This window comes from Elgaria multicarinata, chromosome 9, assembly GCF_023053635.1.
Source record: "Elgaria multicarinata webbii isolate HBS135686 ecotype San Diego chromosome 9, rElgMul1.1.pri, whole genome shotgun sequence".
NCBI lineage: Eukaryota > Metazoa > Chordata > Lepidosauria > Squamata > Anguidae > Elgaria > Elgaria multicarinata.
Window position 1 is genome coordinate 19,249,014 of NC_086179.1, and position 144,179 is coordinate 19,393,192.

The 144,179-nt window shown below is 41.3% G+C and overlaps 1 protein-coding gene across 1 annotated transcript; it reads right to left on the reverse strand.

Moving 5' to 3' along the window:
* Positions 1-7,872: 7,872 nt before the first annotated feature.
* On the reverse strand, positions 7,873-109,625 carry LOC134403979 (chromatin remodeling regulator CECR2). The gene is made up of 20 exons (XM_063134525.1): positions 108,533-109,625; positions 105,903-105,994; positions 62,723-62,817; positions 51,198-51,381; positions 47,648-47,781; positions 46,869-46,973; positions 36,265-36,314; positions 32,106-32,275; positions 30,767-30,844; positions 21,759-21,915; positions 19,843-19,972; positions 18,585-18,622; positions 18,389-18,480; positions 18,082-18,208; positions 17,056-17,474; positions 14,968-15,096; positions 13,616-14,438; positions 10,391-11,801; positions 9,700-9,809; positions 7,873-8,755 (listed from the first exon to the last, which is right to left on the reverse strand). The coding sequence occupies exons 1-20, from the start codon at positions 109,623-109,625 to the stop codon at positions 8,751-8,753; spliced, it is 5,442 nt and encodes a 1,813-aa protein (XP_062990595.1). The 3' UTR covers positions 7,873-8,750.
* Between the last annotated feature and the right edge of the window lie 34,554 nt (positions 109,626-144,179).

Here is a 144,179-nt window from a genome sequence, read left to right on the forward strand (position 1 = left end):
TTTTATGGTCCCTAGGCAGTGAGTTTGTTATCCCCCCCCCCAAAAAAAAGTAGACAGATCAGATGGTTTGTTAGCGGGGCTGCTGAAGGGAGAGTGGAGGCTGCTCTACCCAACAGGTGACTAAGTGTAAAAGCAGCTTAAAAAGTACACTACAAATTTCTTTGGCTACCTTCTACAGTGGTTACTAGAAGCCAACATGGATTTGTCAGCAACAAATCCTGTCAGACTAATTTGATCTCATTTTTTGTTAGGATAACCTCCCTTGTGGATTGTGGGAATGCTGTGGACGTCATACATCTTGACTTCAGCAAAGCTTTTGACAAAGTGCCCCATGATATTCTGATTAACAAAGTAGCTAAAAGAGGGCTAGATGGAACAACTATTAGGTGGATTCACAGTTGGCTACAGAATCGGACTCAAAGAGAACTTATCAATGGAACCTTCTCAAACTAGGGAGAGGCAACGAGTGGGGTGCCGCAGGGCTCAGTCCTGGGCCCAGTGCTCTTCAACATTTTTATTAATGATTTGGACAAGGAGGTGCAGGGAACGCTGATCAAATTTGCAGATGACACAAAATTAGGTGGGATAGCTAATACCCTGGAAGACAGAAACAAACTTCAAAGTGATCTTGATAGGCTGGAGTGCTGGGCTGAAAACAACAGAATGAAATTTAATAGGGATAAATGCCAAGTTCTACATTTAGGGAATAGAAACCAAATGCACAGTTACAAGATGGGGGACACTTGGCTCAGCAACACTACAAACGAGAAAGATCTTGGAATTGTTGTAGATCGCAAGCTGAATATGAGCCAACAGTGTGATATGACTGCAAGAAAGGCAAATGCTATTTTAGGCTGCATTAATAGAAGTATAGCTTCCAAATCACGTGAGGTACTGGTTCCTCTCTATTCGGCCCTGGTTAGGCCTCATCTAGAGTATTGTGTCCAGTTCTGGGCTCCACAATTCAAGAAGGATGCAGACAAGCTAGAGCGTGTTCAGAAGAGGGCAACCAGGATGATCAGGGGTCTAGAAACAAAGCCCTATGAAGAGAGACTGAAAGAACTGGGCATGTTTAGCCTAGAGAAGAGAAGCTTGAGGGGAGACATGATAGCACTCTTCAAATACTTAAAAGGTTGTCACACAGAGGAGGGCCAGGATCTCTTCTCGATCCTCCCAGAGTGCAGGACACGGAATAACGGGCTCAAGTTAAAGGAAGCCAGAGTCCGGCTGGACATCAGGAAAAACTTCCTGACTGTTAGAGCAGTGCGACGGTGGAATCAGTTACCTAGGGAGGTTGTGGGCTCTCCCACACTCGAGGCATTCAAGAGGCAGCTGGACAACCATCTGTCAGGGATGCTTTAGGGTGGATTCCTGCATTGAGCAGGGGGTTGGACTCGATGGCCTTGTAGGCCCCTTCCAACTCTGCTATTCTATGATTCTATGGTTAATGTATTCTTAAGATGCTGGGGCTCCAGCTCATTTAAAATCCACTCCCCTACACCTTGATCTGCAAGTCTTTCCTATAATTTAAATGCATGTGTGTTGGTTGCAGGTTTTCCAGTAGAGAAAAACCCCATGTTCAGAGGCACTTTCCTTTTATATTCCTTGGTCCTGTTGACTCTTACTTCAGATGAAGTTCTGAGCTCCTGCCATGCCAGCTCCCCCCACCCTTTTTGCTCCCACGTACCCTCTAAGGAGCAGCTAACTCAGGTAAAGTCATCATACTGGCGTTATAGATGAGGAGCTGAGACTGCATGTCTATATTGTAACTAGACTGGCTAAATGAGAGATTCCAAAGTGCTGTAGCACTATATATCCCCCCCAACAATAGGTTTATAATGAATTCCCAATCACAACTGCATAGATTTTAAAACAGAAGCTGTTTGAAGGGGACCACATACATTGCAGTTTTTTTCTCTGATTGTTGCACACTATGGTATGGAGTATTTGGATTCCTCTCCAGCAGGACTGATTTATGCCACTTCCTGGAAATGGCATTCAAGTCTTTTCTTGCCTGATAATTTTTCTCCCTAATTCAAAAGCACTTGTAAAGGAAAGCTACTTCCGGTGACAATAAAACAATGGTTTTTTGAACCAATGCAGAAAATGACTGTAGTTGCTGTCCCATAGTCCCTTGCACTGAATAAAAGATTAAGGATCTTATGCAGAAGGCTAGAAATAATTCCACTTTACTGCAGAAGTATTAGCACTATATCTTCCAAATATTGTAAGGCAGAGAGCAATGGGAGTAGCCATAGCTGAGTGGTAGAGAACATCCTTCACATGCAGAAAATTCCAGATTCAATCGCTGGCTTCTCCATCTAGGGCTATGAAAGAATCTGGCTTGAAACCTTGGAGAGCCATTGACAGACAGTGACTGGAGTCACACAGCACGATAACCCACTCAAGGGTTGAGTGTGAGTTGTCAATGAACTGTGTGTTGTTGAAACATGGGTTATTGTGTTGTCTGAACCCAGCCGCAATAACAAACCTTGGTTGTCTGAACCCAGCCAGTGTCAACAATACTAGGCTAGATGGCACATAAGGCAGCTTCGTATGTTCCCAATTCATTTCTGAATCTTCCAGCAGGACTTTCTCGCTGAATTGGTCAAATATGAATTTTCCAGGTAATGGAGGGCCAGTAGCTCAGTGGTAGATCTTTGTCCAAGGATCAATTCTCAGCATCTCCAATTTAAAAGGTTTCAGGTAGCAGGAGATGTGAAAGACCCCTGCCTCAGACATTGGAAAGCCACTGCCAGTCACAGTAGACATCACTAGGCTAGATAAACCAGTGGTTTGATTTAGTATAAGACAGCTCTGTTCATTTCACACAGGAGATGAAAGACACACAGACCAGGAACAGCTGCTATTTTAAGAACATACTTTATACAAAATAACAAATTCTTATGGAAATAAAATCTACAAATCTCCAAGGATCAAACTTTTTTTTTAAAAAAAGGATCCTTAAAAAATTACCCAAACACACAATATTAAACTAACTATTGAGGTAACTGTCGCTCTCAGGGAATCAAGGGAATCAGTAGACCAAGACAAAATATACACAATATAAAAATAAATAGCATTCCCCTTTCCAGTATTGACCAGGAGAGTTCAACCCCAGCTCTTCGCAGCAGCAAAGGAGTAGAAGAAAGGATCCCTGCTGCTGTGCTCCATGGGCAGAGAAAATGACCAGGGCTTTTCAGGAGCAGCGGAAAAGGCAGCCAAGTGAGATACCTGAGCCCCAGCTGGGGAAAATAGAGGAGCACATGGGGAAGAATTTGATCAGTTACTCTTATATCAGATGTTAACTCTCCAAACGATGGGCTCTCTTGACAGTAGCTTCCAGAATACAAAAAGTTCATTCTGTTGTGGCATGGAAGATTCACGCCGGCTCCCTTTCAAAACCTAGTTGAGGAGTTCATTTATCGAACCAAACACCACCATGCACAGCCCAGAACATGTCAGATTCCTCCCAGAGTTTATCAGTAATATATTTTCACAGCTTGATGTTGAAAGGCCTCTTACAGCAGTGGCTCACATTCCTGTTGATCAGAAGATGTTCCAGCTGTTTGACAGAGACCAGGATCCAACTTGCAAGGCCTCCAGACAGACAAACATTAATCCCAAATCAGCCTTCACCCAGAGGAATGTTTTCTCTTCTTATGCCCCCCAAATAGGCAAATTACATTCTTTACAATCTTAATTACAATAATACAGTCCCACCCAACCCACACCCCAGATGACCAAGATCACAATGTTTCAGAAATGATTGAGATTGGCAAATAATTGTCAAAGCTCAACCACTTGAATTTAAAAATCAGAGGATTCTCAGAAATTCTTAGCAACAGGTCGGCTTGTTTTGCACTCCACTCAGTGGTGCAAAAAAAAAAATGCTGGGCAGTAGAAAAACCACGGAGGAAGAATGCTTTAAAGAAAAAAATTAGGATCTAGACAGGAGAAACCTATTTCCTGACTTCTACTGCAGTTCAAGCGTCAGTTGCCAGACCCAATTTTTAGGGACCAGTAACTCCTGGATTCTTTGCAACCCTGCCATGCAGTCCTATGATATACTTCATACTTAAACTTCCCATGTAATTAAAGAACTGGGGAAAAGCAGAGTCACTGTCACGGTTTTACTGCGAATAATTCTGTTATGCCAGCGTAAGCAGGTCCATAGAGCACATGGATTGTTATTAAATCTAACTTGCATTTACATCTGTTGGAGGGAGAAGTCAGCACCATAACATTTGGAAGCCCATGTTTAGTTTCTGTGAAGTTGATTGCTGAGAAGAGATTCTATGCGTAGCAGTGACATCTGGTGGTCTGTTAAAAGCATGGCTAAATCTAGAGGACTGCTCTGATTTATGGTAGCACTGGTCATCTAGTGCTGAGAGGAATTTCTTGAGGTTCTCCATAACTAGGACTCAATAGATCCTGCATATCTCTGGGCACAGAACACATGCAGCAATTTGGCAGCCTTTGCTAATTCTCTAATAAGCACCTGGTATGCTGCCAATGCTAAACAAGAACTTAATAGTGATAGTTACACAGTTTGACAAAACAAAGAATTCCTGCAAAATCTTGCCAGAAGACACAGGATACCAAAACACTAGGACCTGCCAAGTGCATCTAGCTTCCCATTCATGACAGCCAACATTCCCACTGTGCTCTTGCACATCAGCATCTGAATCCTTGTCAAGAAACATTCATGTTACAGTAAAGCACATTTTTGATACACGATTTATCAGTAGGAACTTCTGCTGCCAGTTCGTGTTTTTCTTTCTCTGTCCCAAACATTCATCACCAGGATCCAAAATTGTGTCTGGCCATGGTAGTCAGCCAAGGTTTGTGGCTGCTTGCCTGCCAATGACCCTGACTCTCCCTCAACTTGGGGAGGGGCACAATCTTATCTCTGACATGCTAGGCTTGAGAAAGACCCTAAAGCAGCAGAAAGTCTTTGTTATTCAACAGGGCTGCAAAGGTAAGCCCCTTGCTTTTCTTCCAGACTCTAGAGCAAGAGGGGCAACTTATGGCCATCAAGGTATTTTGGCCTACAACTTCCAGCAACCTTAGCAAGCATAGCCAAGGGTGAGGGATAATGGGAGTTGGAGGCCAAAAGATTTGGAGGACACAAGTTGCCTACTCCTGCTCTAGAGAAAGGTGCTTGCAGTCCTGCTGGACTTCAGTAGAGCTGGCTGTTGATGCTTCTCAGAGCCTCTGAAGTCTAGTGAGAATGCAGGGACAAGCCTCCCACTCACCAATTAAAAAGTATGTTCGCCACTGGTGAGTGCAGCTGTGGAGACCTGTTCACCGCCAGTCCCCAAAACCAACTTTTGGGTTTTGATTTGAAATTTCATCTCTTCCATTTCCATGTTACTAACAGGATTAATTTGGGTATTCCATTTTGTTATTTGCTTCTACGTATCTATCCCTACTTGTTCTTCAGAGCACTGACTATTTTGATACTATAACGTCTCCTCTTCATCTGCTGCTCCCTCATTTCACCACTGTAAACTTAAGCATGAGTATAGGAAAAGTTATTCCAGAACCAGTGAGCATCAAATAGTAGTGATGAAACATATTTTCATTAGAAAATACTGAATAGCATAGTAAATGTGTAGACTAAAAGCAGATGCTCCACCCAAATACAGGGGTGGGTGGGGGTGGGGGCTCCTTACCTTTTGTGTCGGGCCTCTTACCTAAAGCTTTTAGAAGGCTACAAGAGAACATGATTTAGCTAGATCTGGGAGGTGGAAAGGGCTGTGGGCTTGTGGATTTCATTAAAGGGTTCTCTACCTTTTCTCCTGTAATTTGAGCACTGGCGCCAAACCTCTGGGGAATAATATCCTATAGCAACATGTTATTATCCAGAGGTGAATCTGACCCACCAATGATTTGCTACATATCTATCCTCTCACCAGTTCCTTTTAGATTAGTATTATTGGGGAATATTGCTTCAGGATACATATGTCTGGCTGTTGGGAGGGGATGGAAAAATAGGTCTCTCTCACATGAATGTAAAATGATTGAACCTATTATCATGGAGAAAAGTCTTTAATTAATCAGAGGCATATTAGCTTTTCTGTCAACATGTGTGGTATACTGAAATATATGAGAAATAAACATTTCTTTTCACTGATAAAAATCCAGTGTTGCTAGAAGAAAACTTTAGTTCCCTCACACAAAGATACTAACTACTTTTCCTTCGAAGGACAAGGTCCCATACCCTATTTCTGCTTCAAGAAAGAGGAGAATTTCACTAGGTAGGATGTATGGTGACATGGAAGAAAAACCAGAACACTCTGTAGTAAACCAGTGCTAACTCATACATAAAGGCAATATTGGAATGCTACTAAAGGAAGAAAACACTGCATATCTCCACAGAACTTACTAAACTGTCAGTCTTTGAAAGCAGGCAAATCCTGTTTTTACCAATTATCCCTATTTTCCAGTCAAAGGAAACTGCCTTACCCGTGTTCTATTTCAACAACCCATCTTCACACCTAAAATTTAGAGGCTCATTAAATAGACAACCACTTTTTGACACTAGTCAAGCTATTAATGTACCACTTATATTTTCTGTATCCTTCTCATTAGGAGAATTACCATTATTGAGAAGGACTTACTACGAGGAGTAAAACAAGTTATTCAACTAAGAGTACTTAATTATTATTAATTAATGCCAGCCAATTATGGGTGGTAATTAATACCTGCCAATGGTGTTTTTTAAGCTCCTAAGTAGTTGTTGGATTTCTATGAGGGAAAACAAACAAAACACACAATACTCAAATAGTGTTTACATGATTAATATATACCACCTCACCCCAACCCACCGCCAACTTCCCAATGGTCGGGAGAGAAGTATATAAGTTGCTATGTGCCAGCAATTTTTATTTTTGTTTTCAAAAAGTTCCTTCTGCATGGAAGGCAGGAGTCCTGCAGTGTTGGAATGTGCTATACCCCATCTGTATGTTAAGCAGATACAGATGGGTAGGAGTGAGAAGGTTATTGCTAGAGATGATCCCTTCATTACAATAAGCACAAGCTTTGAAGCCCATTATCAGACAATCTGCAGCTGTGCCACTCATCTATCGTAGCCATACAAAAGACACACATACTTACTATTCAACCACTAATGTCAAACGCATAACAGCAGAAACTGGAAAATAGCAAAAGCTTTCCATCAAGTTTTAAAAGAAATAAAACCAAGACCCTATTGCAGTGCCCAAAGCAACCACATGTTTACAGAGACTACTCCAATATGCCATGCCCATGTAGGTGATTTTAAGTCCATCCTAACAAACACATTGTGGCATGAGCTTTCACAGGCAAAAATGGCTTCATGGTTCTGATGAAGTTAGCTTGTTGCTTTCAAGATTCTTCCCATCACAACCAGTTAGCCTGTAAAGTGCCACAACATTAGTTGTATTTTTCTTTCAAAGACTAAAATGGCTATGCACCTGTACAAAGAATGGCAATTTCTCTTGCATGGTTTGTAAAGTCATTAGGCAATGGATTGGAAGAGATGAAGGAGAAATAGAAACAAATAAAAATTAATGCTGGGGGAGGCAGAGGTTTGAGCTTGTTACAAGTCCCATGACATTACCGGTCGTAAAATGGGCTATTCTAATACAAGGTGATTTCTTTTTCATCTCTCTTAGCTTATATGCTTAAATGCTTGCATGTAGGATTAAAGTTTATCCTTTCCCTAGAAAGAATTTCTGCATTTTACTATACCAGATGGCTAAAATTTAAGGGGAGAAGCTCTTTTTTTGCATTGTTCTCATGGGAGCATAAGCCAAATTATACTGAGACCAAATAGTTCAATATTCATATCCTCTTTGTCTTATCCTAATGTTATATCAGTACCTCTGTAAGAATCTTTTCTATCCCAGCTTATTAGGGACTAAGCTTTTGATGCTTACTGACATACTAGTGATTCCCTGTCAGGAAATGGTTAAGAAAAGGCTGCTACAATCCCACACAAAATTTTGAATTTCCTGGAAGTTTCAGTTTCTGTTTTCCTTGTTCCTTGTTAGAGGCAGGAACTGGCAGTGCATGCAATCCATGGTTAGGAGAGGGGAACACTGTGATTTCTGCAAAAAAAATCCCTGTGACTCAGTTCCAGACCACTTACAGTTGATGTTGATTCAAAAAGAAATCTCAAAAAGTTTCACTATTCCCCGCATCCACTCTCCCTTGAAGGATTTCAGCGTGACATGATTGTAAACAGTTTATGATCATCCCAGTGCTGTGCCCACAACATTTTGGGCCTACCATTCCCAGCCTAATAATGTACAATACATTCAGCAACAGAAATATTTTTTTTTAAAAAAAGGCAACAGGTTAAAAAAAATGTAAACTGGATTCCGTTCCAAACACACATATTAATACAAGTATTTCCCATAGTCTCCTATCTTTCACCCTGAAAAATATACCTGAGTTTTAGCAGTTCATGAAACTTTCAAGTCCCTCAAACAGAGCCCCTTTAAACCCTGAATGAAACCAAAGTCTCTGGTCAGAAACAAGTCACAAGTTTGAGACACTCCTTCTGTGTCATTGTGACAGCCCTAGGGTTGGCTCAGATTCAGGACAATTCCTTGTTAACAGAAAGCCACCAAGGCACTGTAATCCACCAGACCTTGGAAGCCAAATGCAGCTGGGAAAGAAGATGAGGATAGACAGCATGTTTCCCTTTGTCCTTATCCAGTCACATGTGGCTCTCATCTTCTTCGAATCCTTCTATAATCTTAGACTAGCTCTAGAAAAGAATTAACAAAAAGGTGATCATTACCTGTTTCAATACAACTTTTTTTTTTAATTGAAAGCCAACGATCAATTTTGGTTAAATGTTTTTAATTTTTGTGAACCGTCCAGAGAGCTTCAACTATTGGGCAGTATAGAAATGTAACAAATAAATAAATCTAATGCTATATTGTCCAATGCAATAAATGACTGAATGCATTCAAGATGTCTGTGTTTTGTTTTTTAAATAGCAATGCAGGGGCATGTAATAGCAACAGCAGCTTGTTTTTTGGATTACTGAGAAGAGTTTTGAACAATCTAAAATGCTATATCAATGCTATGAATTTTTAAAAAATATTATTTTGTCTCTTTTCTCGCTCATGGTAGTTTTTCTAGATGGACATGATGGGCTTTGCCAGGTCATGCTGTCTTTTACTGATTCAGGAATTTCCTGACAAATGGGCATGTTTTAAGTATGATTGCTTTCTGGATGTTGATGTGGATGTATTTTGGTAGGTCCAGTTTCTGAAGGTTTTCTGTATAGCTTTTTGATGTGATGCTGCTGACTGATGTGACTAATGGAATAATTGTGACCTTTTCCTGTTGCCATAGTTCTTTAAATTCCATGGCCAATGGTGTATATTTTTCTTTCTTCTCCTCTTCCTTTTCTACAACATTTTTGTCATTAGGTATTGCTATGTCAATGAGATGATGATGATGATGATGACATGAAATTAGCCTAGCATATTGTCTTGTTTCCCAGCCAAAAATCTCAGGCTAAGCAAAAATGCATGGAATCTGAAAGTGTCCCCAGGCACAAACAATGATGAGCAAAAGAGTGGTTTGCCATTGGCTCTATTCCCTCTCTCCCTGCATCAACTACTAAATCTCTTACACCTTTGATACCTGTTGATAAGCAAACACTGTCTCCTAAATTCTGTTCTTTATTGGCACTTACTTGATCCAGAGGCAATGCTGGTGGTTTCTGTGGTGGCAGCTCTTCCCGGGCTGGTGTTGCTGTAGGCACCTTTGGGAATGGGGCCTGTGGCTGGTGCATGTGCATTCTGGAATCACACACAATGGAGGAGGAAACTTTAGCAACCACATGCACTTTCATTTGCACACTTTACCTAAAGACATATGTTTCTGAACTGAGAAAATCATTTGGTGAAGAGGCCCAATTTTCATGTTTGGTCATTGTTTATTTTCTGTATTGTTCATATCCATGTTGTGTTGTGTTATTTCTTTTGGACTGAATACAGATGGAGGATAGGAAAGAGAAGCCTAACTCTGATAAGAAACAGAGTTAGCATTGTAAGCAAACATCAACCTTAATTCCTGAACTATTTCTCCAATCAGTATGGAACAGCTGAATAATTTCCCATCTAAAAAAATCTTGGAAAACTCTATTGATGAATTCACCAAATGAAGAGATCATGATTATACAATATAGCACATAAATGATCAGAACTGTCACCTCTGTCCTTGAAAAGTCACATGTGAAGCTCTCTCACAAATGATAATAGGCTGTGCTGTTTATCATTGCTTGCAGCTCTTTGGACTCTTAACTTTAGGAAAGCAACCACCATTCACCACTTTCCCCCTTCTTTCCCCAACCTCCCCGACCCATGGAGAACAGTCTTACCCTGCTGTTCTATACATATCCGGGGATATTCCCCCCATTCCACCTCCACGTCCTGTCTGTTCCATCATTAAGGCCTGAAAGTGTCCCACATTCTCTTCTTGGCAGCGGTAGAGAGGTCCCTCATGAGCAAGCCCGTTGGCTTGATTACTGGCTGGATGATGCGACAAGTGAGCATTCACTGGTGACCCATAAGCCCTGGGCTGGAAGTGACTGGCTGGATGTCGTGATGCATAAGGTGACCCTGCCTGCAGCATGACACCATGTGGAGGGAAAGCAGATGGGCTAAATCCAAGCCCAGAAGAACTCATGGGTGGTGGGGGAGAGCCATACAGATACTCTCCTGCTGCAACTGATCTCTGCCTCTTGGTGGCTGCATTATGGTTGTCCAAATCAAGAAACTCTTTGGGACTCTCAGGTCTTTCTTGGGACTCATCTGGTTTCTCAGCCTCCGGTGGTAGGTCTTGCCCACTGCTTGGAACCTCTTTGGTGCTTGCCATGTCCATTCGGTTTGGAGAAGCCAGAGCAGCGCTAAGCACCTCACAGCCCTGTATGCCACTGCCCATGGTCCCTCTGTCTGAGAAAGGAGGCCTGGTCAGAGGTGACTGGGCAGGTGGATGCCCGGTGGGACTGGACTGGGGAGGGAAAGGCCTCTGCCAGTCTGAATAACCCTGTGGACAAGTATAGTAAGGAGGCTGCTGGTAGTGGTGATAAGAAGGGGCAGGCTGAGGCTGGTAAGGATATGGCACTCCCTGGTGGGGACGGTAGCGAGGGAAAACACCATGGGGGTTATTGGGCTGAAAGCCCCGAGCAGAAAAATGCTGAGAGTGGGACACTGGAGGGGGCTTCCCACCCATCATAGGACTGAATCCCTGTAATCCTGGATTAATGTGGTATCGTGTGGCTGAATTTGGATATTCCAAGTTGGTCATGTAGAGAGGGGCAAACTGGCCAGAGGTGCCTCCCACTGGACTGCCATCCACACCAGCAGAAGAACTGGTGCTCTGTCCCATGCAAGGCACAGTTGTTTCCAATAGATTTTTCCCCCCAGTACAGCGGGGCTTCTCCATTATATTAGCAGCCACTGCTTTTCCTTCTGTTCCACTGGATGGCCCTTCACCTACAGCACCATTTTCAGCCACAGATCTTCTCTCTGCTGCTGTTACAATGTCCCTCACACACCCCTGGGCCACTGGACTTCTATAGTTACTCTCCACTGGCCATGTGCTCTTGCTCTGTGTTGCTTTTGGATCATTTTTATTTCCAGGATCATCTTCCTCTCCTTCTTGTGTCAAGTTCTGCCTTGAGCAATCCATTTGCAGGGGGGGCTTGGAATGAGGTAGCAGCTTGGGGTATGTCCCTTCTGGGAGGCCAATGCACTGGGTTTTTTGTTCCATTCCTGATGGAGGCTCTGCTGCACAAAGGGAAACAAGGACAAATCAGAGGGCTTTTCCTTAGTACATAGTAAATCAGATCTCTTTGGCAACAAAAAGTGATAGCATCCCAAGCAGTTAACAGAGCAACTCTAAAGCTTAATATGGAAATAATATTACCCAGGTTTTCTGAGATGGTAGTGTGGGAACATGTTCATTTCAACTAGGGTTAGCTATGCTCATATGCAATGCTGAAGTGGAGTTGGAGCAATTTAATTGGCATGTGCATGTGTGTGAGAGCCTGCAAGTGTTACAAAATATGAATGCAACATAAAATACAATAAATTGTTGACAATAATTTATTGTATTTTATGTGAGTGCTATACATTATAATCTGTGTGCTAATTGTAAATACAGAAAGATTAGTTCTATGTATGCTATGAGCTAGCTTTAAGTGCAAAAATATGTTCATGGAACTGGGGTGAGGGAGCTTGCTACAGGTGGGTTATTAGCTCTTGGAAGGGGAAAGCTGCTAAACTCATAAGGGGACCTTCTTGAGGGCGTTTCTGAAGTTAGCTGTAAGCCTGGCTGCGTTAGGGAGAAGCTCACTTAAGATAAGGTGCAGGAGTTATGACTGGAAGCTCCTGTTTAAGTCCAGTTGCACAGATGTTTCTTTAAGATGAAGAACTAGAGGTAATGTTAGGGAGAAAGTTATAAATAATGAGATCTTAACAAGGTTGAGCAGAGAGATCCTTAAAAACAAGATTACCATACATGCCTGCCGGATAGGTAACAATAAGAACTCAGTGATTCCTGCTTTGTTGGTTGAGAGAAGTAAGAAATTAAATTTTATTTAAAATATGCTAGCCATCATTTCTGTTGTGCTATTCACTATATTGTATGTAGTAATGTGACTTATTTGTTTTATCCCTGCAAAGTTTTGCTATTCTCTAATACAGCTTGAGCAATAAATATGTATTTTATGGTACCACTTTGTATTGTCTAGCTTGAGTGATGTTCAGGGATCATAATACATAAAATTGTAATAATTCTTGAAGCCCAAAACACTCAGCTGTGATTTATAAATCTGTTACAGAGTGCTATCTATCTGCATGGCTGCAGTTTTCTCTCTCGGTCAAGTGAGCCACAGATACACCTGTTCAGGTAGGAGAAACAATCTAATCTGATGGAATGGAATGGATCACCTATCTCATGAGTATTAGGAGGGAGTGTGGAATCTCACAGCCTGCTCCCACCCTCTGGATCCCAGTTAATGTTATGTTTGCATGAAGTCGAAGTGAAACTCCATCACCACTTATTCTCACAGATGTTATAAATAGAACAGAAATATAACAGGAACAGACTGAAGAAAATTTGCCAGATTTACTTCAAAATGAAAATGGAGCTAGAAAATGTGTACATCTCTGTACACATACTCCATACATCCGAACTCCACACATCAAAATGCTCTTGTGCACTACCATTAATTTGAATGGGAGAATTTTCTTGTATATTTGTGTCGTATAAGCCTGCCCCTTATTCTGCTGCTCTTAATAATACTCTATAAAATCTGCAACTTGCTACTTGATATAGTCACTTCACCTTGCCTCATGCCTTAGGAAGGATGAGTATGACATTTATATTAAATATTAAATTAAGATTTATGCATGGCAAAGCATCAAAACAGACAAGCCCCAAAGAAACCCCGTTCAGCAGTGAGCATAGCCGTCTCTAACTTGGTGTTATTTATTGTAAGAGCGAGCAAAGTACCACACAAAATAAATGGACCTAAATTACTTGCTCAACTGATTCAGTAGCCAGGTTTTGCCTTAGCAAAGCAGTGATATGCAATTACCTCGGTTGTTCTCCAGCTCAATTGTCTGACTGGTGTCCTGAGAGTTCCCATTCCCTAAAACTGGTTTTGGAGGCTGAATGTTCGTAGATGCCACGTGGGCCAGTTGTGGGAATGGTCCAGGTAAGTGTGGGGGAGGAGGCTGTCGTGGGTGATAAGGCACACCAGGTGGGCATACCCGGGAGGACAGCTGCTGCATGGCAATCATCTCTGGACTGTCCATCATGGAATCCCCACCCTGGGCTACTCTCTGCATTTGAGGAGGAGGCCCAAATAATGAGGCTGGTAGCTGCTGCTGCATTCTCTGACCAGGGCCTTTGCCTGGTTGTCGAATATATCCTGAGGGTGGAGCTCCATGAGGTAGGAAATTGGATTGCTCAGTCCACTGACTGGGTGGCAAAGGTGGTCTCAGCACCCGAGGTTCCATCATGTGGCTCAAAGCATGCGGTGGCATAGGGGGGCATGGGCCCATTGGAGGTTTCTTGTCTACTCCCAGGGCAATCTGATTCGCAGCATCATGGCTTCCATTCCACACAGCAGGATGTGCACGGTTTAGGTACTTATAGGGTCTGTACATGTGGCCGAGGGGAAGCTCTGAGGTCTCTGGTTGTCTCATAGGGGGTCCATTGTGTCTTGGAGAAAGGAATCCTTGCTGGAATTGTGCAGGGGAATACATACTGGCATCTGAGGGAGGGCCACTCATCCGACCAAGCTGCAGGGACCCAGGCTGAGGTCCTATTGTGGAGACATGCATTGGTCCTGCACACACCTGCTTCTCTGGAGCAGGAAGGCGATGTCCTCTGGGATCATTTAATCCAACTGAAGGCTGAGGAAGGAAACCAAACGAAATGAGCTGGATTCAATTTTTAAAAATTAGAGCAAAGCACAAGGGGCAAATTGTGTGTTGGGGGCAGTTGTAGCAGAGGAAGGAAGGGTTAACCCTCCCATACCCATGTGGTGTGTGTGTGTCCCCCAAATATTTCCTGCGCTGCAATTAAGCTTGGAAAAAGCCTTCCATCGAAGCCCATACAGCTCCTAAATGGTTCCCTAGAAAGGACTACAGCCCCCAGGCCAAGAAATGTTTGACTTCCCTGCTCTATGCACTGCAAATCTTCCTGACCCTTAGACTTTGTTATGTGTGTTACTTAACTGTATGACTATCCCCCACCTGCCACAAAACCATTTATTGTCTTATTCCTTGTCCAAATTCACAAAACTCTGATGAAACAGCAACTGTAATAAAACCATAGGTAATTATTCATTTGCAAGCACAGGATTTAGGTGTCCTTATCACAGACTTAAATGTAATTCATTACACATGCAGATGGAAGCTCATTTTCTACTATGTGTTTTACCTGCATGGCAAAGTGCTGTTGCTGCTGACCTGGCTCACCAGGGTGTGGTTCTGGTACCCGTGGTGATCCATATGGTTTTGCTGGATCGGCCCCATGTAGAGAGCTAAAAGTTCCTGGCATTTCTGGCCTCTGAAAAGGGAAACAAAAGTCACCTATGAGGTTTGGTCAGAGGTGGAGCTTCTTCAGTCACAGTCTTCAGTCATTTCAGATAAGGGAACTACCTTTAACTTCAAACTGAAACATGAAACCTATTCATTGAACCTATCGGCCGCTCTGTTCATCCCTTCTTCATTCTCTTAAACTGTTGTCCCATACCACTGCACTAGTCAGGGGTGAATCTAGGAGCATAGCAAAAGTTCTCCCATTTCTGGAGGCATCTCCAAAGAGAAACACATGCAATCATCAGTGGCAAAGGCAGTTAAGTAATGGATGGAGTGTCAGAATAGGACCAGGGAGACACAGGTTCAAGTCCTCACTCAGCCAGGAACCCCATTAAGTGACACTAAGCCAGGCACACATTCAGTGTAACTTATCTGACAGAGCTGTTGTGAGGAGAAAATTGTGGAATGGGGGACTATTAAGAGTGGGATAAAAGTGTAATAAATTAAACATTTTTAAAAAGTTAGTCATTGTTTCACAACAGTTTTTTTGTTATAATTAGTATAACTAATAACTGGTTGATGATTATCTTCTTTCTTATTCTCATAAAATTAATGCATTATAAATACTTGGCCATTATTTGACCACTTGGTTAAACAAAACTTTTTTTTTTACCACTCCAATGCTTATCCCTAGTCAAGGGTGCTAAGGATCAATCCACAAGAGAACTGATGAACTGCCCATCAGCAGAACCAAATATGCCTGTGCCTGGCAAAGCATCAGTTTCCACTTCCTGCCTATCCTCGTTTGTTCTCCTGGAAGTTAAATCTGATCGATAAATCATTTTACTAGCTCTGATTCTCAATAGATGCATCACTTCATACACAAAAAGTTAGCACACAGAATTCTAATCACCATATACACAAATGTAGACAATTCTATTAAGAGTTATATTTTGTCTGCTTCTTTCCCTCTTTTCTTCCAGGATTTTAAATCCAATTTCTCCCTGCTACTGTGCTGAACAGTAGATGTGGTCTGGGGCAGCTTTGCTACAAGACTGGGAAATCAAACTCATGTGTAAAATGGAATTATGAAGGCTGTGAAGTTCAGAGATTGTCTCTCTAGAACAGTTATTCAAAATTAGAATCCTACTATGGTTGCTATAGAGGTTTGTAATTGTATGAATCCTATTTTAAGATTATTCTTTCTTGTACCTCAGATGATGCCCAGTGGAGTTTGAAAGGGTTCCCCCTTCCCTATGATCTTCAGTTTTCCTTCCCTTTTTCTTAATGTTATCAAGGATGATCACAACTATAGCAGAGTTTTGGGTGGTGTGGACTTGAGCCAAATCAACTTTTCCTTCGGAAGACTGAGTTATGTTGCTCATGCTAAGGGAGTGTGACTGATCACCACATTTGAAGGTATGACTGATCACCACAATTGAGACTGGGTAAGAATTTTCTCCCCAAATCATACTGGCCAGTGACCGAGGCAGTTATTGGGGATGAGTGAGGGAGTATGCAGTTCCCTTATTCATTGAACCATTTGGAGCAAAATGTTTTGTTGCCAAACTTTTGTAATACACCAACTCTCTGACAAGGAGTATAATGTAGCTTGTGACCAGAGGCTAGATAAGTCATCTTCAAACCCTAATTCTATCAGTTTGTATTCAGAAGGTATTTTTGTAGCTTTAAAAGTTAAAATGGGTTTACATTGAAAACAATTCTTTCAGTTCTTATACTTTCCTGACAACGTCTGCCACCCACTAAAAAAAATGGGTTCTTTCAAGTCCAGTGTAGACTGCCCCAAGGAGAAAGGAATGGGTAAAGGAAGTGAAGAAGACTGCATTACAGAAAAAAAAACCATTAATAAGGAAGGAGTGAATGAACTTGAATGCCTAACATTACTTTCTCCTATCTGTTGGCAATTCTCCTACAATCTCTACCAAAGGATGTTTTTTTTCTGTTGGTTCACTGGATTGCGACTTACCATCTGCCCAGGATGAGATACACGGTTGGGCACTCCACTGTAGTGGTGTGAGTGCAGAAAGCCTCGCCCATTGGAAGAGGCCACCTCTCCAGGGGGCTGAATTGAGCTGCTACTTGGATCCTCTACAGAGAAGGAGAAAGAAGATGAGGAAGAAGTGGGAACTCGATGTTTTGCCTTGTGAGGTGGAAGTTTTCCTCCATTTTGCACATGTGGTTGCTTTCTGCCAGGTCCTTCAGAGTCTTTGGATCGGGTCCAAACATTTCCTGCATTAGAACGTATAGTCCGCCGATTTCTTTTTTCCCGCTTCCCATCCTCTCTGATCCAGAACTCATCATCTGTGTCTCCATCTTCTCCAGGGAAGTGCTTCATCATTGCCCGGTGGAAACATCTCTCTAAGTTATAAGCCATTTTAGTGTATTCTGTGTTAAACAAATAAGAGAAACTGAGTTTCATAGGTAAAGGGCTTTTCTGAATAGTTACATTTCTGCTCTACCTTTATGATCTAGGCTTCTCTCTGTATGTGTTTTTCCAAGTTTGTTTTAAGCAAGAAGAAAAATACAAGTAAAAGAACTGGAAAACAAGCGGCTATAATTCCTATGGATTTTGGCACATCACTTCAGTTGCATTCCTTATTTTAAATTACCCATATGGGTTCAAACCCTAATACCACAGAAGCTTCTGTTGTGTGTAAATAACTGATGTACATTCAGTGAAGGAAGTACTATAACTCCAACTTACAATATTATCAATGTTGTTCATATGCTTTAAGCTCTGTCAATATATTGGCAGGGTTTGGAGCAAGCTAATAGAGCCAGAGTTGCCAAGAAGAGACCATGCTCAGTCTTTCAGCTTGCCCCTAAATAAACTGGCCTAGAGTACACCCAATCTAGGAAAGTGTTTGAATGAAGAGGTATTGGCTTCTACTCTCCTTTCATTTCAGGTCCAACCCAGCTGCAAGAGGCTGGAAAATATTTGAGTTTCCCCCACAACTATTTACAGATAGAACTCCTGTTCTCAAACTCTTACCACTATTTTCTCCATTGTATTTAAGGCAGTTCCTGAACATGGTCTTCATGTCACCCACAAATTCCTCCTTGGTATAGTATTGGCCTCCATTTAGCTTCTTCTCCATGCTGGAGATATCCATGGGAGCCTGAAAATTTACCATGGAAATTTGTTTCAAGCTATGTAACAGGCCTTGAAAGTTACATTAAATCCTTACACAGAAGCACTCTCATTCCCTCTGATCAGTGAGGTAGATTCCACATCACCATCTATAACCCAGTGAACTGAATGCAAAGCAAGACTACAGGCAATATATCATGTTGCTTACCTTAATAATCTGGTAGTAATTGGGGGCATAGGATTCATCAACTGGCTCCAGAAATGGCCAGGAATCCTTGTGAGCTTTCACCACATCTAGAACTGTCAGCAGTAAAAAGATAGTAAACTGTTACACATAACAATGGGATGCCAATATTTCAAAAACAAATGAACTTGCAAAGCTAAGACCTGGAGTGTGGACTGACCTTTGTACATGGCAGTGAATTCATCATCCAGTTCAAAGCTGTAAAGGGGAAATGCACAAATGAATACAAAGGCTGCGTTCAGAAGTCCTTAAGTTATGTAGTAGCTTATTTTGGAAATAGTCCACGGTGCCCCACCGCATGCCTGGACTAATAAACTACTATGCAGAGCTTATTAAACTACAGTGCCTAATGTGACCCTTCTACCCATCCTCTGTCCCCCTGCAGTCCTCCTGCTCGAGCAGCGGTTCTGTTTCACCAATTCATAACATCATAGCGGGAGCTGCGAGGAGCAAAATCATGGTGTGCACCACTCATAGGAGCAGAAAACCTGGGAGCACTAAAAAGGGGGTGGATTCTGTAATCCCTTGGCAGTCAGAAGGATTGGGACCGAACTTCATCTGCACCTCCCCTAATCAGGAGGCACCTGATCTACCTTCCAAACCCTACACACTTGCACCCAAAAGGAGGGAAAATCCAGGGTGCATCACTCTGAAGTGTCGCAGGATTGGGACCAAACTTTATGTGCAGCTTCCAGTAGTTGCCCATTTGTTCCTTCATGGTTGAGTACTGTGACAATGTAGGAACTTATTTTATTTCCTCTTTTATGGGGAGCCACTGTTTCCCCATTTGCTGCTTCACAGTTGCATACTTCAGCAATTGGGAAAGTGTCATTGAAGGAAGGTTTCCTTTTTTAAAAACACACACCCGTATATTGATGCAGCATATTAGCATTATGTCATGGAGCCTTTTTTTTCTGTATCCATTAGAAAGAGTTGTGCAGCAGCTATCTGAATCGCTCTTGCCATGCATCTCTCTAGGCCAGCGATTTAACCCACGGTGCCGAACAGACGACATGATAAGTCATGGTGGGTTAAATAACCCCTACTGCAGACTGTGGGTTATCATAGTGGGTTATTTTGGGCAAATATGCCACTGTGGGTTAAGAAGTTCAGTTAGACAACATGATAACCCACAATGGGTTAAATCATTCACGATGGGTTTATGTCGTTTGAACCCAGTCAGAGCCTCTTATGTTTCATCCTTCCTCCAACTCTGGCTCTTGTATAGAATTCTTAACACTGAATATTCAACTGCAGCAGGTGCAATCCTTTCCAAGTCATGACCCCCAGCCCACTCATTTTCCTGTCATATATCATTCCTCCAAAGCTTTCCTTCCTGCCCACAACATCAGGGACAACCAATTGTACATGGATGATTTTTTTCTGTATTTATAGGCAATTCAGTGCAGTGTACTTACAGATCCTTGGTCTTCCTTTCGTCCCTAGCAGGTGAGCTGGGATCCAAGTGAGAAAGCTCAGGGGGAAGCTCCTTCCCTTGGGCCAGCAGCCAGGCCCGCTCCTCTCGGAGCTTCCTTCTCTTGGCTCGTTCTACAAATGGGGAAGAAAGTAATCACATTTCTAAGAAGTTTTCCTGCCAAAATCCCAAGGGGCAACTCAATTGCAGGTTTCAGGAGGGCACATGCCCTCATGGGTGTCATAACTGGAATGCTGTCATATTTTCAAAAGAGGCAGAGTTCCTGGGGAACATGAGGATATAATTACATTCATGTCCTGCTTGTGGGTTTCCCATGAGCAGCTGGTTGGCCCCTTTGTGAACAGAATGCTGGACTAGAAAGACCCTTGGTTTGATCTTGCATAGTTTTTCTTACGTAAAGCAACTCAGGGGGAATCTTGTGCCTTTGTAGCAAAGCTTTTACTTGCCTCTGCCTACTTAATCTTGTTTAGCAGAGTATGTCAGAAGCATCCACTCAACATGCATGCATTGGTCAGCAATTTACTATGCCCACTACCCACTACTGACCAGGTAGTGGCAACAGGATATATGTTTCTCTTTTGTTGCAAGGTAGAGTTCTGGTTGGGTGGGAAAGACCCACGCCATCACCCTGCTCAGGTTGTTGCAACAATCACAACACAGCCATGTTGGATAGCATCTTGAGGAAATGGCCTCTATGCAGCTGGGTAAGCATGCAAATGGAAATCATGTTCTCTGTAAATGGGAAGGCTTGCTACTAGATGGCACCAACTGTATTGTGAATTCCAACCACTCAGTGGTGAAGGTGTCATTTTGTGTGGTGCTTTCTGGAGACTGCAGTGGTCACTAGGAGTACAAAAGCTACAGTGTACAGTGAGCTAGAGTATGAAAAACAAAAATAAAGCAAGGGGATTTTAAACACACATCCCTCACTATATCTTTATGATGGCCAGGTGGGATGTAGAGATTGTCCTGGCAAAGTGCCTGGAGTGATGACATCTGAGGTATCTTATGTAAGAATACGGTAGTGTAAGGCTTATTATGAGAGATCTACCAGACCAATTTTGCTTATTTTTGTTTTAAACTGAAGCTTAAGCAGTGTAGACATGCAGAAAATTGTAAAAATGTGAAAAAGCTCAAAGCTTGAACTTTAATAGCAATTCACTTCCTCTGTACCAAACAGGCAGAGCCACCCCTCTGCTAGAAGGATGATAGACAACCTTGCTTGGCCAATCACTTGATGGAATAGCAGGCCCTAACTGCAACCATGCAGTTATCACTGCCAGCGGGGAGGGAGAAGGGAACAGAAGCAGCCAACCAGGATGTGTGAGGGAGGGGAGATTCATTACGCATGAGCCATTATTCAAGACCCCTCTGTGGTGAGTGGACTGAGGGGGACAAAAAGTGGGAAAGTAGCAGGAATACTAGTGACCATGGTGACATGGACTTTACACTAGTTTTCCAAAGAGGAGCCTAATAACAATTATCTAAATGACAGAATCCATATACAACTATTATGTAGAGATGGGAGAAAGCAATTAAGCACCCAAACAGAATGACATAATGTATGTAAGAGACATTTGTAATTATTTCAATATGTATACAAATAAACTACAGACCAGGAGCAATTAGCTACTTTCTTTTCCCCATCTCCACATTTCAGAATGGATCACATGCAAGTTCCCCATCCAGAAGAAATCATAGGAGTTTAAAAAACACACAATTTTTAAAACTCTCCTCTCTACCCTCACTCAGTTTCAGTGATAGCAAGTCCCTCTCCCACGCCCAAGGCAAAGATTTTAAAACTGTTCAAACTTAAAACTGTTCAAACTTCCATATTAAAAAACAAAAACAAAAAGCACCACACATGGGCATCCCATTTCACAAAGGCAATCCACATGCCTTCCACTGCCTTGACTTTCTCCTCCATTTCTCGTTTCCTCTCTTCCTTTAGCATTTGTTCCTGCTCCTTCTTCTGAACTGCCAGAAGGATCTGACGCTCCTCCTCCTCTTCTCGTCGCCTCTGCTTCTCCATTCTGCTGAGCACCATTGGAGTCACCTGTAGAAAGAAACACATTTACTTATTTATTCCATTTATATCTGGACTTTCCTCCAAGGAGTTCATGGCTGTATATGCAACATCTCTGTGAGGTAGGTTATTCTGAGATAGTGACTTGTCCAAGGTCATCGAATGAGCTTCCTGGAAATTTGAACCCAGTCCTCCTCCGTCCTAATCTGTCACTTTAGTCACTACAGGATACTGTCTCTATACTTATGATTATATTCCTTGAAGTTATACTCTAACCAAAAAATATCATCATAGAATAGCATCTCCCTTTAATTCTTCTATTGGTTATTATCTATTATAAATATACCTCCATATGGTGAAATTAAAACATAACTAAAGGGAAAATATTGTTTTCACTAGCAGCATTTTCCATGTCTGTAGTTTTATTTCACTACAGGATGAAATTTAGGAAAATGAATAACCAGGGAAGAATTACACCAAGGTGTACAACCTTTTCAGCCCAAGGCCCACATCTGGTGTTATTATGATATTTATTTATATCCTGCTTTTTGTCCAATGCTGGGCGTCAATGCTGGTTGGTGTTGGCTGGGCACATGGGGTCAAACATGCTGCACATGCACACATACATGTGTGCACACACACACACAAGCTTATCAACCATGCTTTAAAATGCAGAATATTTTAAATGTATAACAATATCACATACAAATAATATTTCAAATATTTATGCAACTATCTATGCAAATATTACAAATGCAACAATCATCTAAAATTAAAAAAAGAGCAGCACCATTCAGCACAATTCATAAAATCCTGATTGGTGCCAGACCTGTGGAGCTCATGCTTAATCCTACATACTAATAGCAAAATCATTCTCTGAGTGGATCCTTATGCAGCCAACATGGCACCACCCATGGATAAGAGAGAGATATCAGCAGGCTTGGAGAAACTACAAAGTCTGTCTATATATATATACACACACACAAAGAAAGGGAGAGAAACCAGCCACCATGCAAAAAATCCCTGCCCAATGAGGACTGAGCATAGTCAGTGGGCACAGAATGCTGACTTGGCTCTTGAAGGGTGGGGGAATCACAGGGAATGGAATGAAGCACTCTGGAAGAGGGCACGGCTGACTGTAAACTTGAATAGGAGCATTTCACACTGCTACAATTTGTTGCAGGTCCCACTTATGTAATTACTTGTCTCCAAGCTTGAGTTACACTTCAATATTTGCAGCGTAATCCTATGTATGTCAGCACAGAAATATGTCCCATTAAATCCAATAGGACTTACTCCAAGGTAAATCAGTATAGGATTGCAACCTTAGCTGTTGATGTTTGAAAGACAGTCTATTTAACCAGTGTTGTTGTTGTTGTTGTTGTTATTATTATTATTATTATTATTATTATTTATTTATTTATATAGCACCATCAATGTACATGGTGCTGTACAGATAACACAGTAAATAGCAAGATTTTTATTGAGCCATTCGGTCTTTCTTGGTCTCTATGCGAACTTCAAATACCTGGCAAAAAACTGTTCTAGCAACTGCTGATAGACAAAAAGGATTTTTGTACAACTTAGACATGATTTAAAATAATTACAAAGACACATTAACATCTCACAAACAGTATCGATTACCATATTCCAAAACTTTAAACTTTTCCTACAATTCTACTACATGTGATAAAACATTTTTACTTGTTTCTCAGTGCCAACATTTGCAAACTCTTTTACATTTTTGTAGAGTTTTCATGATGTGAAATGCTGCTGGAAGATCATTTTAAAACATTTTTCTCTATAGCTTAAGGCAATGAAGAACTGGGATCCTTTATTGAATAAGGGAAGCTATTATAAGCTCTTCTTATAGACAAGGAGAGAAAACCGTCATTATCTATAATATTATAATATCAAATTCTGTGAACCAGAAGAACCATCTATTCAATGAAAAATAGAATAAATAATGAAAATTTTGCTAATTTGGATACAAGGTTTGTTCCTGTTGCAGACTGTTTAGTTTTCAAAAGAAGAGTATATGTATGTTCCGTGTGTGTGTGTGTGTCAAATTCATAGGAAATGGGAACGGAGTAGTGAAGGACTAGGGGGTAAAAGGAGGGACTAAAACCTATGTTGAAAACAAAAGCAATGTCAGCCAATAGAAAACTGCAGAGTTCCCTTAATTTGAGTTTTTTGTCATAACCTTAAAGGCTATAAATCTGCATTTCCCATTATTTATATTGTTATTCTGGTCAAATAATAGGACAGGCACCTTCAGTGTTCAATATACGAACTGCTCTATTTCTGTTAATAAAGTCAGTTATACTATTGGCCATCACTAGATAACTGATACTTGCATCTTCTATCAATAGTTCTATCTCACTTACAGAGCTGTATAGCACAGTTCCTTCCTTAATGCCAAGAGAAAAGAACGCTATTTATGATTCTAAAGCGGGGTGCACAACCTGCACACCCCAAGGCCTGTATTGCAAGACCCCATAGCTACCCTGACATCCCCACTGCCATTACAGTCCCCCCTGCTTCTACTCTCCACTCCTTTTTCCAGAGATCCTCATACAGATCACTTCTGCCACTGCTAGCAGCAAAGGAAGAGCAATCTATATCAGGATCACTGGTGTGTGTGTGTGTGTGTGTGTGTGTGTGTGTGTGCGTCCCCTGACCCCATATGACATGTGACCCTAAAGGCTGAAAAACTCATGCACCCCCTTGCTCTATAGCTTCCTTTGCTCTATGTTTAGGTTATAAATGGTTTCTCAGTCCTAATTTTTGCTAGGATGATACACCTGTGTCTAGGCTACAATTGGGGGAATCACATGATGGAATGCTTCTCCATAAAAAATAAATACAAAAACATCCCTGCCTGTAGGAAAATAGCATATCAGGTAAATGACTAGGGTAGAACCCTTATCTTATGTCACTTCTGGCTGCATGTGGAAGCTCCCCATGATTGAATGTTTTAACCATATAGAAAAATAGATATGTGGAAGGAGTATTCTCAATCATGGAAGCCTCCCTCTGTAGTCAGAGGTGGCATAGCCCGAACAGCTTTACCACCTCAGTGAAAACTTTTGCACCATTTCCTGAGAATTGAAGATAATCTGGAGCATCTGCATTACCCTTCAGGCCTTAGCCCATCATTAATCCAGAGAAAAAGCCTGTGTCTTAGTTATTATTGCTTCATTTTTTTTCACCTGCCTGCAAATGGGACCTAAGGGGGCACTGATAAATTGTTGGAAAGGCAGACTAGCTTCCACTGTAGATATCCTAAGTGCCTCCCTATTTGTGTTGTTGCAAAAATGCTATTTAGTCATTTCCTTCAGTAATGCTCCCATTGAGAATTGTCTGACATCATCTTCCACCCCTGCCACTGGCAACAGCCATGCATTAAGGAAGCTACCACAGGGCCATTTGGTTCTCCAATAGCAGAACAGTTCAACAAGAGTTAAAAAAATATTACAAGCTTTAGGCTGTTTTACAACATGCCAGATCCTGGGAGAAAAGTGCAAACAGAGTAGAGAACTGGATACAAACACCTGCTCCTCACATCAGAATGCAAGGTGTCCTTTGAGTGTAACCCTACCCACCAGAGTGATCTTGTGTATTTGAACTAGTGCTGCTTCAGTACCCAATTAATCCAAAATAGCACATCCCAGGAGAATAATTTAAAGAGAATCCGAGCAATTAGCTAGTGAAGAGACCTCTTAAGTTATTTAGGACCATTTCAACTGACCACTCCTAGATTGTCCCTCAAGAATGTATTCAAATACAGTAGTGTCTGAATAATAAGATATGGCTGCATAAAGATAAATATAATAAAAGAAAACTGCAAAAAATAATAATACACAGCCTATCTTAACTGGTCTTTCTAGGGAATTATTTCCCAGGACTTTTACATTTTTGTAAACAAGTTTTGTTTCAAACTTTTGACTACTATGGATCTAGTGTCAACAAATAAGAAAGAATTCAAAGGGCAGCTAGGATAGTAAAGGTGAGGCTGTCTCTATTCCAAATCAAAAGAGTCCAACACAGCAACCTGAATACATTCTTCTTTTGCTAACCTTGGGAGTGAGCTATGTAGAATACTGATGACACCACATGCCTGCCCCCAGCCTGCTAAAAACAGGTTGTTCAATAAACTTATCAGGCAATTGCTTAAGAATGCATAATGCTGCCTCTATGAGTCAGACCACTGGTCCATCTAACCCAGACTTGTCTAACCTGACTGGCTACAGCTGTCCCGCATCTCAGCAGAAGTCTTTCCCATTACCTGATCCTTTTATCAAGGAGATCCAGAGGATTGCTTAATTCCTCACCTTATCCATATAAAGTGTGTGCACAACTTGCTGTAGTCTGTTGCTTGGCTACATGGTGCATGCTACAACTGAGAAGATCTTTCTTCTGCACCATGGCCAAATGAGTTTCGGTAGGCTGGGGTATGGTAAACAAGGCCTCCCAAGAAGAACTTAGAGACCAGGGAGAAGGTGGTCTCTCAGATAACTTGGTCCTGAGCTGTTTAAGGACTTATAACCTATAGTAACACCTTGAACATGGCTTGGTAGCTAATTGGCATAGCTACCAAGCCATATTCAAGCTTTTAGCACAGGAGGGTTTTAAAGGTTAAAACCAGCACTTTGAATTGATCCCAGAAAGGCATTGGAGACTACTGCAGCTGGTACAGGATTGGTGTAATACAATCTGACAATCTAGTCGGATTCAAGTAGACGTGTTCTGTACCATCTGAAGTTTCCAAGTTGTCTTCAAAGGCAGACCTATATAGAGTGCACTATAGTAGTCCAGTCTGGATGGAACTAGGGCATGCATAACTGAGGCCAGATCCATTTTCCCTACATAGGGTCTCAACTCACATACCTACCAAAGCTGATAAAAGGCACTCTGGGCTATTGTCGCCAGCTATGCTTCCATAAATACTTTTTTTCTTATGCATGTTGGCAGGTTATGTACTTTGGCAGAAAGGCAGTTCAGAAGTACTATTAGTAATATTAAAAATAATCATAATGAATAAGTTCAATGTAAGCAAGTGTAAAGTGATTCACACAGAAGCAAAAAGTCCTAGCTTCACATATATCTCATTAACCTTTTTCCTCTGTTGTCTCCTCTCTGCTAAAAAATAAGTTTGTAAGCTCTTCAGAGAATGGACCTGTCTTTGCTTATATTACTCCACAAAGCACCGTAAAGACTGATGGTGTTGAAGAGGGGTAAAACAACCAACTTTTTGGGCTTGGTGTTAGCTTGGGTTCAGCTGTGACTTAAACTGTTCTGGTTTAAGCCAATGAAATTTCATGAACTGGTTCAGTTCATCATGAAATTTCCCCAAACGCAAAACACTACTCACCTGAATGGTGGCAAAATGCAACAGAAGTAGTTTGAGTGCAGAACGTCAACTGTGAGGTGATATATTGTGTGATGTGGGTGGAAATGCTGTTAAGCCTGAAGAATGTGGGTCTGCAGGTTTTCTGCAGTGCCACCCACATGCCTGCAGCTGAGGGCACTGTGGGCTATGCAGAACAATAGGCTCCAGGGACTTCTGAACTCTGCCTTCTGCTCTCTCTTCTAATATAGCCCCACAAAAGACATTCTCAGACTTCAAGAATACAAGATTTGCAGCCCCATCCACCTTGGTCTTGCTGTAGACATTGTACAGCCCCTGTCTCCCCTTTCTTTCCCCCTGTATGATCCCTACTAGGATTTCCGCAGTTTCTCCTTAATGAAGGTGCTGATCAAAAGGTTTTTAATGAGGAGCTAATCTGAACCACCTGTTTGAGAAATACTCTGAAGGATTAGAAGCCTACAGAGCAGTTGCATCAGAGATTTAAGTTGCATCTACATCTTGGAACTAGAAGGAAGGCACCATTCCACAGATAGGATACATATTCTGCTATTACAATCTTCCCAACTTCCCTGCATCATGTCTTGGCAATCCTTCCAATTTAAAGACAAGCAGAGACACAAAGCACTTGATATTTTGTTTACCTGGAAATGCTTTTCTTGATACTCTATTGATACCCTGCTCCCCTCTTAGGTAAAAAAAAAACTGCAAAGAGGGACTTGAGTGAACAGGAACCCAGACACACACAGTGGCCATTAAGTACCTACATTAAGTATCATGGGGGCGTTAGCAAGCCTGTTACTGATGAGCACCCATTTGTCTCTCTGTATCCAAATATGAGATTTTTGCTACTGCAAATAATATGCACCATATAATTTCATGGATGTTTTATTTTTCTTTTGCACCTCTAAAATCTCAAAATGGAAATAATGCAGCAGCACATACATCTCTCCTGGGGTTCCACTGTTAAAGAAGAGGAGTGGCTCTTAAGGTGAGGACATAAGGTCACACTTTTTACTTTGATTAATTAACCTAGAATTACCACCACTTCTTGGCTTTACAGTTTATAATCCTCTTCTTTCACAAAGTTATATTGAAAGAATTGACTATGGTTCTGAGAAAGCTGATCTACAAGCTGTATACATTATGCAAATTAGGCATTTCCCCATAATTTTTCTTATACAAAATGATTTTGTGATGTACAGCTTGGAGTGTGTCCAGTGTGTCATACTATTGTGTCCAGTTTCTCTATAAATCTCTTTAGAACTTCTTCCGTGAGAAGGTAGTTCTGCCTCTTCATCAGTTTGCCAAAACCATCTCTGAAAGTCAGTGTTAATTTCTCAACATAATATCACTCTATTTATCCAAAATCTAGGACAATGTGTTACATTAAAATAAATAAATAATAATCAATCCAGACCTCACCAGTTATGACATCTCAGACATTTGCAATTTCAGATTCTTTCTGTTGACAGCTTTTCATCAGTCTAGAAATTCTTAACAGCCTTTCCCAATCAAACTTGCCAGGCCCCAGGAACATACCTATTCCTCAGATTTCTACTTGTGTATAGCAAGAAATGCAATTGGCAACTTTTCATGTACAAGTTTAGTTTATCAAGTCAGAAACAACTTCAGAAGTAACTTTGCATGAAACTCAAATTTGGGAAGGCACTGATTTGTAATGATATAGTGCAGAATCTGCCACTGTGTACCATCTCACTTCCCAGATGTGGAAGAAATGGCTGAATCTCCTATTCAACGCTTTGAAGTGCTTCAACAGAGAGCTTTGTTTCTGGATTACACAGAAGTCTGGAAGTTCCCTGTGGTGATGACAACCAGATGGCTGTCTGGGAGGTAGGAATCCAGCCAAATGTTCTTTCCAACCTGCTTCTAGATAAATGAAAGCATTTCAAGAGCTCTATCTCACCCCTGCCAAATAAAGCTTCAGTGACATCAAGCATAACTTTGCAATGTTCTTTGTGACTGATAAAATAAAATTGGCTTGATTGTAATCATAAACTATACAACTCTATCTTTCCATCTGGGGTGAAATTACAGCAGGCAAGTTGTATGTCTTTTCAGGTAGAAAGTGTTTTATTAACCGTTATGGATAGCAATAAAGCCAAACGACATATTAAATATCCCCCCAAGATGCATGTGTCAGAGGAGGCAAGTATTGTAGAGGGGTCTACTATAATTACCTAGGTAACGTTCACCAAATAGTAAGCTAGGTGTAGAAATCTGGCAAATGAACCGTTTGCTTCCACTCATGTAAAAAATTAGGCTAGCAGATATACCAGAGGCAGAGAGCTGAAATTCATATTGAGTACCCAACAATGCCATAACTTGGATGAATTTCTCTTTGTTTATACTCTCCCCCTTTGTCCCAGGTTAACTGTGAGATCCCTTTTTCCATTTACACTTAAATCTAAAAAAATTACATTAAAAAGAAGCATAAATTAGATACAGTCATAAAATGCACAGCATCTCCAATCCATAGCAAGGTTTGTATCTCACAGTTACAACATCCTCTTGATGCAACAAGTCCAAATGTTAAGTCTGTAGGATGCTTTGAGATATTGCCTGATTCTTTGTTGTTCATTGTTCTTGCTCTTGTTAGACTGCCAATTTATTAATGCTAATTCTATTGGATACACTAAACTATTCTGCTATCTGTAACATTTCATACTTACGTTATCATTTCTAATGCTGTTATAGAAATTTACACTCAAAGGTGTCTTCTGCATCAGAATACACTAGGCACCCAGATGAGTGGGGTTGAGCTCATTCTGGAAGGGATTGCACTCAATACTACCTGGATAGATATAGCCTGGCTTCAGCAATCCATGCCCTGCTAAACTACTGTTTAAATTATTGCAATGGGGGCTGCCTTTGAAAATGGTCTGGAAATCAACTGGTGCAAAATATGGTTACGAATGTAACCATTATTAACTAGGGCTGGGGATTATGAACATATTATGCCAGTATATCATCTTCACTGGTTCCCATTCAAAGTGCTGGTTTTGACCTTTAAAGACCTTCACAGTTTGGGACCTTGGTATCTTAAGGATTGCCTCTTCCTGTATGTACCTATCTGACTCCTGAGATCATCAACTGAGGCCCTTCTTCAACGGCCTCTGCTAAGTGAGTTATGGCAGGCAGCTATGAGTGAAAAGGCATTTTCAGTAGTGGTTCCCCATTTGTGGAATGCTGCTCCAGAGAGACCTGCCTGATGCCTACTTTAATGTCTTTTGATGTTTTTATTTTCTGCATTTTTATACCTCTGCTCCCTGCTTTTAATTGTTCTGTGTTGATCTTAACTGGTGTGTTTTTATTTGTGGCATGTTATTGTATTTTACTATAATGTATCTTTAAACTTTTATTATTTGTTTATTTTGTGAGCCACCCAATACATTATACTTACTGTTATGAAGCTGCATAGAAATAGCATAAATAGCACAAACCTCAAATAAAACACATGCCTGGCACACCTATTCTTAAGAGGTCTCTTACCTCTTGATGGATTGGCTTGATGTCCTGACGATCTGACATCCACCTGGAAGAAAACTCCATCCGATGTAAACGTTTTTCCTAAAAAATGGGGAAAGAAGTTAGTATAGATCATCACAATTCCTGCTGTATCTATTATTTATGATTAATAATAATTTCTACAATATTTTCAATGTGCCAAGTGCTTTACAATGTATTTCTTATTAATGTTTTATAAAGTCTTGATGCCTTTATTAAGATAGAACCATATGAAGCTACCCAAAGAACCAGCCTGTGTATTCAGTTGCTAGGGGTGGTTTTTAAAACAACATCAAAAACATCATTAGTCCAGGCAGCAGCTTACCAAGAGCTTAGTCATGAGGTCTTTCTTAGCTCGGCTATTTCTATTAACGTATTTTTAAAACAATATCAAAACCAAGATATATTTTTTAAAAAAACAAGCCACCAAAATGCTGCTGCTGTGATTAAATGTCATCCAGATTCAAATCTCACAGAACCAGAGAGTTGAAAAGGGACTAGAAGACTGCCCAGTGCAACCTTCTGCCATAAGACAGGATCATCCACTCACCTATCCACCTGCCTCCCCTCTATCTACTACCCCCCATGACTCTTCTCAACCTAAAATATAATGTATCAAAAGGAGAGAGTAAGTATCCCCACTCATACCAGTCAAGCCCTTCTAATCTGAACTGGAGGACAAGGGAGAGAACACATATTCACTAAGACACTCTCAAGGAAAATATTATTAAGTTTATCTTCATTCTACTCAATATTCCATCTCTGAACATATCTGCAGCCACTATGCATGGAGGTTACCAATTCTTCCTAAACAAAACAAAATGGCCTTGTCTACAACATGTGAAAATTATATTCTTCAAAGTATCTCTTCAGCAGTTCCAGATAGCCAAGCCTCTAACTTTCCCCGTTGTTCACTGGCTATCTGAATTTAACCTTGTTAAACTAGAAAATCTTCTAATATTCTAAATCTTCAAGATTGTGAAGAAAACATTGAACATCTACTGGTCCTGCCTCTTACCCTAGCACCATGTCCTGTCACTTTTCTCCTCCACAACTACTGCCTCTCCAACATTATCTATGTGCACCCAACCCTTTCTCCTGCATGAATCTGTGCATGTCCCAAAAAAAGGGACAGATCAAGCAAATTTTCATATATTACCAAACTATGAAAATGTGTTTAAGAAAATTAATAGCATCTGGATAACTTATTCCAACAACACCATTTTGGTTAGCTGGCCACAGAATTTTACAACCAAGAAGCATACTTGTTCAGCTGCTCTCAACACTTGAGGCTGCCTCAAAGGATTCAAATATTCTGACTTACCTTTTGAGCAATCATGTTGCAAATCTCTGGGAGGAAGTCTTCACTCAGAAGCTTGTAGAGCTGTCTCTCCCTTAAAGATGTTCTTTCGCGGAAGCTCTCCGTGACCTGCCTCCACTCCTCTTCTGTCTGACACAGCAGCCACCATGCTCCATGACCCGGTCCTTGAGAACCTTCCATAAAACAAAGATGCAGTGTTGCTAAATCAAATAGAGCACTGACATTACCTCTAATAGGCCTTACATAACCTGACCATGTGATGGTACCAATAAGTCAAAATTCATAGTTCTGTAGGATGCATTTTGCAATTTCATCTTGTACATTTCATTACTGATCTGGACAACACCCACAAAAAATTCACTGGTGGCAAATCAAAGTAGATGCAATATTTAGATTTCAGCCACTTGATTTATCAATTTCAGCTAAAATTTGATGGATATGACTTTTACTACATATCCGTAATCAGTCTAATACCAGACTTAATGCCTTGAAACTGAAAATATGAACGAAACAAATAGTCAGCATGGCACCATGGTGACACAACTAATTGGCTTCTCTCAGACTTTCTTCTCTGGTCAGTTGCTGTGTGCTCTGCATTCCTTTTGGGCATTTTAAAGGCCTTAAAAATGTAAGCAGCATCTTTCAACAAATCTGTATAGTCATGCTTTTTATCTGTTGAAGGGCCAAAATAAATATGATGGTAAATGCATGACTGCATTTAATGTGTGTAGCCTTTTTCTAGTTATGTTAAATGTTGAGGGCAGGAATCAGGATTGGGATTATGACATGTAGGAAAGCTTTGTGTTTTTGTTTTGTTTTGTTACTCTTTCCCCCCCTTGATGAAAATCTGTCCTCCATCCAAAGTTGGTAATGGCCCTAGGAAGGAACTTGCATTGGTGCCAAGGGAAGCTTCTCTCACAGGGCTAATAGCAACTTTGGGTATGTATGTGCAATTTGCATTCATACTGTGGAAGGGGGACAGGGTTAACTTTAAGCTAAACCACAGTTAAGCTATAGAATTTGCTGTTGCAAAATGTGATGAAAGCTACTAACTTAGATGACTTAGATGACAGAGAGCCCTGGCTATGGGGGCGGTATATAAGTATAATAAATAAATAAAATAAATAAATGACTTTAAAAGGGAATTAGACAAATTATGGAGGATAAGGCTATCAATGGCTACATGCTACCATGTAGTACTGGTTCCTATCTATTCAGCCCTGGTAAGGCCTCATCTAGAGTATTGCATCCAGTTCTGGGCACCACACTTCAAGAAGGATGCAGACAAGCTGGAGCATGTTCAGAGGAGGGCAACCAGGATGATCAGGGGTCTGGAAACAAAGCCCTATGAGGAGAGGCTGAAAGAACTGGGCATGTTTAGCCTGGAGAAGAGAAGATTGAAGGGAGACATGATAGCACTCTTCAAATACTCTCATATGATATCACTCTTCTATGACCCCCCTGGAAAAAGTGAAGCAGAAGTTGAGGGGGCAGGATTACAGTTTGAGATTGATAAACAAATGATCAAAGAACACCTAATTTCCTTGAATGAGTTCAAATCTCCAGGGCCCGATGAACTGCATCCTAGAGTAATGAAGGAGCTAGTGGAAGAACTCTCAGAACCTTTGTCTATTATCTTTGCAAAATCATGGAAGACGGGTGAGGTGCCAGACGACTGGAGGAGGGCTAACTTTGTCCCTATCTTCAAAAAGGGCAAAAAGGAGGAACCTGGGAACTACAGACCAGTCAGTCTGACATCCATCCCTGGGAAAATTCTGGAGCAGATTATAAAGAAGTCAATCTGTAAACATCTTGAAATCAATGCGATGATCACTAGAAGCCAACATGGATTTGTCAAGAACAAGTCCTGTCAGACAAATTTGATCTCATTTTTTGATAAGGTAACCTCCCTTGTGGACCGTGGGAATGCTGTGGACGTCATATATCTTGACTTCAGCAGTTTTTGACAAAGTACCACATGACATTCTGATTAACAAACTAGCTAAAAGTGGGATAGATGGAACAACTATTAGGTGTTGGCTACAGAATCGGACTCAAAGAGTACTTATCAATGGAACCTTCTCAAACTGGGGAGAGGCAACGAGTGGGGTACCGCAGGGCTCAGTCCTGGGCCCAGTGCTCTTCAACATTTTTATTAATGATTTGGACAAGGAGGTGCAGGGAACTCTTATCAAATTTGCAGATGACACAAAATTGGGTGGGATAGCTAATACCCTGGAAGACAGAAACAAACTTCACAGTGATCTTGATAGGCTGGATTGCTGGGCTGAAAACAACAGGATGAAATTTAATAGGGATAAATGCCAAGTTCTACATTTAGGAAATAGAAACCAAATGCACAGTTACAAGATGGGGGATACTTGGCTCAGCAATACTACAAACGAGAAGCATCTTGGAATTGTTGTAGAATGCAAGCTGAATATGAGCCAACAGTGCGATAACCATCTCCTAGGCTCAATTTCCTCAGTTGTAAAAATAAAAATCATCTAAGCAAGCAAAAAACCATACAAGAATAATAGTGACCTTGTGCCACAGGTTTCTCATAGGGATAAATTTAATAAGTAATTATTAAATTACTATTGTAATTATTATTGTTGTAGACTGCAAGCTGAATATGAGCCAACAGTGTGATATGACTGCAAGAAAGGCAAATGCTATTTTGGGCTGCATTAATAGAAGTATAGCTTCCAAATCACATGAGGTACTGGTTCCTCTCTATTCAGCCCTGGTTAGGCCTCATCTAGATTATTGCGTCCAGTTCTGGGCTCCACAATTCAAGAAGGACGTAGACAAGCTGGAGCGTGTTCAGAGGAGGGCAACCAGGATGATCAGGGGTCTGGAAACAAAGCCCTATGAAGAGAGACTGAAAGAACTGGGCATGTTTAGCCTGGAGAAGAGGAGATTGAGGGGAGACATGATAGCACTCTTCAAATACTTAAAAGGTTGTCACACAGAGGAGGGCCAGGATCTCTTCTCGATCCTCCCAGAGTGCAGGACACGGAATAACGGGCTCAAGTTAAAGGAAGCCAGATTCCAGCTGGACATCAGGAAAAACTTCCTGACTGTTAGAGCAGTACGACAATGGAATCAGTTACCTAGGGAGGTTGTGGGCTCTCCCACACTAGAGGCATTCAAGAGGTAGCTGGACAAGCATCTGTCATGGATGCTTTAGGGTGGATTCCTGCATTGAGCAGGGGGTTGGACTCGATGGCCTTGTAGGCCCCTTCCAACTCTGCTATTCTATGATTCTACCTCCAGGATCAGAGGAAACATGCTTCTGGATACCAGTTTGCTGGGGATCTATTGCCTTCATAACCTCATGGGCTTCCCAGAGGCATCTTGCTGGCCACTGTGAAAACAGGATGCTGGATTAGATGGGCCTTTGGTCTGACCCAGCAGCTTTTCTTATGTTGTTATTTTATTTATTTATTTATTACATTTCTATACCGCCCAATAGCCGAAGCTATTAATCCTTTCTTGCCCCGCTTACACATCCTGATCCCTGTTTGTGAACTCAGAAGAAGAAAATAGACATGTAAAAAGCAAGCACACATGCCTAGTTTTGCTCTAGATATATACTGTAGCTGAACTCACCTATCCACACTGTGGGCAAGTTTAGATATACAATATATGTAAGTGTATTATTCTCATAAGGAAGATTAATCAGTGCTTGAGTGTGCACAGGTCTATAGCATGGCCATAATGAAAACTCTGCCATCAGTGACAATCTGGGGAAAAATCTGGGTCAGAGGCTCCACTGTCAAAGGGGATGGATTTAATCAGGGAGTATAAGGTTTCTCTTCCCTCCTTTTATGACATATTGAGGAAGAATACAGGTGCTCAAAAGAGGATTTGATATCATGTGCCTTGCATGCAAATTCTGCCCCATGACTGAAAGAAACCAATATCATATTAAGAAAGACAGTACCTCCAGTTGTAGAGGGGTCAAATAGCCTAAACACATTCACACTCAGCTGCCATTCATTTAAATACAGGAAGAACTATTCTACTGAAAATCCAAGAAATCTAACTTTTTGTTCCCCATCTGCTCAGAATGAAATGGGCAAAAGAGAGAAGAGAGTATCAGGAGGCCCTCCCTTCTGGAATATTTTAGATTAACTATGTTTAAACTTCCCCTTACCATTTCTCAACTGTGACTCATGCACAAGTGCATTTTCTTCTGCCTTCTCTCTATAAGCAAAAAGAAAAGATAATGTACTATTAGAAAATGATAAAAAGAAAATTAAACAAAGAAATACGCCTACTGATGGGATAAAACATACTACCACTGAAATGGTACAGAAGTTTGTAAATAGAAACATAACTTCATTTTAGTCTGAAAAGACAAACTGTGTGGTAGAATCTGGTCTCTTAGGACTCAACCCTCAGTAAAAAGAAAAGAAAATATTTCTAGGTTTCATGGTTCTAGAGAGAAGCCTGAGAGCATATGGACAGTATCTGAAAATCTGCCAGAAACCAGACTGGGGCTATATCTTCACCAAGCAGGATATAGCACTATGAAAGTGGTATGAAAGCAGTATATAAGAGGCAGGAACCACACTACTGCTTTATAGCGGTATTGAAGTGCACTGATAACTGTTGGGGCCCATGACACATACCATATACCACTTTCATAGTGCTATATCTTGCTTAGTGTAGATCTGGCCTGGGACTAAGTAGAGTCAATGGGCCAGTTCATCAAAATTAGCCACCATGACTTATTTAAATTGCAGTGTTCCCTAGGCATAGTTTCCATAATGTCTTGTCAACATAACCCAGGCAGCATGTCTTGTTGGAGGTGGAAACAACCCTCCAATAATCCTGCAACAGCCCATAAGTTATTGGAGAATTGTTTCCCCTCCCAACAGGCCATGCCACTTTGGGTTGAGACAACATGACAAGCTGACACTGGGCAATGATTATGGAAATTGCATCCAAGATGCACCACAATTTAAATAAACCACAGTGGCTAATTTAACCTGGTTGCATAACATGTCAGGCCACTGTGGCTTCATTTTCCCACAGGGGCTATTGCATCATGCTGTGGCTTGTCGTGTCATGCAAACTCAGGCAGCAGGGCTTGTTTGAGGGTTAGACGAACCTCAAATAATGTTAAAACAAGCCATATGTTATTTGAGGGTTGTCTAACCCTCAAATAACCCTTTCCGCCTTGATTCACACAATACAATAACCCATGGCAAGTTGGGCATCCATGCGTTCCATGCAAAAATTGTGTCCATGGGTGCCCAGCACAATGCAATAGCTTCCATGGGTAAATTAAGCCATGGTGGAGCATTGTGTCATGTGAACCAGGTCACTGTTGAAAAAAATGGTGTGGAAAGGTAGAAGGGCTCCTAATGAAATCCACATACCCCATCTTCTGACTATTCCCAATTTTAGCTAAATCATCCCCCTTATGCTCTAAAACAATAATTAGAGGATCAGCACAAAAGATAAGAGGTCTGTCCCCCTCTGCGACCCCCCAATATTCAAGTTTTCAGTGGGCAAAGCTTATACAGCTTCCCTCTCAACCTGCCCATGTGTGATCCTCTCAAATATATGCCTCATTTCCATTATACCAGCACTAATAAAAAGTGCCACATTCTTTAAAAGTGCAACCTTTACAAGAAAAATAAAGAACCCTAACAAAGTACACTTCTACAAATTTACATGTTTTTCAGTCTGAAATCAGTGTTTGTGCTTCCTTAGGCTCAGGTAAATCCATCCCTAAATCAATTCTAAAAGCAGCCATTTTAGGATTCAGCAGCATGAAAGTTTAAAACACAGTGATATCTTAAAGTGATATTTATTGTGATATAGATTTTGAAACAAAGACCTGCTTCATGAACTGCAAAGGTACAATGGACACACATATTCTCTCTCTCACACACACACCACTAAAGGTTAAACCAATGTCACAAAGGTATTCCATTTATTTAAAACTTTTTTTATATTGCCCTTTCAATTAAAAAAATCCAAGGCTATTTAGAACAGATCATAAAACAGTGAAACAACAATAATAAACAGAACGAGCAGCACTAAAAACTATCACAGACATAAAAATGTATGTACAATATTTGAAAACCTGGGGAAATTAAACAGGCTTAACCTAACACCTAAAAGACAATAACATAAGTGACAAGAAAGCCTCCTTGAGGTAGAGGGTCCACCTCAGATTGGAACGGCACTCGGTACAGAGAAGATCACATTTTACGGGTAGGTTGATATGGGAGAATATGTTCCCTCACATATCTGGATCCCAAGCTATGTAAGCACCGGCACATTGAACTGTGCTCAAAAACTGACAAGCCAGTGGAACTCTTTAGGCACTGGAGAGATGCAATCCTAATGCCCAGTCCCAGTTACAAGCCTAATGGATGTATTTTGATCTAACTGCAGTTTCCAGGCAGTCTTCAAAGGGAGCTCCACATAAATGCATTGTAGTACTCTAACCTGGAGGTTACCAGAGTATGAATAGTTAGACCTGTCTGCAGCTTCCCCGACTCACCTCAGAGGCCATTTCAGAGCCTACGAAATGGCCCTGATTCAACTCGGGGTACTTTGAGGGGTGCCTGCCATGTTGCCAAAGTGAAATTCTGTCCCTCCCCGCAACTCGGCCTTGCAGGTTCTTGAGTGTTGTCTGCATGGCTGGCACCTAGGAAAGCCAGGCACAAGGCCGATCAGGAGTCCATAGAACTCCTGACTCCCCATTCCCTGCTCAAACCCCCTTGCCCCCCTTTTGGAGCCCCCTGCCCCCACCTTTGCAGTCCCCTCACCCCCTTCCCCCCAAAGCCAGAGATGCCACTGCCAGGACTTTCCTATAAATTGCATTTTTAGCCGAACCATGATATATTTATTTATTTACAATATTTATATACCACTCCCCATTCAAAATTTTGGAGCAGTGAACAGATAAAATAGAATAAAACAGAATAAACATTAAAATAATTTTTAAAAGAAGAAAGTGCAAAATAAACTATGGTTGGTCATTAAGGGAAAGTATCCTGGAACAACAATGTTTTTAGGAGGGGCAAGACGATAGCTTTACGTGGAACCACCAGGAGGATGCCCTCAGATGCTGAGTGACCAGGTAGGTTGATATGGGGAGAAGGTGCTCGCTCGGGTATCCTGGTCCCAAGTTGTTTAGGGCTTTGTACACTAGTACAAGAACCTTAAATCTCGCCTGGTAGCGAATAGGCAGCCAGTGCAGTTCACTCAACAAAGGAGTTACATGCTGAAAGGGGCCGCTCCAGACAACAGCCAAGCTGCAGCTTTCTGCACTAGCTCCAGCTTCTGGAGCAGCTTTAAGGGCAGCGCCACATAGAGCGCACTGGAGTGATCCAATCTTGAGGTTACCAATGCCTCTACCACCGTGGCCAAGCTATCCCTGTTCAGGAATGGCCATAGCTAGTGAACCAGCCAAAGCTGGTAAAAGGCACTCCAAGCTGCTGTGGCCACTTGGGCCTCCAGCGACAGTGATGGATCTAGGAGTACCCCCAAACAACGAACCTGATCTTTCAGAGGGAGTGCAACCCCATCCAGAACAGGCAATGAGCCTATCTCCCAGACTTGGGAACCATTCACCCACAGGGCTTCTGTCTTGCCAGGATTCAGTTTCAGTTTATTTGCCCTCATCCAGCCCATTACTGAATCTAGGCACCAGTCCAGGGCCTGCACAGCCTCATCCGATTCAGTTGTCACAGGGAGATAGAGCTGCATGTCATCAGCATATTGATGAAATTTAGCTCCAAATCCCCTAATGACCACTCCCAGCGGATTCATATAGATGTTAAATAATATTGGAGACAAGCTGGTGACCTGTGGCACCCCATAGCTCAATTGCCAAGGGGCCGAGGAATGCTCACCCAATGTTACTCTCTGAAAATGATCCCGTAGGCAGGACCGGAACCACTGTAGCACAGTGCTTCTGATGCCCATCCCATGGAGTCAATCCAGGAGGATACCATCATCAATGGTATCAAAAACTGATGAGAAATTGAACAGAATTAACAGGGTTGCATGTCCCCTGTCTCCCTCTCGATAAAGATCATCCATCAGGGCAACCAAGGCTGATTCAGTCCGATAACCAGATTGAAACCCAGACTGGAATGGGTCTAGATAATCAGTATCCTTTTCAAGATTTAAAGTTAAGATCACGATGGCTCCCTGTTTTTATTACATCTATGGACACAAACTACAGCAGCCAAAAAGAGGAATGACCCTTTATGGCCACTGTAGTTGCATCCATAGATATAGTATAAACAGAGAGCCGGTGTGACCTTAACTTTAGATCATGGCTCAGCTCTCTGGGAGGAGGACACGCTTTACAGGTAAGTCTCGGCGGTGGGCAGTGGTGGTGGCGGGAAGGGAGGTGAGTCTGGTGTGGCAGCTAGCCTTATGCCGGCTTTCCTGGGCAGGCAGGGAGTGGCCCAGAGCCACTCTGAATTGGCCCCAGGTGCCCCAAGGCTTCGGTACCGATCTGCTTCGGCCTCAGAGTGCCTCGGGCTGACCCAAGACCAACTCAGATCTGGGTTGAGGTGGTGCACAGCACTATGAATAACCATGGTATGCTATCCTTATTCAGGAGGAGTTGCAGCTAGTGCATTGGCCTTAGCTAGAGAAAGGCACTCTAATGGCAGAACTGGATCAATGTGCACCCACCAGACTGTGAACCTGATCCTTTAGGCCGAGGGAGTGCAACCCCATCCAGAACAGGTTGCAATCTACCTCCCTGGACAGATGAACTACCCAATCAACAGTACCTTCAAGTTTCCAGGATTGAACATCAGTTTGTTGGCCCACACCCAGCCCATTACTGCTTCCAGGCAACAATTCAGCACTTCCACTGCTTCGCCTGAAGCTGATGTAAAGGAGAGATAGAGTTGAGTGTCATCTGCACATTAATGACACCCAACTTCAAAACTCCAGATAAATTCACTCAGCAGATTCATATTGATTTTAAAAAGCATAGAGGACAAGGTGGAAACTTGTGTGACCTCACTGCATAGATTCTACAGGGTTGAGCAGAAGTCCCCCAGCACCACTTTCTAGAATAGACTTTCTAGATAAGAGCAGAAACACTGAGCCTATCACTCCCAAAACAGACAGCTTGTCCAAAAAATATGATGGTTTGTGGTATCGAAAGCTGTTGAAAGATCCAGGAAAATTAGCAGAGTAGCAAATCCCCTGTCCTTCTCTGGGTGCAGGTCATTCATAAAAAGGCAGTTTCTGTGCCAACCCCAGGTCTGAAGCCAGACTGAAATGGATCCAGATAATCAGTTTCATCCAAGAGTTGTACAGCTATCACCTGCTCTTACCCAAGATGGGAATGTCTGAAAGAAGCTGATAGTTACTGCAACCCTCAGGGCTTCTTCAGAAATGGCCCCACAACATTACTTTTTTAATTAATTAAGATTTATACTCCAGCTTTCCAATTCAAATGAATTACTAAAGGCAGCTTAGAGTAATTAAAATTGCAATAGTAAAATACAGAAACAATTTAATATGACAGATAAAATACAATCTTCAATAAAATCACTTCAATAACAAATTAAAAGGCTACTATTTTTTTTTAAAAAAAATATTACTATCTGACATAAATCAATCAGAGATGAGGTCATCCGAACCTCATGTGGCAAGCTCAAACACAATACTGGTGTGACATTGAGAAAGTTCTATCTGTCATTACAACCAACTGTGCTTCCACCATGGATGGGACACAGAGAAGGAGTTTCCCCACTTGATCAATGGTTAGGCAGGCTAATATGGGAGGTATCCTGGGTAAAGGTAATCACCAACACTTTGAATTCCACCTGGAAACTCACTCTAACCAGTACAAAGCATTGCAGAACAGATGTAATATAATCCCACAGGTAAAACACCCATTCACATGCTTGCTGCTGCATTCTGGACCATCTGAACCTTCTGAAAACTCTTCAAAAGCAGTCCCATGTAGAATGCGCTGTAATAATACAATCTAGATGCAACTCAGGCATATGCTACAGGTCAGACCTGCTGAATAGGCAGAAGTGGTGCACCAAATTAAATTGGGCAAAGGCATCCCTGGCCACAGCTGAAGCCTCGGCATCCAGGTGTAAAGCTGAATCCATGAGTATCCTCACATTGCAAACCTGCTCCTTCAAGGGAAGTACTACTCCACTCAAAACAGATTGAATCCCTAACTGATCCCATCTCTGTCCTGACCAGAAGCACCTCTGTCTTGTCTGGATTATGCTTCAATTTATAAATGCTCATCCTTCCAGCCCATTGCGGTTTCCAGTCACCAATTCAAGAGATCAATAGCTTTCTTGGCATTCAATATAAAGAAGAAATAAAGCTAGGTCTCACCAGCATATTGATGTTAATGCACTCCAAATACACAGACAATTTTTCCTAGCATAGATGTTAAGCAACATAGGGGATGAAATGTTACCCTGGGGAACACCAACACATTGAATTGGATCCTCCAACATCACCTTCTCAAACTGATCCTCAAGGACAGACCAGGGCCAACACAAAGCAGTGCCTCCTAGGCCCATCCCAGAAAATCTGCCGCACTGGGACTGATGGTGACTGAACTTTTGCCATCTTGCTTGTTTACCTGTCTGTGGCACCTTCCTCACAAGTAGTCCTACTGCAGGAGAACATGTTGCCCAGAAAGTTCCTGCTTCCTAGGGATGCTGGGAAGTAACTCATTGCTGGACCCAGGGCTCTAAGAGAGACACTGCCCAACGGGGCGACACCAAAGGTGGGGTACCTCTTTGGAAGGCCTGGAGGCTGAGGCGGCCAGCTGTGATTCAGTTTTATGGGGGAGGGGGGACTTTCAGTTACACTGACTGGGCCTTTTAGATACTGCATTTTTAGGAGGTGGTTTTAATGCTTTTAAGTGGGCTCTTTGAGATGTGCTTTCAAGAATATGGATATAGGATGGAGTTGGGAGCAACTTCAATAAATTAATGGTAGAAGATATAGTGGGAGATTCCAACCTGGCCATTTCAGGGAAAGGAGGATGAGTTGCTGGCTATCCTTCCTTTCAGACTATCTACTGAAGAAAACCATAATGACAACAAAAGCAGTTCTTCCAGCCTAAAAGTCCTGCTTTTATTGCCAGGTCAGTCATTGGGAAAACAACACCCATGTAAGACTTAATTGTGTATGGAGACCTGGCACATATCGCAAAGACCTGCTGAAGAAAGAGGGGGAGGGATTGTGTCTCATCCCACGAAGTGTTAAAGCCCTAGCTGATCTGTGGAATAAAGAAATGGCTTGTGTGGCTGACGCTACTGCTCCCCCTGGTGGTGCCAGTTCAGCTCCCTGCTTTAACAGGGAGCTGACGGTAATAAAACAGGATGATTGATGTTGGACAAATCAGAGGCTGAGACCAATTCCAAGTCACTGAGGGCAGCAAACAGAGCTTACTTTTCTGCCACCATCATATCTGCAAAAAATTGGCCAGCAATGGTTTTCCATACTGCGCAGGGAGAAGGGGAGCCACAGCAGGTGAGGTGAGAATTTACTTAATGTTTTGCGGATCAAGTTGCTCAGATCCTCCCTCCTTGATTAGAATTTCAATACTGGAGAAGGCCAGGTTGGTATGACTTTGATAACTGCTTGTCCAGTCATGTTGGATTCCTTTCAGCTTGTAGATCACAAGGATGTGGACAGGGTGTCTGTAGTAATGAGGGCTACCACCTGTTTACTTGACCTTTGTCCCTCCTGGCTGATTAAATCAGCCAAGACAGGAATCTTGCTATGGTTAAGGAAGGTGATTAATGCTTCTTTGCAGGTGGGGATTGTTCCCTCTCACTTAAAGGAGCCAGTAGTAAGACTTTCATTAAAGAAACCTTCCCTTGGCCAAGGTGGTCATGAAACTGATGATCTGGATCCATTTCAAATTGGGCTTTTAGATGGGATGCTGGGAACTGGATAGGGAGAGTATGGCCCTATTAGTTTTCTTGGACCTCTCAGTGCCTTTCAGTACCATCAATTATGGTATCCAGACTCAATTCAAAGTATCAGTTTTAACCTTTAAAGCCTTTAAAGCCTTAAATGGCTTAGGGATCGACTATCTAAAGTACAGCCTGTCTCACTATGAACCTGTCTGGTTATGAAGATCTGCAGAAGGACACCATCAATTGCGGAGACCACCTGACAGGCACACATGAGATAGCTTTCTCCTGTGTTGTTTCCAAATTGTCAACAATCAGTCCCTACTCTCTTTGCTTTTTAAAAAAAGGTATCAAGACACAGGGTTTGTTCTTTTTTTTAAAAAAAAATATGTCCTTTTGTTTTAGCGCGTTCATGGTTGTTTTTAGTGCTTTAATTAGGATTTTATTGTTGTTTTAATTCTTGTGCTGTTGTTCTTATTGTTTTGATAATGTTGTACACAGGTTTGGTGGGTTTTAGAGAATGGCAGTATCAAAATACTTTTAAATAAAGCATATTATTGACCAGCAGAACCAATAGGGTTGCACTTCCCCTGTCTAGGTTGCAGCATAGATAGCCTTCCAAAGTGACCAAAGCTGTCTCAGTTCCAAAACTAGATCTAAAACCTGGCAGTGCACATCAGCTGGTAGTGCTCTCTCATAAACAGACAGTTTTTACCTCCTCCTAATAAGCCAAGAATGCCAAGGGTCAAAATAAGCATGCGGCAAGCCACACTCCTTCAAGCACCATGTCCACATCCTCAAGCTGCAATAATTGACATTCACCCCATAACCCAAGTCTAGATGCTGATCTAGACACACTAACTGCTGACTTAGTGGTATCCAAGTTGAAGCAGATATCCTCCAAGTGGTTAGCAAATACTTTACAGCTGGCCTCTGAGGGTTCCTATTACCATCCTGGGTGTCATGCTCCTGCTGCTGGATTCCTCTTCAGAGAATGACCAGGAGCCCCCTGGTCCCAGCCATCATAGAGGAGCTGCCTTTGACTGGGGACCTTGAGATAAATCAGGGGGATCCTGGGCCCTTCGAGGAGACATCAGTTGGTCCTAACCCTTACAACATAGCTAACCAAGTACCATCTAGCCCTAGGGAGCACAAACATCAAAAAGTCGAAGTTCAGTCAGCCGACAGAATAGGGATCCTCGTGAGTAAAGATATACTTTGAGTAAGGCTCTGCTCATGAGCAGACCTTTCTTCAGTGGGCACTAGTGGCCTGCAACTGTGCTCTGGACAGTATAAAACTGTGAAGTTTTAAAAGCCCTGAGTTTCAGGCACTAGGGACACGAATAATGTCTGAGTATAAGTTCCTAGCACTGTGCTTCCTTTTTTTGACTGGTCTTATACTACTGACTTCTGGTAAGAGTGTGCTGGTAAGAGTGTAGTAATGGCCACCAATTTGGACAGCTTTAAAAGGGGTTGGGTAAATTCCTAGAGGAGAAGGCTATCAATGGCTACTAGCCCCGATGGCTATGTGCTGCCTCCAGTATCCAAGGCAGTCAGCCTATATGCAACATTTGCTGGGGAACATGGGCAGGAGGGTGCTGTTGCACTGTGTCCTACTTTGTTAGTCCCTGGTCGACAGCTGGCTGGCCACTGTGTGAACAGAGTGCTGGACTAGATGGACCTTTGGTCTGATCCAGCTTGGCACTTCTTTTGTTCTCTTTGGATTGTGCTTGTATTGAACTATTTGCCTGTGCTTGACTTTGGCTCTGCCTCAGACCGTGCTTATAAACTGCTCTCTGCTTGACTGGTAACATTGTGCTTCTGAGTTCTGCCTGCCTTTTGACCTCTGAGAAGGACTTGCTCCATAGACAACCTCAGGACTATGCCTAAACTACCCACAGTGAACCCTGGGGAGTAAGTTGAAGTATGCCCTGAACTACCTAGAAAAGCTCAGTTGGACATCATCCTGATGATGCAATGGTGGGGAGAAGTATTGTTTCTTTGCCATCACTGCCACAGACTTGGTTCAATAATAAGTTTCTGTGTTTGGTTGGATTTCCTTTGAGATTTCTGCTGTTTGCATTTTTATAATCTTCATCCCTGCTTCATTGCCTCCAAAAACCAAGAAGATTGGGCTTTGCAGAGTGAAATTATGTGCTTGGGAGCAATTGGCCTACTGCTAGAGGGCACTCATGAATTCTTCAGTTTCAAATTATGAATTGAGGATAGAACAGCATGGATTGGATCCAGCCTGTTAGTTGCACTTAGGTCCCACTGAAATCAATGGGATTTAAGTGTAACTCACAACCTTGGTGAGAGTTCATGCTGCTAATATGGCCTCTGATTATAGAAGCATACCACTCACGGTAATGTTATGGAAGTATACCACTTATAAATATTTACTGCCATGGAAGCTTAGTAAAGAATAAAATACCTCTGGTGCTACTTGGAAATGTCTATAGGGTGCACTGAAAATTTAGTCATTACTAGTCTATGGCCTGTTTTATTTTAACAGATTCTTTTTATACAGGTATTATATAGAGTTGACCATGTTTTGCTTAGCAGCTCTGTAAAAGTCACAGTTCAAGTTACAACAGATGGAGGAGAATTACACTAGGTTCTAACTAAAAAGCTTCCATTAGGGTTCAGATGCCTTTCATAGACTGTACATGCTCATATCCATTCCTTGCCACTCACTTTTCATACGCACCTTCAATTTGCACCACTGTCAGCATTTAGATTGTAACCTCCTCTACTGTGTAAAGGATTATGTACATTGATAACACTAAACAAACACATATTTCATTTGCTTACTGGGGTGTATCAGGTTAATATTCCAAGGTTAGTATTTCTTTACCTCAAGAGAGTCTCCTCCAGCAATTTTTTCCGTTTTGGAGGTCGCCCTCGTCTTTTTACTATTTTCCCAGGAACATTTGGAGTGTTTGTCTGTGTCCCACATGCCCTGGAACACATTGAAAAGTTACAGAATAGCTACAGAACATGATAGCAGCACTTGGCAAAAGCAGGAGGGTAAGGGGAGAACAGTGACAGTAAGATATATTGGAACAGCTGCTGTCAGCCAAGTTAGGGGGGATTAGCTCCAAGGAGGATAATGGGAGGAGAAAGGGCACAGCCACTTGGTGAAAAATTAATTAACGAGCAGGTACAACTTCTTGTTATCTGAAAAGCTCTGTTTTCCTAATACAGGTGGGCTCTTCCACCTCAAGCAGCAGAAGTCCTACAAAAGGCCATGCTTGGCTTTAGCTGTACTATACAAGAACCAGTGTGGTCTAGTGATTAGAGATGAACTTGGGAGAAATGGGTCCAAGTTCCACCTCTGTCATTTATTCATTGTGTGGCCATGACGTAGTCATTCTATTAGCTTAAGTTCCCAACCTGTAACATGGGAATAAGGGTGCGCTAACTCACAAGATTGTTGAGGCAAGCAGAAAAAAACAGTAAATCACTCTGAGAATGGTACACTACATTTAGAAATGAAAAACAGCAGTAGTAGTGATCAGGAAATTAGTAAAATTGCTAATCTTGTAGTCCTCACAACAACTGTTTCTTTCCTAAATTTGCTCCTCTCTGATATTCTTATCCACTGTCTGCTTATCGAGAAAGAGAAATCTGTACCTGTCCAAAGACAACTCTCCATTTGGTTTCATGGGTTCCTCTTTGTACAGCCGAGTGCCATAGAAATACCAGTAGAGGGCACCACTGCTATCCTCACCCAATGGTTCCACCCGGAGGCTATCTGCATCCAAACCCTGTATTTGAAAGCACAAATACAAAAAGACAACAACTGAAAAGCAGCAATCAACACTTGCCTCCCCTAGTACCATGTAAAATAGAAGTATTTCTAAAGCCCTGGGCAGAAAATAATATGACTAAAAGAATAAGTTGTCCTTTATCTGCTGAATGCAAGTTTCTCATGGTCATGTTCTTTTAGCTTTAAAACGCTACTTTTAACACACACTGCTTCTGACAAAGATGGACAAATAGTTCCAAGTAGCTTTCTATGCAGCATGAGGTAATTGTATGTGGAAGCTTTGCAGCCAACATTCAACTAATATATTCCACTTCTGCTGGCCTAGCTCTCAGTATTGCTACCCCATTTCTTACACTTATTAAAAACCCTGCCTGTATCCTCTGGAGCCACTATAGATATTCAAACCCCTTGTCTGCCAAAAAGTGACCAACTGTGTCAATTTACACTGAGATTTATGTGCTGTAAATATATTCATGAGAAAGGCCAAGTAAAGCTTGCTAATGCTCGACCCAAAGTGGCCTCTTATACCTTTAATAGCAAAGCAGCAGGTGGGCTCTCCCTCCTCAAGTGGCAGAATTCTAAAGTTCCACAAAGGCCATGGTTGGCTTCAGCAGTAAGCAGGTGCATCTTCTCCTACCACAGTTCTGCATTAACAAGAGAAGCCACACCTGCTTAACTTTTCTCTCCAAGCAACTATGAAAGGGACTTTTCTGATATAATGATTGCCCGCACAGGACTGTTCAAGGGATTATTTCCATAGAGGCATTATGCATAGAAAACGGCCATGCAGAGCTGGTCATCCTTGTAATTTTGGGGGGCTAGGGGTGGGGGGCTGAAGGGAACAATCTGATCACAAAACTGGATTCCTGCTGATTCTTGGGCATAGATGCTTACTGAAAAATTGACTGAGACCAGTGTCATGTTTTTCAAATGGATTACTGCAGCAGGATTATTCTAAAAGTGTTTTCAGACTACCACCTGTGGTTGTGATGGCTGGCTGATGAACTCACCACTAATCTGTAGCATCTGGCCACATGGTGAGACAAGTATTACAGCTCCCTCACTTGCTATACTGGCTACATTCGGACAATTCTCTAAACCGTTATTTGGATGATAAACAAGTGCTGTGCTCTCACACTTGCTTGTGAACTTCATTCCCCACCACAAGGCATGAAAATTAATTCATTAGTTCCTGTTTTAATCAAACCATACTTTGTCATTACATCTGAACTGGCAAACAATAGCTTGAGTGCATTTCCCAAAACAGGATCAAGCAATGGTTTGTTAGTTCACACTTAATGGAAAACGTGGTTTGATTAAAACAGGAAGTAATTAAGCAAGCTCCATGAACATGGGAGCATACAAGCAGAGCCTCTGAACCATAGTCTGAATTAAGTGACTGGATTTATAAGCTGACACCTCACCATGTACAGCCATCTGGAACCAGACTCAATAATGCCAAGACAACATTAAAAAGGAACTGGCCAGAAGACAGAGAAGCACTCAGCAAAAAAGTACCTTAAAATGCTATGCTGCCTTTTAATCATCACTAGCACTTACATCTTGAGAGCTACAGAAGTTGTTACCCTCTGAGGTACATTAATGTTACAAACAGTAAAAAAAAGTTTAGTCTCTTTTAACCAGCCATATTTCAGAGCTGTTATTAGCAATAACAACAACCGTCATGGCACACAAAAAGTTTCATGGACATATGCATTTATCAAAGACAGTAAGGGAACAGCAGTTAGGGGTGCAATCCTATCCAGATAGCTGGCAGCCTCCGACTAACAGGAGTAGACTGGCAGCTCCATGCTTCAGCCTCCCTGCATTTCTGCTAGATGGCGATTTTACCCGTCTAATAGCAACGCCTCAGAGGGGAAGGGAAGGAGGCTGGGGCAGCCATAGAAAATGGAATAACACAGCCGCCCCAGTCTTTCTCCCCCTTCCTAGGAATGCCCCCCTTTCCCCATCTCTGGGCTTTGTTTTCCAAGTGCAGAGAGGTAGCTGGTGTGATTCTTGGCTACGCGAGGGATGGAGAGGGGGAGGGGAGCGTAGTTTCCTGGCTCAGAGCCAGGAAACTGAACTATTTTATGCCATGGGGGCATAGGACTGCTCTCAAAGGCTTCTAAAATCAAAGCAGATTATACCAACACCCATCACATTCATAATTAACAATTACCTTGTTAAGATACTGTGCAGATACCTTATTTCTTCGAGTCTAAGACACACTTTTTTCCCCATATAAACATCTCTAAAAATGGGGTGCATCTTAGAATCGCGGGTGTGTCTTAGGGATTTTTTTTTCTATTGGTGGTACTGAAATTAGTGTGCGTCTTACAATCGATGGCGTCTTACAATTGAAGAAATACGGTATGTGTGAAAATAACTATAACAAACAAAAAAATAAAAGAAATATAGCTAGAGACAGTAAGATTGGAGAGAAGTTGTTAAAAGGTGATATTTAGAATCAGGAGAGTGTAAGATGTCCTGGCCCGGATGATCTCACCTGACTAATTAAACTATTAAAACCTAGGTAAGTTCTTAATATCTCCACAATCCCCAAGGAGCCTTCTGTTAAAGAAAACTTCCAATCATAGTAACATGGGACCCATTTACAGTAGGGCTGATTCAGTGAAAAAAAAATCTGTGCAGGTGAGACAGCAATAAATCAAAGTAGCAAACATACAGAGAGCAAAATACAATTTCACACACCCAGTTTCTTTTGGTTCTCCAACCTGGAAGACTATAAAAGCCAAACATAATCCAGAAAATGATACTACCTTTTAAATCAGCTTAACAAAGGGACATGGAAGGGAACTGTGAATACAATGGCTCAGTTCAGACAACACATTAGTCAACACAGTGTGAAAACTCCACTCAGGGGTTGAGGTTTTAGGATGTACTCCCCATACAACATGTTCTAACTCCACCATGGTGTGACTGTGGGCTACTGTGGAGTTCAGTAAAATCCATCATGATGTTTGATTGACAGTTCCTCCACCCTCTCTCCTCTCCTGGTCTTCCTGATGGTATCCCATCAGCCACTGCGGCAAAATAACAATTCCAACAGCTCTCCTAAAGCAGCACTTGCTCCTTTTGCTGCTCTTCCCAGGGAACTCTGTAGCTAGTGGGAAAAGTCAACACAATGCAACACAATACACAACACAACAGTTGTGCAGAAACTCTCCTTTGCATGGAGTGTTTTCCCAAAAAAACCTCCACTGTTGCGTGGGGTTTTCCCGCCAGATGACACATTTCTTAACAGTGGTGTAAAACCTCCACCGTGGCGTTCTAAAACCACTGTTGAGAAATGTGTTGTCTGAACAGAGCCACTATGTTGTCCTCCTGGTGGAAAATATGACCCATTTCACTTTCTGTGTTCCCCCATCCAAGATCTGTCATCATTCAACACACCTTGAGCAGATCAAAGACATCATCAGCATCAAGTCGGTAATCACAAAGACGGTGCAGTATTTCCACACGGGTGCGCAGGGGCAGATCCTGGAAAGTAGATTCTCGTAAGGGATTGGGCTTCCCTTCCTCCAGTTCCCAGCGATAGTTGATGATATCTTCAAGATAGCCATGAAATGTCTGAGATCTTAAAAAGAGAATAAATGCCCACATAGATGCTGCCTTAAACTATTTGATACAAATGACATTCTATGCAACAAAAAGGAAAGCTCCATCTTTTCACAGTTGATAACAAATATACAAACTTTATTTAGGTAAGTAGGCATTTCAAGATTGGCCATGTTCCTTGCACAGGGCTAACTGGCATGCTCTGTTTTGATCATGGAAGAATTTATGTTAAACATGACAAAATTTAGTGCCTCTTCTTATATAATGTTTTTCTCTAACAAGATGTTTTTACAGGGATTCCAATGAAGGCATATACACAGAAAATATTGTCAGAAGTAGTCATCCAGATACATACATATTATCTATATTTCTTACTCCTATTTAAGAAAAGCGATTTCCAAGTGGAACAAGGGTAATGAACTAAAATTATCAAAGGACTACAGAACATAATAACATAATATGAGTCATGCTGGATCGGACCAAGGGTTTTGCCCCCTGGACACCCCCTCCTGCAGGTTGCACTCCATACAGCATGATAAAGCAGCCAGGGAAAAAAATGTGTATGTGGGTTTTTTAAAGGTCACATTCGTCCTAACGAGTGTGAACTGGATCAAATTTAGCTTCAAAACAAGCTAAATTTGACCCATTTAGCACTCTGCAGGGCTAATGAGGCCATTAAAAAAATATTTTTTGCTGCTGCCATTGAATTCAACAGTGTTGCATGGACTGTGGGGGCAGCATGGGGGAGGGAGGACATATGCAATCTATAGGCCACATATTGCCCACCCCTGGAGTAGAACTATAGGCTAAATGCAACATTATGTCTGCTTGGACAATAGGAATTTCTCTTTCCCTCTTCCCCTTGTAGCTCCCCACATGTCCCCCAATCTGCTCTGGGTAATCCTCCAAATCTCCGGAGAACGTTTGTGGGGAGGGGTGCAAGGGAAAGGAAAAAAATCGATCCACCAGCAGTGTCTATTCTGCTAACTGAAGTGCAACATTGGATACAACCCTAAGTTCAAAAACAAACAAACAAAACAGCTATGCTACCATCTCACCTAATTTGGTGGTTAGATCACAGATTCATCTCAGATTAGCCCAATTTTATGTGGTCTCAAACATCAATTTGCCCCATTTAGTTTTTATTGCAATATATGGCCTCCAACATGGGAAACCATATTCAGCACCAGGACTAACACATACATTATTCTATTCATACTGCAACAAGCTGTCAGTTAATAATCAGCCCACAGTTCACTCTGGTTATTGCATTATTTGTGCAACTGTCAAAGAACATATATGCTCAGCTGGATTGGATCAAAGAACCATCTAGTCCAGCAATCTTTTTTTAGCATTGGCCAGCCAGATGCTTTTGGAAAGTTTTTAAATTAAAGGCAAAATTGATGAAAATATTCACTTGCGTTCAGATCTTACACTAAACTATGGCATAGCAAAATGAGAACGTGCTACAGCAAGCCTCAGGCTCACAATTCTCAGCTTATCCCTTTGCATGTGAGAAGAGGAAATCTAAAGCTGTCCGTAGTCATTGATTGGAGCACACTGCAATTTCCCATTTCATCCAAATAAGAGAACCTGTGATTTGTACAAACCATGATTGACAAATCAAAATATTAAAACAAGAGCAGACCATGTTTTAGCATTACATCTGAAAACAGTTATAGAATTATTTCAAATCTGAAAACATAGCACATCGGGGTCAGAGGGAGTGGAATGTGATTTTGCAACATTCTTCTTGACTTTCTTGACTTTTGCATCAGGGCAAAATATTGAGTAGATGAGATAGGTAGGTGTTCTTTCTACCTCTAAACTCTTACAATTCTAACATCAGCGATGCACATTTAAAGTTCCAGTTTTGGACTCTCCGTTAGCAAATTTTTAATGTGGACAGCGAATATTGAATTAATTTAAACCTTAGTTCTAGGTACAATCATCTGCTTCTCTGTACCTGTTGGCAAGCAGCATCACATTCCCAGCCAATGAACAACACCTCACAAAAAATCAAACAGGCACGCTCATGCAGACGGACAATTACTTTTATGACTCTTTCACATCCAAACATACAATGATTTATCATCAAGTGAAACTGCTGACATCAACAATCCAATTAAGAAACTCCAGGTCCGGATTTCCTCAAATTTCCAATCAGTCAATGATTGATGAAACAGACCTCTCTCTGAAACCACTGACCAGCTAAGATTGTCATCAGTTAGCATGACATAATAAAAATCTAATTAAGAGACAATTCTTCAGCCTGGATTCTTGTCATAATTGAGAACTGGATTTTAAATGCATTACTGCAGGCAATATTTTGTTTCAGTCTTAAGACCATGTTTGGATCGATCCAAACTCCAAAAAACAAGTCTCTTTAGTTGTAAACTGTTAATATGTCTACCTGTTTACAACTAGATAGATATCTGGGCTATCAACTGATGAAAATATTTCTTTTTAATTAATTGTGTTTTGAAAGCAAGGCTCTTAATTAAATTTAAATCATGTAAAACAGTATATGTTGTAAAACTTCATAAAGTTTTCTTCTTCAGATCTTGACATTACAGTTTTATTAAAACAACACCATTCTTCATTATTTGAAGCAAAGGCTAATTACCTATCTTTCCCATCAGATTGTGGAATATGTTGCCAGAGTTTAAAAACAACCCAGAGTGAAAACCAACCCCAACCCCAAATAGTTATTAAGAAGGGAAAGCTGTAAGTAGTTTCATCTACAAAGGCACAAATATCTGCTAGGAGTTTTTTTATATATAAAAGTTGGAAGAAAAAACCACTGTTAAGATTCACCAATCAAATCTGGGACCAGGTGGAGGCAGCTAGTGTGTCTGTGCACATTTTTCACTGCAGGAAGGCTTTCAAGAGTCTTAAATCCCAGAATTTGCCATCAACATCAGTTGAGGAAGGATTTTCTGGTTAAAGCTTAAGTTTTAGAACTTAAACATGAAATGTGTTAAGTGCATTTATAAAATGTTAGTGATATATATCTAATTAACTTTACTGTGCATGCTAAACACATTTTCAATCAGTCATACAGAAACACATGGTAGGGATTCATAATTGTATTATAATTGATTCATAAGTGTATACTCTAACCTGTATACACACAGGGCAAAACTTCTTGCACCACGATATAATGTGTGTATCAACCTGCCCTTACATTACCAACTTTATCAATTAAATCTTTCAATCCTAGATAATGGCCTAGTTCACAAACAATAACCAAATCTTTTGGATAAACCAGGATCTTTTTAAAATTCTGGTTTACCAGGAATGAGTATATTGCCCGATTGCTCCCACTGCAACTGCAAGCAACAATACCTGGCCTTTCCATCCATGGTTTGGAATTATGGCTCCCCCTACCAGCAAAACAAGTCAGAAAAATAACCCATTGTTTGTTCTTGGGTTATTTCTCTGGCTAGTTGGGGGGTGGGACAGGACAAAGTAACACTAAGCAAACCATGGATGGAATTAAGGTTCTTTAGTTACTCTTGTTTACGGTGGGAATGACCAGTTATCAGCATAAGCATGCTGCCTCATTCCCAATAACCCAGATTTGGTTTATGTTTTTGTTGTTTTTAAATGGGTTATTATTGCATATAAACCACTCAAATATAACTAAAGGGAAATGACTTTAACTGGCAGTCCTCAGCAGACGACTAATTCTAGAGTACTGATGAATCAGAGCCTGTGAGACTGGTTAGCAGCAGCAACATTCATTTGTTGCTGCTGATTCTTGTATGTGCAGCAGCAAAAATCAGAAAAAGCATGTTGGTTGATGCAATTGAAAAATAAATCAGAAAAATCTCAATTGTTTTTCTTTCTTTTCTATATTTTTCTTGCTGCTCAAAACAAACACATTGAGCCATGAAATTTTCCATTTCTAGAAGATGGCAAGGATTTGAGTATTTAATTCCATTTCCTCTGGGGAAACAGGTCTGTTGATTCAACCCATCATCTTGGGTATTTGAGTTTGACTTTTACTTAAGTGGCTAAAACCAGAAGCTTCCGCCCTTCTGCCCCATGTAAGCTGCAATGAGCCTCTGTTCTTAGTAGAGCACTCCAGGTCCTCTTGTCAATTTGTGTAGACTACCACTGCATGGTTGTCGCTTTGATTCAGGCTATAATGAGAACCTGAAACGAGAACCAGATGTTTGACGGTATTTCCAGTTACCCTCAACTTCAGCTTTATCTTTCCTTCTGCAGAAAGCCAGTTTCCCAAACAAGCCAAAATCTGTCGTCTTTCCAAACAAATATTAATTTTTCGTTCTCACTGTTGAATATCATTATTAGAAAACTATTTTTAAAACCAAAACTACCTGTCTAGGCATTATTTTTGGAAAGAAAAACAGCATACAGAAAAGCAAGGGTATGATCTGGTTCACACATAATGACAACCCATGATGTCTGCCAGACCATTGCAAAAAGAACAGGTTGTTTTTATCAATTCCTGGGTTGTTTGGTTCCCTCCTCCTTCAACTGCTCTCTCCCTGTATCCGAAATGCCTTTGTGATGTGTAGTACTGGCATGTAGAATGACCAGGTTTTGTTTCGTTTGTTTGTTTACCATTCTTGCCCACTGCCTTTGTAGCCTGGTGAAAGAACTCATGGTTCTGGGTCAGCACATAATGACAACCCATACTTAAAAGAATCCAGAGTTCACAACCTAACAACAAAACATGGGTTCACTTCTTGGGTTGTTCATGGTTAACAACTCATAAACCGATCATTCCAAGTTCACATTTAATAACAACCCAGGATTGAACAACCCAGACTCTGGTTGTTGTTACATACGAATAAGTCTATAAGTCTAAGTGCCATGACTGGTAGACCCATAAAGTGAAAGGGGGATTATGTACATGGTAAAAAGATGGTTGGCACAAAATAGTACGATTGTTAGCAGCAGCTTTGGCTAGTTACCATTATAATCAGCTATGCTTGGTGGTATTTTAAAACTATTGTAAATAAAATGATGCTTTAAGCCATCTTAATCTATTATGGAATGAGTTCTGCCCATTTTTATTGGGATAAAATAAGAATTACCAAAAATGTATTTGGAAGAATCAGGATTTTCAAAACATCACTAGGATTTTGCTGATAATAATAAAATGAGAAACTGCTTCAGAAAAATGAAATTTCTAGATAGAAACTACTCTCTCTGGGCATGTCTATGCCATGCCTTATCCCGGGGATCATCCCGGAATCATCCCTGTCCATCCACATGATGCACAGGGGATCCTGGGAGCAGGGAGGGAAGATCTCTCCATTTCCATGGAATAACCAGGATGGCTTTTAGCTGGATTTTTCACGCCATCTTGGGATCGTCCCAAGACCGCAGGAGGTGTGGGCAGCCTGGCAGCCCGGTTTCGTCCTGGCTCTTCAGGTGCTCCGTGCCCATCAGGGGTTGGTAGGGGAGCAGGGTTGGGCCTTTTTTTATCTTTGATTTTTTTCTGGGGCGTGAGTGCGCTCCAGCTCTTCTTGTCTGTAAAAGAAAAAACTGCTGCTGCAAGATCTCAGCATATCACGAGATCCTCCCCCTGCCCTCCCCTGGTGTAGACATGCCCTCTCTGTTCCCTTCCAAACTTCCCAAATAGGAAACATTTCCTTCAAGGAATACATGCTTCTGTTTTTGTACTAGTTGGCATTTCCAAATCATTCTCAAAGGGGCCACATAGAACACATTGCAGTAGACTCTGGCACCATATTGTCAAATCTCTCTTTTCCAGGAAGAGATGTAGTTTATTAATTTGGGATGAATTTTTTCAATACTGATTCTGCATGATTATTCATGCAATGTCATAAAACTAGAAAACCTCAATTAAAAAAAACAATTCCATGGAAAACAACAGATACATTAATTCATTTAATTTTCAAACCACAACCCCCTTGATATTTCCCACATTTTGTCCAGCACAAGTGGAATGGTCTACTGGGGCAGGCAGCAGTTATTATAGGTGCAATCCAAATAAAGACAAAAGTTTTTGTCTTTATGGTGGTTAGACTACCAAAAAAGTGTTAGATTCATTGGTTCCATAAGGATGTTCTGTTCAAAGTTTCTGTTAGGCTGGAAGAGGGCAATCTTAGTTCAGGCAAGCATGTGCTTGCAGACAAAAGGGTAAGAATATAATGTTTCTCTGTCTGAAGCAAAAGGGACCATTTTTCTAATGACAGCCAAGTTCATGAATGCTTTATTTTGAATTACGTTGGCAATATTTTCTTCACAAATGCAACTTGTTTAGAAGGAAATTAAGATTATGGGGAGGAGTCTAATGTGTGTTTGAATGACCTCACTCAGACATCATTACTAGGGTCAGGAGAACCAAGGACTATATCAGGAGAAGGGGAAAACCTGAGGGATGGCTAATGTTCTCTCCCCTACAGCAATCTATCTATCATGAGTTGTCAAAAAGGGGGCTTGTTTCTGATTAAGGTCAACCTAATCTGAGTTACAGCTGCAGGCTTGACCCCAGACAGCCACAATGGAGTTCTTTGCTTATCTTTGGGGTGGGGGTGGGGAGTCCAAAGGGGAAGCCTTGTAGCATAGCTAATGGCTTTTGAAGCTATGAAGAGGCTAAGTCAAGCAAAGTATTGTCTCTGTAAAAGAAGAAAGAAAACAAATAATGTACGTGTGCCATACCTTTTCTAAAGACTTGCGCCTGTCTAGCTAGACTGCTAACAGATCCTTGTCTACTTTCTTTAGACAAATTAGTGGGGGTAGGTTTTTCAACTGCTGTTAGCCATGACAGCAAAGTAGAAACTTCCAGAAGTGGTATATTTCTGAATACCTACTTGTTCTGTTTTTTACATAATGCTAAGCACAAACAACCAGGAAGGGACTTGATCCACTTCTGGGCTTCTTAGGGGCATCTGTCTGGCCACAGGGAGAAACAGGGTGCTATTCAACACTGACCTTTGCTCCAAATCAGGATTCTTCTTGTGTGTGATTTTCAGGCCTGACTTAAATGGTGGGAAAGGACAGAAGACTTGTGGGTAAATTCCCAGACTGTCAACACTGGATGCAGTGCTGAAGACAGGAGTTTCTCATAAAATCAGGGTGAGATTTTTATTTTTATTTTTTAAAAAGCAAATTCCGGACTTCCTTCAGTTCATCTCCACAAAATACTTGAATTTTGTCCAGATAAGTAGCTGTAAAATTGAGATAGAAAGTCTGAGGTTAGGAAGAGGTTTTGGCCTCTGCCTAAGTCCCATCTGTTGGACTGCAACTCTTGACTTGGAAATAAATGTCCTGAACAATGCCAGTGCCAGCAATCCAATCTCATGGCTAATGAAAAATACTCTACTCTAAAATACTCCATAAAGAGGGCCATTTATCACAACCCACACAAGAGTCTTACATTCAAGTACAAAATATACACATTTCACGCTAGTTAAAAGTGTGCAAATGCATATAAACCACATTTTTTCTTCCATGCATATTCAAATAGGGCTCCTATATGTTCAGTCATAGCGCTCAAGTTTGACACACATGTGGCGTGCCCCTTTTGTAAATGACACAAGGAATGCATATTTTGCATGAGTACACAACTATTTTCTAAGAAGCAGTCATTAGAGAAGGAAAGGTGCTAGCTAGTTTGAGCCAAGAATTATTCAATTTTCAGTGCAACATGTATACTTAAAAACATCCCCACCCCTATCAAATAGACCTCTGTAACTAAAAGCTCACTGCCAAACAAGAAAGCCGTTGATGCGATGACTCCCACTGCACTCCTGCAGATAGAAATGGAACAGTGTTGGAGCGGAGCAAAATCTCTGGGGAGGCTAGGGGAATGGAGAGCCGATGGGGGCCGTCTAATCTAATAACAGATCACATCGCAGACACATGTACGAGCTTGACAGAAGCAAATGCAGCCACTTAACCTGGAGATGACAGCTGAAGCAGGCCAGTTTCACTGCTACTCAAAAGGAGGAGAGTGGCAAAGAAGGAAGAGTAGCAAGGTCATTGCTAAAGACACAGTCAGGAGAGGGCCTTTCTCACAGTACAAGTGTCTGACAATAGAGAACAGTTTTCCTTCTTAGCCACACTGATACTTTTGCACCACAGTTGACTTGAAGAAAACACTATTAGGAACTGATCACCTGAGTACCCTGTTAGAAATCTTGGATCATTCACCTATTCTATGTGATCTATGATAGTTCACCATGGGAAAAAAGATATATGCGACTAATTATATAAATTCCACAGATCCATAAAGAAAAGCATTATACACCATGCTAAATCCAAATACTGCAAGCAGAGCTACCTTATGGGGTTAGGAAACATTTTTGCTCCTGAGAGTTACACATGCCAATGGGCAGTGGATCAGGGGCCACATACCAGTGATCAGCATGGACAAAGATGGCGAAGGGCATGACCATGGCTGTCATCCCTCTCTCCTTCGCTTTCTCTTACACATGAACATCTCTCTCTCTCTCTCACACACACACACACACCCCTCAGTATGCATGCTGAGATCCCATTGTGCCTTCCCCCTCCACTGCCCAGATTATTGGTGCTAGGTACAGTCTTTCCAAGCACCAATCTGCTGTTTGATGGGCGGCCAGAGTGTGAGTAGGATGAGAAGGAAGATGCATGGTGAAAGTACTCCCCACACATCTTCCTCCCCAGCTAAAAGGCTGCTTCCCTCAGCCTGTCAAAAAGCTGAGCTGCAAGTTTATGGGGGGTGGGGAGGAGGAAATTCAGAGGCACTGGGCACTGACAGCAGGCCATGGGTTCAAAATCTGGGTTGTTTGTTCCCCAACAACTGAGAGTTCAGGGTTCAAACAACACAATAAACAACCTTGAGTTGTTTATTGCAATGGGAGCAGGCGGGCAGGCACATGGGAACCAGGATGCATGTTTGCTGCTGCTGTAATTTCAACAACCCAAAGTTTATTAACCATGGGTTGTAGGCGACATGAAAACTGGGTCATTATGTATAATCAATTCAGCTAGACCTATAAGCGTTTCCACTATCCCCTTTCGTTCCACAATGCTGTACATCTAAACTAATATTGCTTCACCATGAGATATCAATACTGGAATTTAGCTATGAGTAAGAAAAAAGAGAAATGAGGACATGGTATCATATTTTTATGTTAAAAGTTCAGCTAGAGGCATCAAGGAAAGCCAAATTGATGATATGACATATCCTACTTATTAAACACATATGGCAAAGATTTATCAGGAAATAAATACCGATAGTTGAGAACTATCTAGCTTTTCAGTTAATACAGGCATCCACTAAAGGGCAGGAACACATGGATCTCTTTACTGTTTTTTTCTCCTTCACTAACCTAAATTTTTCACAGCTTTGGTCACACAGAGAAGCCAGTCATTGCTCTCAGAAGTCTCTAATTAGCACTAGTACTAGGCAAGTGTAGCAACAGCAAGAGCAATCACATATACCTGTTACTTTGAACTATCTTAACAAGTTTCCTTTGAGTTCCTATCCCAAGAATGAGTATAAAGCTTTTTCGATTTTCATTAAATAAAAGAGAACAGCAGTCAAACAGGTTCCATCTACCTATCTGAGGACATATCAGAGAAGGGACAAGATAGGGTACTGAAGTAGACACTTAATGTTTTATCACTAATGTACACACTGTAGTAACTCTACTGGGGGGAAAACATTTGAAATTTTAAAATGTAGTTGCCTTGTTCATTTCCCCCACACAAATGCTAACAAAAAACTGGCAAAATTTTAAGCCAAAAACTGAAGGCTGGGTGGGTATGGTCTTGACACATGTTTTCACTCCAAGACAAATAGGCAAATTAACCCAAAGTACATTTAAATTGTGCAGCAGAATGGTTCTCAGCTAGGCTTCCATTTCCAAAATTACTTTAGAGTACATTATAATTAGCAGAAGTACTTTAATCATGCTGCACACAGAAAACAATAGCCAAGCAATTCCAGCCCAGTCAACAATTTTTACATGCTGTGCAAGAAAATATAAATAAATAATGAGACACATGTTGTAGATGTAAATCACTACATAAAAATTAAACCATCCTCAGGTGCGCAAGCAGTATTTATGGAAGGGAAAGCAGACAGAGTTAAGTATCTTCCTGAAACTGTCATGTTGATGAGAGTTCATACGTCCTTGGCTCAAAGTCTAAGGTGCAATCTTCTTGATTGAGCTTCTTTTATACTCCCCATTTCTGCAAGAAATTGCCATCCAAACTGGAATGTGTCTGGTTTCATACATATGAGAATTACTAGCAAATCCTTGAATGGAAATTGCTGAGAGAAGTCAAAAGCTCAGATGCTCTAAAGTAATAGGCTGCTCTTTCCAATTTCTAAGCCTATGACTAGGTAGAATGTCCATCATCAGTTTCCACTAATTCCATTTTGTGTGCAAATTCTGGACCATGTTGTATACTCCTGACATCAGAATGACACATACTGCCCTCTACCAGAAGCAGGTGGATTATCAGCAAATATACTGATGGTCTCGTGCAATTAATTTATTGAAGAGCCATCCACAAGAAGTATTTGCTGAGCCTACCTCTGTATAGATTAGAATATGCCATCTAGCATTCTAGAACATTAGCAAGTGTTTTAAGGTTTTTCCCTTTAAATATCGTTTACACTGATGGTTTCTGCATAAATGATAACGTATTATCATTGTAAGTGTTGTATTATAGAATACTTTATGCAGAAACCATCAGAGTAAACGATATATTAAAAGGGGAAAATCTTAGCGTGAAAGTTTTATTTTATTTTACTCTATCCCTCTTCCTCCACAAAGAGGCTAACAAGGGAAGTGAAAGTAAGAAACAAATTGGGACACATGATGGCTGAGAGTGTATGTGGTTTCAGATCACAAGAATTGCCAAAGTTGTACAACTGCTATTTGTTTTAATGAACCTCACATGGAGCTCCTGTGCCAGCTCTCTGACATGCCCATGCAAAACCTTGTGCTGGATCAGATGGGGGGGAGGCACATTTAGCCAACTAGAGCATTAGGAGCCACTGATTTTTTTATTATTATTATTATTATTATTATTATTATTATTATTATTATTATTATTATTATTTGTATCCTGCTTTTTGCCCAGTACTGGGCCTCAAAATTTAAAACATATACATTTTAAACCTAGGAAAATAAACGTACAAAAATAATAATAAAAATAAAAATATTCAATACATATAAATATTCCAGGCATGAATTAGGAATCAGAATACAATAGATGGGGAATGAGTAAAATAATAATCCCAGAGGCAATCAGAAAACTGTTAGAATTACACTTATTTAGCACTTGGGTCTGACATGTACATTTTCAGTAGTCCACCAAGTTGTGAAAATATGTAAACAATAAATGAGACTACTCACGTTATGTCACTGCGCTGGTAACAACCCTGAAGAAGACAGGCAATCAGATCACTGATGAACTCCACATCATCACTGTAAAGAGCTGCTTCAAGTTCCTAATGAGAGGAAAAAAATGATTAAATAAATTTATCCAAATTTCCTTTCTTCTTGACTGGAGGAAGGGGGGAGACTTCAGGAACAGGGAGCTCTAGCAGAATATAATTTTCATTGTCATTATCATTTCTATAACATTTTCAGCATGCAATTGCTTTACAGTGGCTATACAATTTGTTTATCTCTAACAAATGGTGTGAAGTTATTATTGTAAACTTATAGATAGGAACTTATACTGTGCTTTGTTCAAAGCCACCCAGTAAGAGGATGGTTGACTAAGGATTCAAATATGCCTTCAGACTCATCTTGCAAGTTGTTCTGCGCTCTCCAAACTGATTATTAAACATCAACATTGTTTATGGACTGGGGACTAGGGCAACTGCTGTTGGAAAGTGTGATATTTCCCCCTAGGTTTCTTTTTAAATTGCTCTTACAACAAATCTCCAGAACACATTTTTAAATAGAGCTGTGCACCCCCTACCCGAACCGCTATGGAACCCGATCCAGACCTTCCAGATCGGGCCCAAACTGGTTCGGGTCAATCTGAACCTCCCCTGATCTGCTCCGGAACTGGATCCAGAGCGAGATCCGGAAGTTCAGATCGATATTCGGTCCCCATTTTGCCCCCCTTACCTGCAGAGGCAGGTAAGTGGGGAAGGGGGGACAAAATGGGTGACGAATAACCCCCCCTCCCCCTTACCTGGCTCTGCTGTCCGCTGCTACACGATGGCGGAGCAAGGTAAACCCCCCTCCCCCCACTTACCTGCTTCCGTCATGGTGTGGGTGGCGGCTTCAACTGTGGCCCAGGCTTTAGGCGGAAACAGGCCTGTTTCCACCTGAAGCCTGGGCCGCAGTTGAAGCCGCCACCCAGACCACAATGGACCCAGGTAAGCACCCCTCCCTGTTACTTGGCTCTGCCTCTGTCGCCGCACGGACCATGGTGGTGGCGGACGGGGGAGCCAGGTAAGCTCCCCTCCCCACTTACCTTGTTCCGAAGGTTCAGACCATTCTGAACCACTTCGAGCCAATCCAGACCTCCCCCGATCCACTCCAGAACCAGGCTTCGGAGGGCTGGATCAGCCCACTCTGCTTCAGATCCGGGGATCCGTAACAGAGCGGAGCACACCCCTGTTTTTAAACTCACAGTGCCAGTTCAGATATTACACTAAACCATGTATTATCTTAACAGGAATGAAATGCAGTGAGACCTGGGCTTGCACCCTGTCCCCCCACCTTCAATACATCTCCTTCTCTGGTGTAGCTGTGGAGAGATCACAAATGTTCACTTTTGTTTCTGATTTACCAAACCCCAAACTGTGGTTAATCTTAACTATAGTTTGTTGAAATACTATAAACCAGCTTCATAGCCCAAGATTTGAATTTAGCTTGTTTTAAACAAACCACAGTTAAGATTAACTATAGTTTGTCTGGTTAAAATAAAACAACAAACTGTGATTAATAAAAAATGGAAGTGAAAGCTTCTAATCTCCTGCTCATGACCATGCCAGAAAGAGAGGAGGCAGTGGGAGTATGCAAGCTTGAAGTTCGCTATGACTCATTCTCATCACAATAAACCATGGTTTACTGTGACATCCAAATCAGTTCAGGGTCTTTTCTAGAACAGTTTGTTGGCTCTGAGGAGCACAGCTTCTGAGAGGAAGATTTTCAGAAAAATTCAGATACACACTCAGAACATACACACATACCTGTCAGGATCTCTGCCAATATTAGTATGCTATCTTTAACTAATAGTGATCAGAAAAAAGGGGGCTTCACCAAAAACCAGCCAAGTTGGAGACACAGCTCTTTTACCCCTGTCTTATTAGACAGATATGCAATATGCACCTAACTATTGAACAAATTCCTCTGATGAAGATCAGTAAAATATATCAGGAATTATTAAGTAGCTACTGCAATTTATTGGCTTTGCCTGCTGCATTCTGTTAAACTAAAAGCAGACACGTACAGGGCTCGTTTGTATGACACGGCTGGGTCATCAGAGGTTGAGCTGTGTTATGTGAATCTCACCATCATAGATTATTCACAGGATAAACAACCCTCACATAACCCTACTAGTAGTTTTATAATACCCTGTTTCCCCGAAAGTAAGACATCCTCCGAAAATAAGACCTACTTCCCGTTTTGCCTCTCGCTGTAATATAAGGCATCCCCCCGAAAATAAGACCTTTTTTTTTGTTCAACAATAAATGTGTACCGTATTCTTCTTCATGGAAAAATAAGACATCCCCTGAAAATAAGACCTAGCGCATCTTTAGGAGCAAAAATTAATATAAGACACTGTCTTATTTTCGGGGAAACAGGGTATTTACAGTTTTGCCATAGAAAATTAATGTTGATGTTAGAGTACTTAAAAAGCTACTTCTAGTCTTGTGTATCTATGCAACAATCCCAGGTCTTCTTTGGGGCAAAAGTCACCCCAAAATGATTAATCCACCTCTGCATGTACAAAAGGTAAATTAACACATCTCAGAGAATTGTTAACATTCACAATGTGATCTTAAGCAAGCACATTAAAAATGGCACAGGGCTCAGTCTGGTCCATTTTCTTATCATCCAATTTCCTAGTGAGTGTTGGGCAGCCACAATGTATTATGACAATTATGGGTCTGTTGGTAGATCTATCCAGACTCAATTATATCAGTTAGGATACACAATAGACAAATAACAAAAACTATTTATAGGTTTCATTAATATTCTTACTATTTGCTTCTATATATTATTTATACTTATGTTTTGCTTTCCCTCCAAGAAGCATAAGACGGTGTACTATTTTTTAAATAAATGGGCTTTTGTTATTTGGATATTGTGCATCCTAACTCTTTGAACAGGGTGTTGAATTTTTGTTCTTAGGTAGGATTATCATTAAAAGACTTTGGCTCTTTGAAGAGCCAACATGTGACAAACATAAGCATAGAGTGCAGAAGCCAGTGCCCCCTCCACATCGGTGTATCATAGTATCTAGGGAAAACAGTATACCTGCACAAACGTCAATGGCATTTTCCCTTTAAGTTTCACTTCTACCAAATTACTAAGCTGTTTTTGAGCCTGGGAAACAGGATATATATGTTAAAAGAGCAGTTTGGGGAAGTTTGAACAGGTTTGAAACTTTTCTATTACATAGCCAAAGACCCAAACCTAGAGACCACGAAGGACCATGAAGAAAAACTTCCACTTATGAAGATGGGGAATGAGAGAATATCTTTGTTGCATTAATTTCTGTTAACAAAAGTATATGTAGGCAGAACATATTTTATGGAAATAAAGGTAACATTTACAAGATGGGTCAGTATTTAGTATGAGTGTTTAAACAGATGATAAAAACACAAACAGCAACACTTTTAAAAGAAAGGAGGAAAAAGCAGGATTCTCACTAGCTCTACTGCATAGAGCCACATCCCCTAAATCCTTTGTTTTTCCCTTTTCTCCTTGAGCATTCAGCTGTGAGCATAGAAATCTAAACCTTGCCAAAATGCTTTGGGGACAGAACAGAAAAGAAACAAGAGGAGGCAGCAAATCAGCACAGTATGTGTACTGGACTGGCGGGAGGAGGTACAAAATGGAGACACACAGTTCCTTTTCCACCCCTCTATACGTTCCCAGAGCACTGGACAGGAGAGAAAAGCCATATTCTCCCCCCCTCCAGCTGGCGTCACAGCTCATTAGAGAAAGCCTGTTTAACGTCTCTCCCTCCACCCCCCATGACTAAATCCCTTGGAGTCTTGCAATGGCTGTTGGGGAAACACACACTGCATACAGCAAGGGTTGCCACCTCACCAAGGAGAAGCAATGGGTAGCAGCAGGGTTAGGACAGAGATAGCAAGGAGATACAGATCCTTAGACATTAGGCTGGAAAATAATGTACAATTCTTCTTTAGAAAACCCATATTTGTCTATCCAGCTAAGTTTTTTCATTGTTTAGTGTTCACATTCATTCGCCAACTCTAGACCAGGAACAATCCCTGCCTGATATATTAAACTATTAGACATTTGCTGAAAACACTTAGGTTCATCTACCAAGTGATCAACAATATCTAAAAGAAAATCAAATCGGATTAATTATGCATGTTTAATCTAGAAAAAAAGATTAAAGAGGCTTATTATTGACAGCTTTCAAATACTTAAGGATGTCAGAAGGAAGAGGAGAAACAGTTGTCCAAACTATAATTCAATGGTAAAAAATTTACAATGGTAAAAATTATTTTAATGACAGGAGTTGTTTTCTTTGTGTGTGTGTGTGTGAGAGAGAGAGAGAGAGAAGATAAAAAATAGTTCAAAACAAAATTACAATTCAAATCAAATTTAAATATTAAACAGTCTTAGAATTTAAATGCTTATTAAAGTCATGAAAATAATTATTAAATTGTTATATCTTATTTAAATTATTATTTAAATAAGATATAACAATTCATCCAATACACAAATACATCTAGAAATACACTTAAATCAAAATATTATGAAGTCCTAAATTTAACTAAAATCTAACATTTAAAAAAATATCCTCAATCTTCAGCATCAAAACTCAATATTTTCAAATTCCACATAGAAAAATAAAATTTAAAAATCATTTGCTTGCTTAAATTACATTTAATCTCTCTCTCTCTTGACATTTTCATAATTAGTTCTCCTATTCCAGTACTGTCAGAACTATGTTAACATTCAAAGAATCCTTTTTTGTTATGTATCTTAAAATTATTATCTCATATATTAGAATCCTTTGCCATGTAACCTGTTTCCACTCCTCATTGCATTTTCTTCTAATATTGGGTCACTAACAAATGGGCTGCAATCAAGAGATTTCCCTTTTTCTTAAAATAACAGAGCAGTTCTATACAACGGTTACACCCTCCGTATCCTATACATGTTTAGCCCGGGAGGTGAAAGGGAAAGTACACAACCAGAAAATAAAACAACAACAACAAAGAGGTGCCCCCTGTGTCCCTGGAAACGTTGCCAAAGCCTACCAATGGGAGACTGGGCAATACTCTACACATATCCTGCCCACACATTTATTTATTTATTTCATTTTTTATACCACCCAATAGCCGAAGCTCTCTGGGCGGTTCACACATGGAGGAAACCAATTAACTCATGACCGCCCAGAGAGCTTCGGCTGTTGGGCGGTATAAAAATGTACTAAATAAATAAATAAATAAATAAAATAAATGACAGGGAAATGCCCCAAGCACACACCTCTGCATCACCTCATTGAGCTAAAGGCCATAGCTCAGTGATACGCATGCAGGAGGTCCTAGGTTCAATCCCCAGCATCTCCTGCTTGAAATCCTAGAGAGCTAGTGCTAGTCAATGTCAACGATACTGGGCTATGTGGCCCAAGGGTCTGACTCAGTATAAGGGATTTTCCTGTGTTCCTACCATATACACAACACACAATACACAAAGTGACACCAGAATGCCTCCACTGCATTAGACACAATGACCCAGTTTGCATGATCATGGCTGCGGAAATAAGCCCTCATGGCTTATTTAGCCTGCCATGTGTGTCAGTCACATCCTGGGGTGATTAGCATAATTACCCTCAGCAGTGCAATTTGTCATGTCATGCAAACCTGGTCAGGGTACCTTTTTGCCATGGTTGACAAGAAGACAAAGGCAAAGGTAGAACCAGGCAATCTTCAAAACGGAATATTTACAAAAGTTTATTTACAGTGCCAAGGTGCCGCCTACGCGTTTCGAACGCAAACTACGCTCTTCCTCAGGGGTGTTATCTAAAATATAAATAAAAAAGTCCTTTGAATCATAATATTTACAAATATAGGCATTTTACAAGTTTATGTACCTAAAAATACTTTAAAAAACTTATGTATAACCAGACATACAAATTGTAATCAAAAGGTGTAATACATTATCATTCAGTTAATTAAAGTATATATACAAAAATATACCAACCAGGAGTAAATATCTGGCGCCTACACCGTGCTCTTTTCTTCGCTAGCTAAAGACCTTTTTATTCTCTCAGTATTTTAACACTTAATTTTAACTTAAATTTAAATTTTACTGTTATAATTCTGTATTTTAATCTTGTATTAATTTTGCTGCGTGGTTTTATCCTGGTTGTGCTTTTTATATTGTATTTTGTATTTGTGCTTTTAACCTGTTGGTTGTTTTATTATGGTTTTAATTTTTGTGAACCGCCCAGAGAGCTTCGGCTATTGGGCGGTATAAAAATGTAATAAATAAATAAATAATGGGTTCTGGGTGGCTTATTAAGCACCACAACTAGCCAACTTGGCCAGGTTCACATGACACAACAAGCTGCGCTTCCGAGGATAATTATGTGAATCCATCCATCACACACAGGGTGGTTAACAAGCCACTGACTTGTTAATCACCCTGTGATCATGTGAACCAGGTAAAATGTTCTGTCAGCAATAACCCTACTCCTACTAGTGCCCTGTCTAGGCATTTCTGCAGGCAGAGACTCAAATCCCCTCACAACCATTGTTTTGTAGCACAACACACAAAGGGAAGGAAGAAGAGCACACACAACAACAGCATCATCATAGCTTGTTGGGTAAGATGCCTGAAAACAGGAGGAACAGCCCTCCTAGGGGCAAGGGTTCAAAATCCACCTAGGGCACAAAATTCTTTTAGCAATTAGCCAAAGGAACGGGCCAGGACACACACCGACAGCAACAGCCTGCAGTGCTTTGTTCCACAGGGCATGTGGTTCGGAAGCAGGTGATGGGAGTTTGAGCCCCACCAAGAGGGAAAGGGGAGATGTCTCCATTTACCTTTTACATGACTGGCAAAACACAGTTTTGTCAGAGGCAAATTGAGGGAGTTCTGAGGACTTGAAACTACACTTCAGTCTCTGAAGAGCAGCTCCTGAATCACTTAACTACAGCAGCAGATATGAAACAGGCACAAGTGGGGTGTTTTTTTTCACCCAGCCCAGGACCGAGTCATAGATTCCAGGAGTTACCAAAGGACCCCTAGCCACATGGAACAGCTCATGTTTTACATGGGGGTATTTTAGGTTCAAATCCAGAGTACAACCCCATACAAGGAAAGATGGGAAAGGGATCCTTCACCAGGCACAGCTGAGCCAATCAGAAGGTACTGCATGGGCCAACAGCTTGACCCCAACCAGTCCTTTTAGCTCACACCCTCTGTCTGGCAAGCAAATCATTTGACTAAACTTGCTACTCCATGTTGCCTAATAGGCCAGTCCTATCAGATAGCATCCTGGTAGGACTTATTGCCTCGTCATCATTCCCCATCTTCTCCACCCTGTCCGCCCCCAACTCCCTATCTCATACACCTAGCAGCAGCACCCATCCCACTTGTGTCTCTAAGAGGTCTGCTCCCTCACAGTCCAGAGAATCCAAGTAAGCTGAAGAGAGGGAGAATCCAAGCTCCTCAAACTCTCTGCTTGCCTGATTCTGAGATCTAGGGTGGGTCAAAAGGATCCCTATCCACCACTCTCTACCAACAAAGGCACAACATATGCGGAAAAGTTAAAACATCTGGGATGGAGCAGATCCTACGAAGACACAAGTATGGAGCTACCAACAAGTCACATCAGCAGTGCTCCCACAATTCAACAAACAACAGGATAGCAAATGTAGTGTTCCTTGTGCCAACCAGCTTCATGATAGGAGCACCCTTACCTCTTATATGTGACTGGCCTTGAGCCAGCAGGTTGTCAATCCTACAGATGAACAGCCAAGAGGATCTTGGTCACTATTGATGGTCATGGGGTAGGCCTTCCTTGGGTCTGCACAGAATGGTGTGTGGGATGAATCTTGTGCCTCTGGGAAAGCAACATGGGGAGCCACAGGCAGAAGTGCTCTTGAGCATTTGCCCAGAAGTTGCAATAGTTGAAATCGAGTGCCTAGCCTTTGCCAACAGGGAACTTATCTGAACAGGGGGTGAGTGCCTCCCCTGTGTAGGACATACTGTTCCCTACTGCTGGAGAGGAGGAAGAGTGTTACAGCAATACAATTCACAGTATTCACATATGCACATACAGCAAAGGAGGTGTGGGGAGATCCTTGCAGAAGTTAATACATTTTAGCATGTATTCCCTCTTCTTTTCCTTACCTGTGTGGGTTGTTGTGCCCTGACACCCCCAGTTGTTGGAAAGGAGTGGAATTCAGTATTTGTGTCTGAAGGGATACCTGTTATTTTCTAGGAAGAAATGTGTAAGAATTGTGCTTATGTTGCTAGGAATGTCCTAGAGATAGGCTATTTGTTCAGTGCTCCCTTTATGTGCAAAGTGCCCTTTCTCCATGTTTCATAGCAAAGTTCCCCTTTGTGAACACTAAGTGAACTCTTGAGAGCCATTGTGGTGTAGTAGTTTCAGGAGATTCAGGTTCTAGTCTCTACTTGGCCATAAAGCTCACTGGGTGACTTTTGACTGTCAGCCTAACCTACCTCACATGATTTTTGTGAGGATAAAATGGAGAGGAGGATGTTCATGTAAGCCACCTTGGATTCCTTGCAAGAGGAAAAAATGTGGGATAGAAATGTAATAAATAAGTGTGCACAGCTCGGAACAAGAGAGAAATAGACTTATGTTGACCCACTTTACCATCTCAGTCATCTTCCTGTGTGGGGTTTATATACTGGAATGATGTAATTGGGTGTTTGTTTATTTATTTATTTCATTTCTATACCGCCCAATAGCCGAAGCTCTCTGGGCGGTTCAGATATACTCAGGTGTTGAGATATACCATGTCAAGGTGATATTGGTGGGATGGACATTGATATGGGGGCAGCTACTTTAGATTTAAAAATTCTTTTCCATTGAAGCCATCAGGAGGAAAATGCCTTGCACCAATGCAGGGGCTGGTGTAAAGCTGTGCTATCAATAGGGTCATGGTCATGGTCTGGGGAAGTACAAGACATGGTGTAATTGTGCTCCTCCCCTGTGCCACCCATATACCACCACATCCACACAATTTCAGCAATAAATAGTACTTATCAGTTATGCTCTGTTGCTGTTAAATTTTGATACTCAATCATTTGTATTTATGTATATAAATAAGTATATGCCACCTGGAAATATGATAAAACAGTAGTGGTAAAATCAGTTTCAAAGAAGCAACTTATTAGAAATAGAAGCATCAAAGATAAACTCATAATCTTTAATATATATAGTGTACCCTCTGCATGAGAGGGCAGGTTCCATAAGGAAGTCACAAGTACAAATTCAAATACTAGCTGCTTCTGGAAGCATTAAAATTGCAGCTTTCAGCATCATCTAGCAAAAGGACAATGCTAATCAGCAGTGGTTTTTTTAAGAGTTGTTTCTTAGTAGTATATAAATGAATCCTTCATAATGTTGTTTGCACTTAAGTCTACCTGCCCTGAGGACTAGAATGAGAGTAAGTACAGCCTACCAGGCTATAAGTTTTGCTTTGTCTACATAAACATTGGGGAGGTCTAAAAAATTTATCCCCAGGATCTCAGAGAGTTTACTCTGACTAAATTTGAAACGCTGTGCTTTAGTGTGATTAAATATAAAAAACTTTACATTTAGAGCAAGCAAACCCAGGACTATCGGTAGCCATAAGGACCAATCCTGTACTGGGTATACATTCTATCCCTTCTGTGACTGCTGGGATTAAGTTCATATCCCTTATACAAACCAACTCGGAAACATATAGTCCGCTCTCTGACTCCATCTGCCTTAATTTCTCTTGCAAGCAACTTTGAAAAATCACTTGTATTTGTGCATCATTCCTCTGTCACAGCTGCAGTTAAAGAACCCCTTCCCCAATTTCCCAGCATCTTCACTTCCCTGCAGCCCTCTAGGCAATTGGACTGTATATTACCCTCTTTCAAAAAGATACTCAAGTGCTTTATGGCTTCCTGAATTGAAAGCCCCTCCACTGCTCCCCCACCCCATTTCTGTATTTGAACTGCCACTACAGGAAAGACAAAAGACAATACCAGAGTTAGGAGTCAACACACACACACACACACACACCTCCCAGCCACAGAAACAGCTTCTTGGCACTTCATCTGCCAGGGACGATTAACTTTGAAGGAGTCAGGCATTGTCCAGAATGCTGCCACTTTCTCATAGGAAAGGGAAAGAGCATTGTTAACACTAAACATTGTTCACCAGCATCAAAAGATGATATCCTGGGCTTGCTCTTTCCACTTTCCTATACCCCTCATCTCATCAACCAAGAACCAAATATGAGGAAGAAAGAAGTCTGCTTCTCTTTGGGTTTGCTCTTAATGATACTGCTATTTGCAGACTTCACAGCTCTGGTCCCTCCCCCAACCTTTTTATAACTACACATAGGAGGCTGTTTGGAAAGCATTAGAACAAGGGGATAATGTTACAATAGGGGCTTAGCAGAGGTGCTGAGGTGATAGCTTTGTTACAAAGAGAGGGTTATAAACTGAAAGCCACAAAGTAATTGTGGTATTTCTTTCACATTGTCTAGGCAAATCCAATAGCCACAGCAAGCAATCCTCAATGGGAAATAGCGGTGGGGATGGGGATGGGCGGGGGACAGACGGACAACCATGACTTTTTTTAAAAAAAGTGAATCTCTTCTGCTGTCATTAGGGAAAATCAGAATGAAATGGTTTGGCTTGTCTCTTTCTCCCAGTGGCATGGTTGGCTTAATTTAGCTGGGTGCAACTTTAAAAACAATAACCTCAGTACATCAACATGAAATAGGGCCTTGCCTATGAAAGCTAATGCCATATTACATATACTGATTTTTAATGTCCCACAAGAAACTTTATTGTTTTAACCTCAACACTACAGGCAAGGTATGATGGGATACACTATAGGCAAGGTATGATGGGATTTTTAAACCCAGAGGCCATATTCTGGGGACCAGTTCATAGAGGTTAGAGTGTCAGACCAGGACCAGGGAGACTATTTTATTTATTTAATTTGTATTCTGCCTTTCCAACAAAAATGCCATTCAAAGTAGCTTACCATATGATACAGATTAAAACCAAAATCATATCTACAACGTATAAAAACAAATAACTTAAAAAAAGAATTAAAAACAATAATAAAAGAAATACTCAACCAGTTGTTGTTTTAAAAAAACACTCTTCAGCAGCAGACCAGCATATGTACATGCCAAAGGCCTGCCTGAATAAAAACAAATCCCCCTGCCCACAGAAGGACAACACAAAGGGAGCCAGTCTAGCCTCCTTGGTTGGGAGTTCTAGACCCTGGGAGTAGCCACTGAGAAGGCACTAAACTATACTGAAATCCCCACTGAGCTATGAAGCTCACTGGATGACCTTGGTTCAGTTAGTATCTTTCAGACTGCCCCATCTTACAGGGTTATTATGAAAATAAAGGGAAAGCAGAGGTTGAAGGAAAGGCAGGATATAAATGTAATCAAACCAGAAATCATTGTTTCAACTGGGTTTCTCATTCTAGTTTGGAAGCAAATTATTGTTGTTTGCAATAACCATAGCCAGCATGATTTGCATGGAACAAAAAATTATTGTTATTGTGAACCAGGAAGTGTGAGAAGAGGAAGAGCACAAGCTCTGAGACATTTGAAGTGGTTGGGACATCTGAAGTGGACCAGAGCGTGTTCCACTTCCCTCATTAAATTGTTGAATGTTCTTCTCCAAAGCATGAGGTTCAAGAAACTCCTTTTTTGGCAAAAGAGTGTATCAGTGTACAGATTCCAATTGACATTCTAATCCTAGAGACAAAAGGAAGCTAACTTCTTTTCAAAAGTAAGAGTACTCTAATACTCTGGTTTCCCAAGAACTGTAGATGAATTTATGATGGAGACACAAAATTATCTTGCGGGCTCCTAGTGCCCAGAAACCACCAGTCAGTCATCCCTTCTTTAGATCAAAAATATCAGGTAAATAATTTTCCATGTCTTGTTTAGATATGCAATTGAGCCTAACCATTCTGTATTTATGGTGAGTACTGAACTTTAAAAAAGGAACTCCTCGATTTAGATAACTCAAATCCAGGAATAATAATAATGATAATAATAATAATTTTTATTACATTTGTATTCCGCCTTTTTTCCTCTTGCAAGGAACCCAAGGCAACTTAGATGGTCCTCCTTCTTTCTATTTTATCCTCACAATAACGCTGTGAAGTAGATTAGGCTGAGAGTCAGTGGCTAGGTTCACACAACATGACAAAACCCCATCGGTTGAGTAGGAGTTATTTTTGAATCATAGGTCGTTGTGTGAACCATTTCGTAATCATGATCAATCCACAAAGATAACCCATGTTTTATTATTGGTTTGCTAGCACAGCTAGATTCACACAACGCAGCAACCCACATTTCAATGTCAACCCATACTCAGCTGTTGTGTTGTGTGAACTAGCCCAAAGATACCCAGTGAGCTTCATGGCCAAGTAAGGACTAGAATCCAGATCTCCTGAGTCTCAGTCTAATACTCTAACTGCTACACCACACTAGCTCTTATTAAATTTGTAATTCCTCTTTCCACCCAAAAGCAAATTTTAAAAAGCAAATTAAGCAAATTCTCACAGTTTATTTTACTTCAGTTATGTGGCAGAGAAAGGTAAAAAGCTATGCAGGCTATTTTTGCACCATGTGATGGCTAGTCAGTCTGTTGCAACAGGACAGAAATTGGGCTGGCTGCTCCTCAGATGGCTGTCATTCCAGGGTAGGCTGGTGGAACCTACCATGGAGACCTATAGAGCTAGCCAGTACAGCTTGGGGGTCACCACTCCCATGCTGCTGATGCCACAAACCTGGGATCTCAGGCTGGGCTATAGTGGGGAGCCAAGCAGCAGCGGGAATCAGTGCTTGGTCAATTTGAGCAGGCTGCTGAAGAGCTGGGTTACTAACCTCTGGTCCCCGCTTCTCTCCTCTAGGAGCACCATTGTGCTCCTAGAGAAGAAAGCAGCAAAGAGGTTTCATGACTTGCCACCATTGCACCATGCACCTACTGCTTTATACCAGCTTCCCTTGTAGTCACTGGGACAACTCTCTTGCTAGCTTGCAGTCACTTGTTGCAACATAGTCTGTGGACATCTTGGTGGAAAATTCTCAAGCTTCCACAATGGAGCTGTTTGCACATCAGAACACCCCAACATGGGTAAAACTAGCCATAGGGGCTTTAGCATTGTTCCAGCATCCATGGGCACCATTTTTGTATTATGTCCAGAGATGCTCAGCTTGCCATGGCTTGTGTCATGCAAACCCAGGTGGCAGGGGTTGTCTAACCCTCAAACAACCCCTACCACATGGGTTCGCATGATACAACAAGCCATGACAAGCTGGGTGCCCAAGGGCACCAAGCAAAAATGGTACTCAGTGCTATGTGGCACAGCATGGGACCACAATACCTGACAGAATGCCTTTCCCGACATGAACCTACCCGAACACTACGTTCAACATCTAAGGTCCTCCTCTGGGTGCCTACTCCGAGGGAAGCTCGGAGGGTGGCGACAAGAGAGAGGACCTTCTCTGTGGTGGCCCCCAACTGTGGAACAATCTGTCTGGCGCCGACATTGTCATCTTTTCAGCGCCAGGTCAAGACTTTTCTCTTCTCCAATATGTAATGACCCTGGGTCTGTTTTTTGGCACATCGTTTTTAAAGTTGTTATAGTGGTTTTAAATGTATATGTATTTTGCTTATTTTTGTAGTTTTTTTATCTTTGTATATTGTTTTAAGTTTTATCTTATGTGAACCACCCAGAGAGCTTTGGCTATAGGGTGGTATACAAATGCAATAAATAATAATAATAATAATAATAATAATAATAATAATAACAACAACAACAACAATAACAACCCCTGCAAGTAAATTAAGCTACAGTGGTCTGTTACGCTGATCAAATCAGGTTAGTGACACACAAAGATATATATATATATTCACGAGTTCTCTAACTATGACAAATGATTCAGTTGTCAGGAGAACAAGAAGATCTATAGAAAAATGAGGAAGTGTACCACAAAGACATATGGCTTTGAAGGAGGAACCTCAGGGAATTCTTTTACTTGCACCTTGTACCATAAATTAATGCAACACATGTGCTACAGCTTTCAATTGTACTCTAAGTGCCTATGCACATATTCAACAAAGAATCCTGAACACATGACAGATGCAGGATCATCCACGCAGCCTGCCTCACAGTCCTATATAACATTCAACATAACAACGGTATGCAAAATGTTATTTATTTATTTATTGCATTTCTGTATCGCCCAATAGCTGAAGCTCTCTGGGAGGTTCACACACAGAGAGAAGACTTTAAGGGGCAAGGATAACAGGGCTATCAGTTGTATGTATGTAGAAACCTAAGTACATGCACCCCATTCAGACATTTTGTTGGCTGTGTGAAGGCAGGTAGTTTTGCATCTACAGCACCCTCACAGGATCTGATTAGCCTACTAATGCCCACACAAAACTTGCCTGCAAGGAGATATAGTACCTGATCATACAATCCAGTACCCAGTTCAAATACCTGAAACGTATTCCACTGAGCTTTCTAGCATCTCTTCTTGATCACTAAGTGGCGTTGGAAATAATATGTTTGCTTTGAACTGTGATAGTATTTAACGAGATTTAGGAAGGGGGTCACAAAATCTAGTAACTACTTTATTTTCTGTACAAAAACCATTTGCAAAAAAAAATGAATGCACTTATGGCCTCTCTTGCCACTCTCAGAGCATTTCCAAGCATTTAAATATGCTTTGAACACAAATCTTCCATTTGTTCCAGGCCTTAGAAAATAGGCATTATTAATAAGAGAATCCATGACCTCAGAATCTCGATATTCTAGTCAGTTTTGTGGCAATGTTGTCAGCAGACAAAGCATCTGAAGACCATGCTGTTTTCTCCCAACACAGCTAATAGTCCTGTCCGCCGCTTCAAATAATCCCTTTTCCCTCAGAGCAGAGCATCTATCCCGCTTATCCATATGTCTCCTTTGCTGGATGAAAGGGGTACCAGGCCATGATGTAAATGGAAGAGGATAAGACTGGTATAGGCTTCCCACTGTGCACATTATTTATTTAATGTGTTTAAAGCATTTTTACCCTACTCTTCAGCTGAAAAAGGAAGCTGTGGCATTCCAATAGGAGACCGGATGAAGGCCACCAATACTTTTGCTTTTTACCCACAGACAAAATGGATTACCCAGAAAAGAACAAATTAGACAATGTAAGGGCATAAATAAACAGCTGATGCATTTACAATAAATATGGACTTTGGGGATCCCCTAAACATAAGGGGAATGCACTCACTGAGTTGTATTCATGCAGAGTGAATTACCTGTTCAGGTAATTAAGAACAGGCAATCAAGAATACAAAGAACAGACATTCAACTTATCACCTGCTAAAAGCAATGCTGAAAACACAGATAACTAGTTTGCACAGACTGTCTTTTTCCCCCTGAAAAGAAGGCCATAACACATGCGCACACAGTGAGAATGTGTGTCCCGTGCCAATGGGAACAAATGTTCAGCATTCTCGGCCACTCTGCTTTGCATAGCGCGAAGTAACTGCAATCACAGACTTACAAATAGCGTCAGCATGACTATCTGCTAACAAACCAGTTAATTCTTGATGCTATTCCCAGAAGCATCACCGCTTTAGAAGCTCCAGTGCTCACTCAGGCTGCACTGCAGAGGGATAAATACAGAACAGCTGATCCCACAATGTTGCCAACTTCTATACTAAGAGGCTTCCTGGGTACCTAGTGGGAGTTCTTTTAAGCTTTTAAGCCCATTGGCAATGTAGTGAACAGGCTGTAGCTCCAAAGCCACGGGCTCAAAACTATAATCCCATTTCAAAACACCACCTCCCTGGCCAACAAGCAAGGAAACAGGATGAGGATGCTCTCCATTTTAGGTCTGGACTGGCTGTGGCTTCCATCTTATAAGCATGAGGCTGAAAGAACAGATATTAAAATGCAACTTCCTTGAATCAAAATGCCATGCTAAACTTCCAGCAATTTACTCTCCAGCAGGCCTAATTTCACAAACTACACTCATCCCTCAGTCAATACTCAACAATCACCCAATTCTGCAGGTCTTATTTGAAACTAGTGGTGCAATAAATATTGACCCTGCTTGGATGTAACAATGGCGTTCAGCAGTAATTTGTGGGTAAATTGTCTTGGGTTAATTTCAAGATGTTTAACCCACAAACAACCACAAGTACTTGGATTCGGAAGTCATGGAAACAAAATGCAGCCTCATTTATAGGTTGTTCCTAGAAATTGAAAGTGGTTTGTGCACAGTACATATTCCTGCATTTGGGGGTTAATTAACTGATGATTCATCCCTGGGAGCCAGAAGAACATCTGAACAGGGCCATTAACTGCTAATTTTAGAGACAAAATGGTTCTGGGGGTGGGGAGTGAAGAAATATTTCACACACACCCTTTCATTGCGCAAATATTAACCTTTCTTCAATCCCGTTTATTGCCATTATTCCTATCTGCTGCTTTTGTGCTATTTTTCTTCCTAGAAACTATGAACTTAGTTGAGGATGATGCAGTCAATGTACTAAGTCACAATGCTATTTAGCCAATCAGATGTGATATGTGATGACATCACTAAGAGTAAACAAAGCTAATCAATAACAAGGGTAATTGTGAGAGGGCTTTTTGGGTAAATCACCTATGTGATCTCAGCCGAGTGGGGATCATGCAGGAAATGGGGTATCTTGATACTATGTAGCCACTGACATGGGGCTATCAACTGAGAAAGAACTCAAGAGAGTACAATATAAATGAACAGGTATTGGGGTGGGGGTTGTAAATCATGAACTATTGTTTCAGCCTCATCTATTTCCGTTAACCATAGATTACCACAATTTGGCTGCATTTGGACAACACAAAAGTCAATGGTGGATTAATAGTCAACTCCACAGTTGATTATCAAAGGGGTACTCCCCACACAACATGATTATGATCACGCGTGATGTGGTTTAAGGACAGCGTCAAGTGAATGGTGTGTTTGATTGACACATCCCCTCCCCTCTCTCCTCCCTCAGTCCTCCCACTGGTGTCCCATCAGCCACTGCAAGTTCTGCTGGCTCGACTAGAGCAGCACTCTTGCCAGGGGATTCTGCAGTCTCCGAAAATAACCAACTGTGTTCAACAAAATAGTCAACAGTGCCTGACACATGACACGATAACCAACGGTTGTTCAAATAATCAACTTCGCATAGTGTTGGTTATTTGCATTGGCTATTTCAGCCAAATAACCAACCTTGATGTGAAAAAATCCCAACAGATGACACAATACCCAACCTTTGACTATTTAACCCACCGTTGGTTATCTTATCGTCCAAACCCAGTCTTTATCGAAGTTCAGATGACATAGCATGGATAGCTTGCAGTAAATGTGGTTCTTCAAGTAGTTGTCTATGGATTCACACATATGGGCTTTGCATCAATGTGCAGTCCCATTCAGGAACCTTCTATAGCTGAGGAATGACACCATTTCAATCCCAGAGAACTGCAGAGCACCAAAGAGGGGATGGAGGGTGGGTTACATGAATGCACAATGACAATTCGAAGAACCATAGTTACAGGCAAACGACCTGCCCTTCTTTGTGGTCTCTGTGCATCACACATATGGGCAACTAGCAAACTAACTTACCAGTAGAGGGCAGGTTCCATATGGAATACTGATGAGAGCACTGCTTGAAAGACCGATGAGTTGGTTCTCACTCTAATTTCTAATCTATAGTATCTTAAAAAAATAATAGGCTGCAACCAGTTTTTGCCACATGGCAGAAGTACCAGAATTGGCATGCTCTGAGTGAAACAATGGAAGTCCTGTGAATTCATACATTACACATATCATATCACTCACACCACTAAAGCAGAGAGGCACTACAAAAACACTGGCAGTCCTTTGTGGTAACCTTCATAGCACGAGAGGAGTCTAGGAGGTTTGAAGAAAGGTTTTAAGTGGGACTTGTAGAAAGCCAGTGCTTGCTGCATAGCCAGAGCATATAGTATCGATTCCACCTGAATGATCAGAGAAGGGAAGAATATAGGTAGGACAATGTCCTAGTTAAGGTGAAAGTCAGGTATGATCTTAGGCATAAATGCTTTATCCAGATAGATAACCACCTTATCCTGATGGAATGATTAGTTAAGAGCAGTTCACCCACAGTGCACACTGTTCACTGGTCCCTCGAGCAGATGTGATTGAAAGCAAGCAGGGCATCTTCCACATTATGAAGCAAAGTTCAATGGTCGCTAAAGGCTCAAATGGTTCAAGAGGCAGCTGGACAACCATCTGTCAGGGATGCTTTAGGGTGGATTCCTGCATTGAGCAGGGGGTTGGACTCGATAGCCTTGTAGGCCCCTTCCAACTCTACTATTCTATGATTCTATGATTCTATGGTTTAAATATCAAAGCCTTCAAAACTACAGGGACATTTACGCTGGCTCTCAGATCAGGAGAGCCAAGTTCCTAAGACCCTTAGCAAATGCTTGATGAGCAGAGCCTAGAAGATCTGAACACCCTGGACTGGGACATGGCTTGCTGAAATTGCAGCCAAATAGACCATGATAGAAGATAATACCAACTCCTTCACATGGAGAGAAAAAGTAGAAATGCAGTTGGTACTAAATGCAATTGGAACTAAAAAGGATCAAAATCATAAAAATTGGTGAAGGCATCAAACCTCTAGCATTTCCTTGCATATGACTTACATGTGGACAGCTTCTGTGCTGTCTCCAGCACCAGCTGTATGCCTGATGGCAATTCATCCACGAGAGCACTAGTCAGATGTGCCACACTGTCATGTGGAGAGTATTAAAGTCCGGATCATGAATCCGTTTCATGGTGAGCAGATTCGGCATCACCAGGAGACAGAGGTACAGTCCTGATGACAGATCATGAGTGCAAACCACAATGAATGTGGCCACCATGGTGTGAAAAGGATGCAGTCTGTCCTGTCCACCCTGATCTTGGCTAGAACACACATGATAAGAAGAAAACGAAGGAACTCCTCCAAAAGTAAAGGAATAACTTCCCTCACAATTCCTTATCAAGTCTTGCTCTGCTGCCAAAGTGGTGACACTGGCTGTTCATCACCCTGGTGAAAAGGTGCACTTAGGGGTTCTCCACTATCAAAAGAGGAGGGGGATTACCGATGCAGCCACCATCCATTCATGCAAAAACAACAGAGTGCAACTAAGCCCATCTGCCACCAATTGTCCTTACCCACCACCTGAATTGCAGTTAGGCCAACACCATGGGAAAGGCACCATTAGTAATTTCTCCTTTGCTTGTTGAGATAAAATACTGATGAGGTGATATTGTTTGATGCAATTTGAACCACATAGCCTTGAAACTAGATATTGAATGCCCTCACTGCCGTTAACACTGAACGAAGTTTGAGCAGGATGATATGCAGAAGACATTCCTCCTCAAACCAGAGACCCCATATCTGGAGAGCACTGTTGGAGGCATTTGTCATCGTTATTCAGAATGTTGTGGGTAGGCAGTAAGGAATACCTTTGAGAGTTTGCCCAACTGCAGCCTCTATTTGAAAGAAGAAATGACCTATCATGCCAGATAGAGATGGGTACGCTTGGGATCGCACTCCAGCTTGAAAACCCTGATAAACTAATTTTGAAGGATTCTCACCTAAATGTGGGTGAAGCGCATGACTGTGGTGGTAGCCACCATCAAACCAAATAATCACTGGATCATGGTAGTGGTAGGGTTCTTTGCTTAGAAAAGGTGAGCTTCCAGGATTGTCTATGTCACCACCCAGTCGTCTAGTAAGCACACTCAGCTAGTGGTGTACAAGACAACTCTATTGAACTAGATATGCTGACTTGTTGAAGTTGACACAAAGGCTGAAGTCATGGAGGAGGAACCATATGCAGGTGATGTGGCAGGAAAGACTTGTAGAAGTAGGCACATGAAACCACTGGTCTATGTATGGGCAGATAGATATCCCTATGAAGCTGGGTGGTGACAGTTACCATGCACTTGATCAACACTCTGAGTGCCATTGTCAGGCAGAAGGGCATTATATGGAATTGAAAAATATCCGGAGCATGAGTAATCAAAATTGCTTGGGAGAGATGAAAATTTTTACATACTTGAGTCTAGGATAGGTCAGACACCTTAGTCTTTCTTTGGCATGGTAAAGTAGTGAGAATAAAACTTGCATCTGATGTCTTGCTAAGAGATTGGTTTCAAATCCACAACAAATGATGATGACGAATTAATTTATTAGACACATTTCTCTAAAAAAGACCCATGGCATCTAACAGCAAGGTTTAGAACATGCAAAAATTAAAACAATTTTAAATAGCTAAAAACAATTTAAAATGCCAAGACCTATAAGAACATAAGAAGAGTCATGCTGGTTCATACCAAAGGTCCATCTAGTCCAGCATTCTATTCACACAGTGGCGAAGCAGCTGATGACCAGGAACCCATAAGCAGGACACAAATGCTACAGAACCCCCACCCCCCAGCAACTGGTGTGCATAGGCTTTCTGCTTCTCTGCTCCTGAGGTAGCATATAGCTATCAGCACTGATAGCCATTGATAGCCTTCTCCAGGAATTTATCTAACCCTCTTTTAAAGCAATCCAAATTGGTGGCCATTACTAAGTCTTGTGGTAGCAAGTTCCATAGTTGAACTATGCATTATGTGAAAAAGTACTTCCTTTTATCTGTCCTGAATCTCCCACCAATCAGCTTCATGGGATGACCCCGGATTATAGTATTTCATAATTTTGTACATCTCTATCATGTCTCCCCTTAGCCTCCTATTTTCCGAGCTAAACGATCCCAGCTGTTGTAACCTTCCCTGATAGGGGAGATGCTTCACTCCATTGATCATTTTAGTTGTCCTTTTCTGCACTTTTTTCATAGAATAGCAGAGTTGGAAGGGGCCTACAAGGCCATTGAGTCCAACCCCCTGCTCAATCTCTACAATCTCCTTTTTAAAAAAAGTATGGTGGCCACAACTGCACACAGTATTCCAAGTGTGGTCACACCATACATTTGTATAAAAGTAGTATGATATTCATAGTTTTATTCTCAATTCCTTTTCTAATTATCGCCTAACATGGAGTTTGACTTTCATTGAGCTGCCCACCAAAACCCCAAAGTTTCTTTCTTGGTTGATCATCCCTAGCTCAGATCCCATCAGGTTATACTAGAAGTTGGGGTTGTTGTTTTTTGCACCAACATGCATCACTTTACACTTGCACCAACATGTATCACTTTACACTTGCTTACATTGAACTGCATTTGTCATTTAGATGCCCATTCTCCCAGTTTGGAGATATCCTTTTGGAGCTCCTCACAATCCCTTTTTGTTTTAACCACCCTAAATAATTTGGTGTCATTGGCAAACTTAGCCACTTCACTTCTCACTCCTGATTCCAGATCATTTATGAACAAGTTGAAAAGCACAGGTCCTAATACAGATCCTTGTGGGATCCCACTGTTTACTTCTCTCCACTGGGAGAATTTACCAGTTATTCCTACTCTCTGCTTCCTGCTCTTTAACCAGTTACTGATAAAAGGACCTCTCCTCTTAATTAATTAATTAATTAATTACATTTATATACCGCCCCATAGCCGAAGCTCTCTGGGCGGTATTCCATGACTGCTAAGTTTGTTCAGGAGTCTTTGGTGAGGTTCTTTGTCAAAAAACCTTTTGGAAGTCCAAGTAAACAATGTCTACCAGATCACACCTGTCTACATGTTTATTGGCCCTGTCAAAGAACTCTAAAACATTAGTGAGACAGGAAATGCCTTTGCAGAAGCACTGTTGATTTTTTTCCAGCAGGAATTGTCTTTCAATATGCTTAATTTTATCTTTAATAATGCTTTCAACCAATTTACCTTGGACAATTAATGTTAACCAGCTTGTAATTTCCTGGATCCTCCCTGGACCCCGTATTATTAATTGGTGTTACATTGGCCATCTTCCAGTCTTCTGGTATAGAGGCTGATCTTAGGGACATGTTTGCATATTTTGGTTAGAAGATTAGTAATTCCATTATTATTATTATTATTATTTATTTATTTATATAGCACCATCAATGTACATGGTGCTGTACAGAGTAAAACAGTAAATAGCAAGACCCTGCCGCATAGGCTTACAATCTAATAAAATCATAGTAAAACAATAAGGAGGGGAAGAGAATGCAAACAGGTACAGGGAAGGGTAAGCAGGCACAGGGTAGGGAAAAACTAACAGTAGAAAGTAACAGTAGAAGTCTGCACAACATCAAGTTTTAAAAGCTTTAGGAAAAAGAAAAGTTTTTAGTTGAGCTTTAAAAGCTGTGGTTGAACTTGTAGTTCTCAAATGTTCTGGAAGAGCGTTCCAGGCGTAAGGGGCAGCAGACGAAAATGGACGAAGCCGAGCAAGGGAAGTAGAGGCCCTTGGGCAGGCGAGAAACATGGCATCAGAGGAGCGAAGAGCACGAGCGGGGCAATAGTGTGAGATGAGAGAGGAGAGATAGGAAGGAGCTAGACCGTGAAAAGCTTTGAAGGTTAACAGGAGAAGTTTATATTGGATTCTGAAGTGAATTGGAAGCCAATGAAGAGATTTCAGAAGCGGAGTAACATGGTCGGAGCGGCGAGCTAAGAAGATGATCTTTGCGGCAGAGTGGTGAACAGAAACCAACGGACTGATGTGAGAAGAAGGAAGGCCAGAGAGAAGAAGGTTGCAGTAGTCCAACCGTGAAATAACCAGTGCATGAACAAGCGTCTTGGCAGAAGAGACAGACAAAAATGATCGAATCCTGGCAATATTATACAGGAAAAATCGACAAGATTTAGCTACTGCCTCAATATGAGGAATAAAGGAGAGCGAGGAGTCGAAGATAAAGCCAAGGCTACGAGCTTCCTTGACTGGAGTAAGCGTAACATCATTGACAGTAAGAGAGAATGAGAGATGAGGAGAAGGTTTAGGAGGAAAAACAAGCAATTCAGTCTTTGCCATGTTAAGCTTCAAGCGACGATGAAGCAGCCAAGCTGAGATATCTGAAAGACATGCCGAGATACGATCGTGAACATCAGGAGAAAGTTCCGGAGATGACAGATATCCATATTTGAGTTCTTTAAGAACTCTAGGATGGATATCATCTAGCCCCAGTGATTTATGTGCTTTCAATTTATTAATGAGGTTGAGAACACCTTTTGTCATCACTATTTGCCTCAGTTCCTCAGACTCCCTTCCTTCCTGAAAATATCAGTTCAGGCACAGGTATCTATCCTATAACTTTCTCCGTGAAGACCGATAAGAAGAATTAATTCAGATTCTCTGCTATCTCCTTGTCCTCCTTTAGTACTCCTTTAACTCCATTGTCATCTAGTGGTTCAACTGCCTTCCCAGCTGTTTTCTGCTTCTGATAGATTTAAAGAATTCTTCTTGTTGGCCTTGATATTGTTAACGATATGCTCGTCAGAATGCTTTTTTGCTTCTCTTATTGTCTGCTTGCATTGCTTTTGTGAAGGTTGTACTCCCTTTTGTTTCCCTCACTTGGGCAAGACTTCCATTTTCTGAAGAAAGTCCTCTTTTCTCTAATAACTCCCTTAATACTGCTAAACAATTAAATTAAGAAGCCCCACCATTCAGTAGTATGGAATTTACATTCAAATGATATACAAACACCATGTCTGTGAAGTTCGTACAATGGGTGGTATCTGATCATTATTATTGCAGCCCAGGTATAAGGCACAACAAACAAATCTTCCTCTGTGCAGTTCCACAGACTGCACTCATCTCCCCATCTGTACTCAACAATCATCCAATTTCCTTTTGATTTGGAATAAGCAAGTCTACCCAGCAAGTCTAAGCTGGCAGGCAAAAGTAACTATCACAAATAATTCAAAATCTATGATTTAACTGTTTAGTCTTTGTATAGAAATATCATTAAAATCAATTTTCCTCACTTGATAAAATCATGAGAGGACCAAGGCTTTCTAACTAAGTGATAGGGTTCATTTTCTGCATCTAAGAAGCCCTCAGTTGGAACCCTAACAGTTGTGGAACCACAAATAGCTGGGCAAAGGAAAACCCTTCTGCCTGAAGAGTTTGATGCAAGACCCACTGCTACTGAGGACTGACAGTATGAGGTTTATGTGGCCCACTTGTGGTTCCTCATATCCTTATCCAACTAATGATTTTGAAATGCGTCAAATGAAGTTGCACTTCTGTGCAATATAGCCACAACATTCTGCAGCTGTTTTCATTGTAAATTTAGCTGTTTTTTAGAGAAAACCTTCAAAACACAAATGTACTGAAGATCTATAGCATATTTTCATTTCAAGATTCAGTTGTCAAGAATAAAACCTACAACTTGGGAGTGAACTGCCTTTTCCTTCTGAACAAAATGCTTAGGCCTTATACACACTGTGCTACATGGGTGGCAATTTGTCATGAAGCCTTGTGCAAGGTGCTCTTGCATAACTACTGTGCATGGTGCACCAAGCTGTTCCAGCTTCTAATAGAGCAATTATGTACTATTCATGTAGTAGATTGTATGCAGACACACTGGACTATGGAGAGAACTGTTTTGAAGACAAAGCATTAGAACCTTAAAGATAACAATTAAAATGTCACTATTATTCACTATTTAACAACTACTACTTGTACATATAAGCAAACCTAAATTGACAAATAAAGGTGTAAAAAGATATGATCAAATAACTTCTTAACTAAAAGAATCTGTTAAAAAAGCAAGAGCTTTTATTCAAGCAATTAGAATGAATTTAAAAGCAACATGCTACAGAACTCACAAGAAATGCACAGTAATAAAAAGAACTATACAAAAAATGTCCAAGATGCCCCAACAGAATATATCTAATTTATGTTACCTATTAGGGTACACAGCAGAACTTGAGCAATAAAATACAAAATTAAAATTAACTTTTTATACATGCAAAGCATAACTTTGCAGTTCTATTCAATATCTAAATTATATCAGGAAGATGAACAGCTAAGACTTTCAGACTTTGATAGAAACTATTCAAGCATCCTTTAGAGACTTGACTTAGCAGCTAACATTCCCAGGCTGGCCTCTTAATTCCAATTGGAATTCCACATTTCCTCAGCTCTCCCAATGGCCACACAGTACTGCTTTGCTCCACTGAGCCGTCATCCTGCACAGGATGCTAGTAAAATAAAACCAACCGGGGCCCAACACTGTTGCTTAGTGACCAAGACTGCTGCTTTCACAGCAGCTGAGAGAAGAACCAGGATCCTCACAGGAATTCACATTCTGCTAATCACAGCTGGGGGAAAAGATGCTGGGAAGAAACAAGATTACCGTTTAGAAACTGTGATGTAAAAGAAAATCCTGTTGTAGGCTTCAAAGCTAAAATTGTGTATGCAGTTTTCATTGTGAAAAGCTGGACACTTTCAAAACCAAAAATGTGAAAACAATTTTGGAGAAGCCTGAAAAAAGGAAAATGTGTTTTTAGCCACACTGAAAGAACAAGCTACTGGCTGTATTGGTTTTGCTTTATAGTTACCTAAAACTTAGGCTAGATTACAAAATATGTGAGAAAAGAGGGGAAAGGGACACACACACAGAGAGAGAGAGGTTTAAGTCTACAAAACAGTTAAGAGTTGCATAGTTTTGAAAGAATCATCTTTCAAAAGCTTCCCTGCTTAGTTTCCTGGAAGCAATGCCATGGGCAACCAGATGAGTAGCTATTCAGAAAACAGATATTGTAGGGATCAACTCATTTGGGGCTCTTTTTATAAGTCAAATAAATTCAACATATTCCTGAAGAGTAGTGGACATCCATGAAGGCCCTGCTACTGCACCATCATCTTTGATAAAGTGAGTTTCTGGAGACCAATCTTTTCTAGAGTTCTGAACCATTTTGCTTGTGGAGACCTGTAGCTGAACAGTATCTTGATTAAAGACCAAGTACCCCATTTTTAGCAACCCAAATCCCCACTCAGAAACCATCTTCCTGACAGCAGTACTCTGCTTTGTCCCAAAATCCCATGACCCGCCAACAAGACTACCATGGTTTTTGTGTGCATGTCCCTCTCCATCCATCTGAATCTATCATTTGCAATATTTTTCTTTAGATATTTTGTTCCTAGGATGGCCAACATCTTTTCTAGCAGAGTTCCCATGTCTTTAACTGTGTGTCATGCAGAATTCAACAGGTGTAGACTTCCTAAGCATGTATGTGAAAGAATGAAATCTGTTTGCCAAACGGCTAGAAAAAGATGACAACCCTAACGTAAACAGCTTTAAGTTAGAAAGGAGAGAATTGTGGTGAAAATTACCACTAAGAAGTGTGGTGAAAATTATCACTAAGAACTTAACACCTAGGATGTTAAATTACCTACAGTGTGGTTAATTAAGTCTTAGCTGGTATGGTGACTGTGTTATCTGAAACAGAATCAGAAAAGGGGGAGCATCTTGTTTAGATACCGGAGAAAAGAAAACTGTCACTGACCTGTTTTCTTCCATGAAATTGGGAAAGCACAAGTAATGAAATAGACTGATGAGCAATAACTGTCAAAGAGCTTCATTGTTTTGAGACAAAAACCCTGGCATTTTACCTATCCAGATTCAGAGCTCTGTTGTAAGTAAAGCATTCATTAACATTACTTTCGAACCAAGGCACTGATGGTTTTATTTAAATGCCAATACCTTCTTTCAAGCTGGCCTATAATGTTATTACAAGCATTACATCTTACATTTTCTGTTCCATATTTATCTGTTATGGATGCCACTAAATATGAACATAAGAAATGCCATGCTGGATCAGACCAAGGGTTCATCTAGTCCAGCACTCTGTTCACACAGCGGCCAACCAGCCATCGGCCAGGAATGAACAAGAAGGACATGGTGCAACAGAACCCTCCCATCCTATTATATGGATGGATAACAGTTTATGTTGCCTTCTACTTTTAGTCAAATGTTTAATATCCACAATAAGGTCAAGAACTGCCAACAACAAAAATTCAGAATCTTTACAAACGTTCCTGTTCTCAAGGAATGCAAGTAGACACTCTTCATTGTTCATGAGAGCAGACCTCAGTCTTCAAGTTATCCTTCTCACAGAGCTCAGTGGAAAGTGCCAGCTTACTGAATGGACCCATTCCTGGGAGGGTCTGACTCTCCCAGGTCAAACTGGAAAAGCATATAAACCCTTAAATCATATATAAAGAATAATCTAACACAAATAGTACTAGTGGTCAGTACAATCAACATATATATGCATTGACTGAGCAAGAAAACTACTATTTACAACAGAAGATAGTAGGGCAGCATCCCAAGAGGTCCAACATACCTCCTCCACATGTAGACTATAGTCCAGAAGGATGAACCAACTCCAACCCTGTATGGAGTGGGCAACTTTCCTCCTACATTTCTTGAGAAATTCCTGTTTTCTCTGAGAAATGCAGAAGACACTCCTCACTCTTCAGGATGTGACATAGTACGACAGTGGAATCAGCAGTACGACAATGGAATCAGTTACCTAGGGAGGTTGTGGGCTCTCCCACACTAGAGGCATTCAAGAGGCAGCTGGACAACCATCTGTCAGGGATGCTTTAGGGTGGATTCCTGCATTGAGCAGGGGGTTGGACTCGATGGCCTTGTAGGTCCCTTCCAACTCTGCTATTCTATTCTATGATAGTAATATTGAGAATGGATGAGGGTGGGCAGTCTTTACAAGTCTTTACTGAGTCACAACCCTCTGTAGAACCTGCCTCCCAAGGTGCTACCAAGACAGTGCCAATGTTTCCAGCTTGTAGTGATTAGTGAAGACCAAGTAGCTGCTTGACAAATCTCATCTAAAAGGGAACATCCCATGAAGACTGAGGAAGTTGCTTTCCCTCTTAGATTCTCTTAGTGGTACTACATTGAAAGGTTTACACACTACTGAAATGCATTCCCTAATCCACCCTGAAAGTGTGTTTTTAGATACCTTCAGTTCCAGCAACCTGTCTAGATAAGATACAAAGAATGCATCAGACTTACAAAGGCTCTCTGTCCTGGATAGGTAGAACAAAATATTTTCTCACATCTAACTCATTTTGAAGTTAGACTGGGGAGAAATGAAGGAAAATCACTTCATGTGTTCTATAAAACACTGAGTTGACCTTTGATAAAAGGTGGGGTCTGCCTGGAGCATCACCTCACTGCTGTAGAAAACACACAATTCAGAATTAGATGAGAATGTCCCCAGCTCCAAGACCCTCTGGGTAGAAGGGACTGCACCAAAAACACTAAATGAAGAGCGTTCTTATAAAGGAATTGTTGCCATTGGTTCAAAAGTAGGGGGGATGAATGTAGTAGTAGCAAGTAGAGATTCCATGCAGGGAACCAATGTACTGTGGGTGGGTTACTTAGAGCTACATTAGAACCATTCAATATGCGGTCTGGAAAATATTGAACACTTTGGCTTACAACCTAATATGCTGTTAGGGCTAAACAGAGAACACAGAGATTGTGCCCATCAAACAGTGGCAATTTACTACCACAGGCCATGCATTTCCTAAATGCGGCAAAGAGCCCCAAACGGGTGATCAAAAGATCGTGAAGTAATGAAAAACGAAAAAATGAAAGAATGAAAAAGACAAACAGAAAATTAGGAAAGTAAGAATAAAATGTAGAGAAAAAACAACTATATGAAGAAGAAAAAATTAGCAACTACCGAGAAGCTTCCCTCGTGATACTACAACTATGGCGGATGAAAAAAGACTGAGGTAAATGTGGGAATTGTTGGGACATGTGCAGTGAGTGGTGGGGGTGGGGTTTCTGCCCCAAATGCCTTTATCTAGCTGTAGAAGTTTCCCAAATGTGGTCTCCGCGCAGGCGCAGAGCCCATATGTGTGATGCACAGAGACCATGAAGAAGAATGTACATTTCCATCTTGATCCATAGGCTTTATTGATAGAATACTATATTGAAGCCAGCAAGGTCAGAGCTTATTCCCCTTTTGCTACAATGATACAGAGTGATGCTAACATGAAGTTCTGTTGCCTCCTGTGGCAACTTTCCAGGTACTGTGTGGAAAACAATACTAAAATGAATGAGGGACAACAAATTGTGCATTGTAGCATAGTGCTCTTTTGAAACCATGCTGGGATAAGTTACACCAGGGTGCTTTAAATTTTCTTGCCTCTTTGAGCAAATCCTTACATAGAGACAAAGGGAGAAGCTGCTCCATTATAGGACTTACAAGGAAAAAGGAGCAGATGTGAGTGAGGATGAGACTGAAGGGTCTAGCGAAGGGCATGGAAAGACATGGCAGAGCAGACACAGCATCAGCAGGAATGAGAAGGAAAAAGTAATTTGTTATGGAGACTGCATACACATAATTTTAAGAGACAGACTGAGCCACTGCAAAATGAAAACATTTCTGATGTTTTAATTCTGATGAAGTGAATATCTCATCCTCCACAAACATGAGCCACACAGGAAACAAACAGAAGATTATTTAGCACACTACACACTGAACACACAAATCACTGAGTTTTCCAAGGAGCAGTACAAAAATGTCATAAATAAATATGAAAATACCAGTAAATTGTTTTTCTTGCTCTTTTTCAAAGCATAACACAGAATCAATTAGTATAATTAAAAGATAATGAAGGGAAATATGTTACTCTTCTTTAGTTAATTAATGGCATGCAGAGACTAACAGATAAGATTTTTTTTTTTAAAAAAAAATGTATTAGTTCAATAATGGGTTCTCAGTGTCATTCCAGCCACAGTTACTAGAACAACATATGCTAGTATGATTAGAACAAGTAAAACATTTCCTTGCAGTGCATATGTTTTTAAAGTTTTTTTATTTCTGGATTATTCATTGAGAACTTCCTGTAAAGTTCAGCAATGTTTGCAACTTTGCATGAAGCACACACAAATGAACACATATCCACATGCAAAAGAAACAAAGGCTGATTAAGATGTAACACACCATGGTTTGTTTTATATGTGAACCCAATCTAAGTAAAAACATGTACTCAATAGACTCTGAGAACCAAAGCACATATTGTGTACAATTGACCAGGAACATCTTGTAGATCTAACAAGGTCTGAGCTATCTGGTGCTGCAATGAAAGGATTTTGTCTAGTCAGATTTCTGCAAAATCTGGTTTCACTTAAAATGGTGTTAATTTTCTAACCCTCATGGATCAAGAACTAAATCTTAATATGTAAAATCAAACATGTTTGATAGTTTTAAGGTGCAAACAGTCAACTTCATTTAATTTCTCACATACACACATATGTAATTACTTATTAACTGATTAAAAAAAACTTTCAGAGGATAAAGAAGCCCAAGGAACTAAATACAATAAAATAGCATCTATGTTAGACTATGATAATGTGCCCTACAAAGAAGTGTCTTTGAAGACTGCTTAGAAACTTCAATTGTATCAAAATGTGGCCGCCAGAAATATTAACTAGAGCTCACCAGATGGAGCTTATAATTTCAAAATTGTTACCATCTTATTTGGATGCCAATTTGTCTCCAGGCTCATTTCAAAATGCTCTTTTTCACTTTGAAAGTCCCAAACAACTTGCAACCAGATCATGGGCAGAGCTGTAGCGGAATATGCATTGTAAATGTGTAGAATTGATAAGAATTTATTATATCTTGCAGGTGTGACTAGCTCTGTATGTATGTGTTGTGAGATAACTATGAGGAATTGAATATATTCTTGAAAATGGAGGGAGGCTGCCACGAATGGGCTGGTCAAGTACTTTAAGCAGCATGTAGCTTTACTTAGCAGGGATACCTTCATCTGGGTGTTACTGGTATCAGTGGCAGACTTGGCTATATTGAAAAAAATAGGAATAGTGGCATGACCAGGTATGAAACTAAGGATGAGGTCATCGGCATTGTTGGGGTTATAAAAGGCCAGCATTTGATCTGTTTGAGAGAAAGATCCTAGAGTTCAAGAAACCCACCATACGTGGGTTTATGCTTATGCTGGCTTTGTCCACCATGCCTTCCATTTAGGTAAATATGAACCTTTGATATTGACTGTTAGATCAAGAGGAACCTAGGTTTTACTATGTTAACAATATGCTTGCTACTATTTTCACTATTCTTATGGTGATTTATAACTTGTGCATATTTAGGGATGTTTGTGATCTGCCTCATCTTAGCTTGCTATTCTCTTAGACTGTTTAAGAAATAAATATATCATCTTTAATATCATGTTTGTGTTGTTCAGCTCGCGAGAAATTTCTTGGACCACTACCATACATTAACTCTTGAAACCCAAAACACTTGGTAAAGATAATCTACCACTGAGTGGGGTATGTTCTTTAAAGCTTTTGCATTCTCTCTTGATTTGGTGAACCTCAGATACACCCATTCAAGTATAGGAAACAAGCTAGTCAGTTGGAGTGAGAAGCAGTTACTAGTCTCAGAAGTCTGAGGTCAGCCAGTATAAGGACTGAAGAGCATTTCAGGACCAAAGTTCAAACCAGGAGCAAGGAGCAAGCCAGAAATCAAGACAAAGGGATAACAAAAAGATACAGGAACAAGCCAAAGCTCAGAAGACCTTGTTGTTCATGCAGGCTTAACTGGAAACCCTCTTATATTCCTCCTGTCCATGTTGGACTGTACAGAGGCCATGAAAAAGAGAAGCTAACATTCTCTTTCACATAATTAAGCCACCAGTTACATTCAGGTCTCTGTGTGTTTCATTCATCCACACATAAATCAGAGAATATATATTCTAAGACTTGGTGTCTTATGTTGCATTTTGACTATTTTCATTAAAAATACAATTATAAGAAACTTGCGAGTGTGACTAGTGACCAGCAGGTAAAGCATGAATGCCCCTTCATTTTCTGCCCAAGTTTCTACTTCTTTCTTCACCCTCAAATCACAAGGCCTTCTCCCATAATTCAAATTTCTTCTATAGCAACTTGAAAAAGTGATATGCAAATGATAATTTTGCAGTATTCTACAAATTAATACGATTTCCATTTCAAAGTGGGAGACAAAGGGATGGGGTACCCAAAGCCACATAGGAGACAAAGGTTCGAGTTCAATTTCACTTCTACATAACTTTACTGATGTCTTTCTTGCCTACTGCCCTACAACTTAATTCCACATTTTATAAAACCTGGATTTTGCTAGAAGTACAGAGCAATCCTATGCATGTCTACTTGAAACTAAGTCACACTGTGTTCAAAGGGAATTACTTCCTAGTAAGTATGCCTTTGGCTAAAATCCTATGTATACTTGGTTCTGAGTAAGTCCAGTTGAACTCACTGGGATTTATTTCTAAGTAGACATGTATTGCAACAATATGCATATTTCCCCACCCCACCCCACCGCAAACATGACATTTGCTTTATTCTCTTTTCCTTTCTTTCCTGCCATGAAAAGTATACCAAGCCCTTTCTTCATTATGTGGATCCCAAAATAGTTTTATTTGGGCCATTTCATTATTTATTTTATTTGTACCCTCCCTTTCTATATTAAACAAATGGAATTCAAGGCAACTAGAAACACAAGTTCATAAATTTTGGCTGGCCTTGGCAGCCAAGCCAAAATTTGTGGTAACTAGGTCCCCACACATCCTCTTCAGAGCAATTGTTGTATATTTACTTCTCACTAATGTTACTGAGAAGCTCAGCCATGATGGCTTTTGTACATGTGCAGTTTGTTGTATTTTGCTGGCTTCACCCTAGCACCTTCTCGAATATTCTCTTTGTTCTAGAAAAGAACAAGGGCAGATATCTCATGGCAGCTAGGAGCAAAAGGATTCTGATGGTAGCCTGCTAGCTGCCTAACTTTTTTGTAATTTTATTTAACAATATTTGTGAAATGTTTACATTAAAAAAGCTTTCTATACAATGTACAAAACAATATAGTATAAGACTGTAATTACTGTATACAGAGGACATGGTTACTTTCCTAGGAATGTTTGGTGTAAGATATATGTTTTTAGTAGGCAGCGAAAACCTAGAAGGGTTGCAGTCTAATCTGAAGTAATAGGGAGTTCCAGAAAGTGGGTGCTTCAATACTAAAGGCCCTATTCCAAGCTATCATGGGCCAGACCACTGAAATCTTGGGCACCACTCACTTTATAGTTCGTTGACATGTGTTCTCTTAAAGGAGTTGCTTTGCTGTATTATGCAAACCTTGAGATCGCCTAATACATGCAACTACCTTCCTGTCTACAAAGTTGCCACCTCAGCAAGATAACCACAATGGCACCTTTAAATTGGTGCAAAAACAAAAGTGACACAAAATCACAAAGTGGACTCTGTCACACAACTCCAAGAATGCTCTGAACAACAAGTAGAACAATAGGGCCCTCGTAATATCTAGGGAATGTAGTTTGATCTCCAACAGGAAGGGATATTGAGGAAGGAAAATCAGTAATACAATATCCTGAACTAGATGAAACTGTGAAACAACTTTAGGGAAAAAAGAGCAGACCCTGTGCAAAACTAGGAATGGAGGTTATGTCTTAGAGCACACAGTTCATTTGCTCTCCATGCTGAAGTGATGGCATCCAGAAATGTCACTTTCATCGTGAGGAGCCTTAAGTTGGCTGTAGTTGCACCAGTACCACCAATAGGCTCCAGGCCAGAAAAAGGCAGGGAGGCTGGTAGATAAGAGGTTGGAAAGTCCTTAAGGGCATGTTTAACATGAAGATGCAAAAAAAGAAAGCAACGAACAATATTGCTGTGATTAGCTGGCATCGCTGCTGAGTAGACTTTGATGGATGAGAACGCTTCTACACTTCAAGAAAAGAAGGAAGTCCAATATATGCAGAAGATAACAGGTTTTTTGGTTCTGTCCCATTAAGGTGAGAAAAATCAGATATGCCTTCCACTTAGCAGCATATGAGGCCTGAGTGGGAGATCTGTGGGAGGCAGTCATCACCTCCTCCAAGACCTCTTTGGAGAGTTGGTTAGGTCACCCAACATCCATGCAGTGAGATGTAGGGTCTCCAGATCAGGGTGTATGATCTTCCCTTCACTCATCGTGAAGAGGTCTGAAATGTAAGGGAGGCGAAGAAAGGTGTGATTGGATAGAAGGAAAAGTGTCACAAATCATATTTGTCTTGGCCGCCATGGGATTATTAAAAGGTGAGGGGTGAGGGGGGGCATTGGCATTGCAAATATGGATGAGGTCAGTTGGTGGAGGCCGATGAGTATTGGGATCTCATTCCCATCTTCCAGGTGGATGTCTTTTTTCAGTAGAAACGGTCCAAGGAATCATCCATGGAAGCACTGAAGAGGCTTTCACCATCAAATGGTAGGTCTTCCAATCTTGATTAGGTCTCCTGATGAGCCCTGCAGTACAGAGCTAAGTGTGGTGCCTCAGAAAGGTAGCAGATTCCATGGCCTTGGAGCCACTGTCAGCCATACAGTGGGCTGTGTTGATTTCTTGGCCAGTGAGCCTATGAACAGATAGGAATCTTAACTGGAGGGGGGGGAGGCTAAGTCTGGCTGTAATCTTTTTAACATTGGATCTGTGACCAGAACTGGCAGACCCTTGATCTCTAGCCCCAGAAATTTTGGTATCCTGTGAATTTGTTCTGTATATGGTCTGATGTCATCCAATGGAGAGTGTTTTGATCTCCCAAAGTGACATCCAGAGAAGAGGTTGAGGTCACTACGGATGATAAGGAGAACAAGCCAGAGCAATAGACATCCTGTATCAAAGAAGAATTATTAGCCGGTGTTTCTATGTTCAGCGGCCAGAGATGTTTGGGTAAGCTGAACTGCTGGTGGTAACTGTGTGGTAGCTGGTGGCTCAGAAAGTTTTGTCAGATGTCAACTTATATCCCCATACCAAAAAAGGGAAACACTAAAGAATGTTCCAACTATCGGACAGTGGCACTTATTTCACATGCCAGCAAGGTAATGCTCAAGATCCTGCAAGGTAGACTCCAGCAATTCATGGAGCGAGAATTGCCAGATGTACATGCTGGGTTTAGAAAAGGCAGAGGAACTAGAGACCAAATTGCCAATATCCGCTGGATAATGGAGAAAGCCAGGGAGTTCCAGAAAAACATCTATTTCTGTTTTATTGACTATTCTAAGGCCTTTGACTGTGTGGATCATAACAAACTGTGGCAAGTTCTTGGTGGTATGGGGATACCAAGTCATCTTGTCTGCCTCCTGAGGAATCTGTATAACGAACCAGTAGCAACGGTAAGAACAGACTACGGAACAACGGACTGGTTTAAGATTGGGAAAGGAGTACGGCAGGGTTGTATACTCTCACCTTACCTATTCAACTTGTATGCAGAACACATCATGCGACGTGCTGGGCTTGCCGAATCCAAGGCTGGAGTTAAAATTGCAGGAAGAAACATTAACAATCTGAGATATGCAGATGACACCACTTTGATGGCTGAAAGCGAGGAGGAGCTGAGGAGCCTTATGACAAAGGTGAAAGAAGAAAGTGCAAAAGCTGGGTTGCAGTTAAACCTCAAAAAAACCAAGATTATGGCAACCAGCTTGATTGATAACTGGCAAATAGAGGGAGAAAACGTGGAGGCAGGGACAGACTTTGTATTTCTGGGCGCAAAGATTACTGCAGACGCTGACTGCAGCCAGGAAATCAGAAAACGTTTACTTCTTGGGAGGAGAGCAATGACAAATCTTGATAAAATAGTTAAGAGCAGAGACACCACACTGACAACAAAGGTCCGCATAGTTAAAGCAATGGTATTCCCCGTAGTAACCTATGGCTGCGAGAGCTGGACCATAAGGAAAGCTGAGCGAAGGAAGATAGATGCTTTTGAACTGTGGTGTTGGAGGAAAATTCTGAGAGTGCCTTGGACTGCAAGAAGATCAAACCAGTCCATACTCCAGGAAATAAAGCCAGACTGCTCACTTGAGGGAATGGTATTAAAGGCAAAACTGAAGTACTTTGGCCACATAATGAGAAGACAGGATACCCTGGAAAAGAGGCTGATGCTAGGGAAAGTGGAAGGCAAAAGGAAGAGGGGCCGACCAAGGGCAAGATGGATGGATGATATTCTGGAGGTGACAGACTTGACCTTGGGGGAGCGAAGGGTGGCGACAGCTGACAGAAAACTCTGGCGTGGGCTGGTCCATGAAGTCACGAAGAGTCGGAAACGACTGAACGAATAAACAACAAAAGTTGAAGGGGAGGGTGGAAGGAAAGTGGAAAGCTTAAAAAGATTGGTACCACAATGGTTGGCGAGAATTGAATGCCACATGTTCTAGATACCTTATGAGCTGTTTCATAGTTTGAGGTTTCTTTGGTCATTTTAGGCAATGAGGAAAATGAGAGCACTGGCAGTGGGAATGGTGATGGTGAGTGTTTCTATCCCTATACCCAGGGTAGTGCCAGGAGGGAGATTGGTGCCATTGTGGCAGAGAACAGTCTTCATAATGTTAGGGAGTCTATAGGTTTCCCAAAGCACATCATAGCAATGCTGAATAAAACTTTCAAAGAGGCTGGCAAAGTCTGTTGGTATCTACGGGATTTATACCTATGAGAGGAGTGGTCTTGAGAGATTTCATTGTACAGTTTTAGTGAGAAGTGTAACCTGGGTTTGCTGTTCGATACTGAACCCAGACACTAATGTCATTCGTGGAATTACAGACCCATGGGATGTCAGAGATCATAGAAGAGTTTAGGGGATCACTGGCAATGAAGGGTCATTGTTTTGTAACTAGCATAGCCGCAGGTTCATTGTCTGACTCTATCCTATGAACAGTCTTCTTGTTGATGTGCTTTGGTCCTGGTGCTCAGCAGTTAGCAAGGTGTTTATTTTGGGACTTTGGTTGGTTTGATCTGCTCAGTGTTGACTGTTGGTATTGGAGACTGTGGCCTTTGCTAGACCTACCTGGGAATCTGCACGGGAGGAGGGGTGAGCCCACGGTACAAGTAGTGTGGGCTGTCGCTCCAATCCAGATGTCAGACGCAACGGGCTGCAGGAAAGCCCCATCGCGTCCGCCATTTTTGTTTGTTTGTTCAAAGGGGCCACTGTGCAGGAATGCTTGAGCGGCAATGGTAAGTAATTTTTTTTTCAAAAAAAATTATGCCGCCACTCCCCCCTGCCCCTATGGGCACAGCACTCCTGAGGAGCACTGCGCCCCATCCGCAGGTTTTTCACAGCTACTTGCGAGTAATTACGTTAGCCAGGGAAAGCAGCAGAATGGTCTACACACTCGCGGTCTCGGGCTCAGCCCAAGGCTGCGGGAAATACCGGGCTACAACTGGCGCCCGTTACCCCGGGGCAAGGGAGGGTTGACCCCTGCCCAAGCCCGGGATCCCCTGTGCGTCATCTGGATACACAGGGGCAAGCCCGGGGTTCACCCTGGGCTAACCCATGGTCTAGCAAAGGCCTCAGTTTCAAGTTGTTGGTCTGAAGTAGTGGCCAAAGCTGCTGTTAAGACAAGGGCTAGTACTCTTGATACTGGGGACAGCTGCCCTGTAGTGGTTGGGGGATGCTTCAACAAGATGAAAGAGAGCCAGAACTGGCTTATTATGGTTTTATTAGAATGTAAGCCTATGCGGCAGGGTCTTGCTATTTTATTGTTTTACTCTGTACAGCACCATGTACATTGATGGCGCTATATAAATAAATAATAATAATAATAATAAATGGATGCCGAGGCAGTATACAAAGGTTGATTTGGTGTGACTGTAACTGCTGCTTTTAGGGCTCGTTCCCACAACAGCACACAAAGGTGCAACATTCTGTTCCTTCTGGCCTGCTTAGTAAATGCTTTGCAGTGAATACAGAAGTCCATCCTGCATGCCTCTCCAAGGCAAAGAAGACAGTTGGAGGGTGCGTCAGTCAGTGGTATCTTCCTGCCTGTGGGTGCACTTCTTGAAGAAGGCATTGGAGGCCATGTGCCCCTGAAGGCAAAGTGAAAGAGAAATAAGAGAAAATAGACAAGAGTGGGGGGAGAAAGGAAAGGGCAAACTCTGCTCTGCGTCCCAGGAGATTGCAAGACAATTTTTTTGGGTGGGGGGGAATTGCCACGGGGTGGAGAACATTCCAAATGCTGTTAATCGCTGCAGATGTTGAAACTTGTAGGGTAAAACTACATGTAACAACAGCAAGCTTCTATAGACCTGGCCAATGCCTATGTGAATTTAGTGTATATCCTAGAATACTTCCTAAACCTAAAATTTCTGTAACTGATGTCTATTTTCTTGAAAACATCCAACAAACAAGACTCTAAAACTCCAGGTTAATCTGGAATAACTATCTGGTCTCACCAATCATTAATGGGGAATAGAATACCCACAGTACTCAGGCACTGGGGCAAAGTCCAACTTTTTATCCTGTTTTTAAGCGTTTTAATGCTGAAAACCAAAGGGCTAATTCAAGTGTGGTAAAACAATCCAGTGTAAATATATGCCTTTAGTATACTCCATTTATTATACTGGTTCAAACGTTGGGAGTTGGTTTCAGTCCATCCTGCAAAATTGGCAGCCTATCAAAACAGATTCTTAAGATTGCATTTTGAGAGTGGGCACCAAAATTTAGTTTTTTTGGCATCATCCTATAAAACAAGCATTACAAATAGGAAGTCATCTAGGACTGGCTGGCTTATTAAAAAATACCAGAGGCTACCTTGCACAAACCCAAATGATGAAGCAAATTAAAGGAGGAATTGATTCCATCCTAATTGGTACTGTTCCCTGCAACTGTAAATCAAAGTAGTGGGATTTTGTTGTGGAAAACATCCTACCTTTGGAAGCCTTTTATGCCTTTTTTGAAATGCCTGAAATTTGGTTACAGTGAGCAACATAAAACCCAATGGAGGTGGGGGGAGATGGCCAAGTGTCCTGTGGGTCCAGTAGCAATTGCCAACAAGGAGAGATTGCATAAATTGCTGTGTTCACTCTAGAGGCATACTGGAAAAGAGAGAAAGGGGAATTTGCAGTGTTGGGCCTCAGCTGTGAACTCTTGTTTTTGTTTTAGGGTAATTAATGTTCCATTGAATAGAGCCTGGCTATGTACTCTGTAGCGTTTTTTATTCTGAATCAGAAGCCTTATTGGCTGGGCTGAAAGCTATAAGAGAAGGATGTATAACCCTCACTGTGGCAGGCAGTGCACAAGTCTGCTATCTCTCTCCAATATTCACACAGGAGGTGAGGAAGTAAACTGATGGACTGGAAATATTCCAGAGTCCCCTGTTGATACTGGCAAATGAAGTCCCAGATTCATTTGGAGTGGGGAAGAGAACTTACGAAGTACTGTACATCTTGCCATTTTGTTTTCAATTTACCAGGGTTCCCTGTACTCCGAGATGGCAGAGAAATGCTGATGAACTTGAACTCCTGTGCATGACCTTATGTTTTTTTTTTCAATGTGGCAGCACACAACCACCTTGCACTCCTGTCACTATCCTCTCTCAGCCCCTCAACTTGCCACAATCCCCAACTTAGACATCTTCCTTCTTATGCTTCCAGACATCTCCATCTCCACTATCCTTTGACAGAGCAATCATTTATCAAGTTGTTTCATGCATTGTTGGGGACGGGGACCTAGGAGGTGGGAGCTTGCTTCGTTCCTTTGTTTGTACTCCACAGGATCATCCCGAATAGTCTCCAGCCAACTGCTGAGAATTGCTGGACTTGGGGAACAAATGTTAAAGGGGTTGCCTTTCATCTATTTGCTGATCCTACTGCCTTTTTATTTGATCCTCCAGTGTGTAAAAAAAAAAAGTCCACACAAACCCCAGCAAAATTCTGCATGAATGGTTTTGAAGGCATGGAAGTTTAACTAAGGGATGTCGGAGAAATCTGCAACAGATTCAAATAAGTTCAGATTTCTATAAATCTAACCTGCAGATTCAGCAGTAAGCGGGTGTTTTCTGAGGCACGCAGACGCCATGGATTTCTAGTCCTTTTTTTTTTAACCTTGGGGGGGGGTATAGATTTGCGCAATAAGCACCTGCCCTAAAGCACATTTGCACAAATGCACATTAGCATTTACAGTACACACAACCCTTTCCTGACTGTTGCTGGTGGCCCACTTCAAAACCCACCGTGGATCCCAGCAGCCATTACAAGAGCTGTGTGCTCTGTCCCCACCTCACGATACATCCATTCTGGTGGCCCCAGTACAGGTGTGCCATGTGTGGTGATTTTGGGAGAACACGAAATGGCATCTGGCATGTTTGGAGCTGCTATGTAGATCTTGGCAGTGGCGATCCCAGCGGTTCTTGCTGCAGAGTTCTATGGTAGCATTGATTTAACCATGGGAGCCTTAAAGACAACATGCTAAGCCATGGTTAGGGCCGCTAACCCTGTTGCAGCATGGGGTTAGTGAAAGTGGATAAACCATGGTTATGTAGCAAACTTGGTTAGGGAAAATGCCCTACACAAGACATGCTAAGCCTTCATGGTTAGCTCAAAATGCTTAACCTCCATGGCTTAGAGTGTCATCTGAATAGGGTCAGTATTTCTACCAGTAGCTTCTCTCATTTTTCCCTTTCTCCTGCCAAGTTCCAATGTTGGCTTTAGAAACAGGCGTTTTCTGGGCCATGAGAGATCCTACTCCATTAGCTCACAGCTTGAGTACATACAAGTTTCAGCAATAAGGAGATTCAGAGGTCTTCATATATTATCTACATAAAACATCATAACATTTTACATTTTCAGATTAGCACATATAGAGGTAAATCTTATTTTCAGACCAACCACCTAAAAGTTCTGCAAAGTAAACTAAGCAACCATTACTGTACCACCATAGCCTTACTGGGTGACCTAAATATGTTTCTCAGCTGGTTTACCCAACAGCAACATGAATAATAATAATAATAATAATAATAATAATAATAATAATAATAAATTTATTTCTTACCCACCTCTCCCTCTGGATCGAGGCAGGGAACAACATCAAATATAAAAATACTATAAAATATATAAAACTGATTAAAAACATATAAAACAAATACATTATTTAAATAACAGCCAGACATTTTAAAATTCAGCTGGGTGGGCCTGCTGGAAGAGATCAGTCTTTATAGCTTTTTTAAATTCAGAAAGACTGTTAAGTTGGCGAATCTCTCCCAGCAGGCCATTCCACAGTGTGGGAGTGGCGGGAGTGGAAGAAGAAAAGGTCCTCTGGGTAATGGTTGTCAGCCTAGTTTTCACTGAATGAAGTAAATTCTTTCCAGAGGACCTGAGTGTGCGAGGCAGATTGTGCGGGAAAAGGCGATCCCGCAGGTAACCTGGACCCAAACCACATAGGGCTTAATTGGCAGCCAGTGAAGTGATTTTAAAATTGGTGTAATATGGTCACCCCTAGGTGTACTGGTGACCAACCTGGCTGCCATATTTTGAAGTAGTTGAAGTTTCCGGACTAGGCACAAAGGTAGCCCTATGTTGCAGAAGTTGAGCCTCAAAGTTACCAGCGCATGCACTACTGTCTTTACGTCTTGCGACTCTAGGAAGGGATGCAGCTGGCGTATCAGCTGAAGCTGATAGTAGGCACTCCTGGCCGTCGCATCTATCTGGGCTGTCATTTGAAGTGACAGATCCAGGAGCACCCCGAAGCTGCGAATGCAGTCTTTCAGGGGGAGTGTAACTAGGGTGACCATATGAAAAGGAGGACAGGGCTCCTGTATCTTTAACAGTTGCATAGCAAAGGGAATTTTAGTAGGTATCGTTTGTATATATGGAGAACCTGGTGAAATTTCCTCTTCATCACAACAGTTAAAGGTGCAGGTGCCCTGCCCTCTTTTAAATCTGGTCACTCTGGTATAGCTCCTGCACCTTTAACTGTTGTGATGAAGAGGAAATTTCACAAGGTTCTCCATATATACAAATAATACCTACTAAAATTCCTTTTGCTATGCAACTGTTTAAGATACAGGAGCCCTGTCCTCCTTTTCATATGGTCACCCTAGTGTAACCCAATCCATACTCAGGTTGGGGCCTTTGACAGTAAGCACCTCTGTCTTGCCTGGATTCAGCTTCAGTTTGTTTTTCCTCATCCAGCCCATTACCACCTCCGAGCATTCATTCAGAGGAAACACACTATCCTTAGCTGACACTGTTGTCGAAGGCATAAAGAAATATATTTGGGTGTCATTGGCATACTGACAGCACCCTGCCCCATGCCTCCAGATAATTTCTCCCAGTGATTTCATGTAGATGTTAAACATCATTGGGGATAGGATGGCGCTTGTGATATGCCACACAACAGCTCCTTCTTTGAGAAGCAGCTATCCCCAAGCATCACCATCTGGAACCTGCCTGAGAGATAGGACTGGAGCTCAAAAATGGAAGATTTGACACTGGTCTGTAGTTATTAAGGTCCAGGGAATGCTTTTTTTAGAAGTGGCCGTACCACCCCTTCCCTGAGAGATGCATTAATAATATGCTGTAGTTGTTGTTTAATTGCATCTCTTCCCTGGACAACCAGCCACAAAGGACAGGGATCGAGAGGGCAAGTCGTCCTCCTCACTCTTCCAAACAGTTTGTCCACATCCTGGGTACTCACCAACTGAAACTGATCCAGTGTAATCCTACTTGCGGAGTTGCTGGACACTCCATTGTTAACTTCTGCTATAATGATGGCGTCTTAAGTCGGCTCTTATCTGGGAGTTTTTATCTGTGAAATGATCATTAAAGGCATCACAGCAAACTACCAAAGGCTCTAAGATCGGATTCAGGGGGGAAGGTGTCTGAGTTAGACCCCTCACCACCCTGAACAGTTCTGCTGGATGCGAGTTCACAGACGCAATGCGTGCAGAGAAGAAAGCTTTCTTCGCTGCACGTATTGCCACCCCATAGGAAAAACAGGTTGCTTACCTGTAACCGTGGTTCTTCGAGTGGTCATCTGTGCAGTCACATTATGGGCTTTGCGCATGCGCCAAGCCTCTGCCTCGGAAAGGTTTGTAGCTGAGAAAACGTTATTTAGGCGGGAACCCCTCCCCCACCATCCACTGCGCATGTACCGCGCGTTCCCGCCTTCCCCTCAGTTCCTTTGCGACAAAATATGAACCGAGAGGAAAAACAGGACTCTTCCGTATCAGAGACACCGAAGAGGGGACGGTGGGGGGGTTGTGTGACTGCACAGATGACCACTCGAAGAACCACGGTTACAGATAAGCAACCTGTTCTTCTTCGTCGTGGTCTCTGTGCATCACACTATGGGAGAGTACCAAGCTAATGACTTACCGGTGGTGGGTCGGTGTCACTGCAAGTCTGCTGAAAGGACTGCTCTGCCGAAGGAGGAGTCACTGCAAGATCTGACATCAACGTCGTAGTGCCTGGCGAATGTCAGTGGTCGTGACCACATGGTCGCCTTGCAGATGTCGATGAGAGGGATTCCCTTGGCGAATGCTGTTAATGTGGCTAGACTTCTAGTTGAATGTGCCCTGACTCCCTGTGGGAGGTCAAGTTTGGAAAGTTGGTATGCAAGTTTGATGGTATGCGTTATCCATCCTGAAAAACGTTGTGAAGATACATTTTGTCCTTTTTGTTGTCCCCCATAGCAAATAAAGAGTCTTGGGGATTTCCTGAACTGTTTTGTCCTGTCTTTGTAGAACGCTAGAGAATGGCGTACATCTAGACAGTGAAGTCTTTTCTCCAAGTCTGAGGATGGAGATGGGAAGAAGGTAGGTAGGACAATAGGCTAGTTGATATGGAAGTCAGAAACAATTTTGGGTAGAAAGGCTAGGTCTGGTCGGAGGACTATCTTGTCTTTATGAAAGATAGTAAAGGGTGGGTCGATGCGTAAGGCACAAAGTTCGCTTGCTCGATGCCCCGATGCTATAGCTGTTAAGAAGGGCTGTTTTTCATGTTAACAGGTGGAGAGGAGCCGTGGCGAGAGGTTCAAAAGATTTTGTGGTAAGTATGTTGAGGACTACAGAGAGACTCCAGCTTGGGGTAATAGGTTTGATGGGTGGAATAAGGTTTTTTAAACCTTTCATAAACCTCTTGATAATAGGAGTAGAGAAAAGTGTTCTGTTATTAATTTCTCCTCTGAATGTGGAGAGGGCAGCGAGGTACACTCTGATAGAGGAATATTTGAGGCCCTTATCATAGAGATGATGTAGGAATCTCAAAATGTGTTCAATGGAGCAGGAGTCTGGTTGGAAGGCGTTGGTTCCTGCAAATTGGGAGAAATAGGCCCAATTTTTGTCATATGAGCGTCTAGTTGACGGCTTTATGGCTGCTGAGAGAACGGTTCTTATTTGTGATGAAAAGTGCGTTGAAGTCAATGGTCCCTACGTGGTTGGATTCTCCATGCTGTGAGGTGGAGGGTTTGGATGTCTGGGTGGTGAATTAGGCCGTGGTTTCATGAGAGTAGAGTTGGAATTTGTGGTAGGTTGTAAGATACCCCTAGCGATGCTGTGAGGAGGGGTGAAAACCAAGTTTGTCTGGGCCAACGAGGAGCAATTAAGATGCAGTCTGTGTTGTCTTGTATTATCTTCACCACTACTTTGTGAAGTAGTGGGAACGGTGGGAAGATGTAGAATAGTGTTCCCTGCCAATTGTGGAGGAACGTATCTCCCATAGAGTCGATGCCGACTCCTGCTCTTGAGCTGTAAGTGGGGCAGGCTTTGTTTTCTTCAGAGACGAAAAGGTCAATGGAGGGTTGTCCCCAAATGTGGAAAAGGCTGTTTAGTACAGAATCCGAAAGTTTCCATTCGTGGTGAAGGTGGAATTGACGGCTTAGAGTATCTGCTAGGCTGTTGTCCGTCCCCACAACATGGAGAGCGGTGAGACGAATGCCTCGAGGGATAGTCCATTGAAATAGTTGAAGAGTGAGATTGACAAGTTTGGGAGAGCAGGTGCCTCCCTGTTTGTTTATATACCAGAGTATATACTCACTGCACATGGTGGTGAGAGAGGTGATTTTCGAAGGCAAGTAGGGCTTTTCTTTTTTCTTAAAATATTTTTTATTAATAATTTCACATCTTAAAATACAACCACATAATACAATTAACACATTAAAAAAAACATAAATTGCTTATAATTCCAGATTATACTTATCTAATTTTACATAATCACATAACATATCATAAATGCACCCCACCACCCTTCGGGATCTATTCCTGCTTCCAAAATCTCATTGTTTCTTCTGGTGGTGGTTTTCCACCCCCCTTAGAGAATACCCTTAGAGAGTAGGGCTTTTCTGACAGCTTGAAGTTCGAGAAAGTTGATATGTTGCTTCAACTCTCGGGGAGACCAGCAGCCTTGGATTTGGAGTGTGTCGCAGTGGGCTCCCCAACCTTCCATAGAGGCGTCTGTGGTGAGGACTCTGGAAGGCGGTGTTTGATGGAATGGAATTCCTTGTAATAGATGTTTTAAGATGGTCCACCAATGGAGGGAAAGAACAACATTGGGGGGGGAGGGTCATAAAGTGTGTTTTGCGTTGTGGTTTCTGTCGAAATGTTGTATGAACCATAATTGGAGTGGTCTCATATGGAACCTGGCCCATTCGACAACGGCAACTGTGGACGCCAGGTGGCCTAATAGTTGCTGTATGGTATGTGCAGAGGAGCGACGGGTAGACATCAGGTGGTGCGCTTTGCGTGTGAGAAGGCGCGCTCGATCTCGTGGAAGGTATGCTCTCGCTGTCGGTGAGTGGAGGTAGGCTCCTATGAATTGTATGGCTTGGGTGGGTTGTAGGACAGACTTTTCTTGGTTGATACAAAGGCCCAGTGTATTGAGTAAGTGGAGAGTGCGTAGAATGTTGTTGTGGAGGACGGTATCGGAGTCTGCAACCAGCAACCAATCGTCGAGATAAGGGTATATCTCGACACCTTGTAGACGGAGGTGTGAGCATACAACTGCCATACATTTGGTAAAAACCCTTGGGGCTGTAGAGAGACCGAAGGGGAGAACTTGGAATTGGAAGACGTTGTCTCCTATGGCGAAGCGTAGGAAGCAGCGGTAAGATTTGTTGATGGCGATGTGAAAATACGCACCTTTGAGGTCGATTACCGCAAACCACGCGTGTCTTCTTAGTAGTTGGAGGATTGACTGTAAGGTAGTCATTTTGAATTTCTTGGGCCGAATGAAATGGTTGATGCCTCTTAAGTCCAAGATGGGTCGGAGGCCCCCGTCTCTCTTGGGTACTGTGAAGTACCAGGAGAAAAAACCGTCTGTGTGGTGGTTGGTGGGGACTTCTTCGATTGCACCTTTGTGTAGGAGGGCAAGGGTTTCTTGCAATAGTATTTTTGATGGAGTGGTACGTTTTACGATACCAAGGGGAGGCAGTGTTTCGAATTCGATACGGTATCCTGTGAGGATGATGTTTAAGACCCATGAATCCAAAGTGATGCGTTCCCATGCGTGGAAATAAGAGGCAAGACAGTCTTGAAAATTGTGAGACTGAGGGAGTATGGCGTCAAAGACGACGTTTAGAGAAAGTATCGGGTTTTCTTTGTGGTCGGAATTTTGGTGATGGGTTAGTTGTCTTCCTTTGGATTTGTTGAGATGGTTGAGGTTTTTGGAGCCTATCGAAGGGGTACCGTTGAGGGTATTGTTGTTGTGGTTGAAACCAACATCGTGATCTTTGGGACTGGTGTTGTTGTTGTTGAGGGCTAAGCCCATTTTCTTTGCGGTGTTCCTTGCCTTTTGAACGGTGTCTAACTGCTCATCGGTTTCAGAATTGAAAAGTCCCTCGGCATCAAAGGGGAGATCTTCAGTATGAAAGCGTGTCTCGGGAGTGAGGGTGGTGGAGCGAAGCCAAGCGTGGCATCTCAGAGCGATGGAGCCAGTCATCAATTTAGAGTAACAGTCTGTTTGGTGGCGGGTAGAGTTGATCTGGAGCTTAGATAGTCGGGAGGCTTGAGTTTGAAAGGCACGAGCGAGCTCTCTTTGATCTTCCGGTAGATAGTCACAAAGCGACCCCATTTTATCCCATAAGAAAAGTTGATTGCGGGACATTAACGCTTGATAATTGGTAACCCTGAGACCCAGGGCTGCGGCTGAGTAAGAGCCTCAGTAAAACCCTCTTTTTCTACTGGGGCGGCGTGGGTCTTTTGAGATCTGGAGTGGGAAGATTCCACGATGATTGAATTAGGCTTTGGATGAGAGAATAAGAATTCCACATCCTTTGTTTGTACTTTATACATAGATTCTAACTTACATGAAGTTGGAGCCATCAGTGAGGGAGAGGTCCAGGTTTGTTTTATTGTTTGGAGCAGAATAGGCGAGAAAGGAATTTCAACTGGAGCTGATGATTCTGGAAAAACAGCGTCGAAGAAGGGATCTTGTATTTGTTCCTGTTGTTGTTGGGCATCAACCCCTACGGCAGTAGCCATATGGAGAATTTGTTCGGCGAAAGATCCCATCTCCTCCGAGGGGGATGGGTGATCTTTGGTGCCGACTGCGTCCTCTGGGGAGGGCATAGATGAGGGGGATGTAGACATGGATGCAGAATCAGAGTTATAATTGTCTACGGAGGGTTGAGGTGGAGGTCTCGATGTTGTGGCGACTGGAGCCTGGATAAGTTGTTGGGAGGAAGGAAGCAATGATGTCGAACGTGGTGGAACAGGAGGAAGTTGTTTATCCTGTTGAACTTGGTCTTGGATATGATGGTGTGCATCGACATAGGTGTCTCGGTATCTATCTCTTGAATAGTGAGGAGAGTAGTCCCGGTAGGAATGTGGGTAGTAGTAGTCGGAGTATCTATCCCAGTCGTGAGGAGATCTTGAGCGGCTACGACGTGATGTGCGGTAGTAGCAGCTGTAATGTTCTCTGCAGCGAGGTGGAGAACACTGATGGGATGTCGATCTGGGAGAGTATCGATCTCTGCAGTAGGGATCATGTTCCCTTTGTATAGGTACAAGGTCATCGGACCGTATTTGGTGTCGAGACGGGGAACGTTGAGATTGGGTACTGCAGGGACATAAGGTAATGTCTCTATTGGAACGTCATGTTGAGAGGTAGGAGATGGCGGAGGGGGTTCTGCTGGAGACAGAGGATCCCTTATCTCGCCTTCAGATGTAGTAGAGAGAAGTTCAATGGTCGGGCATCTTGCCAGGTTTGAACTCTCTGTTACTGGTGGTAATCATGGCGCAGCCAACCTTGTCCTTGATTGTGATGACTTCTTTTTATTTTGGGGTTCAGGAGGAGACTTTGCCTTCTTTGCTTTCTTTGAAAGCTTTTTTGCTGTGGACACAGCTAGTGAGCGAGGGGTCGCTGCTGGAGACGGAAGCAATGTCGGTATCGACGGAGCAGTCGATGTCCACGCCTTCGGTATCGAGGAAGTAGGAGAAGCCATATTCGCGGGTTGGAGAGTTTGTTTCCAAAGTTCTGCCTTGAGGCGGTCTGAGCGATGGCGTCTGGTTTGTTTAGACAAAGCCTGACAATAGTGGCAGGTTTCTACTATATGAGTGTCCCCTAAACAGAGGAGACACAGAGAATGTCCATCTGCCGCTGGTAGCTTACTGCTACAGCGGACGCATTTGCGAAATGGGGCCTTAAGGGCCATACAAAGTAGGAAAATGGTAGATATAGAGTAAAAGAATTAACGTTTTTGGGTTTTTTTTAGAAAGAGAGGAGAAGAGAAGAAGAGAGGAAAAATTGGAGAGAGAGATAAAGAGATAAGAGGAAAAAACTCAGCTACAGCTACAAGAGCGAGGAGGAACCTTTCGACGAGGCGCTAGGTAAGGCGGTCCCAAAGGAACTGAGGGGAAGGCGGGAACGTGCGGTACATGCGCAGTGGATGGTGGTGGAGGGGTTCCCGCCTAAATAACGTTTTCTCTGCTACAAACCTTTCCGAGGCAGAGGCTTGGCGCACCCGCAAAGCCCATAGTGTGATGCACAGAGGCCACAACGAAGAACAAAGATGTCCTCTATGTCGTGTCTTGTCGGATATAAGTCCAGTTTTCCACCATCAGGGCTCAAGTCATTGTCCTACCTGCGTCAACTCCCTGAGAACTTCTGTATAGCTGGGCACCCGGTTAGAAGCAGGTCAGAGAAGACATTTGGGAGCAATCATGTCAATAGTCCTAGTCAGATCTTGATTCCATCTATTGACCAGGGCTTCTACAGGATTGTCCACGATACCAACCATACAACCCTCTAAGGTTTTCTGGAATTCAAGAGGATCCATCAGCCTTCGAGGGTGGACCAACTTAATAGGTCTGCCACACCTGCAGGGGCAGATAATAGCCGTGATAACAGACAGCTCATTTCATAACATTGTTGTAGACACTGATATCAAAGTGTTGTTGTTTTTTAAGTGCTGAGAAGGGCACAAAGTTTCTATTATCAGAAGGAAGGAAGGAAGGAAGGAAAAAAGCATAATGAAGATGAAAAGGCTATATTTAAATGCCAGTTTTCTATGTGCAAAATGAGAATACCAATGCCCATTTCACAACTGATACTATAATGATTTCAAAAGTATGAATCCCCATACAGACCGAGGTCTTTCAAGGAGGTCCTGCTACACGTTCCATCTTTCGGGGTAGGTAGTAGTTAGGTAGAGATTTCATGGCACAGCAGCACATAGGGTATATTGCACGATACACTATTGTATCCTTCCCTAACCTAGTGCCCTTCAGATGTATTCACTACAATTCCCATCAGACTATGTGATCAGTCATTGCCATGGTTGCTGAAGATGAGGGGAGTTGTCATCCAATACATCTGCAGGGCACCAGATTGGGGTGGGCTGATTAAAGAAGTGAATTTTGCAGACAGCATAGTTAGATCTTGCTTGTTACACAGAATCTCAGGAGGCTCCACCTGTATCCACACTACAACTTCACCCATATCTTAAGCAAGTTCTTATTATCAGTTCCTATAATTAGCATCCCCAATGATATCTTTCTTATACAGTTCTAGTGGATGCTTTCTACAATGTCAATTTTTTTAAACCCCTGGCTACAACAAGGAATCTAAATCCTGTCCAATGAAAAGTATACAAGTACACAATACATATGACACAGTTAAGGTTCAATGCTCCCTGTGTGAATGGTTTTAACTACATTCTGAACAAAACATAAATACAAGAAATATTCACTATGCTAGTTCAAGAAACCTCACTCATTTTAATTAGCCCTGAATACGAAATTATCTGATATGCAACAGTTCAGATGTTAAGAGTGAACAGTCTCCAATTATTTGTACTGAACATCTTTTTAAAAGTATTTTATTCTACTCTTCAGCCAAAGAGGCTCCCAGAGCAGTTTACATGAAATCAGCAAAACAAGACAGTCCCTGCCCACAAGCTAACAATCTAAAAAGACATGACACACAAGGGGGAAGGGAAGAGGGAAAAAGTAAGTATACTTTCAGCAGAGGTTGTAGACTAGCCCTGTTTCCACTCTCATTCTCTCTGTACAGCTTGCTGGAATAGCTGCTAGTGAGGACAGTTGAGGGAGGAGAAGGAGTCCCTATGTGAGGAATACCACTTGGCAGGGCTAGTGGAATGGCCCCACCTCCCCTCATCTCCCTCTAATCTATAATCTCTTCACTTTGCAAACAGAGACTAGGTTTATCTTCAGTGTTAAGGAGCCAGCCTTAAAGCCAGCCAAAAGAATGATAAGCAAAACAATACTCTCAAACATTTAGCACACTGAAAACAAGTCTTAGTAACACTCAAGCCAGAGCACTGGGGTCAGTTTGAAAGCACCTCTAGTTTAAGTGTACTGCAAGTTTTCAGCATAATTATATTAGATGTGCAGGATATATTGCCTGAGGAAGATACTAATTGGCTAGCACACACGTATCTCACACATATACATACTCCCAGCACAGTTTTGCAACCGTTCATTTTGTAACTTAAGGTGATAAATAAACATATGAATAAATGTGCATGTACTGCTTTAAAAATGTTATTTAAAAAGGCAGTTACATGCACATCCCGTAAATCCCATAACCCCCAACCAGCATAGCCATTGATCGGGCTTATGTCAAATGAAGTCCAAAATATTTAGAGGACATTGGATTGCCTACCAGTTTTAGAGACAGAAAGAACTGTGGATTATTATTATTTTTTAAAAAAAGTTGTATTTAATTTCCTGAATGAAAATGCTTGCTACTGACAGTTCTACATATAGCATCAGAAGAAACATGCTATAGTCAGGGCTGTGTGTTCCCTGTAATTCAAAGACAGTATGTCAAATTTTCTTTCATAGAATTTGGGTCAGGTGCAGAATTATACAACCTGAATATAAATTATGTAAAATAAACAAATTTGCATGATTGCTTTTATTTTGCATAATTTGTTTAGCAATATTTTGCCACTTATTTCATTTATGTTTGTTCCACCAGTCATGGGCAAGGAAAAGCGTTATCTTGGGCATGGAAGCCCCTTTCTCTGAAGAGTGGAAATCTAATTAAGTAACATCTCTGGTTTCTGAGGTTTTAGCAGGCATTGGCCACATATTTTCACAAACATAGCAGCTATATTATTTTTAAAATGCAAGGTTCTTAAAAAGTTCAGTTTTGTGCCCAATACCAATCTGTCTTTTTTTTTCTCAGTGGAATCATGATATTCACACTGTCCTGGCTACAACATACAAAACGCAGGCTCTAACAAATAAATTAGTTAATATAAAAAGGTGCTACTAGACTTTCAAATCTGAATGAAGATCTACCTGGCAGATGAGGGCACAGTGATGAAAAGTTGGCATCAAGATACTACACTCTCCCTTCCTCATTTTTATTCTTTGTACATTCAAAAATGTCAGTTTGCTCGATTGTCCCGTTCCAGACATCTGAACATTTCTGAATCATCCCCAGTGGTGCAACCAACTGGAATGAAAATAAATTCTTTTCTTAAAGTACTGCTAATGTCACTAATCTAATATTCCAGCAACACACACATATCTACAAATTCAGTAGTTGCATGGAGAGGACTCTGGATTGTATGCCAGGAAGCAAACAATTTATTCAGAGGCATGCACTACCACATTTTAAGTTAGATTGCTAGTGAAAGGCTATTAGGAAAGTTTCAGTTTTACAGAGAGGGACAAGGTTTCAGAGTTGTAGTAATGGATCAAACGGGTTCAGAGTGACTACTGCATTTTCTGCTGTGCAAATCTAATATTTAGCAAGACATCAAAGGCCAAATAAAATGTATCAGAAACAAAATGTTTACTAAAGCAAAGTAGCTGCAAAAATTAATTGTGCCTCATAAAATTAAAATACAAGAGGACCAAAAGAAAATTGCAAAAATTGTGGCCTTTTGTTATGAATTTTGAAAGAAAAGAGACTACAGTTTGAGACTGAGAAGGCTGAAAGTTATAGGAATTCTTCAGAAGAAAAGGTAAATTTTAAACCATACCCCACACATAAGTTATATGTACTCTGAGATCTTCCAAGCTGGCACAATGTCTTGTGGTATCTCTGAAAAATGTATAGACCTTGAGCAGGTGAACACTTCTAAGTCTGGGTTACTGACTCTAAAATGTCTCGGGGTTGTGTAGATGAATAAGTTTAAGAAGTACCTGATACAACGAAAGTAGCACAAATATTAATAGTGGTTTCAAGCTATTGCTAGCCCAAAGATTGTGCTGTTCCAGCTTGTATCTGATATTGACATTTTGTTTGAGTAATATACCCTATGCGAACATTACATCTAACATATAAGTTCAGTGGAACTAATGGGCAGGGTGTGCTGCAACTTCCCCAAGTCATGCAAAATTAGAGCTCATGTAAACTAGAGAGAAAGAGAATTGAGAGAAACGGAAATAAATGGACCCCACAATCATAACAGCTGCAGTATGGCTTTTAAAAACATTCCTATTTTCAAATGTTGACAACTATTTGAAATTCAGGTTCCCAAAAGCGGCTTTCAAATAAGATCTTCCACATAAAATTTACTATATGAATCCACTGTGCTAAGTCAACTTGAAAATACTACTTGGATTTCAGGACACCAATTCTTAATTAAGGAAAAGCTTACAAAGGTTACAAAAATATGTATGTCTCTTTAGCAAGGGCATCACAATTTTAGGAACTCAAGTATCACTTATGGATTCAAAACAATCCCATTTCCCTAAACCTAATTCTTCACATTTGGCTCTCAGAGCTTTCTCCATTTCAGCCCAAAGCATGCCACTAAAGGGTTAATTTAATTAGCCCTGTGTGTGCGCAAGGAATTACAAGCAACTTTATTTCATTATTAAGTAGCCAATCAGGTAAACTCTGTATCTGATTAGCACGATAATGAAATAAAGTCTTCCAGTTCAAAGCTGTCACTCTAATCAGGAGACAGCCCTTCAGCTGGAAGGAAAAGCAGGCAGGGCTTCCATGGACCCCAGCTTTGGATTTGGAAAAAGGAACAAGAGAGAAAAGAGATGCCCCTTTGCTTTTCACAGAACTGAATGTCTCCTCTGGGAACAAGCCCACAAAACCAACAAAATCCATCCCTGCTTTCATTCCAAATGTTTCTACTTTATACTCATAATAGAAACAATTAGCACTATCCTCTTCCCCATATCACTATATACCTTGTCCTCAGAAGTCCAGCAGCATAAAGCTGTCTTATACTGAGTCAGACCATTGGTCCATCTAGCCCAGTACTGTCAACACTGACTGGCAGAGGCTCTCCACAATTTCAGGCAGGATTCTTTCCTATAGTAGCTGGAGAAACCAGGGATTGAATCTGAGATTTCTACATCCAAAGCAAAATACCACTGAGTTACGGCTCCTCCTCAACATTTCATGTAGACACACAAACTAACTCCAGAACAATCTGACTACACAGAAGTGTAGATTCTACAGTATAATGACTACACCAGACTATAAAATACAAACTCCATCAAATAATATGATTTCTGTGGTATTTGAAATCCCAGTTCTCATTTTTTTAAAATAAATATTTCTAGCTCTCATGCTTCAAAAGAAAAAATCTTACAGTGTGTGGAGACCTTTTATTAAGGGCATTGAAAGCACAGTGAGATGGGCGAAGACCTTCTGCATTCAATACAAGTCTAAAAGTCCTTAGCCTCATTGTCTTACAAGTATACTGCAAACCAAAGTCTCAACTTGCTTTCTCCAACACTTATCACAGTCCATGATAAAACGCATCTGAATAAACATGGGCCATTATGAGGGAGGATCCTCACATGTTTAAAAGCAAGTGAACAATTTGTTTAATTTATTCTAATCACAGAATTTGAGTTTTTTATTTGCAGGCCACTGGCTTATTTCTCCCTCTTCTACACAACATAATTTCCCAGCCTAGTCACAGCCTTTAATAGGTGAAAACAGCTATCAAATATAGAGGCAGTGACTGCCACCCATGTGGGAAAGGAGTTACATGAAGCCATTGCAACTCTCAAAAGCAAGCCAGAAAACCTCACTGCCCTCTGTCATGCAGACCATTATCTCCCCCATGTCATATAGCATTACTTCCAGCCTGAGGGAAACTGCAAACCAGCAGCTGTCACACTGAGGCAGGGTCTCAGTGTGCCCTCCCCCTCTCTTTTTCCAGGGATTTGGGATCCAAATGACCCATTACAATTTAACACAGCTGCAAGAAGTGGGACACTTATACACAGCATGACTGGGCAGTTGGGGGGTGGGGAGGGAGGAGAAAAAGTCTACTTGGAGGCTCAGAGCTCCATGATGTGGCAGCCAAGTCTCTTCGTGTTTTGCAGAGGCACTAGCTTCGTAGATCTCATCTTGCCGGATTGTTGCTTCCCAGCCTTTTCCTGATAATTTCCACAGGATAGGTCTATGGTCATCCTAGATTAGCAATCCATTTTCAAACCCACACTGCACACAGTATTTCTAAATAATGTCCCAACATCATACAAGCCAATCCCATGAAACCTAATAGTTTGAATACAAAATTCCCACTGTAGGAGCAAAGGCACTTTCACTCACAAACCAGGGGGAGAGGTCACCAGTTTTCCACATTTTTGTGAAATTTTTGTGAACCGCCCAAAGAGCTTTGGCTATTGGGCAGTATAAAAATGTAATAAATAAATAAATAAATATGCTACTCCCCATTTCCTTCAGCAGCCATGCTGGAAGCATGGGCAGGAGCATATGGGAACAACTGATGATGTCACACACAGAGACAAAGTGCCATCAGCTCATACAGCAGGATCTTTGGAATTTGGATCTAGGCCTTTGTAACCTACATGCATAACTTGATTAACCCCACCCCACCCTATTCCCAATACACAAACTGCTGCTCAGAAATATAGAATGCAGAGGAACAATAAATGTGGGAATGAAGCTACAGATCACTGACTGAACTTGCAGTAACAGGCCTTAGCATGTAAAACTTTTAAACAACTACCCATAGCTACCACTCAATGGAAGCCACCAAAAGACATTTGGAATAGAGTTGAGTAGGATCTACTATAGTAACATTCTCATGAGCTCAGGAAAAGAAACTTGCAGACCTATTCCTTCCTCACGAATTCTTCATAGTGAGAATAAAAGAAAACTGAAACCTTAAACTGCATGCTCATATATATTCTTAAGAACATGAACTGATTTAGCTGTACCGATTTGGAAGATGTCTGAGCCAGAATATAATGACCTTAAGACATCCATATTTGGACAGCATAATAAAAGCTAGCGTCTATAAAGCAACTCAATGAAAAGTTTGCCCTAGTCATTTGCCAAAGCTGTTCATTTTCCAGTGACAACTTTGAAAATTAACATAATTCTGTCCCTGAGTCAGTCCACAAATGATCGCAATGTCTAGGTTGCAGACATGACAGAATGTAGCTATAGGTTGGTGTGCTCCCCACCACGATGAGCACTCAGTGTGAAGCAGGGTGTATGTGTTTACCTAACAACATAAGTAAGCCCCATTGTATTCCCCATCCACCATTAAAAAAGTGGGTGATGAACCATGCTTTATGCTAAAGGCTCTATGTCTACCAAAGGAGGGAACACTAGCCCTAAACACCTCTTGGTATAGCACATTTTTCAAATGTAGCACATTAGTACACCCTGGAGCAGATGGCAATGAAACAAGCAGGACACTGGCTGGAACACAAGTGGAGAAAGACTCGTGTTGAATTCGACCAAACACTGATTAGAGCTCATTATCAATCCTACCATGTGGCAGTAAGGGTGGCAAAGAAGTTCTTTTCCACCTCCATTGCTTCTTCACAATGTCATCCAGCAGAGCTGTTTTGCGTGGTGAAGGAGTTATTACAATCCGACCCTGAGAGGGATTAGTCATACCCTCAACAGCTCACTGTGATAAATTTGCACAACACTTTGAATTGCTTTTATTCAACACAAATTGGACTCTGCTATTAATATGGTTCCTTTAACAAGGGACCAACCACTTGTAACAAGCCAAGATCCACAAGGGGCAAGCTTACACCTAATAAGGAAGGGATGGCCGGTTGGGTCCGGGAGGTTGTAAATTCCTCCTTTAGAGAGGGGGCAGAGTTCCAGGCTTCTAAAAGTCACAATTATCACACCACTCTTGAAAACACCTAACCTAGACCCAGAAGTGGAGAACAACTGTAGGCCAAATGCTAACTTCCTTCCCTTGAGCAGGATTTTCTAGATCCATTTTAATTCAGCTTTAGACCTGAGTTTGGGACAGAAATTGCCTTGGTTGGTCTGTGGGATGACCTCCGCCATGAGCAAGACAGGGTGTATGTGACCTTGTTTGTTCTCCTGGACCTCTCAGTGGTGATACCATTGACCATGGTATCCTTCTGGAGTAGCTGTCTGGGCTGAGAGTCAGGGACACTGTTTTACAGTGGTTTCATTCCTATTTGGATGGTCACTTTCCAAAGGTGGTGCTGGGGGATTATTGCTCTGTTCCATGGCAATTACGTCAAGAGGTTCCAGCAGGCTCAGTTTTATCCTCCATGTATTTAACATCCACATGATGTTAAATAGAAACTATTTCAAGATAGGATGGTTCAGAAAATACAGTGTTAGATTTAGACAGGGAAGAAGGTCTACCTCAACTACACCCTAACTGGCTAGCTTTGGAGAAGTCTGTGTGTCTTGATTTTCAATTTCAAAATGGGAATAGCAGTAGCTTGTGTGGCTGCTGTTGTTGGGATAATGAGCAAGATGAAAATGTTGAAGTACACCTTCTATTCAAACAGTCAACTCCCATGTTAATACTTCATGAGAGCATGAGGCAACCACCAAACAGTGCCACACGGAGGTGCTGTCTGTGTGAACTATCACCTCCACATAGGGACTTTTGGTGTGGGTGCCATGATTTGCATGACTGGTCCGGCTCTTTTTTAAGCCACCATAATCTCGCAAATGATGTGGGTATGCAGAAAGTCACTATGTGGATAATTCAAACAAACTGCCAACTGACAGCTAGTGGATCCAAAGTCCATGTGGCATTGATGGGCAAGGTGGAATATTGCTCTGTATCAGAGAACCCCTGTTCAGTTTTTAAGTTCACTGGGTGACTCTAGGCAAATCACAATCTGTCCTAGCCTAATTACCTCACCAGGCTGTTGTGAGGTGAAAACATCATTCTGAGCTCGTTGTGGGGAAATCAGGAAACAAATTTAAACCCCCCCACCAAAAAAAATAAGTAACAGATAACAAAACAGCATAATGGTGAAAAGAGTTATTTACTCTTCTATTACCCTTTTACCATGATTATGTTGAAGGGGAAATTAGCACTAAAATCACACAGGAGGCAAAAAGAAATTGACATAGAAACAAAGCAGGGGATGGGTAGACAGCATTTCATGCACACTCACAGACACCTCAGCAGTATGAAAAGATAGGTGAGTCTTCTCTTTTCTCCACAACAGAAAGTTTGGCACCCCTCAATAAATCTTATAAATCATTTATTCTTATATTCACAATTTATGTGACTCTGCCCTTTGATTCATGACTACATCACAAGTATTTTTATATATTTTTTTATTTATAATAATTTCTCCACTATGTACCAGCCTACTCTCATGAATGTCACAGAATGGGCCTACTGACACAATCATAGAGGGGGAAATATGCCATGGTGGCTTATTTTCCCCACTGCACGTGCCAATCACCTGCCAGGGGGATTTGCATAATTACCCTCACCAGCATGGCATGCTATGTCATGCAAACCTGGTGAGGGCGGCTTGTTGACATTATGAACAAGATACCCAAGAGCCCTACAACAGTCTATGGGTTTTGAGTGGCTTGTTGAACATGGCAAGAAACTACGCTCGCTGGGTGCACATCACCTGGCAAATAATTATGCAAATCCCCATTGGCATGCCACCATCGCTTATTCCCACTCCGTGATAGTGCAAACCCGGTTTAAATTCAGACATAACACTAAACTATGGTTTAGTGCTACATGTCCAAGTCTTGGCCTCATGCACACACACCTCTCCTTTCCTTCTACAATTTTTAATACTTTCCCCATATTAAAAAAAAATCATGTAGGTAAACAAACAAAAACACACACAACGGAGAAAGACTCTAGTCAAGATCACTTTCTGCTGTGCTCATTTTTATCTGCCAGGAGTTATTGGTTTGGTTGGTCACAATTTGTGCAGGCCTAATGCAGAGTTTCCTATAGTCAGTAACCAGGATACTACTTTTTACCTTTCTTTGAGAAAACACACGTCTTCTGATATGAGTACATACTGGAGAGTGCTGTAGCAAATGAGACATTCCCTGAGGCAAATACGGATGGTCCACATGTATTTAAGACACATTCCTCTTTGGAATACAAATTAAATGTATACTAAGAAACACAGGATATGAAGAAGCCCTTCTATATACTCCTGTCATACACCATGGCTAGTGTTATTACCTCAATACTTCTACTAACTCCCACACAAAGGATGAACAACTGGAAGACCTGGGTCAGGATTCTAGATTGCCAATGCTGAAAAAACAAAAGGGAAGGGAAGGCCTTCAGTTTCTAGGCCTCGCAGCTATTGCTGTTGTGATGTTTTTGATCACCACAAAATGTTAACTACTAGCAAACATTCTTGTATTTACAGATTTCCTTGACAATTTGATGCTGGAATAAACCAGAAAAAAAACCAAGGAAACTTATACAATTGCCACATTTTCCTGGTCCATCTTGGCCTTAACCTTGAATTCCAAACAGGTCTCAATCCGAGCTCCCACATAGACTGGCCAGTATTTTTGGCTCTCCAGAAGCAACACATTAATTTTCACAGTAGTGATCCCTCCAACAAACATATTTGCCCCCTTTTTTCTTCTGCAACTGTTATACATAGGAGTGTCATTCATGGTTTAAATCATTTTAACAATTAGAAAATAAAATCCCTTAGCAAAATTCTAGCTCTGCTTACATTCACAGGAGTTGTTCCAACGTGCAATTCCTACAATATCTCATCAACACAATTTTTAAAAAGTAAAATGGAAAGAAAAATAATTTGAACAAAATGTTTGATTCCTGGCAACTTTAGGTAACAAACAAGATCCACTAATAATCATTTTTCTTAGCAAGTGTTCTTCTTTTATAACAAGAATCTCTGGAAAACTTCTAATTACAGAGGTACCCCACCTAGCATAATCTGCTAACTTAGCTTTCCAAGGAGCCAAAAGGGAACTGGCACAATAGGGAGGAGACTTGCTACAGTGAATAGATCTGTTAAATTAACACATTTTCTGTCAACCAAATCAGCTGCCTCTAGTGCCATTGTTGCTGAAACAATGGAGACCCCAGGAATGGGCACCCATTAAAAGGAACAAGTCTACTGAAAAGGATACACTCTGAGGCAAATAGCTTGTGTGTTTAGCTGGATTCTCTACTGTAAGGAAGAAGGCTAGGCTGCATTGTTCTCACACTCAAAGGAGATGCAAGTGCTTGTTGCTGAAACTGGGGAAATTTAAAAATTCTACCTCTCAAATATGTCTTTATAACAAATCTTTAAATATGTATCCCTTCCAATGTAGTAATTTCCTATTCTTTAGCAGAAATTCTTTGCTATTTTCTCAAACAGATTTCTTCTGAAAGAGTCTGTGAAAGCATCTGTAGACCTCATGAAGGGTAAAGATTTCCCCCTCCTCTATACCCCACCACACAGGCACTGAACAGATGCCAGGCGTGGAGTGGCACAGATACACAATGGCATGTGGAGAAGAAGAGAAAGCTTAAGAATTAGGCTTGCTCAGCACACAAAGTTTGACTGCTTTAACCTAAGACATTTTGGCACTGAATTAGGCCTTGTCTTGCTGTGGCAGTTGCTTAACTGATAGAGCTTTACCATGGCACCTCAGTACACATCCAACTCTGTTGAAAATAAGTAATCCAAAATCACAATTTTTACATTTTAATTTCAGTTTATTAAATTTGGGGGTCTGTGCTGAGGCTTGAATTTATGCGGAGACCCTAATATTTACTAACAAAATTGGAATTTAACACCTCCTCAGTCTATGAAACAGTATTAGCAATGTTTCCACTCTAATAAGACCTAGTGAGCCCCTGCCAAAGGAAGTGAGGCAGGTGGCTACTAGGAGGAGGGCTTTCTCCGCTGTGGCACCCCGGTTGTGGAATGAGCTCCCCAGAGAGGTCCGCCTGGCGCCTACACTGTACTGCTTTCGTCGCCAGCTGAAGACCTTTTTATTTTCTCAGTATTTTAACACTTAATTTTAACACAAATTTAAATTTTACTGTTTTAACTCTGTATTTTAATCTTATATCAATTTTGCTGCATGGTTTTATCCTGGTTGTGCTTTTTATACTGTATTTTGTAATTGTGCTTTTAACCTGTTGGGTGTTTTACTGTGGTTTTAATTTTTGTGAACCGCCCAGAGAGCTTCGGCTATTGGGCGGTATAAAAATGTAATAAATAAATAAATAAAATAGTGAGCAGGTTGCACGTTTTATTGGAACACTGCTTGCTGAAGATACAAAGTCTCAAGTTCATTTGATTGCTTGTTGAAGGGAGGGAGGACATTTAGATTGAAGGTGTACTCCTTCCACCCAATTCCAAGAATCTCACTCAGCCAAATTTACTGCTAAATTTGGCTGCAGGTCACAACAGTGAAGCATATCAAACACATATGGCTAGGTCCTTGCACTAAGGTTGCACAGGACCTATGTGGCATAAATTGCTATGTGGCCCAGAACAGCAGCCATAATCCAAGACAGGTTGTACCTAGCCTTATTAGCCACCTTCTTCTATTACTTGGCCTAGAGTGGGCATGATCCAGCCAAGCACTTTTATGGAGGCTTGTAAACAGCCGCTCACCTAGTCACCTGAGAGGTGTCAGAGTTGAAGCCGACCATGAAATTATCACCTTTGATTTGTGAACCCTTCCTCCAGGGAATGGCTACTAGTTAGTAATACTCAGTGGTTGAGGGGAAAAGCACTCAGTATATGCTCATAGCCACACTTATTAACCACATACCTTAGAACATACCACAGAACAAAGGTTGCATTGTTGAGATGTTTATTTTCACTCAAAATGTAAAGTTTCCAGAAATGTTGAATCACGGGAATTCAGGAGTTTCCACCAGGTTTTTTAACTGTTTATTTTTGGAAAAAGAAGTGTTGCGAAATTCTGAGATAAATGCAACATTTACTTTCTTATCAAACTTAAACTTGCTTGACTGCTTTAATAACATGAAATACATTGTGTATAACTCCCAGCATATAGGATGGAACTGTATGACTTTCAATTAAAAATGCTTTATTTAAAAAAAATAGATCCAGTGTTAGAAATGGAGCTGCAACATTCTGCACTCTAAGGTACCTAGGTATATCTTAGGAACATAGGGAGCTGCCTTATACTGAGTCAGTATTATAAAAAGTGGTGTCTTAAACCAAAGTCAATCCAAAAAACAAAAGGCGTTTAAGAAAATTGGTATCATACAATGTTCAAAGTTCAAATGGAGCTATAATTACTAAAATAAAATAACTAATCCATGAAAAGTATTAAGAAACACTTGGTAATGTAAATATTTAATACTTTAACAAATACATAAAACTGAAATACAAACTAATAGTCCACAAACATAAAACACAGCTATGTTGTATGTTTGTGGACATTTTAGACTCTATTTCAATTTTATGTATTTGTTGAAGTAATAAATAAACATTATCAAGGTTAATATTTCTTAATTTTTTAATGGATTAGTTATTTTATTTTAGTATGTATAGCTCCATTTGAACTTTATACTGCACCAGACCATAGGTTCATCTAGCCCAATACTGACACTAATTCGCAGTGGCTCTCCAATTTTTCAGGCAGGATTCTTTCCTGCCCCACCTGGAGATTCCAGGGATCAAACCTAGGATGTGCTGTATTACTGAGCTATGTCCACTCCTTTAGTTTTTGCAAGCTAGGAAAGAAGAAAAAACAAAATGAAAGTTCAAAGTGAAAACCATAAACATTGTAACAAAAAGAAAGTTTTATTATATGGGCTTAGAAACAATATTATTTATCTATTTAATATAACTTTTCTCATCAAAAACTTTTCAGGTGACTTCTCATGGAGAAACAGGGGGGAAATTCTGCAGAAAAAATAAAATAAACCTCTATGATGTAATTAAGATGTAGCACTAAATCAGGATATTCAGTTTCATTTGATAATGCTATAATATTTATAATACTACTGAAAAGTTCCATGTTTCATCACCATAGAAAAAATTAAATATCCTTATTTATTTGTTAGATTTATATCCTGCTCTATCCCAGTAAATATATTTCCGTGAAAATAATAGCATAACTCAAGTTTATATCTCTAATCAGAATTAGTGTCAAAGATCCATAATTTGTTATTTGGAACTTTCATTTTAAGTTTCATAAGCTTGAGAAAATAAGTTTGCATGAACTGTAATAAGTCTATCATCAACAATTTTCATATGATATTTTTTTCCTTAATTTTGAATGTATATTTTCAAACATTCATCAGTTTCTTGATGCAGAATATGAATTAAACTGAGGCAAGTAGAGTCAGAAATTGTATGAAGAAATGCCTTACTACCATGCTGAAAGATCAATGTGCTTGACAGACTCCTAGATTACACTCCTGCAAGAATACCTTGATTATATTCTGTAGCATTCTCAAAATCTGTAGCATTTTCCCAACACCAAGTTAAAGGGTATTTCATGTTTGAGAATCCAATCAAATGCAGCATTTACGTTAATATTAATACCTTTGAATCTAAGTGATTTGCATTTATGAAAACAAGCTGTGGATAAATATTTTAAACACTGCTTAACAAACATTTCATCCTGAAAAAGAAAATATTTATAAATATTATAAATCTTTCCCAATTTTTCCATTCAGGCTTCTGAAAAAACAAACAAAAGCAAACAAGCTGATTATTCACATTATCCTTCAGTGGCATCTGAGCATGTAATAAGTGGTTAAGATTCATTGCCATCCCATTTCTAGTAGAAAAATCCACCCACCCCTGCACCAAACTATCAAATCACAATGCCATGTAATCAACAGCTGCAATCAAGGTGAGGTTTGTGTGGCCTAGCCAAATGTTCTCCACTTTTTAATTTCATCAGCCTGTCCACAAAGCAATGGAAGTTTTGTTGAGGATGGTCTTTTAGCCTATGTTCCTGATCATGTCAGAAAATATTGATTTGAAGGGGACAGGAGAGCAGGGGTTACATTAATTACCAAAACAAAAACAAGTGGCAACCTACAAAAGTGAAAAAAGCTTTAATACAATATTTAAGATTGTTTTATCACCATTCTTTTTCACGATATGCTTTACTTCAAGGGATTCACTAACATAACAACATTTAGCTAAAATCTGACATATTGGTTATATATTAGCTGTATAGTACAGTTCAATTCAGACATCCTACTGTGTTCAATAGTGCTTACTCCCAGGCAAGCATGCACAGGATTTCTGATACAAACACTTCCCCAGAGTAATGCAAACCATATATCGAGTACAAAACTGCACCTAAGAATTTCCAAAGTTACCCTCATGCCCCACAATTGCATCAAATGCTCCCTACTTAAAATCAGACACACAATGCATTTTCCCTGCATCATTTCCACACCATTGATTTCCCACCAACACCCTCCTTCCCACTTAACCCATCCTCCCCTTCACAGAGACCCAATGTGACAGTGCAGAGATGGTTGAGTTTGGATATGGAAAAGCCAAGTTCAAATCCCTACTCAGGCATTAGGCAAATATACAACACAATTACACAAGATGTATCTACTACCACAAGTTAATCCAAATATAACTGTTGCTTAGTGCAGGCCATTAGCTCAAACTTGCAAATCTTATGATGAACACTCCAGCTGGAGGAAGAAAAAGAAATTGAAACACTTTTTTCTTTCAAAGGAAGAAAAAGGAATGGAGACAACCCAAAGTCTGAGAGTACAACTTAGGAAAGTAACACAGAAAGTAAAAATAAAAGAGAGGAAAAGCTGGAAGAATGCAGGGACCTACATAAAAAATTAGGAAAAGCAAAATAATCCACAGTTCTAGGACTGCAGAAGTAATGTCAAAGTCTCACCGTTAATACCTTCCTTTACAGTGGGGTGTTCAAACCTTAAAAAGGTGAATTCTATTAGACTATTAACAATTTAACAGACTTTATTCATGAGAAAAGAGGCAACAATAGGATAGCAAGCTAAGTTTGTTAGTGAGTACAGTGTTACTTATGGCATGAATTTTTTCATCATACACAGAAACCTTCAAAACACAAGTTCTTACCTAAAAACAACACCCTCAAACCACTAACTGCTTTTTAACTGACAAATCCCAACTGTTCCTTCCCCCAACATTCCACCCTCCAATAGACCCCCACTCCTTTTTACCTTAACATTTCGTTCTCCAAGCAATTCCTCCTATCTAATCAAACTTCCGAACACAATTCAGTAGGATTTTATATTCAGATAAATGCAAGATGAATAGCCAGTACAATCCTATACATGTCTACTCAGAAGGAAGTTTCACTGAGTTCAGTGGGCTTATTCCTAGATAAATGGGTATTACTGCCTTAGGGTGCAATCCATAGGAACTTGGCTTCCAAAATTCCTATGCCCTGTCATGCTAAAGCTGACAATGCAAGAAGTAATTTTTGCCTCATCAGCCTCCAATCTTTGCTTTTTCTGCTAGACTAATGCCCATTTAGCGAATGTGCTTTAGACAGGAAGGGAAGGAGGCTGGAAGACACTCAGAATTAATCATATCTTGGTCTTTACAGTCTCCTCCCCTCCCCACCCCACCATCCTCTTTCCCCCCTCTCTTAGGTTGATTTTCCAACCTTGAAGAGGCAGCTGGTGAACCATCCTATGGTCCCTGGAACTCTCACCCAAGGACCATGGGATTGCTCTCTCCATTTATTAATTTATTTATTGGCTATGTGTAAAAAGACCTCCCAAAGCAGTTTGTAACATAAAAAATTAAAATCCAAAACATCCACAGTTTTTTAAAAAGTTAAAAACTGATAATATAGAACATCCCAATTTAAAAATAAATAAATAACCTTCCTCAACTAAAACATTTAAAATCAGAGAACCAACAAAATGTGCAGCGTGTTCAGTCAGGGAAAGCCTAGGTGATAAGGTAGATCTTTCTGTTGCCTAAAATATGCCACAGTTGGTGTCTCCCACATACCAACAGGGTGGGCATTCTACAAAGTACAACCAACAAAGATGCCTCTGATGATTATGTGATCAATCAGACCTATATCAGGGAAGGCAATCACCAGATAACCATCCCAAGTTATTCAGAGTTTTAGATGCCAGCAACAAAATCTTGAATCCTGTAGCTAATAGGCAGTTGCTTCAACACTGGTGTAATTATATACATATGGCAAGATGTCCCATTCAGCATCCTGATCACTGCATTCTGAATCAGCTGCAACTTCCAGACAAAGAATAAATTTAGCCATACATAAAATGTATTAGAGTAATCTGTTGCAGCAAAAACATATGATATAATTCTACAAGGATCCAAAAGCTTATTGCTGCCATCTAATGTCAAGAAATACTTTTGTAAGCCGCCGTGAGAGCCTTTTTTGGCTGAATGGCGGCATAAAAATCCTTAAATAAATAAATAAAATAAATAAATAATTCAGCTACACCACTGAGCAGTGCACCAACACAGCCTTCATGAAAAAGCTTATTGAAAGAATTTTGCCTACACTCTTCCAAATAGTAAAAATTGAGGTTGGTATTGCAATTATGGTTGATCCAAACATCCTCAATGGAAAACATTTTGTTCAAATTGGAGGGATGCCAGGGAAATTTCTGGGGAATGAAATTGCACGGGTGACACCTCTTTGCAGCACCTGCCATTCCTTCCAAACAACCCCCCAGAATGTTGCTACATGACATAGCGTTGCTCTGATGGTGGCTTCTGGGGTAAAATGAGCCCCAGTTATTTCCCAGATGCATCTACCAGGGTGCTAAATCATCATATCATGTCAACTGGAGGGCTTTGGGATGGAATGGTTTCCACTAGTTGGCAGCGACCAAAAGAAACTCCAGGTAGTGGCAGTGAGTTCCCTCCCAAATTTCACCCAATTTTTATAGCCAGCAAGGTGGGAGAGGTGTTCAGCCCAGCCCTAAATATTTTACAAGGAATGTTTCTGTCACCATGTCCAGGCCAACATAATCAGCAAACAGCTTTGCTTGCTACATAATCTCAGCCATGTGGAACAACTCCATTCTGCCTCACAGCTTCAGAAACAATTCTGACACTACAGTCAAATAGGGTGACAAAGGAGACGTTTCTGTCATCCTGACTAAGTTGGAGTGTATGAATGTAATATATATGGCTGGGAAGCAACACCCCACCACTATTTATTTATTTATTTAAAACATTTATATCCCGCCCTATATCAATAAGATCTCAGGGCGGCATACAGATAAAAGCATACAGTATAAAAACAGTAAATATACACAGCTAAAAACAAATTAAACCATAAACCAAGTTAAAACAATAGAAACTCCTGGTAGTGCCGTTAATATTAACATCTTAATATTAATTTATTATTTATTTCCCACTCTTCTACTGTTTTAACCAGAACAGCTTACAGAATACTATCCTCAGATCCTGCTGTGGACTACCAAGAACTTCATCCTGGATGAAGGGATATTCTATTGATGCGCAGGAGCAAATCTTCACACAAACCCTACAAGCCTCAGGTAGAGTCTTCTATAATCTATTGACAATCTCCAGGAGGATACTATCCTGGCAGATATTTACTTGGACTTCCAAAAGGGTTTCACAAAGTCCATCAACAAACACTCCTGAGCAAACCTAGTAGTCACGGAATAGGAGGAGAGGTCCTTTTGTGGATCAGTAACTGGTTAAAGAATATTATTCCTTCTAGCCATCAACAATCTTTACCAATTTGTTCTCATCCACAAGTATTTCATATTTGAGAAAAGCTTGTATCTTCAAGTCAATAATCAAGCCATGGGTACAATCATGGCTCTCCACTATCATCAGCATCACCAGTGCTCAGTGATCCTATGATCATCAGTAGGGCAATAAACTGAGAACACCCACAGAAAAGTTAGGGGTTTCTACATACTTAGAAGACTGCCCAGATATGTGGAAAATAATAGTGTGTACATTTTAAAAGAAGAATATCCCCAAACAGATGTAAAGGACTGAGCATGCTCATTGGCCTAATTGAGCCCATAAAAATAATATCCTAGTGGGGAGTAAGCAGTTAGGGGCAGGGGATGTGAGCCATGAGGTGTGCAACTTCCAAATCTTAATTGCCTCCCAGTCCATGATGATATAAACTTCAAAGAGCTCTGACCACTTTGAATATAAGAGTCCCTGGGAAAAAGGATTTATTTACACTGGAGGAAAAGCCTTCAATCCCAATTATTCATATCTGTGCTACCAACAGAGCGGAGCCCCTAACAGCATTGTGGAAGGAAGAGGAGAATTAATGTTTTTGGGATCCCCTGACCCCAATTCCCTTCTCACCCTCTTCTATAGAGGTAAATACCCCATCCCCAAAAAGATAAATATGCTATCCCCTACCACGCAGGTTTAGGGCTAGATGAGCAACTTCCTGCAGTCTCAGTAGGGCACTACAGGGTGGAAGAAATTTCCTAATAGTTTATCTGCCCCCCTGCAATTCTTAACTTTCCCCCACCCACTACAAGTTGTATCAACTTGTTCATGGCTTGTGTAAAACAATGTTGTCCCAACTCCTGTCCCAAAGGCCTCTACCTAAGATTACATTATCATCATATACCATATTATACCAGAAACTCACTGACTATTGCACATATCTACATACTTCCTAATATTGCCGAGGTAGTACCACAATATATCATCTACAGCGGGATATAACTGCATTTGGTTCAGGTCCTTGGACAGAGACTCATGCCTAAAGAATTTCCACCAGACATTCTTAAAACTACAATACCCAACCACCCAAGATATATAAAAAAAATCAACAAGGTACCCAGGAATATCTATTACAGAACAGCACTGAAGAGAAAGCAACAGAACATCACTTGATGTCACCTGCAGATCCCACTTATAACAACATCAATGTATCAGCAGCGGTCTACAGCCAATCTTAGACAATGATATTTTACTCACATAAACCTTGACAGGTAGGCTCTCTTACAGTCAACCCTCTTAGACAAATAATATTTACCAGTAATAAGCCTTTTGGACAGAGGCTCTGCAACAAATCCAAACATCAATTCTGTTCCTGTATTTACACGGGTAACCCTGTTAAAGAACCTAATAACATCAGAGGTTCATTCACCTGCTCATTCCCCAATGTGATATATACCATCACTTGTCAACTATGTCTTTCTGCTGTCTTGTGTAGAGACTGACATAGAGAATACACACATATCCAACAACAACAAAAATGCAATACCCAAAAACCAATGAGGAAACATTTAATTTAATTTTCCAGGATACTCTGCTGCTGACCTCAAAGTCAACACTCAACAAAAAGACCTCGAATAGTGTTAAGTTGATGAACTCAACTTATCAGTAAATTAGATTCTATTCAATTGAGCTTAATCAGAACCCTGGGTTTCTTTCCAACTACAAGTGTTAAATTAACATCGCATAGCTATATACTATTATCACAGTTACTGCTTTTGTGAATGGGTGGACCCCTCCATTCTTATCTTGCAATAGACACACTTTAATTTCATGGCAGTTTGGTCACACTGTTTGAAATCTTTTTTCTCTGTACTTATGTGTGTGTTTACCTGGCAACTAAGGATAACACTCAGGGGCCGGATTAAGGCCAGCTGATGCCCTAAAAACAGCCTAATAATGGTGCCCCCTTGGCCCTTCCATTACTTAGCCAGCAAGACATTAAGACTCAATAAGTGCTGAAGGTGAAATAAGACGTTAAAAACTTCAGTTTTCTTCAAGGCCATGCCCCACACCAGAACACATTATATGAAATATAAACTGTTTTGATTATATTTATTTAACACTAAATAGCAGCAAGCAATATAAGCCAATTACTTACTTATAACTATGGCAACAGAAAAAAATACAAATTTTCATCACTGTTTTATGCATTTTTTAAAAATAAAAGCTATAAGGGGGAAATGCAAATGCAAAAATTTCTTAGAATATGCTGCTAGGTCCTTTCTATGAATCTGGAATTCCTTAAAATTAGATGGCTACAACTATGGCACCGGTACTTTGTGGTGCCCCCACCCCGCTTCTCTTGGTGCCCTAAGCACGTGCTTATATTGCTTAAAGTTAATCCAGGGCTTGATAACACTTTATGCTTCTGATGGGCCCTAATTCAAAAAGCTTATGCTTCAATGAATCTGTTGGTAAAGGAGCCAAAACCTTTTTTGTATTAACATAACAACCATTGAAAGAATAAGAGGGTTGTTCTGGTACAAGTAGAGAAAAAATAGAGCAGGTAAAAACAATTCAGCAAAGTTATAAGGGAGGGCAAAGAAAGAAGTAGGTACAAATAGAAACTAGTTGGGAAGGGTATCCTCCTGAAACCAGACAGTAGCACCAGACACAAATCCAGCACTGGAGACCAGGGATTAAAAAGCACTTGCTAATATTTCCAAAAACCTGACTACTGAAAGCATCCCAGATATTATTTCCACTTTCTCACCTAGATTAATAAGATTTTAATGTGTTTTAAATATGCTGTATTCTGAAGTATTCAGTTGCTGGGATTGCCTCAGGGATAAGCTCTGCCACATCTATTTTTCGTAAAAGTGTAATAATCTTCTTGCACATGAATCTCCCTCATGTCCCACTGAACTTTTGACCTGGTCAATGCTGAGCCACCTCCTCCCCTCCAAACTCACAGCTGCAAAGTCTTGAAAAGAAGGACCCTGAGCTTTGTCAGGCAGCTGCCTCTGCTAAAGCCAGCATGGGGGCTTGGCTGTTCAACACTCTCTTCCCATAACAATGCCCAGAGCCTGGTCTGATGGATGCACTGCTTTATCTGAGCCAAACAACTTCGTAAATCCATTCCCCTTCTTCAGCCTCTCATTACGCAATGGTCCAGGAAAAAGAAAATGAAACATCTGCTTCCCAGATTCTGAGACATACAGCTGCTGGTGGCAGCCCACATCTGGAACCATCACCTTCTTCCAGTCTAGTAAGCACAAGGTTGGGGACTGACAATGAAAAAGAAGGGGGCTCAGGTTTCAATGAGAAAACCAAAGCCTTTTTCAAGAATCTTCTGTGAAGAGAGCTATAAAGGTCAAGACATAGTAAAATTCTCTTCTGTACTTTATCACTACTGAACATCTCAACTGGGGCAGATCTTATAGGCCTGCATAAATTCAGGACTGGAAAAATTACAATATGCCCTGGGTGTCTAGGCACTTAAAAGGCTAAAGTATTTTTTATTGCTGTGTATGGCTGTCACTTAAAAACCTGATGTTGGATTGTAGGAATATGAAATATTTTACTAATCCTGTTATGTATTATTATCCTGGCACATACAGACTTTAAATATTAAGGGGGGACATTTGTGAATCAAATTCTGATTTTGTGCATGCCCCCAAGGATCAATAGCTGGTGCCATTTCTTCCTCTTAAGCACCCATTTTCTGAAGGAGCCTAAGATTCTATGAACACCAAGCATCTAGACCAATCAAGACTTAGGATGATGGCCTTTCCAAAACCTCTGCCTGTCTTAGTTTATAAATAGCACTAGAAGACTTAATACAATTTTTGGACCACTGCTTAACTGCCAGTTCTTCTCAATTCCCTTCCTAATTCTATGAGCACTTGTTCCACCTGGCTGCAGCAGGGGCAAGATAGCACCACTTTATCGGTTTGGCTGGAATAATCTGTCATTTGTCTCCTCCTCTCCCAGAACTGTCATCTGTTAGCAGCCTTTCCACCAGCTGCAGCAACATGAGTGGTAAGACCGCATGACTCACTACATCAGCTTAGTTATATATTTATTTCATTTATGAGTTCACCTATAGCCAAAGTGCTTGGGGGAATCTACATAATAAAACCAAACACAGTGTCACCAATAACAAAAACCAGTAACATCATAAAACAATAAAATAAAAGCTGCAGCAACATCGTTTTAAAAGCTGAAGATGAATATTGGGGCAGCACACAGAAAAATGTAAAATGCAGCTTTAAAACATATTTGGAGAAAAAATAAGTAGCAAGCTAAAAAACTGTAAAGGCCTGAGAGAATAAAAAGCCTGGCAACATAAAGTCAAGAAAATAAGCATCAGGCAGAACTCCCTAGGGAGGACATTCCAAAATTTGGGGGGCATCATGGAGAAGGCCCCCAAAGGCCCCTGGAGAAGAATTAGAGCCAAATTAGCTTGTTTTTCTTTCCCTGTCCCTTTTTCCTTTTGTATCATATCTATTAGGGAGGGAGTGTGTTGTTTGGTTGGTCAATAGGTATATCTGGCCATTAGCCAAATCAGAATTGTGATATCAGTTATTGTCCAAGTCAATATATAACATCTGACAAAAGGGTCATGAAGGGCTGTGATGCCAACCAAGTAATTTGTCAATTACTGTCAACTGAATGACTAATAATTAATAACAACTGTTAAACTTGGCCCATCGCATCTGCATGCAGAGGGCAAGATAAGAATAGTTTTGTGTATAAATACAGAAAGGCCAAAAAAGTCCAGCTGATAAGGAGAAGACCCTCTCTTTTAGTGATGGTCCACATCCAGCAACTCAATTTCCCATACAACTCATACCAAAAGCAGGAGTAGCTACATGCATGGATTTTGGAAGAAGCAGTACACCATCTATGGCCACCAAAAGATAGAAGGTAGAGAAGAGGGAGAATAAACCAAGACAACTTATTTCCTGCCTGCCTGCCCATTCTTGTTCATCAGCTTCCGTACAAAACATGGACATGCCAACTGGTCACTGTTTCAAGACAGCCATTCAGATGGAAGAGCCATAGTATAAGTACCAGGAAGCAAGCCTCACTGAATACAATGGAGCTTACTTCTAAGTAAGCATACATGGGATAAGCCTGTAAAACACACTGCCTACATTTGTTTCACAACACTGTGGTTTTAGTGAAAATTAATGATAGAAGGCTAAAACTCAAGCTATGGGAAAGGTAAGATACACAGCAGGCTGTGGGTAGGGACTGTCTCAAGAAATATTTTTGTAAGCCGCTTAAAGGACAGGATAAAAGTGCTAAAAATAAATGAATGAATGAATTAGTCATTTAGAAAATGTGTTGTTGTTAGAATAGGTCATTCTACTTTTGCTTTACTGCCCATGATTAAACAGTCATGTTCGGGCTCTGATTCCTCCTCAACTGCCCTCTCCTGTTTGAAGCACAGTCCAACCTCAAGCAAGACAAGCTTTAGACAGAATGTATATATACATGTTGTGGCCAAGGGACTGTCACTTTCATGGTAGAATAACTATTCAATTGGGTACCCTGGGAGAAATTCCAAGGAAAACCCATGGTAATAACACCAGGGTAGACTGCTAGAAAAAGAATGCACATCAAAAGTCAGTTAGAAGCTGAGAAAAATGTCAAAAAAAAGATTAACAGACATTTGAGGAAGTCTAGACATTTGCATATATGGGGAAGTCGAGGCTATTGCATATCTGAGTCTGGAGGTCAAAAATTATGACACTAAGGTTAAGAGCCCTGAGCTGGTCAAAGAAATCAGTGCCAGAACTTTAGACCTGCACAAACTCCATAACCATCTAGAGAGTCTTTAAATATGAGGTGCTCACCATCTAAAACCACCAAAAGCCTATCTATTACCAAAGATGTGAATGGCTGTGTGGCCACCCACAGATTGGTCAGCTTGTGTCTTCCAAATATTCATAAACTATAAAATAAAAACAATATAAAAATCTCGATGGGCGAATTCATATAAACCTGGCAGCACAATACACAGAAAAGCTGTGAACAGAAATGATATATGTAAGAAGCAGGTTCAAGAATACAGGTGTCACCATTATTATCTTCACAAGATTGCTGTGGTCAGATAGTTGGCATTTATGAAATAATTGTAAAGTAATCAAATATTTAACTATATAATCAATAAAATCATTGCAAATCAACTGGTCTTAATATCTTCCTCTAATACTAAACATCATAACATTTAATAGGAATATTCCTAAGAATCATCATTTTTATACAAAGGCTACTAAAAACAAATGTGTGGGGGAGTACATTTTGGGGGAAATATGTTTTTATTGACATAATTCTTCTCATGATGTGGTACCCACATAAACTGTTCAATACAAAATGCTTCTTTCCTGACACCTGTAACCATAAAATAGAGTAGAAGGGCTGTAAAAAAGAAACGTCTTGTCCACAGCTGCAATCCCTGTTGTGGATTAAAACAGTTGTTGGAAAAGGAAATTCAGGACTTTATCACTTTACTGGCCCTTTGTTCCTGTCCTGCTGGAGCACAAAAGTACAAATTGTTGCACCTTCAACAGTATGTCTCAAAGAAAGAGATTCATTGTATAAGAAATGGTGTAAAGTAGTAGCGTTTAAATTTATTATGCCAGCCTCCCTTCAGAGATTCAGTACCCCTATGGGACTCAATATCTACAGGGAAAATGCAAACCACCACCCCAACCCTCCTCTGTGCCCTGACTTCCATCTTTATGTTTTACCACCTGCCCCATCTATATATTTTTCAGGAAAAACTGGTAGCTACATTTTCCCAGCAGCCTCTTCTACCACTTCATACTAATAGTGCCCCCATTTGAGAGTCCTCAAAGTTTCTGCAATTGTGCTTCTGCCCCAATTTAATTTCACTGATAACAAGCTACTAATTCATGTCCCACCTAAAAACATCCTATATGTCTTAACAGATTTCCAGAAAAATTTTAGTCCACTCACATATTGAAAATATGGGAGGGGTTTTTAGAGGATAGGGATCAAACATAATGTACAAAGCCACATAATAACAAAGCTTCCTTCCCTGTCCCCCAAGAGAAGAGACAGTTGATCCAGACCATATTAAATGTTCCCACTTAGCAAGCCTGTTCTAGGAACTGGAGTCCAAACTGACTCACTGGTGAAGCAAACCAGATGCTAATTCAGGCTTCCAAAGGTGAAAGGCTAGTGCAATTGCCCTTTATCATTCTAAATTCAAGATCTTTTCCCTGCTTCACATGCTTGGGCAGAAAACCTTCTTTTAAGAATCTACATCAATAGGTGGGGGAGGGGCTCTCTTTGCTAAGGAACTCCATCACTGGGAGAGCCTTTCCCCTTTCAAACATTTAGCACTGCATAAGGGATTCTCCCCTCCTCCAAAATTCACATCCTGTTCTAGGAGTTTTAAGAATTCTCACATCCTGTTGAATTGGGAAAGGGGGCCTGCACACCTTTGAAAATCACAGGCATCTTATTGCTATTCTTAATTCTCCTGTAGTGAAACTTAGCTTACAATAACATTTAAAGATACATTGAATCAGAATCCAAACACGCCTCCTTCTGTTTGTAGCATTCACATCAAAAATGCCCAGCAAGGCACAGTGGTCACAATCCAAAACCGTAGTAGGCAGGCTTGAGCACATTCAAATCAAAGGCCTTAAGTATGCCTGGCTATTTGGATTGTGGCTGATGATCAGCCACACATACAAAAATCATTAGATGAGGACTTCACTGTTGTGTAAAATTAGCCACAAGGCTAATAAGGATGCTTATTGCAGTCAAACTCACTCCAGATTTCTGTTTTACTCCCTACAAAAATACTTGGAAACTGGATCACTAATAGTATATACCACTTAACGGATTCCCCAACATTAAGATGTCTCAACATTTCAGAAGGGAGTATTAACACTTGCATGCTTCCATCTTTGAGATGCAGGATATCATCCACTGCCTTTATAAAATGGCCAGTGCCCAACAAGACACAGCAGTTAACAACCTGAGGGTAAGTGACATTTTAAAAGGAAAAAGCTGGACAGATTCTTTATTATTCCTTTGAAGAGCAAAGTAACCCATACTCAGTTTTATCTAGCTAGCATCTACACTTTGCTCATGTCTTCAGTCAAGGATGATATTTGTATAGGTCACTGAAGGCCAAACCCCTCCTAGCACTGCCACCATTTTGAGCAGCCTTTAGGAAAAGGAACACATTTTCTATATTCCAAAGTGCTGTCAATGACATATATATTTTATACTACTGAGCTGGATAGCAAATGCTCCAGTGATATATGACAATTCACAATATTAAAGTACAAATTAATCATAAGATCCTAGTTTCTTATGGGCTTCCAAAGAGCCTTACATGTCAACACACACCACTTTCAAAATCCCACACCTCTGTAGTAGTTGAATCACCAATCCCAACCCACCCTCTTAGTCATCATGTCTCAACCACTTAATATTTCACAGATGCAGTTTCACTTAGACTCTCAGGAAATCAACCTCTGGTACTTGGCAAGAACTGCTTTTCATGTACACTTTAAAGTTTGAAAGAGCATCAGAGGCACCAAAGTTGTTACATCTGCTATAAACAGATGGTAAACCCCAGGTTTAATCACATTGGCCTAAGCTGCTTAGGATCTTGGAGTATGAGCCAGAGCCTCTGGGAGGTCTGTTAGGGGAACTGTAACACACACACACACACACCATTCCACGTTCTTCCATCTGATCTCATTATTATCATCTATAATTCTCAAAATCTGACATTCTGCAGCAAGCCACATCAAGAAGTAAGGTCACTGCTTCAAGTTTATGCACTTTTATCTGAAATGCACAACATTAACACAGTTCATAGTATATTTTCTGCCGATGTGCACTGGAACAAATGAGCAACCATTCCAAGGAAACTTCTACAAATGCTGAAATAGTAATTTGGAACAAACAAAACACTCAAGATTCCAGAAAAAAACAACACTAAAACTATAAGACTGAGCGTCAAGTGTAGCTTTCTAATTGTGGCAGCATAATAGTATGACAATATTGTTTCTGGCACTTGGTTGATTATCATTTTACTGAATCTTAGCAGTAGGAACTAAGCAAATTTCCCAACTTCACTAGGATGAATTTAAACATGCTGCCATCCTGTGAAAAGGACAAGTCCAAGCTCCAGAGAATAGCAAAAAGAGTAGGGAACTAAAATGAGGGGAAGGCAAAAACACACGTACATATCCTGCTTGATTGTCACAAAGCCCTGTGGCAGTGTGTGGCACCTCCATAGCAGGCAGAAGAAACTCCCTTCCCTCCTACCCATCTTTTCCCTGCAGGATAATGGAAACAAAACGAACTCTCTCCAAGCCATTGGGACTAAATCCTGAGCAAAAGGGGGACGGGGAGACAGAGATAAGGGCAGTCCTTGCCTATCGAAAAGTCTCTCCCTTCTGCCTTGCCAGATATCGGAGCTTGGAAAAGAGGGAAGGGTAGTTTTAAAATCAGATGGCCACCCCACCCCCACACACTTGCTGGCAGAGCGGACTCATGGGCCTCATTTGGATTTAGACGACTTAGATGTAATTCACAAATGTCTTAATTCAGACCTCTCTACCAGGCACCTCGGCAGGCGTCCTTGAGTTTACAGAAATAATAATAATTCCTTCTAGCCGCCCCAGGCACCTCACGGGGGGCCGGGAGGGGTGGGGGGCTACGAAGACCGGTGCAGTCAAGAGCGGCCCCCATCTCTTCTCCCTTCCACACTTAAAACATACTAAAGTTAAGCGGCTAAAAAGCAACGCAAATATACAGTGTTAGTCACTGTTCTGTATCTAGGGCTTGGAGATTTCGCTTCCTCTCCAAACAACTCCGCGCCTTCTGATTCACAAATCGCTGAAAGTAAGCCGGGAGACCCAACAGATACAATCCATTTCAGCCTTCAGCAGGACACCCGTATGCATGTTTACTCAGAAGTAAGTCCCACTGGATTCAACAACGGGGCTGACTACTCCCAAGTAAGCGTGCAGAGAATGGCAGCCCTACTCAGCTGTGGTTTGTGGGCAGATCGCTGGCACTGCTTTAAAAAGACTTTTTCTTCTTCTCATTTTTTTAATCCCAGAGAACGGGAGCCCCAGGCGGAAACATTCAGCCAACCTATCCCTTTGGGGAAGGATCCATACCGAACTCACAGAACAAAACTACTCCTCTTTTAAAATAAATAAATAAATAAAAGAACAAAATAGGAGATTGGAAGGATCAGAAAAACAAAAACGCCGTGTGTGTGTGTGTGGGATCTAGCTCGTATCCTCCTCCCCCCCCCCCACGGACGGACGGACGGACGGACTGAAAGCCTTCCCTGCTGAGGCGAAAGGCAGGCAGGGTCGAGCGGCTTCTCCTGGCCCGCGTTATTGTCCTGCCCCATCCCTTCTGCTCCAGGGGGAGGCGGGGCCGGAGGATCGATCGGCCGGTCCCACTTATCGAGCGCGCTCGTGCGCGGGTCTCCCGCTCGCTCTTTTCTCCTCAGCCTTGAGCCCCACTCACCTCGATCTCGAAGTCGGGCAGTCGGAAAGCGGTCCTGAAGAGCGAGCAGAAGTGCGCGATGGCCGGCACTTCCCACCAAGAGCGCAGCTCACTCAGGAGGCTCGTCGTCGCCGTCGTCCCCTCCGGACCTCCACTCGCGGCTGAAGAAGTAGCCGCTGCCGCCGCCGAGACCACCACGCCGCCGCCGCAACCCCCGTCCTCCTCCGGGCACATCGCCCCCGTGCCCAGCGCTTCTCCGAGACCGCCGCTTTGCCGGTGCCCGCCGCGCGATATTCCTTCCCCCCGACCGACCGACCGCCTTTTTCCCTCTCAGCAGCCGCAGCTGCCACCTCCGCGCCGGCTCCTCCGCATGGGGCTTCTCCGGGCTGGCGCCTCCTCAGCCTCCTCCTGCTCCTCCTCCCTGCTTGCTCGGGAGGTCTCTAGGGCAGGCGGGGGCGGCGCTGCTGAGGGCGGCCGCCGCGCGGACCCATCTTCCACCTTCCCCTCAGGCCGCCGCCGCCCTGTCGCTACAATGTATTTTAAAATCCACCACCGCGCTGCGGCCAGCCGGAGAAACAGATGGGGCTGCGAAGGGGGGGAGGGGCGCGGGCGAGAGTGACTTGGGTAGCTGAGGGAGTCGCGCGCGGGCAAGGGGGGCAAGGGGCGGGGCTGGGGAAGAGGGCGTGGTCTCGCACGGTGCTGTGGGGGCCCCTAAACTCCGAGGAGGAGCATCAGCAAGGGGGCCGTGCGTGTGTTTAGAGCGAGCCCTTGGGCATTGCGAGGGCAACGTCTAACGTAGAGGAGGGGGCGGGGCCTTGAGAGAACTTTTAAGCCTGCGGGGGAAAGGGGTGGGGTCTCCAGAGCGAAGGGGCAGGGCGAAAATGGATTTCTGGAGAGCCGTTAAAAGGTTCGCCGGCAAGCAGCCGGCGTTGGGAAGCTTTTCGCGCACGAGGCGTGGGCGGGGCTGCTCTTTATCATAACAACAGCTTTGCTCCGCCTTTTTCCTGCGAGCAGCCAATTAGGGATCACGAGGTGGGCGGGGCGCCTGAGGAGAGTGTTCTCTATGGCTGTGAGGGAAGAAGGGGGCCTCTCTTTTGTAGGGAAAGAGTTTTTCTCTCTCATTCTGGGGTTTAGTTATGCTTGGAACGCTGTAGAAGGCTAGGAGTAGCAGCCGCCCATATGGTACCCACAGATGTAAGAGAAAAAGCTTGTTCTTCAAGTTTTTTCTGTTACAGGGTATTGAGAGTCTTTCCTACTCTTGCGGGTAGAAGTTTAATTTAGCGTTTTTAAATTGCTTGTGTATTATGTACACTACTACAAAACTACATTGTTCTGGAGTAGGATTTGTGCAGTGGGATCCTATGAGTGTTTACTTTGGAATAAGCCCCACTGGTCTCAGTGGGGAATTTATTCCCAAATCAGAATGTGTAGGATTTCAGCCATAGAGTGGATGTGGCTACTGTAGTACTGTGACACACAGGTTCTTGCATAGACATAAAGTCTTACTATTGGTACTTGATGTACCTTCCTCTTTCCTACCTAGAAAACTGCTGCAATTTGCATAAGGAAACCACAACTAGAGCACCAGTTGAATACAAACCAAGAAAACAAAAGCTAAAAAGCATACTACTGCACAAAAAATTGTAAAAAGCAATAATGTAATAAGTGACAGAAAAAGGGGATAAGCAAACCAATGCAATATCATGCATGATTTTTTTAGGACTCCTGGCAAATTGCACTAGAATAAGTGGCATGTGGATGGTACTTTATTTTGCTGTACATGTTCAAGATCAATATACTTTAGTTGTGATTGCAATCAGAAAAAATGTTTAAAGGTAGATGGGGGAGTTTTCTGGTTACTTCTTCAGTCCATGCTTGTGGATTCTACAAAATTTTGGGTGGTAACTTACTTGAGAAATCTTGTGGTAGGAGGAATCTAAAGAGAGCCAGTCTAGTGGTTAGAGTGTTGGACTGGGAGTTAGGAAATCCAAATTCTAGTCCCCACTCAAACATGGAAGCTCATTGGGTGACTTTTGGCCAGTCACAGACTCTCAGCGCAACCTACCTCACAGAGTTGTTGTGAGGATAAAAATGAAGAGGAGAATTATGTATGCCACCTTTGGTTCCTTGAAGGAAAAAAGGTGGGATAGGCATGCAATAAATAAAATAAAGAGGAACTAAACAAATCTACAATTCAGCCTGAAGTGCTTAAACCCACTTATCAAAATTATTTTAAGCATAGATTATGCTGTATTAGATTGTAAAATCTCTGTTCTGCCTTCTCTGTGGGGTTGATGCTTCCTAAAATACTAGACTTGGGTTAAAGAATATTTTACTCTTGAAAGCTATTTGCTCTGCATCGAACAGGAAGCAGATTGGTGGGGTACATGGACTTCAGCGGAAAGGGGAAGAGATGAAATGAAACTTTGCACAAATTTGATAGTTTCATAAATCAAGTTTCAGAAGCTTTTTCCATTTTTTGCTATTAAACTTGAATTTGACAATAATTTGTTTTGTTTGTGCCTCACAGTTCCTCCAGAGAATATGGAGCATTAGATAGATTTTAGCATTGCACAACTTGGTGTATTTATAACTGTTTTAAACAAAAACATCTCAATCCAACAGTATCTATCCCTGGATATCCTGAGAACAAATTGAAATAAGAAAACATAAACTTGACTTTTTGGAAGTAAATCTATATGAGGTTAATCTAATTCGGCTCTGTAGAATACCAATATTAGGGGTAAGCAGATTCCAATGTGGCATAAAGACTCGGAGATATATGTGCTGTTTGAGAAGGATCACGTGTTACAAAAGGACTGGTCTAGCCTTTGTGTGATAAGAACTTTATAACATTGCCACCTTTTCTGTTTATGACTTGGCAGTTGTTTAACAACTGCGCTTTATTCACTGTTATCCAAAACAAAACCCCACAACTCAAAACTCTGCAATACTGTTCGATTACAAAAAGTTCATAAGATATAAACCTATAACAAAAACAAAACCTATTTTTTAAAATCCCAAGATTGTGATAGAACTGGGCTTAAGAGAAGAGTTTTAAGAGCATGGTTTTCAGGAATACTACTACTAAGGTAACTACTTCAGTTCTCTCGAAGTCATTACCATTACAACCCAATCCTATAAATTTTTACTTGGTGCACCCATTGAATTCAGTGGAGTTTACTCCCAAATAAGTGGCTGGAGGATGGCAACTTGAACCTAAACATGTTTAATTGGAAGTGTGGAGTTCAATGGGCTTAAGTCCTTGTGAATTTGTTTGGTATTTCAGCTGTAATCTCTGAACTGCCAGCACTGTATTTCTAATGCTGGTTTTAAAGGCATCTGCCCCTCAGTTTTCAACATATTTCATGCAGCCTGAGCCTATGCAACTTTTCTTAGTGGTAAATACCCATGATGTTCATTGGAGCGTATTTCCAAGTATGTGTAGAATTGCAGCTTAAAGAATCTAGTTCTGTGTATACTTCCTTGGGAGACGCATGAAACTCATTAAGACTTCCTTCTGACTAAACAGAGTATGCTATAAATCAGAGTTACAACCCAACTCCTTTCCAAGTAAGTCACTACCCTTCCTTCAAAAAAACCAGCCAAATATTGGCTGAGTAGGCTCAGTAGCCAAGGAATGTTGAGTGTCTATTGGAAAAGAAAAATAGAAGTGTGAAATAGAGTATCGTGGAGGAGGACATGGCTGGCTAAAGTCCTGACTAAATTCCTGTTGTAAAGTGGGGAAACACTGCAACAT

What these genes read in the sequence shown, in the direction of transcription:
- LOC134403979 (XM_063134525.1), bottom strand. Translation starts at nt 109,625, where the DNA reads ATGTCCCGCAATCAACTTTTCTTATGGGATAAAATGGGGTCGCTTTGT. An exon ending in TCAAGCCAATCCATCAAGAG is followed by an intron (nt 21,916 to 30,766) that starts GTAAGAGACCTC and finishes TTCTTTCTACAG; the next exon opens with GTGACTCCAATGGTGCTCAG. An exon ending in ATTCACTGCCATGTACAAAG is followed by an intron (nt 18,481 to 18,584) that starts GTCAGTCCACAC and finishes TACTGCTGACAG; the next exon opens with TTCTAGATGTGGTGAAAGCT.